The following is a 126,369-nucleotide window of genomic DNA, read 5'->3' on the forward strand; positions in this document are numbered from 1 at the left end:
GCTAGTGCTGGGACTCGGGGTCCCCCAGGGTGCTGAGCACTGTCCACTGTCTGGTGGGGACCCCTACCTGGGCACTGCTGCTCTGACCTGTGCTTGGCCTGCTGGGGACCATGGACTGCGTCACCTGCCGCTGGGGTGCTGGTGGTGGAGACAGTGCCCTCAGGCTCCAGCTGCAGCTGCCCCTGGGTGCAGCTCTGGGGAGGTGAAGAGGACACGGTGGGGCAGGGCCCTGGGGACGAGGCTGAGCCTCCTGGTGGAGGCTGAAAGGACCATCCTGGGGGACCACGGACAGTGGGGGCGTGGGGAGGCCACCTCCTCTCTGCAACTCCCCCCCCCAGGCTGGGTGGAGCTGGGATGCAGCCAGAGGCTATGGAGAAAGGCAGAGGAGACAGAGACTGGGGGGGGCAGAGAGAGGGGGCCGCGGTGGGAAGGGGCAGGGAGGGGCCTCAGGCAGGAGATGCAAGGTGGCATCACAGGGCATCACAGGCAGACAGAGGTCAAGGCTGGGAGAGGAGGTGAGACACGCACATGCGCACTCACGGGACAGGGAGCCGGACAGGCCGACCCTGTCCATTTGGGCAGAGGCTGGGGGGCCCTGGGTGCAGACATGTGGGGAGCAGATACAGACACAGTTCGGAACCTGGTGGGGAGATGAGGGGCCCGCCCCATCCCAGTGGAGACTTGGTCATGACACAGAGACCACCACAGAGAGGTGCCTCCCGTGCCTCCGCCTGCCGCTGGCCAAAAGCACCATTTGTGTTTTCTCCTGGGACAGTCGGCCCTTCACTGTTTTGGATAAGAAGCGTGACTCAGGCTCTGACTTACAGATGCCCCAGAGGGGCCGAAGCCTCCTGGCGCTGGGTCTGCAGGCTGCAAGGCTCTGGCCACGCCCTGCTCCGCCTGCAGAGGGCAGCTCTGTCCAAAGTTGAAAAACACATTATCAGCCTGAAATCCACCCAGCCTGTGCCGCGGCCCCTTAAACCCAGCCCAAGGGTCTTACGCAGCAGCAGCTGCTACCCAAGTTGCCCTGGGTTCCAGCAGTGCCCGTGTCAGACACTGTCCTTCCATGAGTGTGGTGAGTGGTGGCGCGTGCCTGCCATCCCAGCTCTTGGGAGGTTGAGGCAGGAGGATCACTATGAGTTCAAGGCCAGGCTGGACTCAAGCCATGAGGACCCCTCCCATGGGATTCAACTGAGCTAGGGAACCAGGACTGGGAAAGGAACCGATGGGGTCCTGGCCCTCCTCAGCCGCCACCACCTCAGTGGGCCTGAACCTTCACAAGCAGCCCTTGAAGCTGCTTAGACTTGGGTCCTTGAGCTTGTGGTGATCCTCCTGCTTCAGCCTCCTGAGTGCTGGGATGACAGCTGTGCCCTGCAGGACTGAGCTGGCTCCTGGTGCCCAGCTGGGACCAAGGAGTGGACAGTGCCATGCATGGAGGGGCTCTAGCCCCAGGGGTGCCACTGTGCCACCAGGTGCTCGGTGGGTGTCGCCCTGCCGTATCTTCTCAGCGTGAAAACCCTTTCCCGCCTGTCCTGGCTGGCCCTGGGAAGCTGCCTTGTTTTCCTTCCAGGTTATTTCTAAAGGTAAGCTTTTGCTTCGAGACCATATTGCCTCACACTTCTCTTCTGGAGGTACTGGGTGCTAAACTGCGGGCCTCAGTGCTGAGCTACAGCCTTCGCAGTCCTGTTGTTTGAATTTCAGAACAGAGCTAGATAAATTGCCCAGGCTGGGCTTCACCTCTCTGTCTTCCTGCCTCAGCCTCCCAGCGTGCTGGGATACCGGCCCGCCCAGGCCGAGCCTCCAATGCGGCCTCTTAGAGAGGGGGGAGCGCTGGGCTCCGCAGGCTGCGATCCGTCTTCATCTTCCTGGCCTCGGTCTCTTGAGGCCTGGCTGCAGATTAGCGTTGGCACCCGGATCGATGCCCGCCGCCGCGCTGCGGTCAGCGGTCCAGGCCCGCAGTTTCTCAAAAGCTCCCCAGGGTCCCCCGCCTCCCCCCCAGGCTGCGGAGCCCCATTCATATGTGAGCTAGGGCCACAGCTCCCAGGGGACCAGCCTGTGCGGGAGTGGTGGGTGGGTGGGTGGGGAGCCCCCAAGAATTGCCTTTATCTTTGTCTTTCACAGCGCACCCTTCCCCCTAGCCCCGGCCTGAGGAAGGGGATGGGGGTGGGGGGATATTAAGGGGAGGGACTTAGGGGAAGGCCCTGAAAGAGGCGACATCCCAGGCTGGGGCAAGGTCAGGGTGAAGGTTTAGGGATGTGGATGCTTTGACAATGAGGGGCCACGGGAAGCAGGTAGGGTTAAAAAACAACAACAACAACAAACCAGACTTCTTTGCCTGGAAATCCCAGCATTCTGGGAGGCCGAGGCAGGAGGATCACAAGTTTGAGCCTAACCTGGACAATTTAGTGATTTGGCTAGACTTTGTCTCAAAATTTAAAAAAAAAAAAGGGGGCAGGGGCTGTAGCTCAGTGAGAAGGGCCTGAGTTTAGTCCTCTGTACGGCAGAGTAAAAAACCAAAAACAGCCAGGTGTGGTGGTGCACCTTGTAATCCCACCACTCAGGAGGCTAAGGCAGGAGGATCGAAGCCGGCCTGGGCTCCACAGTGAGTCCAGGCCCAGCCTGGGCTACAGAGCAAGACCCTGTCTCAAAACACCAAAAGCAGTCAAGGTCCAGAGCCTCCACTGCCAGGCCAGGTAGGGCTGGGGCCTCTGGCCTGGCACCCAGGGCTCCTTGCCCGGGGGGGGGGGGCGGGGATCGCGGCTTGTATGGAGGGGAAAGGGCCCTCTGAGGCTCGCGGGAGGGATAACAAGCGGGGGACGTCCAGGTCCCCAGGTCACACTGCTGAGGTTTCCCGAGCGCGACCCCAGCGCAGAGGACACGCGGCGGAGAAACAGTACGACACCGCCCTCGTGTGTCGAATTCTGGTTTTGCACCAAAGCTTCATCTAATCTGGACTTCTTGAGAATTAAACAGGGCGCTGTTAAGTTATTGGCAGGAAGTGTTTGTAATCCAAAACATCATTCACCTAGGAGAAAAATCATGCTTTACAAGAAGTGTGCTCCTGGGGCTGGGGATTTAGCTCAGTGACATAAGCGCCTGCCTCACAAGCAGGCAGTCGTGAGTTCGATTCCTGGTACCGATTAAAAAAAAAAAAAAAAAAAAAAGAAGTGTGCTCCTAATCTGAATTCTTGGGCCCCCTTTCCTGGAAACTCATGGTCTCTCTCTTCAGAGCCCATCTTAGCTGATTCTGAATGAAAATGAAATTGCTTCTTAGTGGATGAGAAGTTAAAGCACCCTCAAGCAAAGCCTGTGGGGTCTCCCAGGACGCCCGATGGAGAAAGAGAGTGGAAGGGGGCAGCCATCAGGGGCTGAGGCACACCACCTGTCTGGGGTTGCAGACACTTCTCTTTAAGAAGCCCTGACGGTAGGTTTTGAAGGTTGAACAGGAGTTTGCTAAGAGGAGAGAGAGGAAGATGTGCTGCTGTGGTTAAGAAAGTGATGGATGAGGGACCACAAGGACAGACTTGGACACTTACAGTCCATTCCCAAATGTGATGTTATTCCACCCTTGCTGTGGCCTTTTGGGGCCAATAAGAGAAGGTCGGTGCCAGGTGGTCACTTTCTTCCCCTCATCCCTTTGTAGTCTTGTAGTTGGGGTGGGGGTGCTCCTGGGCCCTCAGCCCAGCTGAGCCCAGGCCCCTCCCGAAGACCCCAGCCTCCCCCCTCCATGGGCAGCAGGCCCAGGCCACCCTGTTTGGCAGAGAACAGGACACAGTGCTGCTGCTGCTCCGTTTATTTGGTCTCAGGGGCTGCTGTCATGGTGCTGGTGGGCGGTGGCCGGCCCTGCACAGGTCAGCTGACGTCTGTCACTGCTGAGCCTGGGAGCACAGGGGGCCGAGTTAGAGGTGCGGGGACTGGGCTGAACATGGGGGGCAGGAGACAGACTGGGTCCCCGGGGCCACACTGCGCCTGTCTGGCCCTCACCTTGTTGAAGAAGTAGATGGAGGCGAGGATGGTGAAGACAGCAATGGCCAGAGTCACATTCTGGGGAGGGAGGTCAGAGGTCAGGCCCTCCCCTCCAGCCCTCCCTCCCCCTGCCCTCCACCCTCCTCACTTCCTGAAAGTTCATAGCCATAGGTCCTCAGTGCCCCTCTCTGGGGACCTCTCGCCCTTTCCCTGGCCTCTGAGCTAGGACAGAGAGAAGCTGCCTGAACTGAAGGGGTTGTCGAGGAGACCAGAATGGTGACCATGGCAACTGGGGAAGGGCATTCTGGGTGGAGGGGCCATTTCTCTAGGGGCAGGGGCGAGTGGGGACTAGAGTCCAGACCTCCAACCACTCGCTGTGGGTCAGGGGGCCAACTGGGGTCAGGTCTGGGTGTCAGGACCATCAGGAAGCAGCCGGCATGGTGGACTTTCTTCTTTTTTTCTTGTCTTTTTGAGACAGGGTCTTGCTAGGCAGTTCAGGCAGGTCTTGGGCTCACTTTGTGGCCCAGGCTGCTCTCAAACTTGTAGTGATCCTCCTGCCTCAGCCTCCCAGATGCTGGGATTACAGGCATGTGCCACCACGGCTGGCTTAGCACAGTGGACTTTCCACAAACCTGATGGACAGGTGGTCCTGGGCAAGGTATTGATGCCAGCTGTGATGGGTATCTGGGGGAGAGGAGGCCAGGTGAACAGAAAGAGGCTGTCAGGCAAAAAGAAAGTAATGGGAAAAAGGAGGCAGGAGAGGTTACCTCAGCCAGGTGGGCAGGGGAGCGCAGGGCTGGTGTGATGTCACTGTGAACATGTATGTAAAGACGTGTGCCTCCTGTGAACCTGGGGCGGCCTCCTCGATCCCATGACAGCCCGACCAGACCGGCCAAGTGCGGCTGGAAGGACCCCATGGGACTGGGTGTGGTGCCGCACACCTGTGATGCCAGCGCTCAGAGGCTGAGGCAGGAGGATTGTTGCAAGTTCAAGACCAGCCTGGGCTGTTTGTCACGCAGCAGTCAGTCCGAGACTCCTCAGCAGCCTTCCCCACGGACCTCTGCTCTCCCACTGTGGCTGCACTGGCTCTCATCTAACCCACTTTGGAAACTGAGGCACAGAGAGGTGCCCAGAGTCACACAGCCTGTATGTGGCGAAGCTGGGATTTGAACCACCAGGCCCTGCTGGGTTTGACCTGCTGTGGGATTCGGGGTACTGGAAGAAGGTAGAGATTCAGAGCAGGAGGGGAGCAAAGGCTGTGGCCACGGGGCTGGGCGGGCATCCTCCTGGCTCTCATCCAGGTTAAAAGTGTGGGGCTCTAGTCTGAGCATTGCCACTGCCTGTTTCCTGATCGGGTCACCTGGCCCCCGTGCATCAGTTTCCCCATCAGCACAGTGAAGGTGGTGAAGGTGGTAGGGATGGGTGGACGTCTCCTACACGGCGCCAGGCATGGAGGCTAAAAGGGTTAATGGCGGGCAGGCATGCGGAGCACGAGAGGTGGGGGCATGCTGGGGCCTGTGCCCCTGGAGGGGCCGGGCCAGAGTAAATGAGCAGGTGAGGCTGGGCACAGACGGGCTGAGCTCAGCGTCTAGGCCCTGTGATGATGGCCAGGCAGGGCTGTGGGGGCCACACGGCCGGGCTGCTCCTGCTTCTGCTTCTGCTGCTGCCCCGGGCTCTGTTGGACGGACCCCTGGTGTTTGTGGCTCTGGTGAGCTGAGAGGCCCCCACCCTGCCCACCCATCTGCCCGGTCCCTGGCACTGATCAGGTCTGTGTCCCCAGGTGTTCCGCCATGGCGACCGAGCCCCACTGGCCTCCTACCCCACTGACCCGCACAAGGACGCCGCCTCCACCCTATGGCCAAGAGGCCTGGGCCAGCTGACCGAGGTGAGGGGTGAGAGCCTGGGGGTCCAGGGGGGCAGGCGGGTGGGGCGGGACAGTCACCCAGCCCGCTGTGTCCCCAGGAGGGAGTTCAACAGCAGCTGGAGCTGGGCCGCTTCCTGCGGAGGCGCTACAAGGCCTTCCTGAGCCCTGAATACCGGCGGGAGGAGGTACAGCTCAGTATCCTGTCCTCCCTGGGGCCCACTTTTGATCTCTGCCCTGCATCCCTCTGGTCATCAATGACCCCATGCTGTCCTTTTACCTCAGCTCAGCCAGCACCTGGCTCGACCTGAAACCATGAACTCTAACCTTCTCTGTAGACCTCTGCCTACATCTCAACTTCAGCCAGCTCCGGCCAGGCCTCCTAAGCTCCAGCCTCTAACCCTCACTGGTCTTCTATCCTCCGTCCCCAGTCCCTGCCCCAATTCTGACTCCTAGGCTGTCAAGCTGACTCCTGGTCCCCTCTCTGCCTTCTCAGTAGGATCGGTTCCCTGACCTCTGACTCCTGCCTCCCATGACAGTGGCTGATCCTGGTCTTTTTCCTTCAGCCATGCTGTGCAGTGACCTCCCACCTCCATCCCCACCGATGCTGAGCTTTTCTAACCTTCATGGCCACACAGGCGCCCCCCCCCCCAACCCAGTCTAACTTGGGACCTCCAAAATGCCCTTGCTACCACCCAAATCTCCGAGTTTTGAGCCCCTGTGCCTGACCTTTGACCCCACCCTCCCACCCTGACTGCACCTGAAGCTTCTGATGGGTCAGTCCCACCCACCGATGTCCCCTCTGCCCATGCCCACCCTGGGCCCCAGGTGTACATCCGCAGCACGGACTTCGACCGCACGCTGGAGAGTGCCCAGGCCATCCTGGCTGGGCTTTTCCCCGAGGCGTCCCCCAGGGGCTCGGAGGCTGACTGGAGGCCCATCCCTGTGCACACAGTGCCCGTGGCTGAGGATAAGGTCAGGGGGCTGGGTAGGGAGGGGGAATAGAGGTGGGCAGACCAGGGGACATGGGTGGAGGGGGTGGGTGGTGCTGGGCCTGGGGTACCACCTCAGGAGCCCGGGATGGCTGGGGCAGCAAGCCACTGCCCTGCACAGTGCTGGCTCCAGGAAACTGGGACAGAAACGGGCACCCCGGAAACCCAACTCCTGGCTGGCTGGGAGACCCAGCATGCTGCCGTCATCCCTGAGCCTCAGTTTCCCCCAGCTGCTGAGGTTCCCCATGCGCAGCTGTCCCCGGTACCAGGAGCTGCTGCGGGAGTCCACGGAGGCAGCCGAGTACCAGGAGGCAGTGGAGGGCTGGACGGTGAGCAGGCTCGGGCCAGGGTGGGGTTGGGGTTGGGGTGTTGCCTGCTCAGGGCTCACCCCACTCCCACCCTCAGGACTTCCTGAGTCGCCTCAGCAACTTCACAGGGCTGACACTGGTGGGGGAGCCGCTCCGGAAGGCCTGGAAGGTTCTGGACACATTGATCTGTCAGGTGAGCCCTCTACTGCATGGGTTCAAGACTTTGGTCTGCCACTTGCAGATGGTTTAACCCCCGTGCCTGTTTCTCCATCTGTAATGGTGACAGCAATGCCCCAAAGTGTAGTGGCTATTAAACAGGTTAATTCCCTAAGGATGACACTTTTGTCCCCGTTGGGAGGGAAGCCCCTCCTGCACGGGGGCTCCTCTAAAATCCAGGCTGGCTGAGATCCAAAGCATTACTGGCTTTGGACAGGGGCTCCTGGAGGCCTAGCAAGGTCACTGCCTTTGTCCAGGAGTCATTACTGTTCCAGGCACTGGGACTCTGATCAGAACTGGCCAATGAGGGCTTAGGGGCGGGGTGTGGGGCATCAGGGTGTGGGGGAGGTGGTTGGGGATCTCCCATGTCTTGTCTCCCCAGCGAGCCCATGGCCTTCCCCTCCCACCCTGGGCCTCCCCGGATGTCCTGAGCACGCTTGGCCAGATCTCAGCATTGGACATCAGGGCCCATGTGGGGCCACCTCGGGCAGCAGAGAAGGCCCAGCTGACTGGGGGTAAGGCATGGTTTCTGCAGCTGGGGTGTAGGGCAGGGTATCTGTCTCCAGTGGGTCCTGACCCTCTACTTCTGTCCCCTCAGGGATTCTGCTGGATGCCATCCTGGCCAACTTCTCCCGGGTCCAGAGCCTGGGGCTGCCCCTCAGGATGGTCCTGTACTCAGCTGTGAGTCCTTAGAGGCTGGCCCTTCATGGTACAGGGTTAGGGAAGTGGTAGTTTGGGTGCCCAGTCTGTGGCCCCAATGGAACTTCAACTCACAGCCCTATCTCTGAGTCCCAGTTGGATCCTCTCAGTAGGAGTCAGCTCCAGAAGGGGGTGGGTAAGGGGATCTGAGCAGAGCAGCCAGCTCCTCTGGGAGGACATGGTGACCCATCTGTTGCATGGCACCAGAAGAGGATGGGCCTGCCATCAGGGTGGGGTTCAGTGCAACAGCTTTGGCTCTCAATGCCCTGGGGTCCAACGGGAGAGGAGCCTGGTCTCAGCCCTGTGTCCATCCCTAGCATGATAGCACACTGCTGGCTTTGTACGGGGCCTTGGGCCTCTACGACGGGCACACCCCACCCTACGCTGCCTGTCTCGGCTTCGAGTTCCGGAGCTATGTCGGGGACCTGGAAGATGAAGATGGAGGGTGAGGAAGGGGCAGCAGCCAGAGGACCCTAGGGGACTGGCAGGGGTGGGCAGAGGTTGTGGCCTCAGGACACCTGCACATGTAAGACGGTGCTGCCCCACCTCTAGCCGCAGCTGGCACCTGCTCCTCTCTCCCTCCAGGAACATCACCATCTCCCTCTTCTACCGCAATGAAACCCACCGTCCACCCCTGTCCCTCAGTGTTCCTGGGTGTCCTGCGCCCTGCCTGCTAGGGCGCTTTCGCCAGCTGACAGCTCCCGCCAGGCCTCCGGCCCGTGGGGCCATTTGCCATGGCTCTTCTAGGCCTGCCACTGCCCCAGGTGACAGCCCTCTGCACTGGGAAGGGAACAAGGGGTCCCTGGGACCTGGGAGTCATGACCCCCCTGTTCTCCCCACAGCCGCCACAGTGCCCCTGCTGGCTGGAGCTGTGGCTGTGCTGGCGGTGCTCAGCCTGGGGCTGGGCCTCCTGGCCTGGAGACCCAGCTGCCTGCGGGCCCTGGGGGGGACAGTGTGAGTGGGAATGGGGCAGCCCTTGCCTAGCAGACACTGGACCCAACATGTGTGCTCACCTGCTCTCCTGGCTTGTGACTGTCTGTATGCGTGGGGGCGAGGGCCAGGTGGGCTCCCTGGCCTGGAGGGCAGAGGAGGCTGCACACACACACTTGTACACGAGATGGGCATTTCTGCACTGTACTGTGGCCTATGCAGCCATGTTGAGTCCCTACATGCAACTCCCTTAGCAGGACTAACCCTGCAAATGGCAGTGAGATCCAGGCATCCAGGTGGCCCCAGGGGCCAGGCATGGAAACTCCTGTGGCTACGGAGGGGCAGTGGCCAAGACAGGAACCCTTGACCACATTGACCTAGACTCAAAGTCAGGAAGAAAAAACCAAAAAGGTCTGGGGATTTAGTTCTGTGGCATAAATGCCTGCTTTGCAAGCACACAGTCGTGAGTTTGATCCCCAGTGGTGGAAAAGAGTAAGGAAGGCTCAGGTGCCCACCATGACCAGGTCCTAGTGGACAACAGCCGGCAGACAGCCAGGTCTCCCTTCCCGGCCTGCACCTGCTTCGACGTTAACCCTGGACCGCAGCTCCCCTACCTCTGCTGCCCAGTTCAGTGCTCACTCCCCAGCCACGGGCCCCCCAAAGTGGAGGGTGGTGGCCAGGCCCCAGCAACTGTGGTGGGCTCAGGGCTTGGCCCTCTTGATGGCTACTTCAGGCCCACCCTTCCTCATCAGACTGCCGCACACCCCGGCCCGGACCGGCACCCCGCCTGCACACGGACCGCACCAAACACCTCGGCTCAGGAAGGGCACAGCACCCATTTAGCAGTGCCTGTGACAGCAGAGTCGTCGGAACCCTGTTTGTGCAGATCCCCCGGGACCCAGGCCCGGGGATGGCCAGAGCCGCTGGGAGGGGTCAGCGCGCCCCAAAGCTGGCTCGCAGAGGGAGGGGAACCACCCGCAAGAAAAAACCAGACAAAGAGCCAGATAGGGCTGTGAGAGGCAAGCTGTTAAAGAGGTAGATGAGCCTGCTGAGGCTGGTGTCCATCAGGACAAGGATTAAGAACACGCATTAAAAAACTTTTAAAAGTGAGAACTTAAGATGCTTTCACCTTGGGGACCAGAGGGGTCTATAGCTCAGCCCTGTGGCAGGGCTGAATGCAGCAGACAGCACACCCTAGTGGGGCAGTGGGGCTCCAGGGGTGGACACACAGGAAAGGCCTCTTCCAGGTGCAGCCCTACAAGGTCTTCGAGCTGCTCATCCACCCTCTCCTGGGGCGGGTGTGAGACAGCACCCAGTCTAAGAGGTCCTTGTGGGTGGGCCTGGTCACTCACAGGTCACTTCCTTCAATAGCAGGTGGTCGTTGCTGCAAGGCAGGGTGAGGGCAGCTCAAGGCAGACATGGAAGATGCTGCCCACCCACCCCCCAGGTCAAGGGCCAGAAGAGCAGGACAGTGCACTGGACGTATCTGCGGAGGGTCGGACTCCTGGCACCAGGGCCAGGCCTTCGGCAGCCCCAGCTCTCGATTCAAGGACAGGGTCTGGCCCGACTGCACACCAGCAGGATAGGGGTGATGGTGAGCTCTCCCCAGCTGGCTTGGGTGGATGCTAGTGCTTGCTCAGTCCCGGTCACGCCGGCCCAGAGGCAAGGCCCCTCGGGAGTGCTGCTTCAGAAGCTGTGGGGGCGACAGAGAGAGAGGGCACTGGGAAGCAGAAAGGGCCACTACCCACCCCAGCATCTCCCTGGAGTGGGGCCCCTCAGACCCCCGGGTGTCAAAGGTCCCGGGGGGCACCATGTCCTCACAGAGCTCGGAGCCCAGTGCTGGACATCACAGAGGCCCCAGGCATAGCCCTGAGTGAGGGCTTTCTGGGGAGTGCACCGCTCACCTAGCATCAGGGTCCCGCTCCCCTTACCCTTACCCGCAGTTGCACAGGTGGGAACTTTCAGCTTCAAGAAGATCGGCTGTGGGTGGGGGAAGAGACTGGTGGGGTGCAGGGAAACCACATCACCCCGCCCCTCTCTGGAGCCAGGGCTCCTCAGACTCCTAGGTGTCAAAGGTCCCAGGAGGCACCATGTCCTCAGATGGTCAGAGCCCAGTGCTGGACATCACAGGGACCCTGCTGCTCACTAGCCCCATAGGTCCCAGGGCCACCTGCAGTCTTTTTTTTTTGGTCTTTTTCCTTTTTATCTGTACCGGGGATTGAACTCAAGACTGCCTGCTTGCAAGGCAGGCGCTTATGCCGCTGAGCTAAATCCCCAGCCCCTGCCACCTGCAGGATATAGCACAAGCCATGCAGAGAATGACGCCAGAAAGTGACCAGGCCATGGCTCCCATCCGGTTCCACCCTGCAGTTTGTTCTTAACAAGCATTCACTACCAGTTGGCAACCATAAATACCCCATGTATTGTGTGCCATCTATTGTTGCTGCCACTAAATAAAATGACAACCACCACTCACCCAGCAACCAGTGCCCCAACTGGCACCTCCTCTAGGAACTCCCTAGCCTGGCAGCTGCAGAGGATGCCCTTTCTCAAGGCCGCTGTCCCCCCTGCTCTGTGCACCCTAGCCACAGAGGGAACCCTCCCAGTGTCCTTTTTTTCTAACACATGTAACTGTCTCCCAACCCAGCTCTTTCAAACAGCAGCAAAAACCCTCTCACTTTCCATTGCTCACTGTGTATATCCATGGCTGCTTTTTAGTAACATTCAAATAGTTGATTCACTGGGACCCAACTAAGCCTCACTTGGGTACTCGGCACATTCAGCTCACAAAAGCCACCATGCAGGGGCTGGGGATTTAGCTCAGCGGCATAAGCACCTGCCTTGCAAGCAGGCAGTTGTGAGTTCCACCCCGTACCGATAAAAAGGAAAAAGACAAAAAAAAAAAAAAAAAAAAAAACCCACCATGCGACCGACTGCAGTGGTCAAACTCATTTTGTCTCTGTCCCAACACTACTGTCAGGATTTTGAAAACTAGGTTTGTATGACACTTTTTCCATCCCATGTATTAATCTTTCCCTCTGAAGGTTAGGAACCATCCCCGTCCCTGTATGAAGGATTTGCTCATGCCCTCCTGACAGGCTCAGGAGGTCACCTCTCAGCATCTCCAGGTCTAAAAAAGGGAGGGTAGGGATCTGAATCCAGGTCTAATTAACGTGGTTTCCACAGCCTTGAGACAGTTTTTTTATGCAAATTCTAAGTGCAATTGTTGGCACATAAACTCAGGACCCATACACCTCTCCTACTGTTGACCAAGATGAGGGTGAAATATTTTTAAATGCGGAGTGACCAGCAGTGAAAGCAGGGGTTCTTACCTCGATGGGGAGACGGCAAACGGCTATTAGAGACACCTGTAACAAAAGTACCTGCTAAGGGCGTGTGTGGGTGTAGTCCATGGACACAGAACACCAATACTGGGGCCCTTCAGACCCCCAGGTGTCAAAGGTCCTGGGGGGCACTGTATCCTCATGGATCAGAGCCCAGTGCTGGACATCATGGGGGGTCCCCTCAGCCTCTTTGAAACCAGATCCACTTGCCTTCAGGGACAGACACATGCCAAGTGAAGAGAGCACACAAACACACACCAGAAGACCTCAACAGCCCCAGTATCAGAGGGGAGTCCCCCCCCCCGCCCCCATGGGCTGCGCTCCACACCCACTGCGGGAAAAGAACCCTGGTGTTTGCCTGTTCTGGCTTCACTGTGTGAAGGCTGCTGAGAAATTACGTCCTCAAAGAAACGAGGAGAAAAGGTACTGTTCTAGTAAAAAACAAAGCCAAGATGTGATAGCTTTGGGCTGGGTCGTGACATCCTCAATGATTTATGCCAAAAAAAAGTTATTAACACTGATTCTCTTTTTTGAGACGGGGTCTCGCTATGCAGTACAGGCTGGCCTCGAGCTCACTTTGTAGCCCAGGCTGGTCTCGAACTCGCAACGATCCTCCCACCTCAGCCTTCCGAGTGCTGGGATTACAGGCGTGAGCCACCACGCCCGGCTATTAACACCGATTCTAACAACAATGACTGTCAGGATTGAACACAGGCCTCGTCTGCCAAGTCTGCTCCTACCTGGTTCGCAGAAACAACCCTGTAATTCACTTGGAGACTCGCTGGTTCCTTGGTAGCCTTATGTTTTCTTCCCGTTCTACAGGAAAACGCGCACACTGGGCCCTTTCCATCAGAGCCTGTTTCACTTGCACAAACAAGCCAGCTTCCCACAAACGGGAGGGCAAAAAAACCCAGCAGCGGTTTCCTAAAGATCTGAGAGCCCGTGGCCAGCACTGGACTGGAAATCCTCCTGACGAATCCACTACCACGCCCCTGCTGACCTCACTCTCGCCCCCAAAATGGTCAAGAGGCCCGGGCGGCGTGCAGCCGACATGGCGCGGACAGAGGGAGAGAGCGTCCCGGGCTGCCTAATTCGGGCCGGGGCTCTCCTACCCCAGGAGCTTCCACTCTCCCGCGGGAGAAACCCAAGCTCAATCTGAGGGAGCATGCGGATTCGTGCCCTCGCAACGTGGCTGCTTCCGTTGAACGCCAGGCTCCTCGCACATGCGCTCTAGGCCGCAAAGCTCGCTGCACTCACTCAACGGTGACGAAAGAACCAAAGTGAACCCCCTCAAACCTTCTCTGCAAAAGGAAAGCCAGAGGCTTGGAATCCTTATTTATATCCCGCGCCGCTGCCGGGTTCGGCCCCCGGCCCCAGCCTGGCCTCCTCTTTTAGGCGTCCAATACTAGAGCCTGTGAAAGGAGCCCAGTTTTGGTATTGGACAAGGGAATATACCGGTTCCTAACCCCAGAATATTCCTCAATAAACGAGAATATATTATTTCCGGAGGTGAAAAGAAAGGAACAAGGACATATTTAGGACCATCGTCCTGTACTGGACATCAGGCAATTTTAAAGTCAGCAAAAAATAACGCGCCATGAAGAGAAAAGGCCCCGAAAGGGGGCTGGGAAAGATCCGGAACCTGCTGGAATGGGCGGTGCGCAGAGGCGGGAGCTAAGCCTCGGAGGCGGGGCAACGTCTGCAGGTGGGATCTGCGTGGAGTCGGAACGTGGGGCGGTAGGGCGGGAGCCGGTGTTGTGGGTCCAGCAGGTGCTGGGGCCTGCACCCCCGGGTCTCAGGGAGGAGGGCGGGCCTGGACCCCTGCATCTTGAGGGAGGAGGGTGAGCCTGGATCCCAGGTCTGAAGGAAGAGGGCTGGGCATGGAGCCCAACCAAGTCTGAGGAAATGCGGACTTTGTTGCTCCTTCTTGGCTCTTTGACTAGAGGTCTGGAGTCTTGGATTTATGGTGTGGTGTGAGATCAAGATTGTTTTATAAAAAAAAAGATTATTTAAATAAAGAGTGTGGGCTGGGGATATAGCTTAGTGACACAGCGCTTTCTTAGCAAGCACGAGGTCCTGAGTTCGATTCCCGATACAAAAAAAAAAAAAAAAAAAAAAAAAAAAAAAAAAAGAATCCATTCACCAAACTTGCCACTCTTGATATGGACTTTATACTTCATGGACATTCATATAAGGGAAACTATGTTTCTCATCTCGGTTTGTCGCGCCTTGGAGAGAAAAGGCCCCTAAGGGGGGTGGGGCCAGACCCGGAAACTGATGGAATGGGCGGTGCAAAGAGGCCCACACATGCCCATATCAGAAATCTCACCATATCAGTACATACGGAATTGTGTCATTTTTTGATTGTTGTTTTCGATTTTTTTTGAGTCTGAGCCTCGCTATGCATTTCGGGCTGAGCTTGAGCTCACTTCATAGCTCAGGCTGGTCTGGAACTCGCAGCGATCCTCCTGCTTCAGCCTCCTGAGTGCTGGGCTTTCAGGCCTGTGCCACCATGCCTGGCGGTTATGCCACTGTTTAAGCAATGCTCATCTGACCCTGTGTGAATAGCATGTAGTTTATTTTGCTGGTCTCTGGTCATTTAGGTAGTTTTCTTCTGAGTGAGGAAGTTTCTTCTGTGAACTTACAGACCTAAATTCCTAGCTTAAGGAAATGGCAAACAGTTTTACCCCTGGCTGCTGCCTCACTCCAAAGGAAGAGCAAAGTTCTCACCCGTGTTTCCTCTCTGTCTTCATCTCTGCCTCTCCCTTGGCCTCCCTGGTGTTCCTGGGACCTTCAGGCCCTTTGCACGTAGGGTCCTGCTGCCTGGGATTTGCCCTCATTCGTGCAGCTCTCTCCTTTTCCGTCTTGTCTCTGTTCAGAACATCATTTTGGCCCATAGTTAAACAATCTCATCTCCACTTCAGGTAGGCTTCCTCCTTTCCAATCCCATCTTCCTTGCCCTCTGCATTTTTCCTCCTGCCACTTACCCAATAATATAGTATCTTTTTGCTTATGGCGGTTCTTTTTTTTTTTTTTTTTTTTTTTTTGCCTCTATTGAGATGTTAGTTCCATGAAGAGCATCTAGTTCCATCGCTTGTCGTAACTTAGTGTTTAGTTACAGCTAGTTACAGCTTCATCCGTTGTAAACCAGATTTTTGGGGGCTGTGTTATAGAGGCAAGAGGGAGGGTTGTTGTGATAATACTGAACAGCAAATGCTGTGGCCCAGGCATTTATGTAAAACTGCATTAAGGTATGATCACTACCCCATTTTACAGATAAGCAAACTGAGAGTAAATGTAGTCAACATCTTGCTGGAGACCTCAGAGATAACAAATGACAGCGCCTACACCCTCAAATCTGGCAGCTTAACTACTATGTAAGAAAGGGAATAGAGGGGGTTTGAGGTAGGACTTAAAAAGGCAAAAAAATTTAAATATACTTTAAAAAAGTGCCTACAGCTTCAAAACAAACATTACTCAAACTTCCCTTCTAGTAAACTCATTTAAAGATCCTTTTACTACAAGCTTGTAAATCCAGGCTTGAACCTTGCCTTTTCACCTGTAAATTGGGCTTCCTCCATCCCCAAAAGCAGTAACATTGGTGGGCAACATATTTCAGCTTCAAGCACTTGTAGATGGCTTACAGTGTAACCTGACAGACAGTAAAAATACATATCTCAGAATAAAAATACACATCCCAGATCACCCATCTTAAAGACACTCCCTTAACCATGCTCAACTCTGGCTTTTTTTTTTTTTTTTAAGACAATATCTGTTTTGCTATTTAGTTCCGACTGGGCTTGAGTCCAACAGGTGACTCACTGTCAGCCCCAAGCCTTCTTCAAGGGGCTGCTGCACAGAGAGTCGGGCAAGGAGAGGCAGGGTGGAAAGGGTGGGAGGTGAAGGGAGGCCTCAGGGAAGCTTTGTGCAGGAAGGAGGAATTACTGCAGTTTGCAAAGGAGAAGATGGAAGACGCCGGGAAGGGAGAGGTTCAGCTTTCCAGCAAACACTGAGCACCATCTGTGTGCCAGGGCCAAGGGCCTTGTGCCCTGGTTTCTTGGCTCTGAGTCCCTTGCCATCCCTTCCTGGTGCCCCCGTCCCAGGTGGCCCAAGGACAGCCACAAGAGAGGACTGGCATGGCTACAAAATACTTCCCTGGTGCGAAACTCCATAAAGAAATATTTTAGGTAGGAGGTCCAGATTCTTGTAAAAATCATTTATTCATCTCGAAAGCGGAGTGTCAGACGAACTGGAAATGGCATGGGGTTCTCAGAGGGGATGGTGCTAGGGCAGGGGTGCCTGCTGTACCAAGCATGGTGGGTGGAGGATCCTAAGTCCAGACAGCCTGCAGTGCCAGGATGGACCAGAAATTCATGTAATTCAGGTAGGAGAAGAAACCTGGAAGAGGAAGAGTGCCCCAGGATGAGGTGCGGAGTTCAGAAGCCCAGACCCCAGTGACATGCCTTACACTGCCTCAACCCCACCCCGAATCCCACTCAGCCCCCTTACCACCCCCAAAGCCAGGCTTGCCTCCATTGCCTAGGTGACCTCCGATCTCCTTCCAAATTCAAAGCCAAGCCAACCCCACTTCTACTCTCCTTAGCCCTGCCTGATACCTCTCTACACCCCTGAACCCAGGCCCTTCCCAGCCAGACCAGTTATCAGGAACAGGAAGACGCTGCTCCACGCCAGGTAGAAGCTGATGCCCAGCTGGTAGGTCATGCCTTCCTGCAGGTATCTGTCGGCCTGCCACAGGTAGAACTGGACGCCCAGTGCGATGCTGGCCCCTGTGTGGGCACAGACATTAGGGGCTGGGAATCGGGTGTCTGAGGAGCCCTGCTCACAGTCATGTGTCTGTGCGGTTCTCTGCCATGATCTCCCCACTGTCTTTAACCTCCCCACCCCGCTACCCCTGCCACAAGCAGAAAGGCGGGCTCCTGACAGCACCATGGTGGAGCACGCGGGAAGTGCACATCTTGGTCTTCCGTGGGGCAGTGGCAGTGACAGAAACCATAGGCTTCCGGCCTCATCCTTCTTGGCCCCTCACCTCAGGAAAGCGACATCATCTTTCTGAACCTCAGTCCTCTCGTGTATAAAAACTCCTTTTGGGGGGTGATACCGGAAATTGAACTCACGACCTCACACTTGCCAGGTGAGTACTTTGCCCCTGAGCTGCATCCCTGGCCCCCTTACCTGTGGAACGAGCATACTCAGGGGACCCATCTCACAGGGTCATGGTGTGGCTGCACTGGAACTGGCGTCACCACCATTCCTGCCCATGGCCCTGAGTCACTGAGACAGATTCTCATACTGAGTCCTCAATATTTGCTTCCAAAGCAATGGACAAAGAACCCAATCATTCTGGATGTTTTGAAATTGCATGAATTAAAAACAATTTATGTAGGCGAAAATACTTTTTCCTTTTCAGATCTTAGATTGTCTTGTGTTATTGAAAAATAATATAAGATGTGCTTTTTGTTTACATCAAATGGGGAATGGACATAAATGAATTCTCACGGAATGGCCTGGTTTAGACGGCACCTTCTGTCCTTAGTACCTTATATTTGAACAAATAGAAAGACCCCTTAGACCCACTGGGTGAGGATCAGTTATTAACAAGAAATCACAAAATGGGCTCTTTTTTATACTGTCATTTTCCAAAATTGTTTTTCTGATGCCACTGAAAGTTGCTATCAACTACTCTAAGGGACAGAAAAACAACATTACTTATTTGAAAATTAAAGATCTCGGGCCCTGGATTTAGCTCAGTTCAGTGGCACAAGCGCCTGCCTGTAAGTGTGAGGTCATGAGTTCAATCCCTGGCACCAAAACAAAACCAAAACCCCCCAAAAAACAAAATTAAAGGCCCTACCCCTGCAATTTGGCATGCAGATGCAAACAACAAAGCAAACCAAAACAAAAAACTAACAAATATCCCCCAAAACTAGGCTCTTTTTTTTTTCCTCAAAGCTAAATTATCCTAAGCAGTATATCGGTTTTGTGTTATTTGGGTGGGAGTAAGAAGGTTATCATGGTAAGGATCCCTGCGAGATTCTGTAGCTAACATCATGTACTGATGGTTTCCTCTCTTCTGAAAGGCACTGTCCCCTGTCACTCAGTGGGTCTGCAGTCTTGGAGGTTTGGCTAACTCATGTCCCCTCTCCGTGGCGCTTAAGAGCTAGTCTGGAGGGGAGAACACTCCTCAGGCACTTTTGACTGGAGAAGGGTTCTGCCCGGGGAGTGCGCAGGTTTAGGGGGACACACATGGACCAGTGAGGGAGACAGTGGACAGCCACCTAGCCCAGGCCAGCCCTAGTTATCGCTGGGTGGCAGATGTCTTAGCTGATCACCCTCGTGTCCAGGTGCTGCATTTTCTTCCTTGCTTTTTGGCACTGCTGGCTGAACACAGGCCTCACTCCTGGTGAGCAAGTGTCTGCCCTGAGCTGCACCCCCACCCCTTTGTCCTTTTTTATTTTGTGACCAGGTTAGTGAAATCACCCGGGCTAGCCTTGAACTTCCCATCCTCCTGCCTCAGCCTCCTGAGTCATTGGGATTAAAGAACTGTGTCACCACACCCAGCCCAATAATGACACTTTCTAATACTTCCTTCCATTGCCACCTGGTAGGGAGCTTCATCCCTCTCCTACAGATGGGAAAACTGGCCCCAAAAGGTGAAGAGCAGAATCACCCAGCAGTCGTGCTGGTGGGACAGGATTGGAGAAGATACTGAGCAAAGGTTGTGTGTGTGTGTGTGTGTGTGTGTGTGTGTGTGTGTGTGTGTGCGCGCGTGTGTGTCTGAGTTGATTTTGAGAGTCAGCTCACAGGTGACCCAAGGCGGAGTCCCGGACTGAGAAGATGAGGCTGGAGGTGGACAGGGGCTGAGCCTGCAGCTGAAATTCCCAGGGGGTAGGGTTGCAGTGAAATTGAAATAAAGCTTCAAGAGGTTCATAAGCGTGATGATTGGGTGTTCATGCTCTATGCATGACATGTGCCTCCTTTCAACCTTGTTACGACCTCGGCACATTACCCGTCTGACATGAAAAAAAAAAAAAAAGAAATAAAGCTTCAAGGATGCTTGGGTCTGAGGTTCCTCGGGGCTGCAGGTGTGTGAAGAAGCTGGAGGTGGTCGTGGGCTTTGTTTGGAAAACAGACAGACCTCGGATGGGGTGGGAACCAAGGCAATTAGGGATGGACTGAATGATTTAGAGACCAGTGAATTAGAGACCAGAGTTAGAGACTAGCGAGTTAAAGACCAGTGAGTTAGAGAGACCAGCGAGTTAGAGACCAGTAAGTTAGAGAGACCAGCGAGTTAGAGACCAGTGAGTTAGAGCCGGGAGTTACAGACTGGTGAGTTAGAGATGCGAGTTAAAGCCGAGGCTGTCCTTGGCCCAGGCGGTGGGGCTGGGCCAGAGGTAGATGGTTTCTATTGGGACAGGCTGGACATTGGGAAGGAGAGGGGTCTGGGGTTGGGAGTGAAGGTGAGGATGGGGATGCTGGGCTCTGGTGAGGCCCCGGCTGTCTTAACGCCGTGCCTGTCATGATGCTGCCAATGAAGAGGAAGAAGTCCACCATGGCGGGGTTGGAGCTGGTGAAGAAGATGAGGAGGATGAGGGCCGTGCACAAGCAGATGCTGGTGATGCTGGAGACGAAGAGGAAGGTCCAGGCAAAGTCCAGCAAATCTGGGGGAGATGGAGAATCAGGACCCCCAAGACCGTATTGTTAGGCTCTGAGAACTGGGAAGGGAGTCCCCCTCGAGTCTGTGGATTAGCCCTTCCCCAAGACTGTTCCCACACTAATGTAATTGAGATTGGGCTGTGAAGCCGTGGTGACCAGGCCCCTCTAGCCTCTAGCCTCCAGCCTCCAGCCTCCAGGACCACATCTGAGGCAGTGAGGTATGGTGGGGTGTGTGTGTGTGTGACCACCCTCCTAGAGCCCCAAGGCCCATCCCAGAGGAAGGGAATTCCGTTCCAGGACAGAAGGGAGGGAAAGAGATGGATCCCAGGAGGGCCAGGACAGAACAGGCCTTACAAGCATACTGGTCATAATCTTTCAGGCAGGAGATGTCGGAGCACCTCACGAAGAGGATGGTGTTGATGGGTATGGTCGGGGTACCGGCAGGGTCCCCGGGAGGCTTCAGTGGCACCTCGAAGTGCATCCAGGGCTGTCCCAGAGAGATCAGGCTGATGATGAGCAGGCCGGCCAGGTTCAGCACCAGGCTCAGCTGGCGGCTGATCTTCTTGGCCTCGTGGAGCAGCCGCCAGCATAGGGGCAGCCGTAACTGACGGCTGCTGCTTTTCTGAAACCTGGGTGAGATCGCTGCCCTGTCAGCTGTGTCGGTCCCTCCTCCTCAGCCACTCTCTCTCCCCTGCATCTGTCTACCATGTCCTGGGTCTCCTGGGTCCCCCGGGCTATCCTCCCAGCCCCCCGGGCTATCGAGCCAGCCTTGGGATACAGTTTCCAAGCCCTGTCCCACCTCTTGTATGATATACCAGCTGTATTCCTGGTCCCTGACCTTTTATCGCTACCCTTCGCCCAGAATTCTAGCCCAGAACCTGGCCTCCTGCAGAGGTCCCTGCCACTCACCTGGCAGAGTTAATGCCAGCGGAACTGTCTAATATGAAGTCGTGCGGGTCATCAGGAAAGCCCTGGCTGAGTTGCAAGCTGGGTCTACTTTCTTTGGGAAATGCCTGGGAGCTCCAGGTAACTGATTCAAGGCTCTCGACACTGGCCTCAGGGCTCTGGGTAATAGATGGGGGGACACGGACATTGGTCCAGGTTTGCTTGCTGGGGAGGTCGAGAGTCGGGGTGATTGTCTGGTAGGCGGTGAGTTGGCTGGCATAAGCCGAATAGACACTGGGCCGGTGAGCGTGGGCAGCCGATGGAGATCCTTGGACACTGGGCCTGTGAGCACGGGCAGCTGATGGAGATCCTTGGACACTGGGCCTGTGAGCGCGGGCAGCCGATGGAGATCCTTGGACACTGGGCCGGTGAGCGCGGGCAGCCGATGGAGATCCTTGGACACTGGGCCGGTGAGCATGGGCAGTTGGTGGAGATCCTTGGACACTGGGCCGGTGAGTGCGGGCAGCCGATGGAGATCCTTGGACACTGGGCCGGTGAGCGCGGGCAGCCGATGGAGATCCTTGGACACTGGGCCGGTGAGCATGGGCAGTTGGTGGAGATCCGTGGACACTGGGCCGGTGAGTGCGGGCAGCCGGTGGAGATCCGTGGACACTGGGTCGGTGAGTGCGGGCAGCCGGTGGAGATCCGTGGACACTGGGCCGGTGAGTGCGGGCAGCCGGTGGAGATCCGTGGACACTGGGTCGGTGAGTGCGGGCAGCCGGTGGAGATCCTTGGACCTTGGGCCGGTGAGCAGCGGAGGCTGGTGCAGATTCCTGGTCACTGAGCCAGAGAGCATGGGCAGTTGGTGGAGATTCTTGGATGCTGGGCTGGCGACTGCGGACAGCTGGTGGAGATTCTTGGATGCTAAGTTGGGGAGCAGCTGGTACAGCTGGTAGGAGCCCTTGGACGCTGAGCCGGCGACCGTGCGCGACGGGTGGAGGCCCTTGGACACTGAGCCGGCGGCCAAAGGTGGTGGGTGGAGGTTCTTGGATACTGACCCGGCGAGTCCGGGTTGAGGGTGGGGGCTCTTGGATACTGACCCGCCGACCAATGCGTTGAGTGGGTGGGGGCTCTTCGATACTGACCTGGCTGGTGTGGGCAGTAGGCAAAGGCTCTTTCACATTGACCTGGCTGCTGTGGGTAGTAGGTAGCGGTTCTTGAATACTGACCCGCCGACCATGAGGAGATAGTGACTCTTGGGTACTGACCTTGCGACCGTGTATAATAGGTACGGGCTCTTGGGTACTGATCCGGCGACCGGGGTCAGCAGATGGAGGTTCTTGGGTGCTGACCCGGTGACTATGGACAGCTGGTGGAGATTCTTGGATACTGGGCTGGCGGCTTTGGACAGGGGGTAGGAGCTCTTGGTGGCGGATAGGGCGGGTGGTGACAGCTGCAGGCAGAGACTGGATACTGATCCGGCGATTACCAGGGGCCGGTGAGGGCTTCGGGAAGCTCGGGTATTGATACTGGAAGGTGGGCCGAGGCTCCTGGCCTCCATCTTGAGGGCTGCCAATAGCTGGCAGGAAGTTATGAAGGTCTTCACTGCTGCTGGAAGCTGACCGCTGAGGGCCCTGGGGGTCAGATTGTTCCTGCTCAGCCATGAGGAGGTGCAGGGAAGGGCAGGGGTCCGGATGGACTCAGTCTTCTGACAGCCTTAGTCCTTCCTTTCAGGGACCTTCATGAGCGCCTGGAAAATCTGGGGTTTCTCTGCAGAGTTTAAGCTCGATCCGTGGGCATTTTTAATCTCTCCTTCTCTTCATGTTTCCTGGTGTCTCTTGCTGCTCAAGGGCAGACAGTTCAGGGATTCAACCAGGCCTGCGGCCAGGGCCAGGAGGGGGTTCTATGACAGTTGGAGGGGTTCTAGGAGGTTGGCCATGGCCTTGGACTCCATCCAACCCTTTGTGAGTGATGTGGCAGTTAGGGCTGGGGCAGGGTAGACCCAATGCAGGGTCTAGGCAGAGTCGATACTGGGTCCAGAAGGATTTTGCTGGGTCAGTGAGAGGGCAGAGAAGGCTTAGGGTGGGGTCAGGGTGGAGGTCCACTGGGACAGAGGGACCAGGCTGTGGGGAGGGCTGGGCAGGGCCAAGTCAGGGCTGGGTCAATGCACATCTGAGATGAATTCTAGCAGTTTCTAGAGACCTGAGATCTGACCTTCTGATTCCCTTCCTCCCTGCGCCTTTCCCTTCCTCTCCTAGGGCCTCTTCTGAATCAGCTTCGTCCTTTTCTTCTCTAGTTCCATGTCTCTCCTCATTTCCTTTCTTCCTCCTCCATCTCTGTCCCCACTCACCTTCTCTGGGGTCTCAGAGGAGACTGGACTGCGCCTTGCTCCTGAAGATCGGCAGCTCCAGCTGGGAAGAGGAGGGAGACCCAGCCGCTGCTTGACAAGCGATGGACAGAGATCAGCAAGGTACAGGGTGCCGCGCTGTAGGTGCCAGCTGTCCTGTGGAGAGTTGGGGGGCTCTGTGCCCTTACACTTCCTTTCATCTTTTGTGGTGATGCTTCAAGAAGCCAACTCTGAGCCTGGAATCCCAGCACTCGGGAGGCTGAGGCAGGAGGATAAGTGTGAGTTTAAGGCCAGCTGGGGGTGAGCCAGCTTGAACTACATAGTGAGACGCTGTCTCAGAGTGAAAAGAAAAAAAGAGAGAGAAAAGAAAGAAACCAGCTCCACAAACTTTTATAATACTTTATTTTTTATGTGACTTTATCTGAATGTCGACATGATTAGATTTTAAAATATTTTCATGACTGCCTGTTTTGCAAAATATTGGGTTTCAGTGTGGTATTTACATACACACAATCACACCCCCCTTCCCTCCCCCGCACCCACCTCTTCCTGCCCTTCCTCTCCTTCCTCTTATCTAACAGCAGTCTCCCTTCTGCCTTCGCACTATCTTTTCATGAAAATCAGACTTCCAGAGTCTGACTAATGTTGATTGATACGATGATCTCCAGTTCTGCCTGTTTTCCCTGCAGGTGACATAATTTTGTTCTTCTTTTTGGCCGAATAATACTTATGTATCACATTTTCTTTATCTGTCTACCCACTAACAGGCACCCGAACTCATTCCATGTCTTGGTGGTTGTGAATTCTGCTGCAATATAAACATGGGCCTGAAAGTGTGCTGTAATATTCTGCCTTTAATTTCTTTGGTTAAATACCAAGGAGTGTGGCCAGGGATATAGCTCAGTGGCAAAGTGCCGGCCTGGCAAACATAAGGTCCTGAGTTTGATTCCCAGGCACCCCATATCCCCAGGTACCAAGGTATGGTGCAGCTGGGTTCTGTGCTAGTTCCCATTTTAGGTTTTGAGGAATCTCCATAATCATTTCCGTAGTGAGTATACTAACTTGCACTCCCTCCAGTGGTGTAGAAGTATTTTTTTTCTTTTTTCTTTTTATTTATTGGGTACTGGGAATTGAACTCATGACCTCACACTTACCAGGCAGGCATATATGCCGCTGAGCTAAATCCCCAGCCCCTTTGTTTTTTATTTTTGGTAGCACTAGGGGTTGAACTCAGGACCTTTACACTGAGCTACACCCCAGGCCCTTTTGTTTTTCTTTTTTCTTTTGAAAAAGAATCTCACTGAATTGCTGCCTTGCTCAGGCAGGCCTGGAACTGGCAGTCCTTTGGCCTCAGCCTCCTGGAGCATGGAACTACAGGCTGTGCCGCCACACCCAGCCTGTGTTTTGTATTCTTGGTGACAGCTCTGTGACTGGGGCGCGATGAGATATTGGTATAGTTGGTGTTCTGAGGCTCCAGAATCTTTATCTGAATTGAAGTTGGGTCTCACTGCATTCTGATTGTTTATCTGATCTCAGTTTTCATTATAGAAAACTGTCTGAGACCAGTCCTCAAGTCCAGTCTGCCTCTGTCTCTCCTGGAGCAGTTAACAAGACAGAGCAGTTTAATGCTTGCTTTTCCTTGGCTGTCACTGCATGGAGGCAGCCATGGCCATGCCTTCAGATTTTTTGCATGCTTGTTCTAGTAGAATTTAACAAACCCTCTGTGTCCTGTAATTCTCACCAATTTATCAGGCACAAACCATTTCATCTGCAGGTAAATTTAAACTGACCTCACCCCTTGGGAGGCTCACAAAAATCCAAATTCCTTGACAATTGTCTTGGGCCTGGCCAAGCGAAATTAAGCCTGTAGTTGGAGAGTACCAAGGGGTGGTCCACCCTACAAGGCTACTTAAACAGGCTGCCCTTCTGACAGGGCGCTCTGGAAGGTGACAGGGGTGACAGGCCTGGAGCTTGGGTGGTCACCTGGCACCCAATGTCCTCTGATATGCACTGGTGTCTGGAGGTCTGGGAAGGGCCACGCCATGGCTTCCTAGCATCCGACCCAAAAGGCTTCCTCTCTGGCCACTTGAAATCCAACAACCTGTAAGCCTGAGAATGTCGAGTCTCTCTCTGTCTCATGATGCAACTGTCACACATAAGTAAAAGAGAGGGCCTGTCACATTGCCCCCAGGCAGGTCAGCAAGTCAGTGACTAAGCCTCTGTTCTTGGCAGAACTGTGGCCTCTCGGAAGTGACTCCCATCTGGCCAGATGTCCCCTGATACTGGTGATTCTAGGGCAAAGGAGATTAAGAGCAGGAAAGCCCCTGAGGGACAGTGGGGGGTCCTGAGGCTCTTTGTTCAAGGATCTTTTATACAGCAAAACCACTACTTGGGTCACTATGGGTTAAACTACAATCTGCAGGGCTACAAGTGTAGTCACTTAGCTAATACTGATCCCGTAGTGAGGGGAGGCACACAGCAAGGGGATATGACGAGCTTGTCTATGTCTTTTAATGTACAAGGGACTGAATGGCAGTGTCACCGTTTCAGAGATTTAAATCTGTGTCTGGTTAGCAGAAGGCTGAAGGGCATGGTGGTGCACACTTGTAATTCCAGCCCCCAGGAGGCTGAGGCAGGAGGATCACTGTGAGTTGGAGGCCAACCTGGACTATACAGTGAGACACTGTCTCAAAGACAAAAACAAAACAAAGCAGAAACACTTCAAGAACAAAAAATGAAAGCAGAAACATCATGGCAGAAGGGCGTGGGTTTTTTTTTTTTTTTGTCTTTTTTTGAGGCAGGGTTCCACTGTATAGTTCAGAATGGACTTCAACTCACTTTGCAGCACAGGCTGGACTCAAACTCACAGCAATCCTCCTGCCTCAGCCTCTTGAGTGTTGGGATTTCAGCATGCACCATGGCACCTGCCTGGAAAGTTCTCTATGTAGCTCTATTTGCATTTTCCTAAGGGCTGAAGATGTTGAATATTTATTTCATATGGGCCATTTGTATTCTGAGAAATGTCTGTGCAATCCATCTACTGTTTATTGATTATGCTATTTTTTGGTACCAAGTATTTTGAGTTTCTTAAAAATATATTTTAATATTAATCCTTTGTTGGAAGAATAGCTGGCAAAGATTCTTTCCCATTCTGTGGACTCTAATATCTGTTTCCTTTGCTTTGCAGAATCATTTTAATTCAGTGTAGTCCTGTTAATTCTTGCTATTATTTCCTGCACTATTAGAGTCCTATTTAGGATGTCTTTGCCAGTATCTATAGCTTCAAGTGTTTTCCCTCTGTTTTCTTTTAGCAGTTTTGAAGTTTCAGGTTTTATACCTTGACCTTTGATCCACTTAGAATTGATTTTTTGTGTGTGTGGTTCTAGGGTTTGAGTTCAGGGCCTTGTGCATGCTAGGCAAGGACTCTACCACTGAAGTATGTCCCCAGCCCACTGAATTGATTTTAGCACACGCTGAGAGACAGGTCTCTAATTTTAACCTTCTCTGCAGGGAGATCCAGTTTTCCTTGTTTGATTACTGAAAAAGCTGTCTTTTTTCCAACACGTGCTTTTGGCTTCTTTGTTAGGAATCAGATGACTACAGTGCTCAAGTTTGTTTCTGTGTTCTCTATTTCCTCAGTCAATATGGCCATTTTTGTGCCAATACCAGGCTGTTTTTGTTACTATGGCTTTGTAGTATAATCTGTTTTCTTTCTTTTTCTCTCTCTTTCTTTTCTTTCTTTTTTCTTTCTTCTTCTTTTTTGAGACAGGGTCTCATTATGCAATCCAGCCTGGCCTTGAACTTACTATGTAGCCCAGGTTAGCCTCAAAGTCTTGGTGATCCTCCTGCCTCAGCCTCTGGAGTAATGGGATTACAGGTGTGAGTCACCATGCCTGGCCTTCCTAGTGTAGTTAGAAATTGGGTGTTGTGATGGCCTCAGCTTGTTCTCTTTGCTTAGGACTGATTTGGCTCATTCTGGATCATTTATGCTTCCAGATGACTTTTAGCATTGTTTTTTCTAGTTCTGTACAGGATGTCACATGAATTTGGATGGGGATCATATTCAATCTGCAGATTGAATCTTTGCATCCTTTAATCTCTTCTTCAATTACTTTGTTCAGTATTCTGTAACATTCATTGTAGAGGGTTTTTTTTCCTTGTTTACGTTGATTCTTACATAGTTTATTTTTTGAAGTTGTCCTGAGTCTCTCTCTCTCTCTCTCTCTCTCTCTCTCTCTCTCTCTCTCTCTCTCTCTTTTTTTCCTTGTTTACGTTGATTCTTACATAGTTTATTTTTTGAAGTTGTCCTGAGTCTGTCTCTCTCTCTGTCTCTGTCTCTGTCTCTCTCTCTCTCTCTCTCTCTCTCTCTCTCTCTCTCTCTCTCTCTCTCTCTCTCTCTCTTGTCTTTTGAGATAGGGTCTCCCTATGCAGTTCAGGTGAATGCTCTGCCTCCAGGGTGCTGGAATTACAAGCATGTGCCACCACACCTATTTTTTTTTTTTTTGAGACAGTGTCTTACTTTGTAGTGCAGGCTGGACTTGAACTTGTTATGTAGCCCAGGTTGGCTTTAAACTCACCTTGATCCTCCTGCCTCAGCCTCCTGAGTGCTGGGATGATAGGCGAATGCCATCATGCCTGGCTGATTTAATGTTAAATAATGGTAAAAGTCGGCTTTAAGATACAGCTGACTAGGGGCTGGGTATTTAGCTCAGCGGCATAAGCACCAGCCTTCCTGTAAGCAGGCAGTCGTGAGTTCGATTCCTGGTGCCGATAAAAAAGAAAAAGACAAAAAAAAATATACAGCTGACTATATGATACACCCCAGTTTCAGAGGTGTTAAAAATGCATTTTACAATGTATAAATGGTGGTATCCTGTTGTGGAATAGTGAGATATTTGTTTGGCTTCTGAAACAGTTTCAGACAGTGAAGTGACAGTGGTTCACATGACAAAAAGTGATTTCTGTCACACATGATGCCTGCAGACAGGGTCTGGGTCCCTTCCATCTTTTGGCTTCTCCCTTTTGAGACAAGGGCTTGCTACTAGCCCAGGTTGGCCTTGAACTTGTAGCTGCCTTTCAGTTTCAGCCTGCCGAGTTCTGGGGTTGCAGGAGTGCGTGCTTGCAATCGGCTTCCATTACTGTTGCTTTTGTTTGAGTTAGGGTCTCCCTAGGTAGCTCACTATGTAATCCAGGCTGACCTTGAACTTCTGGGACTCCTCCTGCCTCAGCTTCTTGCGTCCTGGGATTATAGGCTCATGCCACCATGAGAGTGCCCGGCAAGAACACACTTTGAAAAGAGGATGTGGGTGGTTACTGTCCAAGAATCCCTCGAGCACACATAGGTAATTCTAGTACGTGATTTCCTTTGTACAGCAAGGAAAACTAATGAACTGACTTCATCTAGAAAAGGCAAAAATAGGATTTTTTGTCTACAAGAGAGGCCGAGAAGGGAAACCTGCAGTAATATCGGCGGATGCGTCTATGTCTCTATTTCACCACAGCTGTCTGCCTACGCATGCGCACATCCACTGACTTAGCACACACGTGCACACGCGCATGCCCAGTGTGAGTTCTACGGCCTCCTCCTTGGTGTCCTGCGGATGCACCAGCCAGCAGTCTGGATGTTGGACCCTGACCTTCCAAAGCTTGTAGTGTATCTATAGCTCGTCTCCTGTCTGCCCCCATTTCCGTGGGGAGGTAGAAATCATGAAAACAGTTCGCTAGCGCCTCTATCTCAGTGACCACAAACCTACACTTCCTTTTTCCTGTTGGGTTCTTGCCACCAAACTGCTTTCTCAAAAAATTAAATCCATGGGTGTAACATCCAGGGCTGCTGGGTCCACTGCCCTTCTCAGCCTGAGCATTTTCAATTGCTTTGCTCTGTGCATTCTAAGGGGTAAATCGGTATTTTTTGTTGGCTTGTTTGCGTGGCTGTGATGAGATAAGCCATCTTGTGATGATGGGCTCTGGACAGTGTCTTCTTTCCTCATTAAGTGTTTATTCTTTCTCCATGTCTGTTTAGGAACTCTTCATGCAGAAGGGGTGTGAAAGGCAGTGTGATTATCTGAGACCGGATAACCCTGGTGGGGCTGGTGGGGCTGCCTTTCCCTGCGGTGTGTGGCCGGGCACATCCCTTAACTGCACTGGAAGTAGTAACAGTTCAGAGGGCCGCGGTGAGGGCCGAGGGGTGAACAGTGCATACAGGCACTAGGGACCATGTGTAATAAATACCTGCTGACTTTTACACTTCATAGCTGCTAATTTCAACTCTGTAATTTCTGTTTCCACCCATAAACACTTTCCTGAATTCCAGGCCCATATGCCCAACTTTCTATGAAATGACTCTGAAATCCAAGACATTATTGTTGGACACCATTAATCTTGTTATTCATTCATGCATTCATTCATCCAATATTCCTCTGTTTTTTTTCTTTGAGACAGGGTCTCACTGTGTAGCCCAGGCTGGCCTCAAACTCACAGGGATCCTCCTACCTCAGCCTCCTGAGTGCTGGGATTATAAGCATGTGTCACCATGCCTGCCTGCCAATATTAGTTTTCCTTAACAAAGGTCAGGGGCTCTTCACCAGGCAATGCGACTGTGGCAGGAAATGAAATAGATTTGTTTCCCGCCCTCCTAGAAATCTGTTGTGGAGGGTTGACAGACAAGAAATAATTAGGTGTGTCATGAGTTCCGAGGCTGAGCTCTGCTGGTGCAGGAGAAATGCCTGAACCTGGGACCATGTCTACATCATCAGTTGCCTGAGCCTTAGGGGTGTTTAGGGGGGCTGGGCAAAAGAGGGTGGAGAGCGTTCCAGATAGAGCAGCCCGAGCGGCCGTGCCAAGGCCAAGGCAGAGGAGTCTCTGGTGGTGAGAGGCCCTGGGAAGCCCGGTGTGCTGGAGGTTGGTGCTCGAGGATGGCGCAGCTTGGGAGGACAGTGGGGAGGTCGGTAGGCCGAAAGCACTTGGCTTGGTGGGAGGCGCCATCTGTGCCCCTGCCTTGAGCTTCATGGATCTTGCTCCCGGTGCCTCAGATTGAGATTTAGAACAGGTCTCTGAGGTCATGTCAGGGCAGAGCTAAAGCTGGGCTTCTGAGAACAGGGACCAGAGGGTGGGACTGAGGACGACAAACAGTTTGAGCTCAGGACAGGCTCACAGAATGGGCCCTGGGGTGAGTAAGGGGGCGGCTGGAATGAGAGATGGGGTGGAGCCATATGGGGGGCCCAGGAGGGAGATGGATTGGGGCAGGGGAGGAGAAAGATCCGTCTGTCCCCCGCACACTGCTCTCTCCCAGTGCACATGGTCTTTTCCTGGGAGGAGGACCGCAAGATCGTCCTTCGGTTCTGGTCTCTGGTCTTCAGCATCCTTGCGATGCTGATGCTGTTCAGCACCATAGATGGGCGGATGGCCTACGTGCAGGGCTCCTACACTGGCTACATTGACTTCTGGACTGACTGCAAGAGGCACAAGTGTGTCAGCTTAGGCCAAGTCACTGGTAAGTGGGGCGGGCGCGGGCCACAGGCCCCCCAGCCCAGCTCTGGCGTGATGGGGAGGAGGCCTCCTTTGGGTCCTTCTGGGGCGGAGCTGGGGACCTCTGCGGTGTCAGGGGCTGCCTAGCGACTCTCTCTCGAGGGGTCTGCGGCTGCCTGTGTGGGGGTAGGACTTTGTTGGCAGCGACGTAAGAGTGGGCAACTCCGTGGGTGTCTGTGGCCAGACTTCGGTGGTCCCAGTCGGGCAGGACCGGCTCATGGGTGTCCCGGGGTGACCCTGGGTGGTGGGCTTGGGTCCCTGTGGTGACCATGGCTGTTTTCCGTCTCTCTCCCAGTGTTCATCCACATGAGCCAGGGCTTTATGATTCTGGCCCTGGCCCTATGCATATTCCTCCTCCCCTGCATGGGCCTGTCCTTCTGGTCAGCGTTCCACCGCCTCAACAAGATTGACACGGTCTTCAGCTTCCTCAACCTCAGCATTGGTAAGTGTCGGCTCGGGCAGGGGTGCTGCCGCCTGCAGGGCCTCCTCCTGCGGCCAGGTGGAGCATCTGGCCTCTCCCTACCTGCTTCTCCTGCTGTGTATCTCAGTCTCTCTCCCAGCGGCAGGGTCTGTGGACCGGCTCTGTTTCCCGCTTCTTGTTCGTTTCCCTTCTCTCCAGGTATCTTTCAGTCTATCCCATGTGCATGTCTGTGTTTCTCTCTGCTTGCCATGGAGGGTGGAAGAGGATGTCTGTCTTCTCTTACTGTGCATCCTCGGGTCACTGTCCAGCCCCCTGTCCATCTCTGGCCTCACCCCAGTGCAGGGCTCCTGATTCTCCTCAGCTTGACGTTCTTTATAGTCAACTGCAAAGCGCTAGAACCGAAGCTCCAGCTGTCTTACCAGGAGGCCTTCTACTTGTGCTGGTGCGCCTGCGCCTTGATGCTGTACGCTGGTGAGGGCGGGGCCTGGAGACAAGGATGAGGCCAGCCTCATCCAATGGGCGGAATCCGGGCGGGATGCAGGACCGGGCCTAGAATCAAGCCCCACCTCCTCCAGGGGCCATATCCTACTTAAACCAAGCTGGCATGTGGAGCACAGAGAGGTCTGCCACTGAGTGGCGAATAGACTATCGCCGGTGGACCTTGCAACGCGCCTCGCTGCATGGATCCCAACTGAAGGGCTCCTACGAGAACCGTGGGTACACTGAGAAGCGGCCAGATCCTAGCGACACCCAGGGCAAGCCCGAAGACCCTCCAAAGGAAAACACGCTCACTCCTCCGGACGCTGACCAGTAACGGTGACCAGATGCCGGCACATCACTCAGCACCACCACATCTGGTGGTTAGGTTTCCCTTGAGGTCACGCGCTCCGAAGAGAGCTGGCCGTCTAGCCCTGACCCCGCCCACTGGGGAGGTCTCCGTCGGGCCCCCCCCAGAAGTCGTAACGTGCTCCTCCATTCTGCCCCTCCTCCATTTCGGCCCATCCCCCATCCCAGGCAGAACGGCTGGTTTGTGTGGCCCCATCCCGGGTGCCCAGCCCACGCGCCTAAATGGCTCTCTGTCCTGTTAACCAGAGATTACTCATCAGAACTTCTATCTCGGAGATCCAGTCCCATCGCAGCTGTCCATTCCTGTCTGAGGCGAATACACCAGTGTCTGGCATTTGGTGTATCCCACACTTCTGCAGAGCAGGCCCCTTCCCATTAGGGTGTGGCTTGTAAACGCCCCCCACCCCTCCCTGGCTTCTTCGGTACAATAAAAGGCAGGTACCGCCCAAACTCGAGGTCAGGCTTTCCATCTTACTCCTCACTTAGCCTGAGGGCAGGGTTGGGGGTCAGGATGGCTTGCATCCCTGACTTGCCCTGGCGGGGTGGGGGGGTGGGGGCTGGAGGAGTATGAGTCTCCCCCACCCCTCCTTATGTTACGCCCCCTTGCCTTCCCCATCTGCTTGGGATGCACCACTGGGAGCCCAGGACTGTCAAGTCTCAGCCCAGTGGGTCCCAAGGGGATGTAGATGCCCAAAGTGTGGGAGGCCAGATAAAACCAGAACTTGATGCTCGTTGGAAGCATATCTGGTTTTATTGGGAGCAGGGCCTGCATGGGCCATTCAGAGATTATCAGCCATGGTTTTCTTTATCCACTCGTGGTACTCTGTCACTTTGGTAAAGATGCTGGGGGTGTCGGGGAGGCCACATGGGTTGTGGCCCCATGAGATGATGCCTTGTAGCACGCCATCACAGACCAGTGGGCCCCCCGAATCACCCTGGGGGGACACAAGAAGGAGAGAGGAGTTAGAAGGAAGACTGTGGCTTTGCTTTACCTGGGCTTTGGACACAAGAGCTCATTGCCAAAAGGCGGGTGTGGATTTGAACACGGGACCCGAGTCCTGGGCAGAGGGGAGGGACACCCAGGGGTGACAAGGCCATCTGCAGACAGGGCAGCGGGAAGGAGCAGGGCCAGCTACGGACTTCACCTAGGGCTCCTCTCAGCAGCCCTGGACCTGGAGGCTTTCTCTGAGCACTCAGGTGATACCAGAAGTGATGGGGTGACTCCAGGGGGTGCAGGGGCAGGGTGGAAAGGGAAGAAGGTGGGGCGCAGCTGCCAGCTTAGTTCTTAGGTCAGCCCTCCCACATCCCACGGGGTGGGACTGGCTCACCATACAGGTGTCTTTGCCTCCAACCAGGTGCCCAGCGCACAGCATGGTGTCTGTCACCTTTGCAACATGGGCATCTTTACAGTTCTTGCTGGGCAGGATCTCGAGGTCCACACACTGCAGCTCATCTGGGAACACAGCTGCAGGCCAGGGCAAAAAAAGAGGTGTGTCCAGACCCAATGAGTCCCTCACCCCACCCCCATGCACCCCAGTGTAGCCCCGGACCACATGGCCTGCCCCAGACTTACGATGGCCAGCATCTGGCTCTATGCTGCCCCAGCCCAAGGCCAAGCACATGGTCCCTGGCTGCACTTCTTGGGTGGGCAGCGCCAGGACCTGCACGGAGCCAGTGATCTGGGCGGGTTCCTTCAGACGCAGGAGCATCAGGTCGTGGCTGTAGTCATCATCAGGGCTGTCGGAGTGTGGCTCCAGGAGGCTCATGTTGAAATCAGGGTGAGGGAAGCTCTGGCTGACGTGAATGTGCTGGCCAGTGTTTTCATCGTCAAACAAGTTGTGGCGGCCCAGCCAGATCTGGTAATGGCTGAGTCAAAAAGGAGTTGGAGGGGATGAGGAGAGAGGAGGGGACAAAGGAGATGAGGAGGGAGAGGCATGGACCAGAGTCTAGGGGAAAGACAGAAACAGAGATAGGAAGGAGACAGAGACAGAGACAGACACAGAAACACAGGGGAAGAAGTGGGAGGGTGGGGGGAGATGCAGCCGTGGGGGAAAGAAAGCTAGGGGCAGGACATGGCAGGGGTGGTGGTGTTGGTGGTGGTGAGATGGGAAGGCAGGAGCACAACAGAGGGAAGAAAGGAGGCACCAGGATGCAAGGGCGAGGAGGAGGGGAGGACTGGGAGGCAGCAGGGACGCAGGTGAGAGCCGAAGAGCCAGAGAACCCGGCCCAGACACAGTGCAGAGCAAGGGGGTGGCCAGAGCAGAGTGGGTGGGACCCAGACACAGAGCAGCCCGGAGGCTTCCGGTAGGCAGAGGGCAGTGCAGGCAGAGAAGAGCCAGGGGAGGAGAGGGAGGAGCCGGGAAGGCCCTGAGCGGCTGGGCTGCAGATGGCAGAGCTGAGGACTCCCAGCAGGCAGCCCGGGCCCCAGCCCAAGGCCAGCGCCAGCATTAGCCACCCGGCCCGCCCTCCTCCATGGGGCCCAGCTCAGGCAGCCCTTTCCTGAGCCTCCTGTCCTGGACTGTGGCCCCACAGTGAGGGCAGGGTGAGGAGCACCCCACACAGACTGGGGTGCACCCATTCCTCTGCTCCGGGGGCTCCCTGGGGCCCATCCTGAGGTGTAGTGAGCAGTGATGGGGAGGAGACTGAGATAGGGACCTGGAGAGAGACACAGAGACTTAGGTGGGGGACACAGCATGACAGAGAAGGCAGAGACACACCCAGACATTGACAGAGATGGGAGATGGGGGAGACTCAGAGACACTAGGTGGGAGGAAAGAGGGAGACAGAGAAACAGCAAGACCTAGGCACCCTAAGCCCTGGTGGTCCGGATACAGCTCTGTCCCTCTCCTTACCACCCTGGACAGCAGCCCCCACCTCCCCCTCAATGCCTGGCCTTGCCCGGGTCACCCAGAATGGTGCTGGCTAGTCAGTCCTTGGGGCACTCATGCCCTCTTCCTCAGACCCTGCCCCTACTCACTCGTTGATGCAATGGGCAGCCGTGAGCACCCACTGGGGGTCCACCAGGACGCCCCCACACTTGATGTCACTGAAGTGGTACACAGCAGCCTGCCAGGGGTGGGAGTCCCTTGCACACTCCTGGCCTCCTATCACCCGGGACTGGATGGGCGGTGCCGCACCTGCAGGATGGTGAGCAGGGTGAGGAGGGCTGAGGGCTGAGAGCTGAGAGCCTGGGCTTGGAGAGGGAGGCTGAGGTCCATGGCTCCTGCACTGAGGACAGGGCAAGGGGCTCAGGGTAGGTACCCAAGTGCAGAAGCTGTCCTGAGACTGAGTTAATAGCTGGTCCTGGGTGGGGAGATTTAAATTCTTGAGCTGAGCTCAGCCCAGGGAATCCACAGGAAGCAGAAGACTGCAAACAGCACCAGGTGTGATGGTCAGGGGTCAGGTCGTTGGAGCCTCAGACTGAGGGCTGGCAGGCAGAGTGTTTGGGGAGAGGAGAGCTCCCAAAATCAGGATGAGGGCCATGTGAGAGAAGGTCGGGGCTGGCAGGGGGAATTTGCAGTATTTGGGGGCTCCTAGGCTAGGGAAATAGGGCCTGGACTGAGCTTTGGGAAAGGGTGCTTCTGAGAGAATCAGCTTTTCTGGGCAGAAGACCTCAAGGTGATTTGGGGTTCCTGGGTTGGGCTAGGAGGAGGAGCTGCCCTGAGAGAATTCAGGGTTTCTGGGTCAAAAGGTAAGTCAAGGAGCAGGGTAAATGCCAGGAGTGGGCTTCGGGTGGTTTCGGGGTCCTTCCTGTGCAGAGTGTGGGGAAGGGCATGTTGGGGCAGGGCTGGGCCAGAGCCTGGACGGCCTGGCTGAGATCTGGGGGTCCAGAGCGGAATGGAATTCTATATGTTGAGGGGCTTGTGGCTGGTGGGGAGGCTGAGTTTGCTGTGTGGGCTTCTGGGGGAGACTGATGGTCTATTTGGTGTCACACACCCCTCAGTTTGGGAAGCAGGGTCATCTGTGGGGGACTTGGCAGAATGGTGGGGAGCAGATGTCAGTGTCTGGAGGACACAGCTGAGAGCTGACAGCTGGACAGAGAAAGCCACTGGGTATGGTGGGAACTGGGGTGTCAGGAGCCAGGCTCTTGGGCCTGGAGGCATAGAGAGTGAGAGGAGATGATCAGGGTCTCAGGGCCTGAGAGACACAGATGGCCCAGGATTGCTCCCTTTGGTACTGGCTGGGGAGGAGGAAGGAGGAGCACCCTAGGGTGGGAAGATGGACCAAGAGGGCTTTGGCCATTTGGAAGGCGGAGAGAGAGAGGAGAGAGCCAAGCATCCTGGTCTGGGTTGTCTGTGGGTTGGGGGGAATGAGGCTGAGTGATGGACATAAGGGAAGGACTCATGGCAGGGAGAGTGCCCTCAGGGCCGGGGTCTCCATGCCCTCCCAGACCCCTCCCAAGCTCTCACCAGTCTCCCCCAGGAACAGGACGAGGCACAGCACCAGGAGCCACATGGTCACAGGGGTGTCCAGGGCCAGGCAGGTGATGAACTGCTTGCTGAGCAACCTCCTTGGGGAGCCTTTAAAACCCTGTCCCCCAGAGCTCCGCCCCTACCCTGCTGGCACTGAGATGCTGGCCAGAGCTCCACCCCTGCTGGCTGGCCCCCAGAGCCACTGAACCAGGGAGGACCTGCACCTGGTGTCCTGCAGGCTCTGGGTCAGGCTGGGTGGGCTCCCAGGGCTGAGGCCACACGGGGCAGGCCCTGCAGCTCCTGGGGTCCTGCTGAGGGCACCGGGCCAGTGAGGCCAGGTGGAGGTGAAGGGTTATCTCACTCCCATCCCAAAGCTCCATATATATCTGGCTCCTGGTGAGGCCCTGTAGGTGAAGACCAGGTGAGCCTCCAGATACCTGCAGAGAAGAGTCTAAACCCTTGCACTGCTGAGAGCAGAGAGAGCCGCTCCCCAGCTGCCTGCTCTCCCTGATACAGAAAGCTTGGTGCTCAGAATGCCCTGTTCCTCCCACTCCCAGCCCAGTGCCAGGTACCCATATGTATTGTTCTGTTCCTCATGTGTATTAGGGGAGCACATTGCCCCAGTCTTAGCACCCTCAGATCCAAGAGTATGAAGTGTTGGGGTCTCACAGAGTTGGTTCTCCAGGGCTTCCAAATCCAATGTCCCCAGCAATGGGTGCGTCACAGAGACCTTCCCATTCCTTGTTCCCAGATACAGGAGCTCGGGTCATCTCGCAGTCCCAGATATCTGGGCCAGCTGACCTCCTAGATCAAGAGTCTCACCACAAATCCTAGTGACCACTTGCACATGGTCTCTGAAACATTTAGATCTTGAGAACTGTGCTTTGGTGTAGACAGTAGGTTCCTGTGCCTCAATATTCAGCAACCTTGAAAATCACATTTGGGGGTCTCTGAGGAGAATCAGGGACAGATTCCTGAGGTATCAAGTCCATAAGCTTGGAATATTTTTTTTGAGAGAGTGTTTCACTGTGCAGTTCAGGCTGGGCTTGAACTCACATTGTAGTGCAGGCTGGCCTCAAACTCGTGGCTATTTCCTGCCTCAGCCTCCTGAGTGGTGGGGTTACAGGCATGCACCACCATGTCCTACTCAGCTCCCGATACATTATCTTGACTCTGGTAAAGTCAAAGCAGCTCTCTGGAGCCCCAGCTTCTTCTGGATGTCAAAATCAGGCTATGGACAGGAGGGAATTTGCCTTTCTGCCACAGCTATCGGGAAGCCTAGAACTGAATTTCAAAGCTAGAGAAGTCCTTGGGGGACGAGATAAGAGCCAGATCCTTTCTAATGCAGAATATTTATCCAGGGTCAGACACTTCTGATCAGTTCACGGGAATGACTTCATTTAATGCTCACCACAGCCAGGGGAGCAGGAGAGGTGGTCGGTCCTATTTTACAGCGGGGAGAGCCCAGGGTGAGTGAGATCACACATCTATCTGGTCGTTTAGGGCGCTAAGAGAGTGGATGCCAGAGACCAGCCCACCCCGTGTCTCAGCCCCCACCCAGCCCCTGAGGAAATCACAGAGGCACCTATGGGGAAGCTTGTATGGGTGGCATTATCTTGGTGTGACTCAGAGGACCCTGAACACCAATTGGGGCTCAGGTACCACAAGACCATGGCTGCCTCCTGAGATTTGGATGGGAGCTCGCTTCTGTCCCAGGTCTGGACGGGGCTGCTGGCCGGCCACGGGGACTCCCGCTCCCCAGGCAGGGGCACAGGTGTCAGGTCGGTTAGTTCCTCCTTATGGTTTCCCTGATCCACTGCAAGTAGCGGCATACCTTGGTATAGACACCAGCCTTAGCGGTAGTGTCACAGGGGACGTCGCCCCAGGACACGATGCCCTGCAGGGCACCCCCACAGATCAGGGGTCCCCCGGAGTCACCCTGTGAGGAGGAAAGGGGTTTCCAGTGAGGGGCAGCTTCCTGAAGTCGACAGTGCCCCCTTCCTCACCCTCATCATCATTTGCAATGTGGATCAAAACCCAGCCCAACCCCAACCCAGTTTAACCCTAGCCAATCCAGCCCAGGTCTGAGCCAGCACAATCCAGCGGGAGCCACCGGAGCGTGTCCAGCCTTACCCTCGCGTATGCCTACCCGCTTCAACTAAGCCAAATCTAGGGCAATCCAGCCCATCTTTTGCTCCCCCATTCGGACTCCATGCCACCCAGTACTACCCAGCCACATCTTGGCATTTTTCCTATTTCCTATTTCCCATTGGACCCAAGCTCACTCCCATCCCCAGCCCCGGTCTATCCTGCCCCCGGCCCGCTTCACCTCGATGCCCATCCTTGACCCTGACCCTGACCCCCACCACTGTCTCAAGCAATGTATTCATTTGTCTACAACTCACGCTAGCGCCTTCTCTGGCCCCAAGCAAAGGAAACGGAAGCCCATTCCCACTCCCAGACCTGACCCTGCCCGCCTTCATCCCGCGAGGGCCCCTCCGGGCGCTGACCTCGCAGGAGTCCGTGCCTCCGCCCTCCGCCGCGGCACACACCATTGTGTCCATCAGGCGTCCCGGGTAGTCCTTGTCGCAGGCTGCTCGGGAGATAACGCTGATGTTGGCGCAGTGCAGGGTGTCGGGCACAGTCACTGGGGAAGACAGTGGTGGGGAGCCAGGGTTTGGAGCGCACTTGTGCGCTGTGGCGCCTGGAGGACAGGGCTCCTCAGCAAGGCCTGATAGCTAAGCTTACCCCTTCACGCACCTTGTGACTCGGGGCTCCCCGTGGTCCCCGGCTTGTTGCCTGACACCAGGCCCCAGCCGGACACAACGCAGGGCTCCCCGGGCTGGGGGCAGTGCACAGGCAGGGCCACGGGTCGCACTTGCGGAGTGAGGCGCGCTGGCCGAGCTAAGCGCAGCAGCATGACATCGTGGCGGTGGCTGCGCGCCTCATAGCGTGGGTGTGGGATGGCCAGAGAGACCAAACGCAGCTGCTCCGGGCCTTCGCGCTTGTGCAGGTTGTGCTCGCCCAGGTGCGCTCTCATGAAGCTGGGGGCAAGTAGGTACCCGGGAGTGGGCTGGTGAGGAGGTGACAGAAGGCCCCGAGATCCCATGACCTTTTCCCAAAATCCTGAGCCCAGTGGCTCCAGACATTTCCCCTCAGGGGTCCAGGGGTCGCAGGTCTGGCAGATGCCTGCTATGCAACCTCCAGGCTTGGACGGTTTCCTCCTCTAACCTAGACTTCTCAGATTCCTAGAGTCTGGACTGGTCAGGGGCTGAAAAGATGGGCCCTTACCAGTCCTCCCTTCCCTCCTTTAGGGACTCAGAAGCCACACCCTTCCTCACCCAGGGCCCTGGCCTCCCCACTCTCCTCTCCATCCAGAGCTAGGATTTAGACTCCCTGGTGCAGGTGCCAGGGTCTGCCCCACCACCATCTGGGAGCTGCTCCCCAGCCGTGCCCCTCCCCGACTCTAAACCCCACCTGCCTACCTGGTCCGGCAGTGGGCCGCAGTCAGCACCCAGTGTGGGGAGATGAGGGAAGCCCCGCAGTTGAAGCGGCCCCGCTCATAGAGGGCTACTTGCCATGGCTGGGAGTGGGGTGCACACTCTTCACTTTCCAGCCCCTTGTCACTGACCTGGGCTGTGGGGAGGAGGAGCAGGGCATCCCTGAAGATGGGGCCTTTGCAGGGCACCCTGAGCCTCCCTGACACCCTCTCCTGTTTGCGCTTTTCATCTGGGTTCTCTCCCCTTTTGGGGACAATACTGGAATTGATTCTAGGGATTTCACACGGAGCCACATCCCCAGCCCTTCCACAAGCATTTCATTTGGATACAGGGGTTTACTGAGTGACTCAACGGCCCAGGCTGGGCTTGAACTTTCACAGGCTCCTGCCTCAGCCTCCCAGAGCGCTGGGCTTGCAGAAGTGTGCACATCACCCAGTGCCCTGTCCCTTCAGAGTCCTTCCTGGTTATGCTGAGGCCAGTAAAACCCCAGCTCCCACTCTGTTTGCTGCAGGAACCTGAGAGGGAGAGGAAGGGGAGAAGCCTAGAGCAGGCGAGATGGTCTCAGTGGCTGGGGTGCAGGTAAGGACACCAGGTACGGTTTCAGATGGGGAGATCACTTGGAACCAGTCACTCAAAAATGACCAAACTGTCATAGCTGTCAAGTGAATGCGGCCACTCAAAATGCATGACGCACAACCCCAGCTCCGTATCTGAGCCAAATTTGTTGTGCTGTGCAAGACACTGAGGTGGCTGCCAAGGTCACACACACACACACACACACACACACACACACACACACATACACGCATGCACACACATGCATGCACAGTCAGGCTTGCAAATTGAGGCACGGGGGCAGAGAGCCAAAGTCCACTTGCACGATGTCCACAGGGGTTACAGCTTCTAGAGCCCCAGCAGGGGGGTCCATGGGTGCACATGAGCGTGGGCAGTGGGATAGGGGCATGCAGGTGCTGACACGAGATCTGTGCACACGTGCAGAGCACTGGGCGTGGGTCAGGCCTGAACTGCCAGGCTCCAGTGTGGGTCCCGAGGTGCACACTCCCACACATGAGCCAGACCCTGGGTTCAAATCTGCTGTCTGTGAGACTTCGAGCAAACAATTTGATCAGTCTGTGCCTCAGTTTCCTGATCTATGAAATAGGGGTGCTGTTTAAGAGGCCACCTGGGTGTCTTTATGGGCACGTACATATAGAAGCTCCCATAGAGGTTTTGGGTACATGTATGGCCAAAGTCAGGCAGGGCCAGCTATGATAGCTGAGGTTAAAACTGTGACTCATGCCCAAGCCACTCTGTAGGAAGTGAGAGTCACAGATGCCAACCCAAAGGGCTTGGGGGTTGGCTCACCTGGTGACACACAGGCCTGGGGGGTGAGGGTGAGGGTGAGGGACGCTTAGCCAGAGATGCAGGAGGCCAGGGTGGCACACATTTGCCCATTCTATGTCAGCCCCTGAGCCAGCCTCATGGTGTTCCAGGTTGGTCACCAGGTTTCACAGCAGGCTTTATGTGCATGGGCAGGAGGGCCCTGCATGCCCGTCCACCACACACTCACACACCCACATCTACACATGCACACATGCACACTTCCACAGGATGCAATCATGTGCATGCATCCAATCAGGGATGTTTCCAGGCCACAGGGTCACAACCCCATACCGTGGCAACATGGCTGTATCCCCTACAAGGTCGTTCTGGCTCAGGGCCTCCTCTCTGCCCACCAAGGTCAGGAACTGGACCAAGCTGCTGGCAAGACCTGGAGAATGCGGATGTGGTGGACCAGAGGCTTAACAAAGGAGGGCCAGGTCGTGCTGTGAGCAGGGCAAGGGTGCTGGCTCAACAGCTGGGCACTGGGCCGCATGTGGCCAGTCCGAGCCAGAAGAGATCGGAGGCTCCCACTGGGTGCAGCAGGCAGGTGGGAGGCAGAGAGGAGAGAGCACAGGCAGAGCCCCAGGGGAGGCCGACAGCATGGGGGAAGCCTGGGGGGCCCTGGTTGGGTGTCGGGGGAGGATGGTTAATGAACATCTAACTCCCAATTTCTCCAGGGCAGAGGCGTTGGGTTACATTTGTTTCTCCGATGGTTGGTGGCACAGCCCGGCCTGGAGCTCAACTGCCACGTAGCCCCCTCCCTTGTCAAACGAGGGCCGTGGGCCCCACTGTACATGTGAGTGCCAAGTGCTGTACCTGGCATACACTGGGTGCTTTAGCAATGCCTGCTCACCTGGCGGGTACCCCATTTGATCATCACCACAACCCCATGAGCTTAGAAAGGCTGTTGTTAAACCTGAATCACAGAGACATGAAGGAACTAGAAAGTGGCAGAGGTGGGATTTGATCTCAGAACATGTGCTCTTGGCTCCTCCTGCTCTGGGTGAGGGCAGGCACCTTATTATGTTCATCCCTATGTGACACCATGGAGACACTGCATGGTCGCCACAGGCAGGTGCTGTCTTGCACAGAAATCACTTGAGGCCCGGAGAAGTAAAGCAGTGTCCTTTTTTTCTTTCTTTTTTTTTTTTTTTTTGGTCTTTTTCATTTTTATCGGTACCAGGGATCGAACTCACGACTGCCTGCTTGCAAGGAAGGTACTCATGCCGCTGAGCTAAATCCCCAGCCCCTAAAGCAGTGTCCTTAGGGTCACACACCAAGGAAGGGGCAGTGGTAGGATTCAGTCAGGCCTCTGTGTCACCACTGTCAGGACAGGGAGAAGCCACGGATAGTGCAGCCCCTAAGAGCTCTCTGGGTGCTAGATAGCTCAGCTGGGTTGGGAGTGGGGTGATTAAGTGGCCTCTGGGTGAGGTGGGGGTGGGCAGGCCCCAGGGCCCAGGTGTTCTGGGGAAGGGAACCCCGCACTCCTGTAGCCCCAGCATTGCCCCCTCTCACCTGCAGCGATCAGCAGGAAGGAGGAGGTGAGCAGGAGCTGCATGGTGGAGGGGGACCCGGGCTCGGCTGAAATCTGTGCTGGGGAGAGCGGAAACGGGGGTGAGCTTGGACTCTTCTGCTCCCAGTGGGACCCTTCTGAATTAAGTGCCACCTTGTCACCTGCTCCTCCAGCTGCCAGCCTCTCCAGGTCCCCTGTCTCTGGAGGCTTTACTGTCCCCTTAGATACTCGGACAGCCCCAGGGACCCCCACAGCCCGCTGGCCCCCTGCACTCTGATGACAGCCTTGGGGTCTCTTGCCATCCTCAGCGCTTTGATCTGGGCAGCCACCCCAGCTTGTTGTCTGGCCTCGTGGGTCCCTCTGCAGTCCACCACTCTCCCAGCCTGTTCCCGAGAGCTCCAATCCCTGTCCAGACCCCGAGTTACCCCAGGATAAAGCCCCAGCCCCTCGGCCTCACTTGTGAGGGTGTGAGTGGCCCATCTGGCCAGTCTCTCACGATCTTGACCTTTTCTAACCTCCCAGCCTCTTTGGGTCCCTGCCTCTCCCATCAGGCTATGAACTGCCTGTGAGCTAAGCTGGGCCAAGGACTGGATTCCTAGGCCTGCCGGTGCACAGGCTGCCCTAGGGAAGACCTCTGCAAGCATTGAGAATGAATTAAAGTCCTTGTCCTCCTCTTCCAAGGTAGCACCTGTCTTTCGAGGCTCATCTGTCTCCTTTTCTGGGAGACCTCAGGAACTGACAGTGTCTTCTGAACTCCCCAGTGCCCATCTCACCCCATTACCACCCAGGTGCCCACAGGTGCTGTGGTGTGACCTGTCCCTCCCATCCCGCCCCATCTGAGGGTGCTGAAGGCTCCTCTCCGTGTCCCCAGCACTGCCCAGCCTGGGCCTGGCACATGGGAGGTGCTGAAGAAGGTGCTCTGAACTGGTTGGAACCGTGTTCTCCTAAGCTTGTCCTGGCTTGGGGACAAATGCTTCCAGGTGTGTCCTCTTGATTCACTCCATTACCCCCGATCCTTCTGGTGGCTCTAGGATATTTTCTCGGTTAGGGTTCAACTCAGAGTCATTGTAAAGGACACATGAACCTATGCAGTGCCCTTGACACTTATAGCATGGTCTGCATCTCTCCTCCAGAGACCAGGGCACTGGGTGCTTCCCTCCCCAACCCCTCCCCAAGTCCTTTCTCAAAGCTCTCACCCCCTCCGGATCCTCCAGCAGCATCTAGGGTGGCTTGGATTCCAGGAGAAGGGAGGCAGCCACTGGGGCACCTGAATTTATAAGCTCCCAGCCCTCTCTGGGTCTAGAGGTGTGGTGAGGTGGGATGGGGTGGGGTGAGTGATGCCGGGTGGGGTAAGAGGTGGCTGTGAGGTTTACAGACAGGGACGCCTCAGTGGCTGCTGGGGTGGGGGACTAGGTCTAATGAGCATTTATTGGGCTGAAGTTTTGTCTGAGTCTATAAGAAGGCATTCTCCCCTGGGGGAAAGGGACAGGACCAGAGGATTGGAGGACATCAGAATACAAAGCTTGGAATTTGGGGTCTTGAGTGTGTCGACTGAATTCTGGAGTCATAAGTCTTGTGCCTCAGGTAGGGTTCTGGATCTTAGATCCCGGATTTGGGATTCAGATTTTTCAATCAGGCTCTCAAGTTTTGGATTTTGGGGCCTTGAGTTTGGCATTCACGACCTGAAGTTTGGAGTGTGGGTTTTGATGTCTGAGTTGTGGGATCTGGCTCCTGGAGTGACCTCTGAGGTCTTGGGCTTGAATTCTGGATCTTTGACATTTGAATCTAGAATCCAGATGAGGAGCTTGGAACTTGGGCCTTGAGCTTGAAATCTTTTGCACTTGCTGTGTGCAGTCTGGGCCCTGGAGTACCAACGGTAGTCTCCGGATTCTGTATTTTAGTGTTGTGATTCTAGAGTCTAGACTCTGGACTCTGATATCCCGAGGGGGCACCATGGAGTTTCAAATCTTCCTTGCACATCAGATTCCCTGATTCTGAGATTGCTAGAATCTCGGGTGCTGGATATAAATGTAGAGACCAGAAAGAAGCCTGTGGACTTTATCCTGGATCCTGCAGTACTCACGCTGTATTCTGGATCTTGAGGTCTGGATCCTGCATTCTGGAAGCCAGACATCAACACTAAGATGATCCAAGTCTTCAGGTATTTGAAGTTGGCTTCTGGTGGCTCAGAGGGCCCTGAGCAATTGTCTAGAGTCTAACTAATGAGCAGGTCCTGAGAGCAGGAGGGACCAATTATACGCGTGGTCCCTCCCTATGTCTGCAAAACTATCGCCTTTATTGGAAGTGTCTGCATGATCGGAGCTCAGCCCCTCTAGCACCATAGGCCTTCAAAATCCCTACACTATCATATTTTTAGATTCTAGGAGCACAGGTCCCAAGACATCCCAGCAGTCTAGGACCTTAGGTAGGTTGAAAACTAAAGTTTAGGATTGTGTAGATCCACCGAGCTTCCCACATCCGGGAACTCTGGCATTTCCCCAGCACCGGAAGCCCAGACAGGCAGGCACTGTAGAAATTCAGGTCTGCAGATTCACAGTCATTCTGGACTCCAGGCTGGGAGCTACGTTAAAGCCCTTTAGTCCCTGTGTCGCCCCGCACATTTCATGCTCAGTGTCTTAGGTCCCTACGCTGGGTCACACCTTCGGGGGAACAGTCTATTTATTGGGTACTAAGAGCTTCTCGGGCTCCTCCCGACAGCACAATGAGGAAGTCACTATAGAGGAATTTAGGCCCAGAGAGAGGCGACACAGAAATCAAGAGGCCAGGGTGTGAGGAATCTGGTACTCTGACTCCATGAATAGCCGGTGGGTGCCCTCTTCCCTCTGCACCAGCCATCCGCGGGAGGAAGTACTTATACTACTAGGGCAATAATACCCAGGGCCTCCCGGGGCCAGGCCTGACCTAAGCGCTTTCTGCACCCATCGCACGTGTTCTTCTTTCCAAATCATGCCAGGAGGCACTGTCAGCGTCCTCCGGACACTGGGAACCCAGAAAGCGCTCCCACCTAGAAAGTCCAGTTGAGAGCACAGAAGACCCGCCCATGCGGTGAAGTCATGTCTCGGTCCCGCCCATGCGATGACGTCACGCACCCCCCACCTTCTGGACCCTGAAGTGTGGCCTAGGGCCATCCCATACCCAGTGTCCTCAGGGCCCCCTCACCTCACTCACTCACTCATTGTCTTCCCAGACCCCTAGGACAGCCCACTGTCCACCTGCTCCCTTGGGAGACCCCCAACCCCGCGTCTCCTCTCCTCTTCCTTCCCTTCACCCTTGCAGCTCACTGGTCCCCAGCGCTTTCCTTCTGCCCCTGCCTCTCTCTGCCTTGTTGCGTCCCCTCTGCTCCTTGGCCTGGCTTCAGCACAGCTGGCCCCTTCCTCCTTCCCCGCCCCCACAGGCCCCACAGCGTGGTTCCACAGCGTTCCTCCTCTGCTCACAGCCCTTCACTCTGGGACCAAGCCCGAGCCTCTCCATCTGGAGCCCTTGGGGACTCCCTGGCTCGAAGGGGCCCCCCTCGAACCCCTGCCCCAGTCTCTAGCTCTGCACCTGTCTCTAGCTCCTCCTGCCAGAAGGAGGCCTGGGCCACCTTTAATTTAAACCCATCACAGCCTCTGTTACCCCCGGAAGTGGTCGGGGAGCCGTTTCAGGGCACCAGCTCCAAATTCAGTTGGCCTGAGTTCAGATCTGATTCTACTAATTTGGGAGACCCTGGTGTTTTAGTTTCTCATCTTCTAAAACCCCATCATCAGAGGACCCCCGAATTGTCTCCCCAGGAGCACTGAGTTAGTTCCTGCTAGGAGCTAAGAGCCCATGGAGACGGCTGTAGCCTCATCCTTGCTGTACACACGGGCGGGGATTGTTTAAGGTCACCTACAAGTGGGGAGCCAAGGGTCTGGCTCCAGAAGCCCTGTTGCCTTTGGGATGCGAGGGCCACCAGCTTCGCGGCCGGATGCGTATCAGTCAAGGGCACTTAGATTGGGGCGGGGCCTCCTCGGGGTTGCATGAGGTTAGACCCACGGGCAACAGCCGTGTAAATCATAAAATCAGACGGATCCCCGAAAGACCGGACTAGTGAGCTGGGCTGAATCTCGTGCCTGTCACACAGTGTCGTGAACCCTTGGGCACAACACTCAGCCTCTCCGTGCCTTGATTGCTTCTCCATAAAGTGGACAGAGTAACTGCTTCTGCCTCTTCTAGAGGAGGGTTTTCAGGCTTGAGATCCACGCCTGGCATGCAGTGTTCGCTGAGTAATTCCGAGCTGCTGTCACCGCAGCCACCATCGGCACCAGCATCCTCCTCCTTCTTGTGTCCCCTGGGCTCAGAACCTGGGGAGCAAATGGGGTCCAGGCTAGAGGATGCCGTGTTCCTTGATCGTGCAGGTGTGACATCTTTTTCAGAATCACTGAATCACATTTTATTTTTAAAATTTATTTTCTTTGTGGTACTGTAGAATGAACCCAAAGCTGTCACACTGTGCTACACCCCCAGTCCTTTATATCTTTTTTCTTTTGGAGACAGGGTCTTTCTATGAGGTTCAGGTTGTCCTTGAGCTGACTTTGTAGCCCAGGCTGGTCTCGAATTGCAAGGATCCTCCTGCCTCAGCCTCCCGGGCGCTGGGGTCAGAGGCGCCACCACACCCCGCTACGCTGACTGCATTTTTTTTTTGGGGGGGGGCCGGGGATCGAACTCAGGACCTCTCAATTGGCAGGCTGGCGCTTACGCAGCTGAGCTAACTGACTGCATTTTAGCAGGTGAAAAATGCTGCGGCCCACAAACCGAGGCCGGGTCTTTCAGTGTACGGGGCTGGGGGGAGAGAGAAAGATCCAAGGTCACGGCGAACGCCCTTTGAACCACAGTCCTAGGATCCCGCGTCTCCATCAAGCACGCAGCGGGTTCTCTCCGTCTCAGTCTCGGGTGTCTGGGACTCCGTGGTCCCCAGCACTCTGCTCGGTGAGGCTCTAATTCGAACTCAGAACCTGTCTTTGTCCCTCTCTCACATAGGGCGCGGCCGCAATCCCCAAGGTGAGCATTCAGCCTCCAGCACCGTAAGAGCCACGCCCACCAGGCCAGTGGAAAGCGGCAGCGTCTCCTCGGCGTGGCGTCAGGGGGCGGGGCACGCCGCCTCCGCGTGACGTCACGGCACGGTGCAGCTCTTTGCACTTTGGATGAGCAGAGGCGCGAGATAGGTCGCGGCTGTCCTGGTCCGGCGCTCTGGCTTGGGTCTGCGTTGGCGCGCGGTCCCACGTAGGGCACCGAGGGGAGGGACAGAACAGAGTCCCAAGCCGGGGTGCACACACCCTTTGGGGAACTGGGTATCCTGTTTCCCTCACCTGTGGCTCAAATGCCAGCTCGGGTCTTTCAGGGATCCAGGTGTCACCCGCACGCCCTGCTACCTGCCCACTTGGCTAGCTCCAGTCCCTGTACCTTGGCACAGGCATCTCGAGGCCCGTTCTCTCTCAGAACTTCAGGAAATGGGACACCCGTGGCTATCTAAGAGTTCAACCATGTGGCCTTACTGGATGTGGGTGGAACTCAAACCAAACGGCCACCCCTAGTCCCCGTCGAGGGGTGGGGGGGACTCCTGGGCCCAGCCTGTGCAAACGCCCCTCACGTCCTCAGTTGAGCCCACCAGGACCACGGCAGACACAGATGCATACTCAGAACAGGCCCCTGGCCTGGCTTTCCGCGCCCAATGTCTGCTGAGCCCCTGGAGAGGGGATGAATGGTCCCTGAGGACCGTGCCCTACTCCCCACCCCCGATTCTTCCCTGCCTCTCTACCCTGCAGGGTCAGGCAGGTGGGTGATCAGAAGTGGTCATTCATGGTCACCGATCTTTAGTGTGAAATAGTAAGTAGAAAGAAATATATGTTCTATATGTGAGTCTCTACCTCCAGGCCTTGATTCAGAGGTCCTAAGTGTGATGGTATTTCCTGCTTGATAGGAGCATCTTTTGTCCTAATGACATGACTCTTAGCTCCTGAACCAGCTTCTGGTTACCAGAAGACCAAGCCATGATTATTAGAGTGAACTCCCATTCTCTGGAGTTAATAATTGATCATGCTTATTGATGATGGCCTTGCCACAATCCCTGAACAATGGGGTTTGGAGACCTCCGGGGTTTGCACAAACATCTGTGTGCCAGGGGGGTGGTGAATCCCTACTACCCTGAACTCAGGTCCTTGCCCAATGTACCTCTGCATCTTTTCTTTTCTGAGTTCGGTGAGCGGTTATGGCTACTTGGTGAGCCATGAGAAGAGTGAGAAGGGGTCATAGGGACCAGGCCCAGCTCATACCTGGGGTTGGTGATTGGCATCTGAAGGGGTGGAGTCCTTGATCTGTGGGTCTGTTGCTGTGTCTAGATAGACACCATCCAGCGTGTGTCTGGAGAGCTGTACCCCGGTACCGTGATGTCAGGGTGCTGTGTTGAGTGATAGGAGAGGAAGAGAACCATTTTAGTTTTTCTTTTGTCTTGTAATCACGAACATCAATCAGCAGTGACTCTCAGGTGGTGATATCCAGTCTTAGCCTCAAGGTCTGGACAGCTCAGCCAAGCTCAAGGACATAAACAGAACCACACAAGGTCATAGACATGCGTGGCATATCTGGGTGTTGACTGGGAAGACACTGTAAGCTGGAATTCACTTGCAGGAACCTGAGTTGCAGTTTCAAGAACCACAGCAGAGATGTTCATGGGTGTCCACAAATATGGGCAGTGAGGACAGGGCACACACACGCACGCATGCACGCACACACATCCAGGCACGGATGCTGAAACTCAGGCTACAACACTTTGGGGGTCTCGATCTACTTTGCAAGGAAGTCTGTTTACTAAGCCACCTGGCAAATGGCATCTCTCAGAGCAGTTGTGTTTGTTTTCCAGAGGGAACAATACGGTATATGTCCAGAACATGTTAGTTTAGTGTCCTTGGTAGTAAACATGAGCATTTTGTAGACCTAGCATGTCACTGCCGAGAGCTCTTAACCTCCCATTTCAGAGATAATCTGTCTGTCACCGGCAAAGGTGGGGCAAGCTCACCAGCAGCCCCCAGGTAGGACTGAGGGTTCCCAGCTCAGGTTCACTTGCAGCAGCACAAACCAGCTGTGCCCAGTGTCCACCTGATCTGTTCTGATGACCCTACGAGACCTGGGGTCCCTGTGAAACTCATGCCACCTGCTGTACTGTGAATGACGAGGTCCTTTGACTCTGGCCCAGCAGTCCGGCTGTCCTGCCAGCCACAAGTGCTGTGAACATGTGGAGGCTTCACTCCTGCACACACAGGTAGGGAAACCTCAGATCCTTCATGGTTGTCAGTCACCTGGGGCCCAAGGCTGCCGGGGCTGGAAGCGGGCAGCTCCAGCCGGGCTTCGTAGCGGCAGGGAGGGGAAGGCACAGAGAGCCTGAGGAGGAAGCTGGCAGCCTGGAGAGGGCTGGGAGAACCCCAAGGCCAGAGCTGGATGAGGATTTTGGTAAGTTTATCTTCACCCTCTCCCAGGCGGGAATGTGAGGTCACAGCAAGCTTTCCTGACAGTGGTGATTGCAGAGAACTCATGGTCCCTGGAGTGTGCTGCACCAGAATAAACAGACTGGTGGCCTCAGACCCTTCCCCTGGGGCACGGGCAGGGGCCTGTTGGTGCCCACTCCATAGCACTCCCGCCCCACCAGTGCCTGCCCGGGTGCGTGGCCCAGTTTCTCCCTGCTTTCCTGCTGTCTCCTCCCCTACTGTCCTTGAGCAGTGGCCTCTGTTGCTTGTCTGGCTGTTGGTGATTTTGCCTTCCTGTGCCCGCATTCTGCATCCACTGCCAGTCTCAGAACACAGGTTCCTTTCCTCTTCTGCATCCCTGCAGCTCCCTGGGCCTCTGGGTCTCATTTTGTTGTCTACTTTTCAGGTTCTCTGAGTTGTTGGTGTTTTTGGCTTCATTGTTATTCCTTTTTGATGTACTCTGTTGCTCTCTTTCTTGTGTCTTGACTTGAATATTTGCCTCATTTATTGTTATAGAATTCTGGTTTTAGAGCCATTTTCTGTGCACACATTTTTACACGTGAGTGGTTTATTGTCATTTACAGACAGCTTCCAAAGATAGCTCCGACACTCCTTCCCATCCTCTATGCCCTTTGCAAATCTTCCCTCAAGAAGTGGGGTGTAAAGTCAGAGGTGGTGACACACATCTGTAATTCCAGGATTCAGGGAGACTGAGGCAGTGGGGTTGCAAGCTTGAGTCCAGCCTGTGCAACTCAGTGGCCTACAAAGACCCTGCCTGTCTCAAAAGATGGGGTGGGGTTTGGGGGATGTGGCCCAGTGCAAGGATTCTGGGCTCAGCTTGTGTCTTTTATTGACCAATTCAATTGGCCACAAGTGACATTATGCGACTCCCAAAAATCAGCCTTATGACTTCTATTTCCATCCTTCAGATCCCTGAGCTTCCACAGGTGGAAGAATCCTGTAAATGAATCAGCTGCTGTACACTGTGAGATTTGACAGAACTGGACAGATCCAGGATGGCACAGGGTGCAGTTCACTGGGGATTTTCTGAGAAGTTCGTCACAGGCAGCAGCAGCAAGACAGCTGGATTCCCCATGACTTGGCCTACGCAGTGGTCAGATCAAAAGCAACTTTTGTCCAAGCAGGAATGTTCATCTAAAGCTAACACCAGATATCAGGTGCACCCTGTGGTAAAGCCCCACATGTCACTGTAAGGGCTTTGTCTTTTTATAATATGCTGGGAAAATATGCCAGGGAGACAGGCTTACACCGGGGCAGTCATGCTCCTTGTGACTCAAGGTGACCGTCGTGAAATCAAGCTGGGTCCCAATCTCTGTAATTTAGAGCAGCTACTTGCTGAGAGGGAGGGAGGAAAGACCGTGCCTGGGAACAGGCCAGGTGTGTCACACAGCTGAGGTGCAGGTGTGTTGAGGGGGCCATCTGGGACCTGGACGTGCATGGCTGCTGCTTGAACTGGACAGGGAACACACGAAGTACAAGAGGAGCTGTCCCAGGAGAACCCTGTGGGATGACCCAACTGATCATGGCATACAACATAACTCTTGTTTTAGGTCCATTAAATCTGAAGATGTTTACTGTTGCATACTGAAAGCTGATTAAAGAGAAGCTTTCATATTAACTTTCTGCAAGTCTTTTGTTGTGATTTACTAGTTCCTCGGGTTAATTCCTAGTTAGCTTTAATTATTGGGAGGTTTTCCTTATCCTCTTTCACCTTTTCTTCCTCCTTTTCCTCTTTTTTCTTCTTCTCCTTTGAGGCAGGGTCTTGCTATGGCCTTAAAAATGGGATCCTCCTGTCTCAGCCTCAGAGTGCTGGGATTACAGGTGTGTGAAATCACACCCAGCTGGACGGAAGATATTTTCAAAACGCTCTTATATTGTCACTCATTTTTTATGCCACTTTATTGAAAGGACACAGTATGCATAATGTTGGATCGTGGCAATTTATTGAGCCTTTCTGCGTGGATGAGGGCATGTCGTATTTTTGTAAAGAAAAAAGAAAGCTGTATGTACATTTTAGGAGAAAGATAGCATTGGGAAAATACCGTGTTCTCTATTCATGCGGCTTGCACTGAGTCTGCCACCAGGGGGAGCCACATGCCTTTCTGTTCAGAGGAGACGCTTCCCAGGCGGCTGGACCCCTGGATCAGACTGAGGCGTGGCTCTGGCCTTTTGGGTCTGAGAAGGGAGGAACAGGGGCATGAGGTACACCGCTGTGTGCATGCATGCGTGAGCGTGCATGGTGTATTGTGTGCATGTGGCACGTACATGTGTTAGAGTGCAGGGAGGGGTGGATCAGACTCCTTGGTTATGGGCTTGTGCTTTACTAGACTGCAGAACCTTTGAATCCAATTAGGGATTGGCCTCAGGTGCTCTGAATGCGGGGATCCCCACAGGGGTCTTCGCCAAGGATGTGAGCACCTGCGGGGCTCCAGTTAGAGGGGGAGGCTGAGAGACTGCGGGAGACCAGGACAGGGAAAGGATCACGCAGGACAGAAAAGGCCAGAGGACGAACAGCATAGCAACAGGTCTTCCCGCTCCACTCCCCAGAACCAATTTCTAACCTGGGCACAGTACCCTGCTGACAGAGCTGGCACATCTTGTGCTTGGCTTCTCTTGTGGTCTGGGGGATTGGGGTGTCTGTGGCTTTGCGTGTCCAAGATGTCCTTTTCTCCTGAGTTCCACTTCCCATTGTCTGAATTTCTTCCTGCTTCTTCTTTATCTGAGGCCCCCCCCCCCCACACCACTTGAGTCAGGGTCCCGCTGTGCAGTTTAGGCTGACCTTGAGCTCACTTTGTACCCAGGCTCACCTCGAACTCGCCATGATCCTCGGGGTCTCAGCCTCCCGAGTGCTGGGATTACAGGTGTGTGCCACCACATCGGGCACCTTTCCCCCCTTTTACTCTCTCTGTACTCCTGAATTCCCTGCCACTTCCCAGTCTCACAGTCAAGTACCCTGGCCTGGCCGCTTTGGTCGCTGCCAGCACGGAGAGAGCTCGCATGCTGCTGCATCGTACAGTCTGCTTGGCAGACGACATCCTCTGTCCCTTGGATGTTTTCATGCGAGACATGTGCCTTGGATTCAGGACAGGGTGTCAGAGACTAACCAGAGACAGGAGACCATGAGAACTCACAGTTCAGCAGCTGAGCCCAGCCGGACCTGATGCTGGCCCGGTGACAGAGAATGCTGATTCCATTTCTGTCATCCTGCTCAATCCCAGTCTCATCCGCGACACTTCCAGGGTGAGGGGATTTGGAGAAGTCATTTGCTTGTCTTGATTATACTGCTACCCCTGAGCTTGAACTCAAATTTGAACCCAGGTGTTTTTGAGTCTCTGCAGCGAGATTCCATCCTCCTGCCAGGAGAAAAGGACATCTTGGACACGCAAAGCCACAGACACCCCAACCCCCCAGACCACAAGAGAAGCCAAACACAAGATGTGCCAGCTCTGTCAGCAGGGTACTGTGCCCAGGTTAGAAATTGGTTCTGGGGAGTGGAGCGGGAAGACCTGTTGCTATGCTGTTCGTCCTCGCCTCCGGTTTTCTTACCTGAGGCACAGCCGACTCTGCCTAGAGAAACTGCTAGAGACCGCTCTGACCACTCTGAATAGAAACTGTTTCTCATTTCAAACCCTGCCCTCCTGCGTGAAGCCACTCAAGTCCCGCCCCTTGAGCGGAAACCACGGCCCCATACCTGTCCCGAGCAGAGACCACGCCCAGACCCGCCCCCTGGGCAGAAGCCACGCCTATACCCGCCCCAAGCCGAGACCACGCCCAGACCCGCCCCCGAGCCTAGACCACGCCCCGTATTTGATTCCCAGTCCTTGGGCTCCAGCATGTGCTGTGAGCCCCCTCGCAACAGAAAGTCCTGTCCCTGCAGAGTAAGAAGTCCTCACAGAAGGCAACAACCTGCCAAGGCGGAGCTTGTGTGCTCCACTCTTCCCCATTTCCGGCAGTTGTGTCCTGCGATGTCTTGTATTCACTCGCACATCCTAGCCGTCCTTGATTGTGCCAGCTGGCGTGGCCCAGTTCACTGGACATTGCCCACCGGTGTGGTCCTTGATCATCCAGGTGTCTGCCAGGCACGCGCGAACATGCAGAAACACGTGCACAGCTGGGCCTCATGACACCTGCATTTACTGACACAATCACAGCTGACCTTGAGTACTCAGGCCCTCCAGCAGTCTAGCTGATACATGTGGCCCAAAGCCCTGACCAGATGTGGCCCTATGCCCTGGGGAAACAAAGGCACTCTCTCATGAGGGGGGATGTGGCTGAAGGCTCTCAGGAGCTGGGGCATGAGCCTAACCTCTCTGGACAGGGTTAACCCTCAGCTGCCCACTTTCTCATGAACAAAGCCCTCCCGGTGCTGGGAGTTGCCTTGTGTGTGCCAGCATTGCTGAGTGCTTCCTGTATGTCAGGCGTGGCCTCAGCCCATACAGACACCCATCCAGTCATCCTTTAAGGGGGATTGGAGAGGGCTTCTCCCCAGGTCTGGATTATTCTGGAGACAGGGGCCATGAACAGCCACCACCTGCAGAGAAGTGAATTGTGTTCCAGTGTCTCTGCCCTGGAGAGGATGGAGGTGGACTTCTATCCACACCTTACCCTGATCATTGCCTTCGGGCCTCTCAGACACCACAACAACAGCCCCACCAGTGTGTGTGTGACTGGGGATTGAACCCAGGGTCACCGCATTGAGCTACACCCCCAGCCTTATTTATGTATTTATTTATTTGAGGCAGGAGCTTGCTAGGTTGCCTGGATGGGACTCGGACTTGCAGTCTTCCTGTTTCAGCCTCCTGAAGTGCAGGGATTAGAGGTGTGCACCATGCTGCCCAGCCCATTGCATTCTCTGCACTGTCCTCTTTCCTGCGTTTCGCCTGTCCACTGCTCCCTACTGGGGCCTTTGCCTCCTGCCCTTGCAGGTGGAGCTGCTGTGCCCTATGCTTTGTCAAATAGACTAAAGGTTTTGAAATTTTACTAATTCGCAAAGGAATAAGTGAGCCTGCTACAGTTTCAGAGATCTGGCAGGACACATGAGATTCCTGGGTCAAGGATTTGAATACTCGGAACGCCTACGGCAGCATGAGCTTCATGTTTACATCCACTGGCTTTGCCACGAACCTTGTGGGGTGACCAGGTGTGTCCTGTGCACACTCATGTAGCACTGGTGTAGGTTCTCAGCTTTAGGATCGTCTGTCTTATAAAAGGGCTCCTTACAATCCTGCCCAGACTTTGTCTCTGATGAAGATATCATCTTTAATATCAGGTAGTGAAGACAGACCCACGCTAAACTGACCTTATATTTATTATCCTAAACACTAAACAAACATGAGAAGAGAGACACTGTTACCTAGGACAGCAAGCAGATCTGATCTGAAGGAGATACTGTCTTGGCCATGCTTCCTGACATACAAACATCCTTGAGAAGACAATTCTTTTCCGGCATAGCAGCACATACCTGCAATCCCAGCATTCAGGCTGAGGCAGAAGGATTGTGAGTCCAAGACCATACTGAACCACCCAGCGAGACCCCATTTTTTGGAAAGTCTTAGTGCTTTGGTTTAGAAGACACACAGAAGTGTGAGAGAATCCTGGAAAGCTGTATCCCTCATGTTATTCAGATTGTGTCTTCTAGCCTGATCTGCAGGGCAACCCCAGCACACCATGGTCAAACACTTTATCCACCACAAACTGCTTCTCTATCCCTACCCAGCTTCTAGCCTAACCATAGTTCTGCCGACCATGTGTGGTAGCAGCCCATCGCCAAAGGGAGCTGGAGTGGACCCGGCTCCTGAGTTCTGAAGGAGGAAGAGCTGGGAGTTGGGCCCTTGGGTTCTGAACTCTTAGGTTCCTGAGCGATGCTACTGGTAAGGTCTGATCTCCCGTGGTACGATGTGGGAATAGTTTCCGAATTCAAGAATCCTGTGCCACACAGAAGAATAGAGTTGAATTCCTGGTGTGTGAGGCTTGATTGTTTTTGGTCTCCGAGGGGTGGGGACTGGAACCATTGACTTAATGGTCTGAGGTGAAAGTAACTGGAACTCCTGATTCCCAAAGGGATGAAGGACCAAGCAGCGCCCATCCCTGTCTTTCATTTCCTCTGCAAGTGTGGTACCTGGCTTGCCCAATATGCGCATGTGTGAAGTTGCAGAGCCATGTGGGATATATCATGTGTCTTTCAGCAGCTCCTCTAGGAGGCGCGCTATCACCACCTGACGTCACTTTGCTGCGACTTACCCGGCATGCTCCTCTCCGTCCATATCTACCCCGGAAGCTCTCGGCTTGTGAGCTGTTGGGCTGCGTCTGGGTATTAAATAAGGAGCATCTGACCAAAGGGAATCATGGCTGAAAGGCACTTAAGCATGAGCAGATGTTGCCACTGATGGAATCTCAAGCATTTACTCCTAATCTTTTCTCTGTGACTCCCAGATATGTTTCCCTGTGCCAGCATCAGCATTATCTGAGCCATGTCTGAACAAACACGAGCCAGGGCACCTGGTGGGAGCCACAGCATGTGCAGGCTGGAGGGGGCAAGCATGGACTCCCATGAAGTCAGAGATGAGAAGGGGCAACAGGAAAAGGGTGTGGGCAGGTTTGGAATTAGAAGGAGGTTATGTTTGGCTTCCTGTGGCCAAACACAGGAAGGGTCGTGTATTCACATTAAATGTATGTTTGGGCCTGAAGAATGAGGATCTGTGGGAATGGAGGATCATATTGGAGTTGGGTTAGAGATGGGGCCAGGACTGTCCTTTTATTGGGTGTGGGGTTGATGATATCAGGGTGCTTAGGGTGACCTGGTTCTAGTTGGAAATGAATGTTTAATGTTGGATGGGAAATGTGACGGGATAGGATTTGAGATGAGAGTAATTTTGGTTTTGGAGATGGACGTGGAGAACAGAGGTGGCCACTGGGTCCTGTTGGATGTGTGGGGATGCGTTTGACTTGACTTGAAATGAGGCTTTGAAGACGAAGGTGTTAGAGTAAGTGTAGTTGGGTTAGGGTTGGATTGGGTTGTGTTAAATTGGCTTGGGTTAGGCCAGGGATTTAGCTTAGTGGCACAAGCACCTGCCTGGCCAGTGCAAGGTAGTAAGTTTGATGGCCAGTGCAAGGTAGTAAGTTTGATTCCCAGTACCAAAAAAAAAAAAAAAAAAAAAAGGCTTGGGTCAAGTTTGATTGGATGGGGATTAGGATGTAGTTGGTAACACTGGATCCAGGGGGACCTCACTTGGATGGAGGCACTGGTGTGTATGTGTGTATGTGCGTGCATTCGTGTGTGTGTGTGTGTGTGTGTGTGTGTGTGTGTGTGTGTTGTGTGTGTGTGTGTGTGTGTACTGCCTGAGTATATCCCTCTATCCCAGTCTATATGGTCTTAAATTTTATTTATCTGGGTCTCACTTCAATGTCTTTTACTGTACTTTGAATTTATTAGTCTTTAAAGGGAGAGGGGGGATTTGGTTTTCATACATGCTGCTGGCACTGGAGCCACATGAGCTGCTTTGGTTTTACAGAACAGCGTAGATAACCAGTCTGCTGCAAATCTAGGAAATCTTACAGTTAACAGAGGAGCTGGCAATGCTTTTGCTCCCCGTTCTCTTCTGTGACCCCAACACATGATTATTTTTTATTTTTAAATTTTTTGGTCTTTTTACTATGCAGTTCAGAATGGCCTTGGATTCACTTTATAGCCCAAACTGACCTCAAACTCACAGCGATTCTTCTGCCTCAGTCTCCTGCCTGCTGGGATTAGAGGTATGTACCACCATGTCCAACAATGTGTGATTTTTAAATGCCACTTAATTTTGAAGGGCATAAATCTGGCTTCTAAAACAAAAGGAAAAGAAAAAAAAATAGCGGAAATATCAACCTGGCTCCTGAGGTCTGCTTGTCTGAGGAGAGAGTGTTGGGCATGGATCTGGAGAAGGAGGAGTAGAGGTTGTTGGAATTCCAGATTGTTTGGAGGACGGTAGATTGTGAAATGCTAAGGAACTCAATTCCAAGATTCCCATTTCTGGACTGGAGAATGTGAGGCATCTGGATGCCACCAGTGCAGGCTCTGTAGGACCTCAAATCTATATTATGAGAGTGCCAACTGACTTCGGAAACTAGATTCTGAATTTGGGGTGCAGGAGTAAGAGAGTTCTGAAAACAAGGGTTTCTACTGTAGGGACAGGAGAAGATGGAGTTAGCACTTGGTTCCAGAGTGGTGCGGGCGTTTCATAGCCTCATGGTACTGGTGTTTTAGGGGGTACTGGGTCTTGGGGTACAAAGGACTTCCTCAGGACTTAGGGATACGAGACTTTGTATTGTGTCCTGGTCCTGCCCTTGTTCATTTTGGGCCTCTCTTTTTGGAGCTTCTGGCCCACTTCTTTCAGGCCTTGAGCCCTGGGAATGTACCCAAGGAGGCCTGGTATCTCCGGAACAACAAATATGGGTCCTCCTCCCCTTCTACAGCCCTCAGTGTGGAGGAGGAGCCCAGTTCCCAGAAGCAGGGCAGGGCCTTGGCCAGCACCCTTAGGGCAGAAGCAGGGTCCCTGGGAGAAGGAAGGCTTTATGAGGTTCGCTTGGGAGGTTCTTCAGTCCCAAGCTTGTCCCACCTGCCCCTGGATACCTCTGTCACCATGTGACTGCTGGTTCTGTGCCTTGTCCTATTCCTAGGGGGGACTGGTGAGTCACTGGGGGGTGGAGGAGGAGGAAGAGAAGGAGGAGGAGGAGGAAGAAGAGGAGGAAGAAAAGGGCCCAGATTCTTATCTGCCCTCATCCCCCATACCTCCTTGTTCTCCCGCTCAGCATCCAGCTGCATCTCTCAGCCACAGTTCACCCTATGCCAGCCAGCGTACTGGGCTTGTTCCTGTTTCTTACAGTCCTGTCCTAAAATCCTGCCCCAGCCTCTCCACACTGCTAAATCCATCACACATCTCATTCCTGCTGCAGGTCCTGCTCCCCCAGGAGTCCTGGAACATTCTTTTCCCAAGGTGGCTTCCTGCCACCAGCCAGTTCACTAAAGGGGCGGATTCTGGGTCATTTTTATCCCTGTGGGGCCCAAAGTTGGAGGCTCATTCTTGGTGAGGGGTCTATCTCTAGAACTCCTTGGTCCTACTAGATTCTCCTGACTTTTCCAGATTCTACTAACTGTCAACTGTCAACCCTGTGCCCCAGACCTTAACCCTGTACCCCAAGACCCCTACTCCTGCTCCCAGGAAAACTAGACTCCAGCAAACACTCCACTTCCCCCCCCAAGCCAGGCTGTCGGTCCTGTGACCATAACCCCTCACCTGGCATCGGCCTGAAAGCGTCTCCTGTTGCCCAGACCTCATCAGTGGCCAGTCTTTGCTCAGGCAAGACATTGAGCACCCCGATCGCAGCTGCCAGTTACCCCAGGGCCGAGTCCCTGACTCGGCAGCTCCTTCAGAAGCTCCAGAGACCAACTCCAATTTGAGATTGTTTCCTCAGACTCTGCCAAGGCCTTTCTCTCCCAGCAGCTCGGTTTTGCTTTCTAGAATCTTCCACCCCACCCCAGCCCACAGTTTCTGTACCATCCCCTGAGCCCAGGGCTCCGAGTGACACCATGTGACCCAGCCTCTTGCCTCAGTCCTTGCTCCAGGTGCTGCCTTGGTGTCCCCTGCCCTTCTCCTTGGGGTCTGATCAGCTGTAACAGCATGAATCGGGACCAGACAGCAGCCCACCAACAGAGGGCAGGTCTCGGGAAATGGTCTCAGGTTCCAGCCATCTACCCTCCACCCCTTGCCTATGACCTTGAATCCGAGCCCTGGTCCTGTGCCACCGCATCCCCTCAGACCCACGGGACAGCTAGCTCCTTTTCAGGAGTCCCAGCCCCATCCTTCTTGTCAACCCTGTGTCCCACCCGGCCTCCCCTTCTCCGGGTGCTGCCGTCCCCTCTGTCCAGTCCCGCATTGTAGGAGGCTGGGAGTGTGAGAAGCATTCCCAGCCCTGGCAGGTAGCTGTGTACCACGATGGCTTAGCAGTGTGTGGGGGCGTCCTGGTGCACCCCCAGTGGGTGCTCACCGCTGCCCACTGCCTTCTAAGGTGAGCAGGGATTGGGGTGTAGCTCAATGCCAGAACCTCGTCAAGTCCAGGTTCAGTCTCGAGCCTCTCTGTCTCCCTCTCTCCTCCCACCTGGTGTCCCTGCATCTCCCCCATCTCTGTCCATGTCTGAGTGTCTCTGCTGCATCTCTGTCACACTGTGGCCTCCCACCCAAGTCTCAGTGTTTCTCTCCAAATCCCCATTTCAGTCCCTCCCTATCACTGCTCACCACACCCCCAGGGGGACCCCAGGGCAGAAGCATGTGTGGGGTGTTCCTCACCCTGCCTTCCTTGCCAGACTGTGGTACAGGATGGGAGGCTCGGGAAAGGGCTGCCTGAGCTGGGCCCCAGGGATGAGGGTGGGCAGGGTGTTTGGCTGTGGCACTGGCCTTGGGCTGGGGTCCAGGCTGCCTGCTGGGAGCCCTTAGCTCTGCCCAGCTGCAGCCCAGCTGCTCCCAGACCCTTCTCAGCCCCTCCCACTCCTCCCCTGGGCCATCCTACAGGCTCCTCTCTGCCTGCACGGCCCTCTGTTTACCCACAGCCGCCTGGCTGCTCTGTGTCTGGTCCCAGGTGCTTCCCCGTCCTCCGTCCTCCCCTCCTCCTCGCCCCTGCATCCTGGTGCCCTCTTTCTTTCCTCTGTTGTGCTCCTGCCTTCCACCTCACACCTGTGTCCTGTCCCCACGCGGTCTTTCCCTGCCTGCATCTTCCCCTCCCTTCCTCCTCTGTGCCTCCCCTTCCTCCTCTGTGCCTCCCTTCATTCTCTGTGCCTCCTCCACCCTGTTTTTGTGTGTTTTGCTGCTGCTCATCCACGCTCCCCATGCACCTCCTGGCTCCCTTTCCCACATTCCCTTCAGCCTCAGTCTCCGCAGCCACAGCCTGGTCTTGCTGGGTCGCCACAACCTGTTTGAAAGGGAAGACACAGCCCAGCACATCCGCATCAGCTCCTTTCTCCCCTATCCGCTCTACCACATCAGCCTCCTGTGGGCCGGAGAGGCCGGCCTCAGCCATGACCTGATGCTGCTCCGCCTGTCGGAGGTGGCCAACATCACCGATGCTGTCTGTGCAGGTCCTCGACTTGCCCACACGGGAGCCACAGCCGGGGAGCACGTGTTTGGCCTCCGGCTGGGGCAACATTGAGCCAGAGGTAGACCAGTGTAGGTCGTCAGGGCCTATGGCCCACGCAGCAGCGTGGAGCCTGTGCACCTGGGTCTGCGGGAGGAGGGCTGGGAGGCCACGGCCGGTGGCAGCCCCGCTTGCTGTGGCCCGCAGTTGTGCTCCCCAGGACTCTGCAGTGCATGGACCTCAGCCTCCTGTCCCTTGACCTGTGTCAGAGAGCCTACTCCAAGCTGGTGACCGAGTTTATGCTGTGTGCAGGCACTTAAAGGGCGGCAAAGACTCCTGTGTGGTGAGCCAAGCCCTCTCCCCAAGGCCTCAGGACAGAGTGTGGAGGGAACCCTGATTCCGTGCTTGCAAGCTGAGGCCCTAGGGCTCCTGGGCCCCGCCCCTCCCTCGGGTCCCTTCTCTTCCCTTCCCCCTCCGGGTGCTGTGTGCTCCTGGCTCCTCAACCCCAGCTCTCCGCACATGCGGGGCGTCCACTTGGTGCCCAGCGCTGCCCTGGAGCCCAGGAGGACGATGCTGAGCAAGGAGTAGCCCCATGCTGGGAGAGGGGCGCAAAACGGAGAGGAACGCAGAGGTTATGAGAGGTCAGGAGGCAGAGCAGCTGTGCTGTGCGTGGAGCAGGGCAGCGGGGAGATGGGGTGGGGGAACCTCACAGATGCAGGGGGAGGTGACCCTGTGGTCCCGGAGGAGAGCATAGGGCAGGCGGTGCTAAGGGCCCTGGTGCAGAGGGCATGGAGGCTGTGAGGGCAGAGAGACTGTGTGGCTGGAGGAAGAGGCCAACGAGAGGCTTGGGCTGAGGGTCCCGTCCTGCAGGGCTTCAGCTGGGTCCCCGGGGCTCCCTGCCTTTCCTCTGCTGAGCTGGGAGCTGTGGCTGGTGCTGGGCAGAATTCCGAGCTCACGGCCGCCCTCTAGTGCCCGTCTGGGGATCGGACTGCCCGGTGCTGGAGCCAGTAGGGCCTGTGATGTGCTGACCCTGGGGGCGAGGGTCCTGCCGCTGCTCCTGCCACAGCCCTGTGTGAGGCTTGTGTGCTCCTGGCCCTCTGTGCAGGAGCTGGGCTCTGCCCTGCCTTCCCCGTGACCAGGACGCCAGCTGGTGTCCTCTGTAGGAATCCCTGCCTGCCTTCCAGGCATGGGCTCTGGAGACATTTCTGTTTTCCCGCTGCTGGGGAGTTGCTCTTGGTGATCATCCAGCCTGGGTCTGAGAGACGGGTCCCCCAGGCAGAGATTGGGGCTGACGTTTCTCAATCTGTGTCCTTTTAACTCTCAGGGGGACTCGGGGGGGGGGCCTGCTCATCTGTAATGGCGTGCTTCAGGGTCTCACTTCCTGGGGCGGTAAACCCTGTGGGCAGCCTGCAAAGCCCGCCCTGTATACCAAGCTAGTGTCTTACCGGAAGTGGATCCAGGACACCACGGCGGCCCACCCCTGAGCGCTCCTGCCCCTGTCCCTGTAGTAAATCAAGTACACACCACGCTCAAGCATCGTCGTTCTGCATCTCTTACTGCTGGGCATCTGGAAGCTCAGAGCTCTCCTGTCCAGGCCCAGAGGCATCCTGGGCCTCCGAGCCTGTGTTTGCAGGGTGAGGCCAGGGCTGCGAGGAAAAGCAAGCGGAGAGAGGACTGTGCCCTCGTGGGTCTTGAGAGGGTGTAATTTTCTCCTCCTCTTTTGTGCCTCTGAGAACTCTGGCTGCGTACAGCCGGCTCTGAGAGGCCCTTCAGGGACCCCCAAAGGAGGTGGGGGCCCGTACCAGGGGTGCGGTGTGGGATTAGCAGGGATGGGGCAGTGGACAGTGACACATGGCAGCTGCTGTCCACACACCACGGAGCTGGGGCTGGGGGCACCATGCAGCAGACACAGACACAGCAAGGGCGGCCTCTGAGACCGCCTGGTCCTCGTGGCACTGGAAAAGCTAAAGAAGACTATGGGCAGGGTGGGCAAGATGGAGGGAAGAGACCAGAGCCCCTGGAAGCAGATCCGCAGTGGGCAGTGTGTAGACGTCCTCCACGGTGTTGTAGGCCACTTGCTGACCTGAACTGCTCGGCCTCTAGGTCCCCGGGGCCCCACCCAGGCTCCCTGGTGTGTGTGGACAGCCGCTCCCTGAGGTTCCACGGTTTAGTGTGAGTTGTGGTACCCCACGGCACTGTTGGGCAGAGCTCTGAGGCATCTGATGCTGTCTTCTAAAAGTCATTGGAAGAAGAGTCCTCTGTGGGGGACGTGGAGCTGAGTGCCGCAGCCTCCCGAGTTCGCCTGTCGCTGTGCGGGGCTGAGGAAAGGCAGCTGGGGATCCGGTCTGCTCCTGGGACTGAGCACGCCATGGGGCTTTCCTTATGATTAGCAAGTCTGGAGATAGGAGCAGGCTTGAGGTCGGACTCCAAACTTACCACCCGAGAACAGTGATTGGTCTCTGTGGCTGTCTAACAAGACAGCATAGAATCATTTCAGATTCAAATGTAAAGGGACATTTGATGAACATAAACATTTTTAAAAATTGAATTTTAAGCCAGGCATGGTAGAGCACGCTTGTCATCTCAGCACTTGGGAGGCTGAGGCAGGAGGATCATTGTGAGTTCCAGACCAGCCTGGGTTACAAAGTGAGCTCAAAGCCAGCCTGAACTACAAAGCAAGACCCTGTCTCAAAAAAAATTTAAATTTTAAGCCATGGGTGATGACACATATCTGTAACACCAGCATTCTAGGAGGCTGAAGCAGGAGGATCACAAGTTGGAGTCAAGGAGTCAAGGTCTGCCTCAAAAAATAAAAAGGACCAGCCATGTAGCTCAGGGCAGAGGCCCTTTGCTCAATCCCCAGTGACACACACACAAACACACGCGCGCGCGCACACACACACACACACACACACAGAGGCACATGTGCACACAGTAGATTTCAGACTGAATTAGAAATTAAAGTAATACACATACTCAAGGGGAAAACAGAAGTTAATAAGAATATTGAACAAAAAATATAGGACCAAGGATAAATATCAGTTACAAAAATATAATACTTGAAACTGAGTTTTAAACACTATTGATAAATGGCAGCATGGAATACAACTAGAGAACACAGTAGGGACTTGTGAGGCCAGACTGACGTACGCAGGACAGGTAACAACACCGTGTGACATGGGTGCTGGGGTCCAGATGCGAACATTAAGCTCTTAGGAAAACTGGAGAGGAGGGAGTAGGTCAGTACCAGCCGGGGATAGGATTTATAGAACATAAAAGGTCCGACAGACTTCAGATCCACAGGGTCCACGGAGTGCTGCTGTGGATTGGCATGAGCCCTTCAGAATCAGGCAGTGTCAGTATTCATTCTAAGCTGACACTTGATGGGAAAACCTCACTCATGAGAATTCTTGTTTTGGTAGTAGGAATCAAACTCATGACCTAGTACTCACCAGGCAGGCACTTACGCCTGCTGAGCTAAATCCCCGGCCCTCACTAGAATTCTTGTATGAGTTGGTTCATACCACCTTCAGACTGGATGCAACCTCTGGGGACATTTATCTCCACCAGGGAACAACAAGTAATGGTGTGTTCCCACCAGTGAAGAGAGGGTGTAAGGAACCAGGATTATGGCCCACCCACGACAGAGGAAGAGAAGGAGCAGAGAAACACAAAGAGTGAGAGGGAAGAGGGGGGAACAGATGCTGAGTTTGTGATGAAATTGGGGAAGAGATGGAAAAAGTTGGGCAGAAACCGCCGGAGAGGCACATGGAGGAAGCAGGCAGACTGCCTCCCCTGAGGTTAGCATCAGGCTTGGTGTGTTAACGCCTAGGCCAATGATGGCGAACCTTTTAGAGCTTCCAAGGCTGTGCACGGCCCACCATGGCACATGTGCCCCAGGTTTGCCACCACTGACCCAGAATGTTCCGAGTGAGGTGCTGGAGTGTCACGGGTCCCTCTGGCTCACAGGCTCCCTCTCTTTCACCTTCCAGAGGAGCCAGGGCTGGGGTCTCTGCCAAGCACAGCACCCAGGAGAAGTTGAGGGACCTGTGTGCTCCCGCTGAGGTTTCCTCGCAGGGTGTGGCTGATCCTCCACAAGCCCTATGCACACCACTCTCTGTGGGTATGGGGTTCTGAGACTCAGTACCCCCAAAGTGGAGGTGCAAACTGTGTGCTCCGAGGAGTTCCATCACACTGCTAATTAACTGCCTTGTCTGCTCACACAGAGGCCATCTGGCAATATTGTGTGTGACTGCAAAATATGGTAAGTGTTAAATAAAAAAATAATTTATTTCAGTAAAGAACACATTGCCATGAACCCCCCTCACGTGTGTCCTTGCTTCAAACATACTTATCATCTTTGTCACTTTCTGCAGCAGCCCTGGGAGTCCTCTTTTGTGAGTGTCTTCGGTTGTGTAGTTATGGTTGCCTGGATATCCTGAATCCATTCAAAATGTTTACAGCAATTTCTATCAAACAAAAACATGACTTGTGTCCTCATCTGCCTCATCTGTTCACTGGATCTGGCTTGTGACTCTTCCCCAAAGTAAAAATGACCATGAAAGCTGTGTTGGTTACTTTTATTGCTGGAACCAAATGCCTGACACCCAAACTCAAAGAAGGAAAGGTTTATTTAGTTCATAGTTTGTGAAGGTTTCGGTCTATAATCAACTGATGCAAGGCAGAGTGGCACGGCTGAGGGGCAACGCTTCCCCTGGCAGAAGACAGCAAGGCAACACGGGCATAAAGGGAGAAAAGCCTCTTTTCCTCCCTATATTCTATGCACCCCTCCCCCAGCAAGTGTAGCAGGCACAAAATCTTGCCCTCCTCTTGCACAGGATAAGGTTGTTTACCAAGTAAGGACCTTGGCTTCCTGCTGAGTCACTTAGCAAAACTTCTAAACTTCTCAAGTTGACACAATGTACCAATCACAACAATCCTCCCATTGTCAACTTGGCAATCACACATTTCTTTAAATCTGTCTCCAGCTATAAAGACATGCTTATTCTTATCATTTTACAACTTGGAACATTATAACACAGGCTTGGCAATCCTTGAGAACCAATATTACATCTATCAACATTATATTACATTAGAAGCATAACATTTTGCTCCAGAGACTCATGCACATTCCTTTATGCAAAAGCATTTAGTCCATCTGCAAGAGTCAAAGTCCAAACAGTTTCAGCAATGTTGAAAAGTCCAAGTCCCAACTCTCTTCTGAGATTTAAGGCAAACTCTCAACTGCAAGCCCCTGTACAAATGAAAACAAAGTTAAACACTTCCAACATGCAGTGGCACAAGATAAACATTTTCATTCCAAATATTACAAACAGGGAGATACAAAGGATCGGGATCAAAGCAAGTCCAAAATCCAGCAAGGTGAATATTAAATCCTGTAGTTCCATGTGCACCATTTGAGGCAATCTGTGGCAAATTGTGAGTTCCAGAGGACTGGGGTGACTCCACCCCGACTAGACCTCTGCTGGTTACAGATCCCACAGCTTCTCTTTTGGGCTAGCTTTGCTCTCTCCTTGCAGGTTTCCTTAGATGATCCATGCTTGTGGCTTTTCCAAACGTTCGGGGTGTCCATTGCGCCTTTGGCTTTACTGCACTGCCCTCTCAGGGGCACACTGCCTGGCCTCCCAGGCCTTCTGAAATTGGGATGGAAGCCTTTTAAACCTCAGAATGCTTGCATTTTGTTTGTACCTCAAACCAGCACCCCATGGATGATGTTGCCATCTGCCATCAGCTGGAGCAGTAGCCAGGCTTTCCTCTCTTGGCTGTAGGGGTCCAGTGCCTGGATCACTGGACACTTTGAAAGCAATTCTAAGAAACAAATTTTCTATGCTGCCACCATTCTGGAACATGGCACTCTGCGATTTCCTCAAAGCAAAGTCTTTCAGTTTTGCAGTTTTGAGGCTGCAAAGGTTTGAGACTTGCTGCTTTTTGTGATGAGTTCAGGCCATTGTTTCTATTCTCCTGTTCCCTCTCAGTAATTCAGATTTTCTCAGCTCTAACCTTGCAGTCCACAGTGTTATTGGAGCTTCCTTTCTGAGGCCACCTTGAGCTACCTACTAAGACTTTGTCTTTTTTTTTGTTTTGTTTTGTTGTACCAGGGATTGAACTCACAATTTCATGCTTGCCAGGCAGGCACTTACACTGATGAGTAAAATCCCCAGCGCTGGAGCTTCCTTTCTGGCCAAACTCACAACATTTTAAGTTGCCTTGTTGAAGCCGGGCATGGTGGCACACTCCTGTAATCCTAGCACCCAGGAGACTGAGGCAGGAGGATTGTTGCAAATTTGAGACCAGCCTGGGCTACAAAGTGAGCTCAAGGCCAGCCTGAACTGTGTAGGGAGACCCCGTCTCAAAAAGAAAAAAGAAAAAATCGCTCTACTGGACACCTTACTGTTGATTCTCAACATAGATCTGGCTAAAAGCTCCCAACAATAGCCATGCAGCCATCTTGATACAGAAATTTCTTCTGCCAGATTAGTTAGTCCAGCTCTTAATCTTTTTGTTTCTTACTTTGTGTTTTTTTTGTACCAGGAGTCAAACACAACCTTGTGCTCACCAAGGCAGGTGCTGTGCCGTTGAGCTATATCCCTGGCCACTGCCCTTTGTTTCAGTCTCAGGCAGTCTCTGGACATGAGAAAAAGCAGACAAACGTTTTTCCAAGCCATAACACACATCGTCTGCAGTTCAACAATCAATGCAGTCCTTCTTCCCAGCAGAATCCTCCTGAGCCTGGTTTTTACTGGCAGAATTTCTGCCAGTCTTGTGGTCTTCTGAGCTCTGACCAGAATGTCTGCACAGAACAGCCTCAGTCACTCCAGTGCCACTCTTTCATGTGAGTTCTCTCCATTCAGGACATTGAGGTAGTCATGAGAGCACAACTGAAGATACTCGGGAAAGAGAACTTCCATAACTGTCTTGAACAGTGGCAGGAATGATGTGTCTCCTAGGTGTAGACGTGGATACTGAGGGTATATTGTAATCGTGGAAGAGTCATAAAGTTGGAGCAGCAGAATTTATTGATATGGACTCACTAAACAGTTATTCTGTGTTTAATTGTGCAGCTCAAGGATCTTGAAGTGCCCTACAAATTTAGACCTAAGGGCAGCCTGTACTAAAGGAAGCTGGAAGGCCAGACTTACCTTGGTCCCCTGTGGGGGAAGAGGTGCAGGTCTTTGGGAAATTGGAGTGTGGTGGTAGGTTTACCATCTAAGATCTGATCACCACCTTGGGATGCTCAGAGGACGCAACTTTCACTGTGACCGTGGGAAGTGAAGTGTGACAGGTGCTCCAGCATCCTTGAGGAAACAGCAGTGGGGACCTTTGCCCCTCATTGACAAGCAGAATGCAGTGAGCACAACTGGATCCTGGAGCGTTAGGGACCAAGTGGTGCCACATGACTGCTAAACATGGCAGGCACGGTTATGCAGCGGACAGCAGAGGCCAAGCAGTGGTCAGCACCGTCTGACTTGTAGAGGTGCATGGATGCTTGGCCCTGCGTTGCCCTAGAGCCGACCCAGATGGGACCCGGATGGGCAGTGTCCTAAACTCTTACTGATGAGTTCAAGTGAGCAGAGATCTAAACTGAAACTGAAAGATGGAGTCGCCATCCCACCATGCATCCCCACACTTGAGCCAGTGTTCTGAACTTTGGGAGATTTTTGGGCACGGACTCCGAAACTGTCAGTATCCAGAGGCGGTTCAGAACATCGCTGTGGTCCCGGGAGTCAGGAGAGAGGCTGATGGAGGCCAGGAGTTTTGCCTGTGATCCGCTGCACAATGGAAGCCTCTAGAACCTTGTCTACCTGGGGAAACATGCACGTAGCTGTGTCGTGATCCTGCGGGGACAGTGAGGTTGGTTAGTGCCAGAGGCAGAGGGACTTGGGCACGGTGCTTCCCACCGCAGCCAGATTCAGCTGGCCTCTTGGCTTTGCAGAAAACAGATAGATCTCAGGAGACGGCAGCAGATCACTATAAAATTCACCAGGCAGTGAGTGCAGTCTCCACCTGATCCAGATGTGATCTCACTTTCTGAGCAAATGAACTCATTCCCTGGTACCTGGTGCTCAGCTGTTGAGCTGGTGAACTTTACACCCTCCACACCTGTTAAAGTCACCCGAAAGTTCCTTTCCAAGCAATGAGTCCTTATGACTCTTTATCATCCTTTTACTGTCCAAGGGACCTGTGGTGTCTGTCTGTTGTCATGTCTGGTATGAATAATATGCATCTCATCATCATTTTCTTGGTTGTCCTGGCTAGAAGCTCTATTGTATTGACATTTTGAAAGGACTGGGTATTGTTTACTTTGATTTTCTGTATTGATTTCCTGTTTTCAAGCTCATTGATTTCAGGCCTAATTTTTATCATTTGTTGCCCGATCTTCAATTTAAGTTTAGGCTTAAGTTGCTATCTGGGGCCACAGGAAGTTGGGCTGGAGGCTGGAGGGCAGGGTAGAGGCTGGGGAGTGGTCCAGAGCATCCAGAGAGGATGTGGCCAGAGCTGGGGCTTTGGGGATGGAGAAGATGCAGGGCAGGGGTAACGTGGCCAGTAGTGGACAAAATGTGGGGCCCTTGGTGTTTGTCTTGGTGCCGGAGGTCACAGTGGGTCATTGTGAGGTGTGACATGGGGAACCCCAACAGGCAAAGTGGGTCAGAGGGCATGCAACAAGACGGGGAAAGGGTGTTTCTGGAGCAGCAGACTTTGTGTCTGGTCGGATTGGGGTGGGGCCAGCAGGGCTCAGCTTTGTCCAGGACTTCATTCCTCCTGCGGGGTGCAGCTGGATCTTGGTCCCTTTCCCAGCCCAGCCGTGCCCCTCTGCTGTTTTCCTCTCTTGCTGACCGGATGTAGCCTCAGTGTGCATGTGTTTGTTAAAAACTCCCAAGGAGAATCCCTCCGATAGTTCAGCTGGTGGAGGGCAAAACTGTGGCTACAACCCCGGGCAGGAAAACTCCCAAGGAGGGGCCAGGGGTTCAGCTCAGTGGCGTAGCGCTTGCCTGGCAAACACAAAGGCCTGAGTTTGATCTCTGGTTCTGAAAACAATAAAACCAAACCAAACAAATCACGACTCTGAAGGCCTGGGATTTTACTGACGGGGAAATAAGAAGTCTGATCCATTGCCGTGGATTCACTGACACTGGCAGACCTCACCAGCTCTTGGGTCAGAGGCTTGGGGTTTTATTACCCACGGCACAGCAGGCAGTGTGGCCTCCGTGGTCACAGTGGCTCATCTTCATCCCACATCCCACGGGAGCGGTCCCGGAGGAGTGTGTCCAGCAGACGGTTTGTCCTCTGCTGAGGAAGCTGAGCTTAAGAATCCTTAGCCTTAAAAGGAAAAAAAAAATCTTCAGTCTCAGGATGGAAGCAGCTTCTAGGAAATCTCCTACTGTTTGTCTGGATGGAGATACGATCTTTATCTCAGCACAGAGAGACCTGGTACGGGGGAACATGTTCTGCTACTGTGTGAATGCTAAGCAAACAGATTTAAGGAGGTCGATAGTTTTGTCATCCTTGGCATTAAAATTGCTGAGGAGGGGCTTGCCTGTGCCAGGCTGCTTTCTACCTTATCTTCGATAGTGCAGACCAAAATTGCATTCATTCTTGTTTGGAAGGCGCAGGGCCAGGAGATGCCCATGGGGAACTCCCCCATGCCATTTGGCTTGCACCTCCCCCTGGCCTGCTGAATAGCTCACATTTCCTTCTTCTCAGTCTCCGCCCACTGCATCTGTGTTCCCACAGCCTCACCTGGGTTCCATGCCGGCTCCCAGAGATGGCCAGAAGGATGCAGGGGTTTGACCTGGCTATGCAAATCCTGTCCCTGTGTCAGTGCCTGTGTGCAGATTTGACCCTGGGGAACATCCATGTGTCACACACAGAGGGTCATCACCCTCTGATCTTGGAAAGCCTGTTTGGTACTTGTGCATAGTACAGTTGTGTGTGTGGGTGTGTGTGCACGTGCGTGTGGGCACATGTGTGTGGCGGGAGTGCCACGCCCTGCCTGCCCATCCCCTCCCCACACACATGAATCATGTCCCCAGGTGAGAAGCCTGATGAATAACCAGCATGGAGGACCAGCTTTGGGGGTGGTCTGGAGATGGATAAAGATCTCTTGGCCCGGATCCCCAAGTCTCTAGGATGTGTCTTGCTTTCAGCACCTGGTTCTGTGTCTAGGAGTCCCGAGGAATCTGGCTGAGGGGTACAGATGGTTCTCTAGGTCCTCGAGTACTGGGTCTGAGCCCTGAAACACAAGTCTTATTTTGGAAAAGGTTTGATTTGAAAAGCTGGAGCATGTACTCGGGGAGATGCTTGAATCTTTGTAGTTGTGGCTCTGGCGCTGTGGGTCGTGGAATTCTGCAGCCTCAGTATATTCTGAGGCATCTGACAGTTTAATTTAGATCTTGTATGGACAAACCATGTCCAGGGAGTTTGGGAAGCCAAAGCCTATATCTCGGGGTGCAAGGGACACGAGAGATTTGCATTTTCTTCCTGAAAGGTGAAGAAATTGGGGTGCCTCAGAAACTCAGTACAAGCATTTAAGGCTGCTCTGGGCGTTTGGGGCACAAGATGCACCGTGTGGTAACACTGGCGTTCAGTGAGTCCTCGGAGCCTCTGCTGTGTTCCCCAGGCCTCTCCTCACCATCTGGTTTCAGCAGCTGCACAGGCCCTGTGCCTGGAGAGTGTCCAGGGTGATTGATTCACAGCCTGCAGGAGGCCAGGGGAGAGGCTCTGGGGCCGGACCACCGGGGCCCGGGGTACCTGGGTCTTGCTCTCCGTGTCTCTGTCTCCCTCTCTCCTCCCACCCCGTGCCTCTGCCTCTCCTCATCGCTGTCCATGTCTGGGTGTCTCTGTGGCATCTCCCTCATGCTGTGTCCCCCACCCAAGTCTCTGTGTCTTTCTCCCCATCTCAATCCTCTCCCCATCACTGCTCACCATACCCCATGGGCCCCGGGGGGACCCCAGAGCAGAGGAATGGGTGCACCCCAGCCTGTGTGGGGCGCTCCTGATCCTGCCCTCCATGTGGAGCTGTGGTCCAGGATGGGAGGCTCAGGAAAGGGCTGCCTGAGCTGGGCCCCAGGGAGGAGGGCAGGAAGGGTGGTGGGCAGTGGTGCTGGCCTTGGGCTGGGGTCAAGGCCGCCTACTAGGAGCCCTTAGCTCTGCCCAGCTGCAGCCCAGCTGCTCCTGGGCCCTCCCCATCCCCTCTCCCTACTCCTCTGGGCCGTCCTGCAGGTTCCTCTCTGCCTGCACTGCCCTCTGTCTACCCGCAGCCACCTGGCTGCTGTGTCTGGGTCCTGCCCGCTCTGCTCTGGCCACCCCCTTGCTCTGTGCTGTCTGGGCCCAGCTCTCTGGCTCTTCTGCTCTCACCTGCATCCCAGGTGCTTTTCCGTCCTCCCCTCCTCCTCCTCCTCCTCCCTGCATCCTGGTGCCCTCTTTCTTCCCTCTGTTGTGCTCCTGCCTTCCCGCCTCACCCCACTGTATCCTGCCCCTCGCTGTCTTTCCCTGAGGCTGCATCTTCCTCTCCTCCTCCTGTGTTCTCACTGTTTCTCTCTTTTCTGTCCATGCCTTTCAACCCACCTCCCTGCACCCTTCCTCTCTCCTCATCCCTCCTCCTTCCCCGGAAAGTACCATGTCTGGCTGGGGGCACCACAGCCTGCTTGATGAGGAAGGCACAGGTCATCTTGTCCATGTCAAGAAGAGCTTTCCTCACCCACAGGTCAACATGAGCCTCCTGGGGCCTCACCACAGCTCCCCAAATGATGACCACAGCCGAGACCAGATGCTGGTGCACCTCAGGGAGCCCGCCGGGATCACGGGCTCTGTGCAGCAGGCACTCACAGGGAGAGAGGGGCTTCGTCTCAGACTGGAGCAGTGTACCTTAAATAAATGTACCTTAAGGGCCAGTCGATGTGGTTTGGGGCTGACTCTTGGGTCCGAGGGTGGAAGGGTGGGCACCCGCGGGGCTTGGACACAGAGCTTTTCCTCCTGGGCCTGCAGATGTGTTCCCCTATGACCTCCAGTGTAGGACTCCAGGACCCTTCCTGGGAGCTCTGTGAAAAAGCCCTCCTCCAGCAGGTTGAGGACCCCATGCTGAGCACTGGGGGTACCCAGAAGTGGCAGACTTCACTGTGTGGTGAGTCACCGTTTGCTACTGAAGGCCGCAAGGCTGGACACAGGGTTCCTGGCTGGGCTTGTCTGCGCTCCTCACGTTTCCCTTGGGATCTCCCATACCTTATTGCCTTTCATGGCACCCTCCGGGTACCCGCATGCTCCTTGCTCCTCACCCCAGCTCCCCGCTGCTCACACCACACACTCATGGAGAGTCCACCTGGTGCCCAGCACCGCCCTGGAGCCCGGGAGGACGGTGCTGAGCACGGAGCAGCCCCGTGCTAGGAGAGGGGCGCAAACTGGAGAGGAACACAGAAGTGATGGGAGGTCAGAAGGTGGCGCCTCCGTGCTGGGCGAAGGGCGGGAGGGAGATGAGGGTGGGGAGGACCTCGCATGCCGCGAAATGAGGCAACACTGGCGGATGCAGCGGGAGGTGACCGTGTGGCACCTGGGGAGAGCAGAGGGCTGTGAGGGCGGAGAGGCCGCGTGGCTGGAGGTGGGGGCCAGTGAGAGGCCTGGGTCGAGGGTTCCGTCCTGCAGGGCCTCAGCTGGGTTCCCGGGGCTCCCTGCCTTTCCTCTGCTGAGCTGGGAGCTGTGGCTGGTGCTGGGCAGAACTCCGAGCTCACGGCCGCCCTCTAGTGCCCGTCTTGGGATCGGACTGCCCGGTGCTGGGGCCAGGAGGGCCTGTGATGGGCTGACCCAATGGGTGAGGGCCCTACAGCTGCTCCTGCTACCGCCCCGTGTGAGGCCTGTGCCCCTGGCTCTGTGCAGGAGCTGGGCTCTGCCCTACCTTCCCTGTGGCCAGGACACCAACCGGTGTCCTCTGTAGGGATCCCTGCCTGCCTTCCAGGTGTGGGCTCTGGAGACATTTCTGTTTTCCCCACTGCTGGGGATCATCCAGCCTGGGTCTGAGAGACGGGGGTCCCCCAGGCAGACATTTGGGCTGACGCTTCTCGATCTGTGTCATGGGAGCCCACTCATCTGTGATGGCGTGCTTCAGGGTCTCACTTCCTGGGACAGTGACTCCTGTGGGCAGCCTGCCCTATATACCAAGCTGGTGTCTTACCAGAAGTGGGTCCAGGACACCATGGCAGCCACCCTTGTGTGCCCTGCCCTGCCTGCTAGCACTTGAGTCTGTAGTTTCAGAGCTAGGTTTCTGTGCTCTATCAGGCACTGCTGCCAATTTCTCCTGTGACTCTCTGTGTCTCTCTCTGGTCCTCAGGGTGACTCTGGAAATGCATTGTCAGCAGTGATGTCCTCCAAGTAATAATAGTATTGGGCCAAATCCCTTGTGACCACCACAGATTTTCTGATATCCTTCTATGTTAAGTGGATCAAGGACACTACAGCAGCCAACTCGAGTGCCCTCCCCCACCAGCCAACACCACTGAATAATGGAATACTAGACAGTTCTGCTGTCCTCTTTCCAGATGGGGTAGGGGACCAGAAGGCAGTGCCCAGCTGGCTAAGACTCGAGCTCCCAGCCCTCCTGACTTGGACACTGCATGCGTATGGGTTACGGCAGGCACAGGAAGGGTGGGCAGACACAGTTGGATAACGGTGGCTTTTGGTCCTGACAGTCTGTCTTTCTGGTGGATGTGACACAGTGAAGAGAGACATGTTCTAAAGCAGGGGCACAAGGACACTGGGAAGGAACTGGTGGTGCAGTGGGAGTGTGGTGCAGGGTGGGGCAGCGCGGGTCCACCTGGGGGGTGGAGGGGGACAGGTGGTCGCTGCCGTCTGGGAAGCTCAATGCAGGCACCTGACATGGAACAAAACGGACATCTGACAGCTGTGCGCCCTATGCCACATGAACAGAGGATTGGATGTATTAGTTGCATTAGCCAGTTTAATACAGATATGATACAAGATAATGGGGCAAAACTCTAGGAATCTGAGAAGTCTAGGTTAGGAGGAGGAAACCGTCCAAGCTTGGAGGTTGCATAGTAATGTCCGGAACCACTGGGCTCAGGATTTCTGGGGAAATTCACAGGATCTCGAGGTACCCAAAGGGCTGAGGGCCCCGAGTTGCCCACTTGGGTCCTTCTGTCCGCTCCTTACTGCCCAGCTCATGGGTACCTACAGCTTCATGAGAACGCACCTGGTGGAGCACAACCTGGTCTCCTGCGCCATCCCGCCCTCGCGCTAGGCGGCGCGCAGCCACTGTCACGACGGGTGTATGCACTGCGGAGGGCGGAGGCACGGACTCCTGCGAGGTCAGCATCCTCAGGGGCCTTCGGGGGAAGAAGGTGGACAGGGTCGGGTCCGGGAGGGGGGTGGGCTTGGGTTTCCTTTGTTTGGAGCCAGAGGAGGGGCTAGCGTGAGGTGTGGACGGAATGAGTAGGTCGCTTGGGACAGTGGTTGGGGTAAGGGTCAGAGGTGGACATGGAGGTGAAGCCGGCTGGGGACGGGATAGACCAGGGCTGGGGATGGGAATGAGCTGAATTCTGATGGGAAACAGGCAATAGGACGTGTGGATTTGCAGAAGATGCGAAGATGTGGCTGGGCAGTACTGGTAGCGCTGGAGTCCGAATGGTGGAGCAAAGGCTGGGCTGGGCTGCCCCAGAATTGGCTTAGTTGAAGCGGGCAGGGATGCGGGAGGGTAAGGCTGGACACGCTCCGGTGGCTCCCGCTGGGTTGTGCTGGCTCAGACCTGGGCTGGATTGGCTAGGGTTAAACTGGGTTGGGGTTGGGCTGGGTTTTGATCCACATTGCAAATGATGATGAGGGTGAGGAAGGGGGCACTGTCGACTTCAGGAAGCTGCCCCTCACTGGAAACCCCTTTCCTCCTCACAGGGTGACTCCGGGGGACCCCTGATCTGTGGGGGTGCCCTGCAGGGCATCGTGTCCTGGGGCGACGTCCCCTGTGACACTACCGCTAAGGCTGGTGTCTATACCAAGGTATGCCGCTACTTGCAGTGGATCAGGGAAACCATAAGGAGGAACTAACCGACCTGACACCTGTGCCCCTGCCTGGGGAGCGGGAGTCCCCGTGGCGGGCCAGCAGCCCCGTCCAGACCTGGGACAGAAGCAAGCTCCCATCCAAATCTCAGGAGGCAGCCATGGTCTTGTGGTACCTGAGCCCCAATTGGTGTTCAGGGTCCTCTGTGTCATACCAAGATAACGCCACCCATACAAGCTTCCCCATAGGCGCCTCTGTGATTTCCTCAGGGGCTGGGTGGGGGCTGAGACACGGGGTGGGCTGGTCTCTGGCATCCACCCCCTCAGCGCCCTAAACCACCAGATGTGTGATCTCACTCACCCTGGGCTCTCCCCGCTGTAAAATAGGACCGACCACCTCTCCTGCTCCCCTGGCTGTGGTGAGCTTTAAATGAAGTAATTCCTGTCAACTGATCAGAAGTGTCTGACCCTGGATAAATATCCTGCATTGCTCGTCGTAGCGAAAGGACCTGGCTCGTATCTCGTTACCCACAACGACTTCTCTAGCTTCGAGATTTAGTTTTAGGTTTCCTGATAGCCGTGGCAGAAAGGTAAATTCCTTCCTGTCCAACCTGTCCAGACTGATTCTGACATCCAGAAGAAGCTGGGGCTCCAGAGAGCTGCTTTGACTTTACCAGAGTCAAGATAATATATTGGGAGCTGAGTAGGGCATGGTGGTGCACACCTGTAACCCAGCACTCAGGAGGCTGAGACAGGGTAATTGCTGCAAGTTTGAGGCTAGCTTAGGCTACAATGTGAGTTCAAGGCCAGCCTGAACTGCACAGTGAAATCCTGTCTCAAAAAAAAAAAAAAAAAAAAAAAATCTCAAGCCTATGGGCTTGAGACCTCAGGAATCTGTTCCTGATTCTCTCAGAGACCCCCAAATATGATTTTCAAGGTTTCTGAATATTGAGGCACAGAAACTTGCTGTCTATACCAAAGTACAGTTCTCGAAATCTAAATGTAGTAAGGGCCATATGTGAGTGGTCGTTAGGATTTATGGCGGGAATCTTTTTTTAATTTTTTAAAAATTTTTTTTATTTTTTTGTCTTTTTCCTTTTTATTGGTACCGGGGATCGAACTCACAACTGCCTGCTTGCAAGGCAGGTGCTTATGCCGCTGAGCTAAATCCCCCGCCCCGGGAATCTTGATCTTGTAGGGCAGCTGGCCTAGATATCTGGGACTGCAAGTTGACCCCAAGATGTTATATCTGGGAACAAAGAGTTGGAAGGTCTCTGTGACCCTTCCATTGCTGGAGAGGTATTATTGAGGACCTGACCTAGATCCCCAGTCTCCCAGTTAAGTGTACCTTCAAGGCTTAAATAAATGAGATAAGTGGTATGATTTTAGGGCTCCAGGAGGATCCAAACCCTCTACAGAGTTTGAGACTCTGGTGGCTAAGACAAGGAAGGACTGCCTCTGGGTGACCTGTATTTATTTAGTTTTCCAACAAGAAAGAGAGTTAGAGTGGGAAACCCAGGAAATTGAACAGACCATGGCAGTGGTTCTAGGACTTTTCCAAATACCAGATTATGTTATTTTAGAACTATCTTATGTTAATTTTGGAGAAGTATCTTAGAAGATTTCTATGTTGCATTTCACTGGTGGAGTGAAATGCTTGTAGCTACAGTCTTTAGTCAGTGGAAGTGGGAGCCAGGTGTCCTCAGCTGTGACCTTATCTTGCCCTTTGAGGTGTCTCTTTGTTTTTGGGTCAGCCATGCCCTAGCCATGCTGCAGCCTTGCATGTGTGTTCAAGTTCCAGTGTCAATGGCTCCCAACATATTCTTCCCTTTTGTTTAGTTGTTGTGTAGGATGGTGTTATGGACTAAGAACTGGGGGTCACCTTAACACCAGCTGAATTACATCAGCATGGCACTGAGTTTAGATGCTCCACCTGAGGAAAGTTGCCAGCATAAATAGAGAGGTGGAGAAGGAGAAGGAGGACATTAATGAATTATTGCGTTGAGGCATTGTGGGTTCTCCTGAGTTGTTGTTTGAGCCACTGGTTCTCTTGGAGAAGCTCTGGTCCTTACATCAAGCATTGCTTCCTGGCGCCAGAGGAAGACGTGTGCCACTTGGTCTCTAGGATGAACCTGTCATGCTGGCTTCCTGGCATGTATTCAACTGTGCTTACCATTGGAGGAGCTTGGGGCCTCTGTGTCACTGAGAATGGGTGTGGTGCTTTTCAGGACAATCCTGGTCTTTGTTGTGAGTGTGATTTCTCAATTCCAGCATAGAACCCTCATCCTACCAGCACAGCTCCTTCATCCCATTGGCATGGACTTCCTGGCTTCCACTGTTGACCTTTGGGCCTTCCCAGAATAGATCCATAAAGAGACTGGCATGAGTCCTTCTGTGGGCTCAGGACCTCCAGCTGGACTTGTGGGAGGCATTGTCACGAGCTCTGGGTTTTCATCTGGACCCATGTGGGTCATTGCTGTGGGATTCAGGCCTTTGACTAAATATTCTGTGTCTTTGGTGTTGTGGACAGATTTCCTGCATTTTCTTGTGGTAACTCCCGGTGACCATTATAAAAATACTATAAACTCCATGTCCTGATTCTAATTGTTCTCTGCATAACTCCTGACTACAACAGATGGGAAATCAGTTGAAGCTGTGTTAGGAGAACTCTTGAAAGCTCTGGTCCTTACATCAAGCATTGCTTCCTGGCTCCAGAGGAAGACGTGTGCCACTCGGTCTCTAGGATGAACTAGTCATGCTGGCTTCCTGGCATGTATTCAGCTGTGCTTACTATTGGAGGAGCACTTGGAGCTCTTGAAGGAACTCTTGGAATTTAAACCCTGTACAGTCCATCAGTTAAAAATAACCAGTTACCAGTGTAGCCAGCAATTGTCAGAAGGTGTGAGTGATTTGAGCCTTTTTTACAGTTAACATTTTACTATGGCATTGTATTATATCCTTTGAAGCTATACTTTTCTGCAGGAGGTTCAAGACCAAGTTAAGATGAGACCCATATTAAATACAATCAGTTTTTTTGTTATCTATGAAGGTCAGTTAGGTTTCCTCAGCAATTTCCTTGGAACCATGCATAGCGCCGTTTGGCTCTACCATCAGTGTCAGCCACCTGGAGGAGTCATGGCCATGGCTTGACCAAGCTGCTTTTCATGAAGATCTGGGAGATTTTTGTTTTCCTGGTGACTCTCCTAGAACACCATACATTGAGGATCACTTTCCTCTGTGGTCTCATAATCTTGATCAGAAGACCAGGGACTCAGTATCTATGGATGGTGCAAGTGGAGGATCTTTTATGTCCTGGGTCCTCACTGATCTTGAAGGGCTGAAGCCAAAATATTGGCTATCCTATTAGCCCATCTGTCCCTCTAAGTTTGGTTTCTAAACCTCAGTTGTTGAACATCCAGAAGAAAAGAACGATAAAATACAGCATATTGGAGGCAGTGAACTTAACATTACTATCTTAGCTAAATACGAAGCACCTTAGAACATTAAATGAAACGTATTTTTTATTATCCATGGATATTTTAACATTTGAATACCTATAGGGTGTTAACAGTCACCTATTTTACATAAAAAATCACAAATCAAAACCATGTACAACATTTTAGCAGAAGTTTTGTAACAGCTGGATTTTCATTTTGATGTAAAATATCGCTTTTAGTCAATCATCCCTATCTAATACACAAGAAGCTTTTTATCTAACTTACTGACTTTTAGTGGAATGTGAATATCATAAGATTTTGGTACTGGCAGAAGTCTGAATATGAAACAAAATTTATTAAGGTGACTAATCCCATTTTTACAATTTGGAAAACCAGTATATCTGGAAGCATGAATGTGTTAATATACCAGGAGATTAATAACAGTCATTTGTCACAGCCACAGGAAACCTTTGTAGGAGAGCACCTTTAAATAAGAACACTTATTGTATTATTTCTTTTGATGATGACCAAAGTGAACATATTACAATAACATAATTTATAATTTTAGCTGGGGTGTCTCCCAAAAGGCTGTAGAGATATATATAGAGGCTCCAATCAATAAACAAGAACTGGTTGAAAAATGTTACCAGGAGCTGCTTTTTTATTCATCAGCTGGAGTCCTGTCCAACAATCCCAACCCCAAGGGATTTTGTTTACCCATCTTAATAAAATATTTTTTGATGACTGATGAAAAACCCAATCATAACACTTAATCCATTAATTTTTAAACAATGAGAGACTCTCAAGTCAATAATAAACAAAAATTACATTTATATAACCAGTCTTTGTTCTCTCTCTTTTTTTTTTAATTTTATTTAAGGAGAAAAGAAAAGAAAGAAAAAAAAAACAGTGAAGGGGTACAAGTTATACAGATTTACAGGAGAAAAAAATGCGCAGTAGGAAATCACTAGTCAATGGATTATATATTGCCATCTTAGAAATAATTGTTCAAGTCACAAAATTAAAGCTTGTAGAGTGGACATTCCAACAATGATACTGCAAACAGTTCTGTTCAATGATCCAATAAAACTCTGCGATATCATTTTCTATCTTATACATTTAAATATACATGCAGTTATATAGTTTAGAGCACTTTCTTTTTCTCTCTTTTGTACAATGACTATTACACATTTTAGGTTTCATTGCTCCCACGGTTCTTATTGCTTTTTTGGAAGAGAGTAAAACCAAATGTGACATAACAGAACAGAATCGGTCAAGTCAAAAGGGTGGACATAATAGATAATATAAAAACATAATACAAGGTGATCAACAATGGTTACCATAATGCCTCCCGCTATTTCTAATAGAATTGCCTATATCATTAGTTGTTATACAATTGAACAAAACCGTAAAGAATAAAACTGACAAAACCAAAACATTGGAGATATTGTAGGTCTTCAAAAGTAGATAAAAGTCAACGAGAATGGGCGTTATAATGAATCTCATTATCTTCTCAGCTGATGCCTAAACTTTCGAACCTGATACTATCCAGCAAAACAGAATAAAGGAACCTCAGTCAAAAACAAGATGGTGAGAGTAATACAGGGCTTCAAATCGAGATAATAGAAAGTCAAAGTGGGTTACTATATTATATCCTGCTATATTTTCCCTTTAATTAAATGGATAAAAATAAAAGAGTAAATAATGGAGTGGAGATTGAGAAAAAAGAGGGCATAACAGCGAAACAGGGCAGATCAAAACATAACCATTTAAGCAGAATAGTGTTTCACCACCAGATAATCCTGACCCAAAAATAGTTACCATATTGACTCCCTCCCTGAAGTCCTTGAGTACAACTTCATATACTGTAGCATTAAGTATATCAAAACAATGTAAAACCATTTAAGAGAATGACAGCATTATAGAGTATTTAGAATCGACTAACAGAAAATGAACAATGGTCTCTGTATAATCTCCTTGTCTTTAAAAGGTTTTTGCTTATACTATCGTACATAACAAAATCCAATAAGATACAACCTGTTTAGACCATTGGAGAGAGAAGAACAAAAGCTAGATGAGACTTCAAAACAAGATGGTACTAAATCAGCATTACCTATTAAGATGTCATTTTCTCCAAAAAAAGCTGTTCCTATCATCCAATCTTCTCTGTCTCATTTCTGTTGAGCTCTTTTTCTGTCAGTAGCTGTCAGTTTGTCTTCTTCATTTTGTTCTCTGCTCCATTCGTTGTGGCCTCCCCGCCACTATTTCTGGGTTCTTTGTATTTTTCTTTTTTTAGAATATCCTGCAATACTTTCTGTAGGGTTGAATTGGTGGTTGCAAATTCCCCCAGTTCCTCTTTATCCTGGAAGCACCTCGTTTTTCCATCAATTTCCAGGGACAGTTGTGCAGGATATCTCAATCTTGGCTGGAGATTATTATCTTTCAAAGCTTGAATTATTTCTCCCCATGCTCTTCGTGATTTGATGGTTTGTGAAGAGAAATCTGCTGTAATTCTGATGGGTATTCCCTTGTAAGTGATCTGTTTCTTGTCTCTTATAGCTTTTAATATTCTGTTCTTGTATTGAATTTCTGGAATTTTTATTATTATATGCCTGGGTGTTTCTCTGTTAGGGTTGTAGGTAGCTGGGGTCCTGTATGCCTCATACATCTGAGTATCTTTACCTTTTGCTAAATTAGGAAAATTCTCCTGGATTATTTCTGTGAGTAGCTTTTGTAGTTCACTTGTTTGTGTCCCTACTTCTTCTTTTATGTTCTTAATCCTTAAGTTATGGCTCCTCTTATCATCTTCTTGTCTTTGTATTATTGCTGTGTGTTTCTTTGTTATTCTTAAGAAGTTTTTCATTTCATTCTCCCATGTTTCAAGTCTGCCCTCCAATTCAGATAGTCTGTCCTTAGTTTCTTTCAAGCTGTTATGCCAGTCTTGGATAGACTTCTTAATTTCTTGATAGTCTCTTTGAACCTGCTTCACATACTCAATGCTTTCTCTGTTTTCTCCATCAAGCAATTCTCCCCTCTTTTTCTGTTCTTCCATTCCACCATCTGCTTTTTCCTGGGTGGTGCTTAGCATTTCTCTAACTATTCTATAACCAGTCTTTGTATTATTTGGACCAGCTGGCAACCTGCGTGGCGTTTGGACCAGGTGGAAGCAGGCTTTGTAATTTTGCAACGCAGATAAAACTTTGATCAAAGTATCCATAAATGCAAAAGAAAAAGGAAAAGAGAAAAGATTGTTGAGCTTGAAATAAAAGGAACAGTTGTTTACAGAGCAGACAAATGGACAAACATGGACAGATGATCTGATAGACGCCTGTGCCGATTTGAACAAACATAGAAACAGGCACAAAGCTTGTCAGGGTCTGTGAGGATTCGCTAAGCACCCCAGAGGCCGTCTACACACTTATGTCATGCCCCTGTACTGAACTAGCTCGATTCTTGTTTTTTTGTGTTTTCAGAGCTGGAGTACCTGTTCACCTCCTACTGAGCCAAATCCCCAGCCCCTCTCTACCCTAAATCAGAACTGGGCTGGGTGCTTTTATTGTCCCATGTGAAAGACTCTTTTTAACCTTTACTTGACTGTATAGTCTTTTTGCTGTGATATTTTCATCTTTCTTGGAATTTAAAAGTTAATAGCATATACTATCTGTTGTGGAGTGAGCTTCTCTTTTGGCTTTTGAAATTTAAATTCTCTCTCTCTCTCTCTCTCTCTCTCTCTCTCTCTCTGTCTGTTTCTCTCTCTCTCTTTTAATAGAAGATACTACCAGCAGAGTCATTAAGTCAGCCAAACATTTTCAGGGGTTGATGGAATTTCCCTTTTGCTAACTATGCCTCTAGTCTTATGGATTGTTGTCTGGATATCGTTTTACTGGATTACTTGGCCTCTCTCTTGTTCTCTCAGGGGAGCTGGAGGTAGAATCTTTGGCTGATTGGATTGTCTCCTGGGGCAAGTCTGGTGGGAGAGGCTCATCCTCTGGAGGGCTCGGATTGGTGGAGCCATCATACCGGGCTGCCTCCAGCATCGGCCATGTCTCCTGCCAGCGTTGTGCATTCCTGGACGGCAGCCACCTCGTGGGCCCATCACCTGTTCAGACACCAGCATGACCTCAACCCCACGTTATTAGTCATCCTGGTCCTTCCTCCTTCCTGTGTTGATGTCTTTCCAGGGCACTTTGACATCCATCTACGTTGAACGTCGTCCTTGGCTGCTGGTCAGTGGAGCTCTGCAGGGGTCAATTTGCTGTTTGTAGCAAGGTTTAAAAAATTTAATGTAAAAATAGCAAAATCTGACTCTGCTTGTGGGGAAAACTGCATTTTTTCTTTTTTGTTTACTTAATTGAATTTTAAGAGATAGATGTTTTTTCTACAATTGCCTGTCCTTGAGGGTTATAAGGAATTCCTGTAATATGTTTAATATGCCATAGTTGAAAAAAGGATTGCAATGGTTTGCCTATGTGTGAAGGCCCATGGTCAGTTTTTATGGTGCATGGAACACCCATAGAAGCAGATGTTGACAGACAATGTTGTTGAACATCGTCAGTTTTTTTCTCTTGTGTGATAAGTTGCTGAATTAAGTGAGAATACATGTCAATAGAACACGAATATATTGTAGCTTGCCAAATGAAGAAAAATATGTAACATCCATTTGCCAAATATCATTGTGTTTTAAGCCTCTGGGGTTAGTGCTCTCTGGTGGCACAGGCCTAGGAACCTTTTGATACCTAGGGCAGGATGCAATAATTTGTCTTGCTTGAGACCTGGTAATTAAACTTTTTGATTAGAGCCCCACTATTTTGATGATGGTAAGAATGAGACTGTCTAGCTGTATTGAATGGTGTAATAAAATCAACTAGTGAATCAGCTTGTTGATTTCCGCCTTAAAAATCCAGGTAAATTAGAATGAGACTTTATATGACCGATATAAAGGGATGCTTGTTTGATTATGGGTTGCTTTTTGTAGCTTGAGAAATAAACTAAAGAGAGATGGGTCTAAGTTCCACCGTAAGGTGGCGCTCTCGAGCCACTGAGTAAGGTAAACTGCATGTGCTGGCTGAGTCACTGATTATATTAGGTTTGTAATTAAATTGTTGTATGACAGATAAAACAGCAGTGATCTCACATCTTTGCGTAGAAAGTCCTGGAGCCTTTATCACCTGTTGATAATCTTTACTCCAGGTTGCAGCCTTACCTTTGGAGGAGCCATCAGTAAAATAAGCTGTTGCCTCAGGAAGAGGTTCAAACGTAGTAATTTTTGGAATAATGCACGAATGCTTGAGAACAAATTGAAAGATAGGATCACTGGGAAAGTGATTATCAGTTTGTCCTGTGAAATCTGCGAAGGTATGTGCCAATATAGAGCTTGTTGTAGCAGGGTCAAATACTGATTTAAATCAAGAGGCAATATAATCGTTGCAGCATCGATACCAAAGAGTTGTTTTAGACCTTATTCTTCCCATGGTGAAAACCTTGGCAATTTGTTCTAAGTATAACTGCAAAGTTATAACTGGTTAGAAAGATAAAGCCACTCAATAGGGTAAATTTGCTAATCATAATATTGCCAATAGGAGACCTGTCAGAGACTTAGAGGACAGTTTGTATTTATTGTAAAAACTTGAGTTTTTTGTAACATTTTTTCAACTAAGGCTAACTCTTTTTGAGGCTCAGCAGATAAACTGTGAGGGGAATCAATAGCTGGTTCTCCCTATAAAGTACTACATGAGTGTTTTAATTCATAAGTAGCAATACCCAACTTTGGCTTTATCTAATTTATATCTCCTAATAATTTTAAAAGTCATTTAGAGTTTTGAGATGGTCTTGGTGAATCTGTAGCTGTTGTGACTTTATTGTCCTGTTGGTCACTAGTGTTCCCACATAATAATAAGGCTGGACAGCTGTACCTTGTCTGGAGCAGTGCAGAGACCAAAAGATATTAAATCTCTTTTTGCTTCTGTAAATAAATCATATAATTGTTCTTTAATTAGAGCTGACAACATGATATTGTCCGTATGGACCAATAGACCACATATGAGGAAAGATAAATGTGTCTAACTTTCTGTAAGTCTTGCTGTGCAAAAAGCTGACACAGGTTATATTGGTTCGCATTCCTTGAGGTAATGTGACCCATTGGTGCCATTGCATTGGTTCTTTCAAATTTGAACTAGGTACAGAAAACACAAAATGTCACCTATCTGCAGGAAAAAGGGGGATATTAAAAAAGCAATCTTTTGAATCAGCTGTGATGAGATTTCCTGGCAACTTTTAAATCCTGTAACATCCTCCATTTGCCTGACTTTTTGGAATGGCAAAGACAGGAGTATTCCAAGGACTAACTGAGCTTTCTTAATGTCCTACCTGTAATTGCTCTTCAACTAAATTGTGTAATTGAGTTAGCTTCTCCTTTTTAAGGGGCCATTGATCTGCCCAACAGGCTCCTTGGTTTTCCATTGTAAAGGCAGAACTGTTGTGGGGGAGAAGCATCAATGGCCCTTGTCAAAAAATCCTGCCAATGCCCGGTGCCCGGTGCCCGATGCCCTGCCATCTTTAGGTGTAGCCTTTTTTTTTTTTTTTTTTTGTCTTTTTCCTTTTTATCGGTACCAGGGATCGAACTCACGACTGCCTGCTTGCAAGGCAGGTGCTTATGCTGCTGAGCTAAATCCCCAGCCCCCTTTAGCTGTAATCTTAACAGGCTCTTTGATTTTTTTCTAGTCTCTTGTTATTTTGATATCCCATCTTAACCATTATTTGTTTAACTTTAGGATCTGATTTTATTTGTTTAGTTTCCATGTTGAAGCTTGTTTGTTTAGTTTTAAAATCAGAATCATGGGCTGGGAATGTAGCTCAGGGGTGCAGCACCTGCCTGGCAAGTGCAAGGTCCTGAATTCAATTTCCAGTACAAAAAAAAAAAAAGAGTGAAAGAGGTAAATTTTGAGCTGGAAATTAAAATAACCATATAAAAACTGATAACCGGGTATTCAGTGATTTCTTTATAAAGGTATTAAATTTTAAGGGGTGGGGAGTTTAGCTCAGTGGCATAAATAACTGCTTGGCAAATGCAAAGTCTTGAATTTGGTACCAATAAAAAAAAAAAACCAAAAAAACAAAAACAAAAACAAAAGTAATCACTAGCCATCATTAATTTCAATTTTTGTAACAAATCTCTTTCCCACAAGTTAACTGGAACATGTGCCACATAAGAAACACTTTTGTTGGTCGGGGTGAGACAGTTGTAACACATGCTGAGGGCCCCAGCCCGGTAAGAGATGTAGGGCCCTTGTGTTGGCCACATGGTAGGTCAGGTTCTAATGCAGTTACAGATACAGCTGCACCGGTGTCTGTTAGACCTTCAAAACAATCTCTATTAATCTTTATAAAGCATATAGGCCTGGTTTTAGTTACTTCCTGTGTAAAATAATCTGTCTTTTTGGGTCTTACTCCTTCTTGTGTTCTCTATATTTTAAAAAGAAATGCTTATCTATAGGTAATAAAATAATTGCACCACTTAATCTCCCTATTCAAAAGCCCAGAGATCCACAGCACACGTGAGAACTTGTATCTCATCTCTTCAACCACCTCAGGCTCAATAGTTGTTCCTTTTAGATTCAGACCAGCCTTTCCCAGCACAAGGCCAACTGTTCCTTCAGGTGGGGGACCTCAAATTCCTGGGGAAATTGGGGTAGGCTGGCCACCTCCAGTGAGAGTGACTGCAAGCTGCAGGAAGACCTAAACCTGCACTTTGCATTGTTCCCCTGGTGAATGAGTTAATATCTCTCCAGGAAGCCACCTTTGATGCTGTTCTTGAATTTGCTCACGAGTTTGCCCTGGGTAAAGCTGACTGACATTTTGACTCAGGCTGTGCCTCCTCTGTTGTTCTGCCAGTCTGAGGAAATGGCCCTCATCTCCTTTTTTTTTTTTTGCAAAGGTGTACCACCCTCATGGAATTTAGAATGACAATATCTGGTCCAATGCTTCCCTTTTTTGGCATCTTGGAGAGGGACCAGGTGCAGGACCTCCATACCAGAGGCACTGCTTTGTTAACTCACTGTAGCTGTAGGTCTGTTCTATTAGATCTGGTAAGAGCTCTGCAGTTTTTTTTTTTTTAAATGTACCCATTTTCCCACAGTTAAAACACTTTACTACTCCCTTTGGTGTTTGCAATACCAGCTATAACTTGAGCCATCCTAGTTGCTTTGTATAACTCAGTTCAATGTTTTGACAAGCTCGAATATATGTTGTTAAATCATTAGTTGACTTTACAGGATTTAAAGCCTGTTTACAGTCCTAATTGGCATTTTTGCATGCTAATTGTAGAGTTAAAGTGTTCACAGCTTTTGTGTTTGAAACCTGTCTGTGAACAGCTTCTTGTAATTTAGCCACGAATTGGGTAAAGGGTTCTTGCAGAACACTTAAAAAGGATTGTACAGGAACCCCATCCTCTGAAATAGTTGTCCATGCTTTTTTTTTTTTTTTACTAGATCTTCCAATTGTGGAAATAGCTCTTCAGGACATTGAATCTGTTTCTCAAATGGTGCATGTGTTCCTGTCCCAGAAAGCGTTTCCTCATTTATTGCTGAACGTGGGTTGGGACCCATCCTGTTTTTATGAGCCTGCTCTGAAACGAGTTTTTAGCTTTACATCAAAATGAAGGAATTGAGCAGGAGACAGGCATGTTTGTGCCAGATGTTTGATATAAGGTGTCAACTGATACATATTCAAAACATTTTGTAAGAGTCCCACAGTGGCTGGGGATTTAGCTCAGTGGCATAAGCTCCTGCTTTGCAAGTGTGTGGTCCTGAATTTGATCCCTAGTACCAAAAAAAATTATACTTTGGACTCTGTTGTTAACCACGCTTTGTTTAAGATTTTTTAGCAGTTGTAGTTCAAAAGGCGTGGGAACAAAACACTCATGGTCACTAGTATCTCTTTGAACTCCAACTGGGAAGCAAGCAGGGGTACCAATGTTCCCCCCTTTCATGGCTGCTTCCCTTCTTAAAACCCACAAGTTTCTGGATAGAGCCCTATGGGATATTCTTTGTAAAGGCTTTGGCTCCCTTTGAAGTAACTTCCCTAACAACTCTATTTTGGCAGTAGGCACCCCAGCTGGAATCAGGAGCTGTTGACTGTGAGCTCTGTTATGGCCTCAAAACTGAACAAACCAGGTTCCAAGTTGAGAAGGTCTCAGGGGAAATGATTTGTCCTGCCCTGTGTGCCTTTTTAAGATTCTTTCCAACTCTTTCCCAATTATCAATATCTATAGTGCCTGTCTGAGGAAACCATGGATTATATTTGGTTACCACTTTTAACATTTTTGCTAGGTCTTTCTTTGGCACACAAGCCCTGAGCATTTAAGCAGGCTTTAGAGCAGCTGTAAGCACCTTTGCTCCTCGGCTGAGAACCTCTACCCCATTTTCATTCCTGGATAAAGCAGCTCATTCACAGAAGGAAGACTCACTCTTGTTTTGCCTCTCTTCTCTAGGTGTCCTGGTGAAGTTTCCATCCTGAGAAGGCCTTCTCTGTATCCAAACCTTTGCACTCTAGGTAGAATTACTCATTCAGGCTAAAATTCCTAGTCCAAGGATTTCAGGTCCCTGTTCAGGCACCAGTTATTGGAGGCCTAGCCTAATCCCCAGTCTCCCAAATGAGTGTACAGTCAAGGCTTAAATAAATGAGATAAGTGGTATGATTTTAGGGCTCCAGGAGGATCAAAGCCCTCTGCAGTGTATGAGACTCTGGTGGCTAAGACAAGGACTACCTCTGGGTGGCCCATATTTATTTAGTTTTCCAACAAGAAAGGGGTAGAGTGAGAAATGCAGGAAATTGAACAGATCTTGGGAGTGGTTCTAGGATTTTTCCAGATAACAGATTATGTTATTTTAGGAGGACTGTCCTATGTGAATTTTGGAGAAGTATCTTTGGAGAAGATTACCATTGCATTTCACTGCTGGAGTGAAACGCTTGTAGCTACAGTCTTTATTTAGTTAATTGAAGTGGGAGCCAGGTGTCCTCAGCTGTGACCTTATCTTGCCCTTTGAGGTGTCTCTTTGTTTTTGGGTCAGCCATGCCCTAGCCATGCTGCACCTTTGCATCTGTGTTCAATTTCCAGGTTCAACAGCTCCAACAGAGGGGCATTGGATTTTGAAGCACTGAAGAACCGACTCTGAGACCCCAACACTTCATACTCTTTGATCTGAGGGTGCTAGGACTGGGGCAATGTGTTCCCCTAATACACATGAGGAACAGAGCAATACATGTGGGCGCCTGGCACTGGGCTGGGAGTGGAGGAGCAGGGCATTCTGAGCACCAAGCTTTCTGTATCAGGAAGAGCGGGCAGCTGGAGAGCGGCTCTCTCTGCTCTCAGCAGTGCAAGGGTTTAGACTCTTCTCTGCAGGTATCTGGAGGCTCACCTGGTCTTCACCTACAGGGCCTCACCAGGAGCCAGATATATATGGAGCTTTGGGATGGGAGTGAGATAACCCTTCACCTCCACCTGGCCTCACTGGCCCTGTGCCCTCAGCAGGACCCCAGGAGCTGCAGGGCCTGCCCCGTGTGGCCTCAGCCCTGGGAGCCCACCCAGCCTGACCCAGAGCCTGCAGGATACCAGGTGCAGGTCCTCCCTGGTTCAGTGGCTCTGGGGGCCAGCCAGCAGGGGTGGAGCTCTGGCCAGCATCTCAGTGCCAGCAGGGTAGGGGCGGAGCTCTGGGGGACAGGGTTTTAAAGGCTCCCCAAGGAGGTTGCTCAGCAAGCAGCTCATCACCTGCCTGGCCCTGGACACCACTGTGACCATGTGGCTCCTGGTTCTGTGCCTCTTCCTGTTCCCAGGGAAGACTGGTGAGAGCTTGGGAGGGGTCTGGGAGGGCATGGAGACCCCAGCCCTGAGGGCACTCTCCCTGCCATGAGTCCTTCCTTTATGCCCAGCCCCTGGCCTCCCCGACATGAGTCCTTCCCTTCTGCCAAGCACCCAGCTTCATTCCCCCCAACCCACAGACCACTAAGACCAGGATGCCGGGCTCTCTCCTTTCTCTCCCAGGCTTCCCATGGTCAAAGCTCTCTTGGCTCACCTTCCCACCCTAGGGTGCTCCTCCTTCCTCCTCCCCAGCCAGTACCAAAGGGAGCAATCCTGGGCCATCTGTGTCTCTCAGGCCCTGAGACCCTGATCATCTCCTCTCACTCTCTATGCCTCCAGGCCCAAGAGCCTGGCTCCTGACACCCCAGTTCCCACCATACCCAGTGGCTTTCTCTGTCCAGCTGCCAGCTCTTAGCTGTGTCCTCCAGACACTGACATCTGCTCCCCACCATCCTGCCAAATCCCCCACGGATGACCCTGCTTCCCAAACTAAGGGGTGTGTGACACCAGATAGACCATCTATCTCCCCCAAAAGCCCACACAGCAAGCCAGTCCTCCCCACCAGCCACAGGCTCCTCGCCATATAGAATTTCATCCCCTGCTGGACCCCCAGATCTCAGCCAGGCCGTCCTGCCCCACACTCCCCTAAGAACACAGTATGTGACTTTGACACCCTGTGTCCGGCTGGACTCCTGCTCCATCTCCATAGCGACTGGGCCTCTGTAACCTTTGTTCCTTGCCTGTCCTGGGCTTGGCTCCAAGAGGACCCTTAGCCCCTCCTGCATGCTCACCCATGAACCCCAACCTCAAGAGCAGGTGAGCTGCTCCCTCATCCTAACCCAGTGTCTGTCACTTACCCCACCTCTGGGAGCACTGGCCCAGCCCTGCCCCAACATGCCCTTCCCCACACACTGCACAGGAAGGACCCTGAAACCACCCGAAGCCCACTCCTGGCCTTTATCCTGCTCCTTGCCTTACCTTTTGACCCAGAAACCCTGAATTCTCTCAGGGTAGCTCCTCCTCCTAGCCCAACCCAGGAACCCCAAATCACCTTGAGGTCTTCTGCCCAGAAAAGCTGATTCTCTCAGAAGCACCCTTTCCCAAAGCTCAGTCCAGGCCCTATTTCCCTAGCCTAGGAGCCCCCAAATACTGCAAATTCCCCCTGCCAGCCCCGACCTTCTCTCACATGGCCCTCATCCTGATTTTGGGAGCTCTCTTCTCCCCAAACACTCTGCCTGCCAGCCCTCAGTCTGAGGCTCCAACGACCTGACCCCTGACCGCCACACCTGGTGCTGTTTGCAGTCTTCTGCTTCCTGTGGATTCCCTGGTCTGAGCTCAGCTCAAGAATTTAAATCTCCCCACCCAGGACCAGCTATTAACTCAGTCTCAGGACAGCTTCTGCACTTGGGTACCTACCCTGAGCCCCTTGCCCTGTCCTCAGTGCAGGAGCCATGGACCTCAGCCTCCCTCTCCAAGCCCAGGCTCTCAGCTCTCAGCCCTCAGCCCTCCTCACCCTGCTCACCATCCTGCAGGTGCGGCACCGCCCATCCAGTCCCGGGTGATAGGAGGCCAGGAGTGTGCAAGGGACTCCCACCCCTGGCAGGCTGCTGTGTACTACTACAGTGACATCAAGTGTGGGGGCGTCCTGGTGGACCCCCAGTGGGTGCTCACGGCTGCCCATTGCATCAACGAGTGAGTAGGGGCAGGGTCTGAGGAAGAGGGCATGAGTGCCCCAAGGACTGACTAGCCAGCACCATTCTGGGTGACCCGGGCAAGGCCAGGCATTGAGGGGGAGGTGGGGGCTGCTGTCCAGGGTGGTGGTGAGAGGGACAGAGCTGTATCCGGACCACCAGGGCTTAGGGTGCCTAGGTCTTGCTCTCTGTTTCTCTGTCTCCCTCTTTCCTCCCACCTAGTGTCTCTGAGTCTCCCCCATCTCCCATCTCTGTCAATGTCTGGGTGTCTCTGAGGTGTCTCCGTCATTCTGTGTCCCCCACCCAAGTCTCTGTGTCTCTCTCCAGGTCCCCATCTCAGTCCCCTCCCCATCACTGCTCACCACACCCGAGGATGGGCTCCAGGGGGTCCCCAGAGCAGAGGAATGGGTGCACTCCAGCCTGTATGTGGGTGCTCCTTAGTGTGTCTGATCTCTTCCCGCAGAACCCCTGTCCAGGGTGGCTGACTCAGGAAAGTGTTTCTTACTGTGTCTCTGTCTGTCTCTGTCTCTGTCTGTCTCTCTTTCTGTCTCCCTCTCTTTCTCTCTCTCCCCACCCGACCCTCGTCCATGCCTCTCCCCCCACCCATCTCCCTTGTCCCCTCCTCTCTCCTCATCCCCTCCTTCTCCTTTTTACCCCAGCTCCAACCAGGTCTGGCTGGGCCGCCACAACTTGTTTGAGGATGAAGACACTGCTCAGCACTTCCTTGTCAGCCAGAGTGTCCCTCACCCGGATTTCAACATGAGCCTCTTGGAGCCGCATAATGTACTTCCAAATGAGGACTACAGCCATGACCTGATGCTGCTGCGTCTGAACCAGCCCGCCCAGATCACTGACTCTGTGCAGGTCATGCCGCTGCCCACTCAAGAAGTGCAAGTGGGGACCACGTGCCGGGCCTTGGGCTGGGGCAGCATAGACCCAGATCCTGCCCATCGTAAGTCTGGGCCAGACCATGTGGCCCAGGGCTACACCAGGGTCAGGCAGGGATGGGGTGAGGGAGCTGCTGGGTCTGGAAACAACCGTTTTTTACCCTGGCCTGCAGCTGTGTTCCCAGATGAGCTGCAGTGTGTGGGCCTCGAGATCCTGCCCAGCAAGAACTGTGACGATGCCCACATTGCAAATGTGACAGGCACCATGCTGTGCGCTGGGGACCTGGCCGGAGGCAAAGACACCTGTGTGGTGAGCCAGCCCCTCCACGTGGCTAAGCTGGCATCTGTGCCCCACCTTCTCCTTCCCTTTCCACCCTGCCCCTGCACCCCCTGGAGTCACCCCATCACTTCTGGTATCACCTGAGTGCTCAGAGAAAGCCTCCAGGTCCAGGGCTGCTGAGAGGAGCCCGAGGTGAGGGTCTGTAGCTGGCCCTGCTCCTTCCCGCTGCCCTGTCTGCAGATGGCCTTGTCACCCCTGGGTGTCCCTCCCCTCTGCCCAGGACTTGGGTCCTGTGCCCGAATCCACACCCGCCTTTTGGCAGTGAGCTCTGGTGTCCAAAGCCCAGGTAGAGAAAAGCCACAGTCTTCCTTCTAACTCCTCTCTCCTTGTGTCCCCCCAGGGTGACTCGGGGGGCCCACTGATCTGTGATGGCGTGCTGCAAGGCCTCACCTCATGGGGCGACAGCCCTTGTGGTGTCGCTCACTCCCCTACCCTCTACACCAAAGTGATAGAGTACCGCGAGTGGATAGAGAGAACCATGGCCGACAACCCCTGAATGGCCCATGCAGGCCCTGCTCCCAATAAAACCAGATATGCTGCCAATGAGTGTCAAGTTCTGGTGTTATCTGGCCTCCCACACACTGGGCACCTACATCCACTTGGGACCCACTGGGCCAAGGCTGGGCAGTCCTGGGGCTCCCGGTGATGCAGTTCCAATTCTGGACTGAAGCTGCAGCTCAGGACCACTCTGTCATGGTGTCCACTGACTTCAGTATTTGAAAGCTCAGACTGGGTGTGGAACTGAGTCTCCTTAAGTGTCACAGGAGGTGGGACCCAAGCCCTGTTCACAACATTGGTGCAGCTTCTCTCTCTCTGTCTCTCTGTCTCTCTGTCTCTCTCTCTCCTCTTGTGTGTCTCATCCTGCAGTGGTGTCTCAGCCTGTGTCTCTTCTCATATTCCCTTTCCCTCACTCCTTAATTCTTTGGCTTTTCCTTCTTTCTGATGCTTTTTCCTCTCTGCCAGTCTCTGGCATCCTGCTGTGCACAATGTCTGTGGAGGACCAACTGAATAATTCTTCTTGAAAAAAGAGCAGTTATCTCCGTCTTGGCTAAGCCTGGCCCTATTTCCACGTACAGAGCTGGCTAGGAGTTTCCCTTATCTCTTAAGTGGGCTCTAAGCAATGTAAATGTGCTGTCTGGACGAGGTGCTGATGTGGTCTTTGTATTGACTGCCAGTATTTCTCCACCCTCATAGCTTCCAAAACACATAGGCAGGAAGCTGGGCAGGAATGAGAGCCACACTCCACACTGTCAGCTGGGATTGAGCCTGGAGAAAGAGGCTATAACTTCCTGGGGCTTAAAAGATCACACATCACAGCTGAAGCACCAACCCCAGAACATTGAAAACTACCTCAAATTGTGTTATGCGGATTACTGTTTCTGCATACCCTTCTCTCTGCATATTGCAGAGGTGACTTCAGGTCTCCTAGCTAGCCCAGCTCACAGCACTCAAGGACTTCCCAACCTTCTCACATTCACTCATTCTCCAGCCACTCCTTTCTTCATGAACAAATAAAACCCAGCTTCAGCCCTGGGTCAAGGTCTTTGTTCCAGTGAACCATCATCTTGGCTAGTCTTAGGATCCCCTTGGCTTCCCATAAATATGTCGCAGGGTCTTTATTCTCACTGTGGGTAACATTGGAAGTGGTAAATTGAAATGAACTTATTGGAGTTCCAGTGTTAGAAATATAAACTCCCGGACTGAGATGAGGACCAAAAAGGACTCTCCATAGGCCTCTACCTCACTGGGTCTGATTCTTCCTCTGCTCCCTTCTGTAGCTGAGTCTCCTTCTCTCCCTTCTTCTCTTTGCCCTCACTGGTCAGAGATGGCTGCCATGTTCTCTACCACCCTTTCCCCCAGCTCGCCCTGTCCAGCCCCACACCTGTGTCATCCACTGCCCCAATTTTTGTGTCACAGCTCCTGCTCCCATAGGGTTGGAGTGAGCATCCTGTAGCGCAATTCATGCCTGCTCTGTGTCTGTTCAAAAAATTTGCCTCTCTGTAGATTGGGCTTTTTGTTTCTTTGTTAAGTTCTTTTGTTAAGTTCTTTATATAGTCTAGATATTAACCCACTTTCAGAAATGTAGCTGGCAATAATTTCTTCCATTCTTAGGCTGTTTCTTTTATCTGTCAGTTGTTTGCTTGGTTGTGCAGAAACTTTTGCATTTGATGCAATCCTGTTAGTTGAATGGAGCCATTAATTCTCACACTTTTGAAACTCACACTTTTGCATATTCAGGAAATTTTGCCTGTATCTATGACTTAAGTGTTCCTTTTTTGTGTTTTCTTTGAGCAGTGTCTTAGTTACTTTATACTGGTTGTTGAGACAAAATACCCGACATCGAAAATGAAGGAAAGAAAGGTTATTTTCTTACAGTTCTTGGAGATTTCAGTCCATACTCAGTTGGCTCCCCAAGGCAGGATAGCATGGTGGGCCAGCCATTCATGGCTGCAAACAGCAAAGAGAAAACTGGCAAGAGAGAGAGAGACACACACCTTCTTCCCGCCATTACGTCATATCCTGGCTCCTCCCCTAGTCGGCTGTAGCCGCCAATCCGAGCACTAGACAATGAACCAATCACAAATGCATAATTGCTTCGGGGCCACTGACAAAAACCAAGACAAGCAGTTTCAAAGTTTCAGGTTTTACACAGAGGCCTTTGATCCAATTTAAATTAATTTTTGTTACTCGGTAAGATATAGGGATCTGATTTTAATCTACAAGTGGGTATCCACTCTAGCCAGTATTGTTTGTTAAAGAAGCTATCTTTTCCTCACTGTCTATATTTGGTTCTGCAGTCTGGAATCAGATGGTTGTAGCTGCCTGTGTTTGTTCTGGTATCTTCTATTCTGTCCCATTGGTCTGGAGGTCCCTAACAGTGCCAGTATCATGGTGTTTTTGTGCCGATGGTCTGGTAGTATAATTTGAAATTGAGTGATGTCTCTTTTTGTTTAGGACTCCTTAGGTGGTTTTGGTTTTTTCTCTTTTCATATGAATTCTCCAGTCTTTAGAGAATGTTGGATGGCAATTTTGATGGGGATTGTGTTGAATCTTTACACACACACACACACACGTGTGTGTGTGTGTGTGTGTGTGTGTGTGCACATGAAGAAACATGAGAAAATAATGACCCCAGGTTCTCCCAACTCTACCAAACAGATCTAGAGGGCATTAGGGTAGATTAAAGCAAACATGAGTTAGCAGAGCTTTACAAATTGATTAACAAAGAACCAAAGAAATTTACTGAATTCAAAGAGGACGGAGCCCACAAATTCATGGAATTGTACAGAATGATCCATATAAATGTGGGAGAAGCAAAGAAAAATTAGAAGATATGACCAAAAGTGTTCAAAATATAAATGACAAATTTACTGAAGATATAGACTCCATACAAAGGTATTGGACAGAAATAAAAATGAAATGTTGTATAGAATTTATAAATGTAGAAAAGACCAATATGAAGACAGGGTTTCTGAAATTGAGGATTAAATGGTGAGTTTCAGTGATTTCTTCAGGGAATCCTTACAAATGATGAGAACAAGAAGTCACCTACCAGCTACTAGACAATGTGAGGAATAGAAATCTCAGGCTAATTGGAATTAAGAGAGAAACTAGAAGACAGTATGCATGGAATACAAACTTCGTTTACAGAAATCAAAGTGGAAAATATTCTAAGTATAAAGAAAGACCTCAACATACACATAGGTGAGGCTTACAGAACACTAGCCAAAAAAGCTTCCCGTGATGTCTTAGTCAAAACTCCAGGTGTCCCACCAAAAAAGAAAAAAAAAATAACAAGACATATAAGAGTAAAACCACTAATAGACTTCTAAACACAAACTTTAAAAGCCAGGAGTGCCTGAAGCGAAATATTTCAAACCCTAAAAGTAAACAACTTCCAATCCAGAGTAACATATATGTTAGAAAGTCTTTCAAAATCCATGGAGAAATAAGGACATTCCATGAAAGAGCAGATTAAGAGATACATGAACAACAAACCAGCAATCCAAAAAATATTCAAGAATATCTAAAATAGTGGCAACGAAGGCAAAAATACAGATGGAATGAATACATTATGTAAGGCAAATTGATAAATAAGCATAACAAAACCAAACAGTAAAGGAAAAAGGGAGTGAACAGAAAAAGAATACAATGTTGGGAATAAATCAACAGCCTCCAATAACATCTCTAAATGGTAATGGCCTCAACTGCCCAGACTGGCAGTCTGGATTAAGAAGTAGAAAGTGACAGTCTCTTGAAGTAAAGAAACTCATCTGGTTCAAAAAGATGAAAAGACGGAAACTAATATTTCACGCACCTGAACCCTGTTAACAAGCAGGAGTAGCAATTTTACTCTCAAAGTAAACTTCAAGATAAAGCTGATTAGAAGAGGCAAAGAATATCATTATGTACTAGTTAAAGAAATGATCCAAGGGCTGGGGATTTAGCTCAGTGGTTGTAAGTGCCTGCCTGGTAAGCATGAGGTCATGAGTTCAAGCCCCAGTATTAAAAAGAAAAAGAAGAAATGATTCAACAGGAAGAGAGAACACTTACATATATATATATATATATATATGCATTGAATACTGGAGCACCTATCTTCATAAAGAAAATGCTGGTATCCCCTCAGCTTCAAAAAGCAAATGTGAAATAATCATCAATATGATCATAGTGGTTGAGCTTAATACTCAGTTTTGCAAAGGGACAGAGCAACTAAAACAACAATAAAGAAATATCAGATCTGTGGCAGGGGTAGTGATACAGACCTGTAACCCTAGCATTTGAGAGGCTGAGGCAGGAGGATTCCTGCAAATTTGAGGCCAGCCTGGGCTGCATAGTGGCCAACATGAACTACATGGTGAGACCTGTCTCAAAACAAAGAAAAACCAACAACAAAAAAGAAATATCAGAGTTGAACCATGCCTTTCAAAAAACGGATTTAGTAGGTATCTAGAATGCTCTACCCAACTACAATGGAACGCACATGCTTCTCAGCAGCATATGGGACTTCTACCAAAATAGAACACACAGTAGACCACAAAACCTGCTTAGAAATGCACAACAATAGAAGTCACTCCATTGTTATTATCAGACCATTGTTCACTGAAACTAGAAGCCAATCACAGAAAAAACCAGAGATAATCTATGAATAAGGAATAAATATACTCCTGCACATCCAGTGGGTCACACAAGAAATCCAGGAAGAAGTTAAACAATTTCTGAAATTAAATTGTAATGCTAGCCTGACTATGACCTGTGGGACACAATGAGAGCAGCCCTAAGTGGGAAGCTTATTGAAATTAATGCCCACATTAGAAAAACAGAGGAAGCTGAGGCCATGATGTAATGGCGAACCTAAAGATAAAAAGCAACAGCAATCCTCACCCAAGCCGAATTTAATAAGGACAGCCATAAATGTCAGAGCAGAAATTAATGAATTGAAACAAAAATGACAAATGAAGAGCTGCTTTTCTAAAAAAGAATAAATAAAATAGATAAATCCTTAGCCAAACTTACCAAAGCAGGAAAAGATTCATATCAAACAGTTAGGAATGAAAAAGGCAAAATCACCATGGACACCACAAAAATTCAAAAGACAGCAATACTATCAAAAACTGTATTCCAACAAATTAGAAAGTCTTGAAGAAATGTACAGACTCCTAGACTCACGTGAATTACCAAACTAAGCCAGGAAGACAAAAATTCTTAGCAATTCAATAGCAAGCAATGAAAGTGAGGTAGTAACAAAACCTTTGCCAACAAAGAGATGCTCAAGACTTGATGGATTCGTTCCCAAAATCTACAAACCTTTAAAGGTGTAATAACACCAACACTCCTCAAGGTCTTCGCTAAAATTGAAAGAGAAGAAGTGCTTCAAAAGCCTTTTCTAATGTCTTGCGTTCTGGGTGAATGATTTGGGAATGACCTTGTGCAATGTATGTACCATTGTTGCCCCTTGATTGACTTGTTTTGAAATTTCTTCTTTTTTTCTCCTTTAGTAAAAAATGGATTTGGAAAAACAAAACAAAACAAACAAAAGACAAAAAACAAAAGCAAAAACAAAAATATTCCAAAAATCATTTCTGAAAGCCACTCTGATCCCAAAGCCAGACAAAAATCTAACTAAAAAACAAAACAACAGGCCAATTTCCTTAATAAATATAGACATAAAATCGTTTTTTTTTTTTTTTTTTTTTTTTTTTAATACCAGGAATTGACCTCACGCTTGCCAGGCGGGTGCTGTGCCCCTGAGCTATATTTCTGGCCCATAAAATCCTCAAACAGAATGCAACATAGTATCAGCAAATCATTCCAGGGTTCCAAGGATGGTTCAGCATATGCAGATCAAGACATGGAAAACACCATGCAAACAGAAGCAAGGACAATAACCCATGGTCCTACCAGGTGATGGAGAAAAAGCTTCTGACAAAACCCAACACCCATTCATGACAAAACCTTGAAGAAAATAGGTATAGAAGTGGCTAGCATCATATTAAATTGCAAAAAAGTGAAAGCTTTCCCTCTAAGATCAGGAACAAGACAAGAATGCCCACTATCACTAATTTTGTACAACACAGTATTCAAAAAAAGTTGGAAAACAAGACCATTCACAACAGCATCACAACAATTAAATAGTGAGGAATTAACCTAACAAAGAAGGTGAAAGACTTCCTCAGTGAAAGCCACAGTATTCTGAAAAAAGAGATTGAAAGAGATATCAGAAAATGGAAAGATATTCCCTGTTGGGAGGAACAGGCCAGAGGAATGATTTTAATGAGTATGTAGATGAAGAGAACTCTAAAACAACACACAGGGTTCCTGGAGTACATGGTTAAAGATTAGAGCAGATGAGCAGAGCAGAACAAGAAACGAGGTTAATCTTGGAGATGTTTTCTCTGGCCATTGAGTTCCTCAGGCCAGATAAGCTACCTTAGCAGACCATCCTGTTTTTCTTTCTTTCCTTTCCCCTGACTACCATGCCTACACAAATGTGTTTCTTCTGCATTGTGTTCTCATACTCTTGGATTACAAATAAAAGGCCAGGGGTTTTCCGGGGCTTCTCTGTATTCCTGAGAACCTTTTACCCCGTGAGTCTCGGTGACCCAGTCCTCTGGGCCTCTTGGAGTTTAAACTGAACTTTGACACTGACTAATATTTCATCCTTTGCATATGAAAAGAAATATGATCAAAATGAAAGATGTGCTCAATGAATGTAGAACAGACACAGATATAAAAATAGAGGAGCTTAGGCAAATGATGGAAATCATTTTAATGAACACCCAACATAGGAAAGAAATGGAATCCACGAAACAGATTCAAACAGATACCCAGGAGATAAAATATTCCATTGAAAGTAAATGTGACAGATTGAACAAAGGTGAAGAGAGAAGATCTAGAAGAAAGGATTGTGGTTAGCAACTACCAAAGGAAAGATAGTTTAAAAACAGCAAAGGATCATGAAAAATCCCTGCAAGATCAACAGCTGCCAAGAAGCAAAGAGAACAACGTAAGTTGATTGGAGTCAATGAGAAAGCCAAAGACAGTGCAGACAGCATAAAGACTCATCACCGAAGAAATGACAGAAGATTTCCCAAGCACAGATAAAGAATTTCACATACAAATAAGTGAGGCATATAGAATTCCAAATAGCCATGACCAAAATAAATGTACACCAAGGCATGTAATAATCAGGATTCCAGAAATTCACTGGGAGGGAAAACCGTGTAAGAGAAATTGCTCTTTTAAAAAGCTGTTCTTTTGAAACTGCCCAGCTCTATAGTTGCTTCATGGCTTTGCAGTTACTTTCTTGATCCCTGTAATCACTAGAGTGCAATCAAATATACATGCTTGATTGTACCATTGTTCCAAGTTTTGTAAACTGTTGATCATTAATCTACCTTTGTAACTGGTGATACACCTTGCTAGCTAATCATAAGAATTACTGGGCTGTTCTGTCTCACCTTTGTATCTCCTTTGTACCTCTCACTTGTGGATCATACAAAAGCCTAGACCACCAGAGACTGGCCCCTGATATTCTGGGAATGATCTCAGTCAGTGTTCATAATGTAAATAAATCTGCCTCAAAATCCTGAGTGTCATGTTGGTGTTTCTGCTTGCCATAGCATCAGCACAAGAAGACTGGTTGCAGAAAAGAACCAAATCATTTGTAAAAGAAAGCCCATTAGAATCACAGCAGACTTCTCAACACAAACCCTCAAGTCGAAGAAAGTCGTACTGAAGTGTTTCAAGCCCTAAAACAAAACAGCCACCAGTGTAAATTGATGTATCCCACAAGATTATCTTTCAAAAATCAATGGAGAAATAAAATACTTCCACGACAAAGAACAACTGAAAAAATTCATGGCTACCAAACTAGCACTCCATAATGCTCTGAAGGATATTTTAGAAAGAGATCATGAAAACCACAATTCCAAGAACAGCAATAGAAAATATCAGGGACCTGGCTAAGATTCAAAAGTGCCATATGAGGGGCATGGCAAAAGGATGAAATAAGAAACAGAGATAAATTTAGTAATGCTTGAAGAGGGGCTGCGGATTTAGTTCAGTGGCATAAACGCCTGCCTGGCAAGTGCAAAGTCGTGAGTTCAATCCCCGGTACCACACACACACACACACACACACACACACACACACACACACACAGCATCTAGTAATGCATTAAGTGGGACTGGGAGGTCGATGCCTCAGGGTGGGCAGAGGCAAAGACACTCCAAGCCAGCCCCTTTTTATTGGGTCTATGCAAAAAGAGGAGGGGCTAGTGGGAGGTTCCAGGTCAGTGGAAGACGGAGGCTGATGACTCGGTGGGCAAAGGATAATCCTGGGATGACTCATGAGGGCAGGGATGATCTAATTCTAAGGCTCTTGCCCTACAGTGTTTGTTTTAATATTAGTGATTTTAGTTTAGTCTTAGTGGGTGGAAGAGGATTGCTCATCCCTAAAGAGTTCATGGGAAATCTCAAAAGGGTGATTCTAATAATCCCAAGCCTCCATTTATTCCTTAAGGAAGTAGGCAAAAATAGCCATCATGAATTTGTGGTCTTAGATAAGAAAGAATCTATCGGGCAGGGAAAGCAATGAAGCAGAGGGGAAAGATAAAAATAATCTGAGAAGGATAAACCAATACATATCAGTTATGACCATCAATGTAAATTGTCTGAATTTACCGATCAACAGAAATAGGCTGGCAGAATGAATTGAGATGCAAGATTCAACAATGTGCTGCATAAAAGAATACAATGAACTCAAAAAGAAATTCATAGACTGAAAGCCGAAGTGTGGAGAGCAATACTCTGTGTAACAAGAACTCAGAAAAAAGTAGGCATAGCTATTCTATTTGCACACAATGTGAACTTCAAGCCAAGAATGATCAAAACAGACAATAAAGGTCACTACATACTTGTCAAGGGAAAAGTCCAAGCAGGAGAAATAACAGTTATAAATATATATGTACCAAATAGCACTGTACCCAACTGTATAAAACAAATATTAATGGGCATGAAAAATCAAATAAGCACTAACAAAATTGTAATGGGGGACTTAATACCCCACTGCCACAAATAGACAGATCAACTAGACAACAAAATCGACAAAGAAATATCAGAACTAAACCACACCTGTTAACAAATGGACTTAGTAGATGTCTACCCCACAACATCAGAATACACATTCTCAGCAGTGCATGGGATATTCTCTAAAATAGACCATGTACTAGCTCATAGAACATGCAAAGGAACTGAAATTGTCCCATGCATATTATCTGACCATGGTGAATTGAAAATGAAAATCAATGGCAAAGGAAACCCCAAAACTACATACACACCTGGACATTAAATTGCTACCTCCAGAATGGGTTGCCAATGAGCTCAAAGAAGTAAAAATATCTACAATTAAATGAGAATGATAGAACACACTGGAACTTATGGGACACGACAAAAGCAATCGTAGGAGCAAAATTTATAGTGGTGAATTCTTACATCAGGAAAACAGAATGAACACAAATAAACAACCTAATGTTAAACCTCAAACTTTTAGAAAAAGAATAAAATCCACCAAAGGAGGGAATTGTGAAGAGCAGAAATTTATGCATTGGAGACTAAGAAAACTATACAAAGAATCAATGAATAGAAGAGTAGGTTTTTTGAAAGATTAAATAAAATTGATAAACTCCTAGCCAATCTTATTAAAAAGAGGAAAAAGGCTGGGGATTTAGCTCAGTGGCATAAGCACCTGCCTTGCAAGCAGGCGGTCATGAGTTCGATCCCCGGTATCGAGAAAAAAAAAAAAAAAAAAAAAAAAAAAAAAAAAAAAGGACTCAAATTCATGCAATTTGGAATGAAAAGGATGAAATCACAGCAGATTCTGCAGAAATCCAGAAGATGATCAGTATCTACTTTGAGAAGCTGTCCTCTAATAAGTTGGAAAGCACAGAAGAAAAGGACAGATTCCTAGATGTGTACAAATTACCAAAGCTGAGACAAGAAGATATAAAAGTTCTAAATAACCCAGTATATGTCAAAGAAACAAAAAATATAATTAAAAAACCTACCAACAAAGAAAAGCTCAGTTCCTGATGAATTTGCTGCTGAATTCTACAAGAAATTTAAAGAAGATCTAATGCCACTACTTCTCAACCTCTTTAATGACATTGAAAGGGAAGCAATACTCTCCAAATCATCACCAGAAGAAAATATTACACTGGTACCAAAACCACAGAATGATCCAACCAAAAAAAGAAAACTACAGGCCAATCTTCCCAATGAACATAGATACAAAAATCCTCAGTAAGATTCTGGCAAAGAGAATGCAGCAAATTGTCAAGAAGATTATACACCATGACCAAGTAGGATTCTTCCCAGGCATGCAGGGACAGTTCAACATTTGCAAATCAATAAATATGATACACCATATCAACAGAACCAAAGACAAAAATCACACGATCAACTCAGAAGATGCAGAAAAAGTATTTGATAAAGTCCAACACCCATTCAGGGTCAAAAACCCTACAGAAGATTGGAATAGGTGGTCTTTATCTCCATCTGATAGACTCCTTTCATGACAAAGCAACAGCCAGCATCATACTAATTGGTCAAACACTGAAAGTTTTCACCCCAAAATTAGGAACGAAACAAGGATGCCCGTCATCACCACTCCTATTCAGTATAGCTGTGGAAGCATTAGCCAGAGGAGTTAGACAAGAAAAAGAAATGAAAGGAATAAGGATAGAAAAGGAAGAAGTTAAATCATCATTGCTTATAGATGACATGGTGCTCTACACAGAAAAGTCCACCAAAAGCCTTGCAGATTTAATAATCAAACTCAGTAGCACAGAGTAAATAAGGTCTAAAATGAACAATAGTTATTGTTAAATAGGAAGAAATTGTTCAAAAGGGAAGGTGAATCGGGGGGTGGGGCAGTGGAAAAAGGAAGGGAAAATTTAAAAAAATGATAAAAGGATAAAATGCAAACATATCACCAATAAACAGATTTTAAAATATTAACATTTTTGGCTATTAAGTGGCTGCAAATTTTAAAACATGCTTATATCAAAATGAATGGGAATCATCAAGAAATCAAACAAGCTTTGGTGAAAAGGGAACCCGTGCTGTTACTGATGAGAATATAAAGTAGCACATCCATTGTGGAAGTCAGTATGGAGATTTCTCACAAAACTAAAAGCAGGAATTCTATTTGACTCATCAATTCCCCTTTTATGTAACTTCTTCAAAGATCAGTCTACATCAAATTAAAGTGATACACGCTTGCCAATGTTTACAGCAGCATAACTACATAACTAAATCCTGGAAGCAGCCTATATGTCCATTAACAGAGAAATGGAGAAAAGAAGCGTGGTCTCTGTACATAAAGAGTTATTACTCCACTATAAAGAAGGAAAATTCAAAGCATTGATAGGAAAATGGATAAGTCTCGAAAACATAATGAAGGTGAAATAAATCATACACACAAGCTTAAATATCGTATGATTTCTCTTATTTGAGTAATGCAAAGTACAAATGAAGATAAAGACTGGTAAAAGGATTCACGAGATGGATTTTTTGGAAGTGGGAATGAGTCCAAGAGACTGCGGGTGAGGGAGGAGAGGGAGGGAAAAAGACTTAATATGTATAATGTACACGTACCAAATACACACAGTGGATGCAACCAATATGCATCTCAGACTTGACTAAAATATAACAACAAAAACAGTGAAAACGTGGGAGGGGAATCTAGAGATGAAGGGAAGGTGATGGGTGGGAGGGGAGAGAAAGAAAATGAATCAAGATGTGTGAAGTACGTGTGCCTACTCCCCCAAATGAATGTAAATTCCATGTACTGCAAACACGTTCTAAGAAAAAAGCATGAATAGAAGAGCTGGCTCCTTACCTTTCTATATAATACCTTTCTATATAATACCTTTCTATATAATGACTATACCTTTCTATATAATTCAGGAACTTTCTAAATATTTATTTTGGGAGAGCCAATTGGGAAAGCTTGGAGAGGTCATTTAGAGGAAGCTGTGAATTCTGTAAGTAAACCTTGAATTGCAATCCTGATGAGACCTCAGGAGAGTGCAATGCAGACGGGATTACTGACGGGAAAGACTGCTGGGAGGGACAGCTCAGAAGCACGGTGCCTGCCTGGCAAGCACAAGGTCGTGAGTTCGAAACACGGTAAAAAAGTAAAGATTGTGCTAATGGAAGCCACGTGTGCTGCATTCGGACAAAGAATTTTTCTATATTTGTCACTTAAGGATTTAGTGCATTCCCTGCAATTTCACATGAAGCTTATTTAATTTTAATTTTAATTTTAAAGATAATAAAATCCAGCAAAACAAAACAGAACAAAGTCAATCAAAACAAAGCAGCAAAATTGGTACAGAACTTAAAAGCAGGATACTAGGCAAACAACAATAGCTACCATAGTATGTATATCTCATTATCTTCACAATAGTTGTCCATTCCATCAGACACAGCAAAATCAAACCAAAAACAAAACATAATAAAACCAATCGAAACAGAATATTGAATAAAGCAAAACAATCAGAATGAAGCAAAGCAGTGAGAACAATATTGAATTACAAAGACAAGGCACAAGGAAATCTCCCATATTTGCTATACTGCATACTGTCATCCTCCCAAGAGACGCAAGACTACTGGCCCCAGGCTTGTGAAATCAACCAAAGAGTACAAGCATGTAATTGCTTTATGTACCTTAGTTGCTATCAACTCAGCCTGTCCTCGGAACCAGCTGGCTGCTTATGGGGTGGGGTCGGGGATGGAGTTTGATTCTCAGCCCAGGCACCAGTAGGCTCTTGGGAGGCGCTGTCTGACTTTTCTCTTCCTGGAAGCTGTGCGGTTTGCACAGCTTACCAGAAAAGTTGGCTAGTTGATTTCTTGGTGGGTTCTCCCAGTCCCAGCATGGCCAATTCTGACTTTTCTCTTCCTGGAACCCATATGGGTTAGGCCTGCTTGTGTGGCTTCCCAGCATGAAGTTTATTTTAAAGGTTATGGACTAATTAATCTGGTGGAGGAAATTTCAAGGTATGCAAGCATTTGGGCTTTGGCATGGGGATTGTTGGTTACTTTTCACCAGGTCTATAGTGATAGGAGCAAAAAGCAGAGAAGAAAAATTCTAGAAACTTGCAGTTTTTACAGAAAATAACTACTTCTAATGTTACAGCTAAGGAAAGCTTGCCTGAAGAAATTAGTATTAAAAAGAAGTGGAACAACAGAAAACATACATGGAGATCATCAAAATAATCGGTCATCTCCTACCCATTGGAAGATCAATGGTGCAAAAGTGTCAGTTCCCTGGAAAGGCTCAGGTTGCAGAAGCCAGCACTGGGTTTCTACTCCCAAATGGCTGCTGTTAGAAAGAAAGTCCCCAAAGGACTCATTTGCCCACATTAATTGATCTTGGCTGCTGGAACTTCTGCAGCTGTGGTCCCAGATACTGTCCACACCTTTTGCAGATCTTGACATTATTAATGCCATGCTGGTGTTCAGGGGTGCAAGATGTAAACATCAATAGGTTCAAGGAAGCTTCCACCCAAATTCCAAAGAAATGCCTGAGAGGCCAGGCCAATACGTGGCAGTGTTGTGTTCCTGCTGGGAACTCCTGAGAAACTGATGCATACAACTGTGGGAGCAAAGCTGAAGGTGTAATAGAGACCCTGGTAGTTGGAGATGCCAGGATCGGGGAACCTCTGCCAAAGAAAATGGAAGGTGGTGAGCTTAGCCAGCCTGAGAGGCTGTGTGGGCTGTGACTGGCAACCCCAAAAGGGGAGAGGCCTCCTCTAGAACTCACATCTCAACACCATGTGGCTCAGAGCCAAACTTGGAGCTGAAGAACTTATTGTTTACTCAGTTGGGTTTTGGTCTTGCTTTGGTCTGATCCTTTTCTAGCCCCCTCTTCCTCCCTATTGGCACAGGAAGCTTAGCTGGTGTCTTGTGTCTTTGGAGTCTGTAACTTAATTTTGGAATTTCCCAAAGGTTCAAATCTAAGAGTCAGGCTTGAGCCTGAGAGTTTGTATTTGGTTGTTTGAGCAGTGCTGGGTCTGTTGAAGCTTTGGGGAAGGAAGCAGTATGTTTTTGGCTGTATAAAGGATAGTTATATCATGTTAGGCCAAATTTTGGCCTTGTTTTTGTATCTCTTTGGAGATTAAGTACTTTACTGGTATGGAAGATGCTTAGGAGACTGATGAAGCAGACTTCTGTTTGTGTCTCTGTAGCTTGCAGGATTTTGTCTTTGGGGACTACAGCTGAACCCAGCCTCTTCATTCCTGGCTTTCCTCACACTCTGATTCTCCTTCCAATGCCCTTTCTTCATGCCTTCTCACTATGATGCTTCCACTTTGAAGCCAGCCAGTCACGGACTCTGAAAACATGAGTCCAAAGAAAGATTTCCTTTATTATGGTGGTTGGTGTGAGAGCTTCACATCTATGAATCCTTCCTTTGTGCTGGTCTCTCCAGAGCTTTATTCCAGGCCTTGTCACTGTGAATGGCTGCAAGCAGCACTGAATTTCAGGTTAAAGCATTTTTTGTTTTACATTTCCACTCTACTCTATATGAGTGCTGGGCCCAATGCTGCTACACATACCCTGGGACCTTCAATCCATTGAGCCTGCTGTGATTTCACCTCACTACCATGACATAATTCTTTCACCAGCTTTGCATCCTTGGCAAATTCCCCAGTGCAGAACATATTTTATCTCTAGTGTTCCTTCCTATTGGCATCCATCTGCAACAGAATAAATTCAACCAAGGCAGTATTTTTCCTAGCTTTTCCTCTGGATCTTGCAGTGTTTGGTACATAAGAGATGGTCAAGAAAGCATTTGTTAAAGAATCATTGAATTAATGTCTTGGCATTTCTGAATTCTCTCTCTCTTTCCCTCTCTTTTCTCTACATCTACGGCTTGGTTTCTCTTTGTCTCTGTCTGTTTTTAGTCCATCCTGTGTTTGTGTCCACCTGTCTCTTTTTAATGCAGTGGTTCTCACACTTCACTACATATTGGAGTTTCCTGGGCAGCTGTGAATAATCCAAAAGTCCAGGTCAATGCAACCAGAATCTCTGAGAAAGTGACAAGGTGGCACAATTCTTAAAGATCTTCCTCCAAGACTGTAACATACATATCCTGTCTGAGTTCCTAACTTTTAGCCTTATCATGTATATGGATTTTGTAATTTTGGAACCCAATTCCTATGTCCAGACCAAATCCATAAGATTACTCATTTCTGGCTCACTGTCTGTCTCCATCCCTCCTCCCTCTCCCCCCCATATATATATACACATATATATTATGTATATGGGTCTATATGCATTATAAGTGTGCATATGTATGTGTGGTTATTTTTTTCTCTGATACAATTTTGATCAAGAAAAATAAAATCATAAGGATGAATTTCTAAATTACCTCTGGTGTTTCTGGCATCAGTTGTACATATCGTGTGACTGCATTAAATGCCTTAGTGACTTCATTTCCAGCAATAAAGAGAGCACTGAAAGCCCATTGGTGGTGTGGAAATAGGGATTAACAAATGGTCACCACTGTATACTCCTAACCAAATCCCTGAAGGAGTTAAGGCCTGGGGTAATCCTTTATGGGAGGAGCTGAACATGAAGCCTTTCCACTGAGCTACATTCCCAGTTATTTAAAGATTTTTAATTTTGTGACATGGTCTTGCTAAGTCACTCCCTTGCTCCAGCTGGGCACAGATCTCTAGTCCACCTTCCTCAGCCTGGGAAAGTGCTCTGATTACAGGCATGCACCACTGTGCCTGACTGTCACACACTGAAGCTAGGGTGCATAATGAGATAGGATGGCCAAATTGTGCTGGCCAAAGTGGGGAGAGGGAGGAATGAGCCTAGAACATTACACTCCCACACCAAGAAAAACATAAATGACTTAAATACACTATGTGTCCCCTGAAAGACACTGATTTGTTTCCATAGGTATGGACTGTGATTTGTGAAAAAAACTTTTAAAAGAATATTCATTTTAAAATCCATTTTATTCAAACATACAAAGAAAAAAGAATAAGGGGAAGAAGAAGAAGGAGGAGGAGGAGGAGGAGGAGGAGGAAGAGAAGAAGGAGAAGGAGAAGGAGGAGAAGAAGAGGAAGAGGAGGAGGAGGATGAGGAGAGGAGAAGGAGGAGGAGGAAAGCTAGAATGAAATTTCAAAGCACATCAATCAAGGGGTAACAATGGTACATGCATTGCTCATCTTCATCCCCAAATCATTCACTCAGAGACAAGACATCTGCCTTCAATCGTCTGGACAATACCAGTATAAATCTTTCTCTTTAGAGAACTCAGAGAAATCAATAGAATAGGTATCTTAACTATTTATATACATATACGTACACATATGCATGTTTTTTCTTTCAGCTTGCTACACTAATGAAAAATATGTTTACACAGGTGTGTCTTATTTATTTCACTACTGAGTATGTTCTCAAGGTGCATATACCTATAGAAGTGTCCAGTTTATCATTCTTTATGGCTGAGTAGTATTCCATTGTATGCCACATCATTTTTATCCATCCCTCAGTTGATGGGCATTTAGGTTGTTTTCAACATCTGGCTATTATAAATTGTACTGCTATAAACACGAGTAGACATATAACACCTGGATACGATGTTTTTAATTCTTTTTTTTTTTTGTCTTTTTCCTTTTTATCTGTACCAGGGATCGAACTCACGACTGCCTGCTTGTAAGGCAGGCGCTTATGCCGCTGAGCTAAATCTCCAGCCCCGATGTTTTTAATTCTTTTGGGAAGGTACCTAGAAGGGGGATAGTTAAATGGGACCTCCAATCCTAGTTTTTTTAGGGACCTTCACACTGACCTCCACAGTGCCTGCACCAGTCTGCACTCCCTCCAACAGTGGAGAAGGGTTCCTTTTCTCCACAGCCTCTCCAGCATTCATTATTGGTTGACTTCTTCATACTAGCCTTTCTTCCTGGGGAGAGGTGGAATCTCCGTGTTGTTTGAATTTGCATCTCTCGAAAGATCAGTGACGTTGACCATTTTTTCACATATTGATTTGCTGTTTGTATTTCTTCATCTGAGAAGTGTGTATTCATCTCAGATGCCCACTTTTGGATTGGGTCTTTATGATTTGTGAAAATTGGACCTAGAGTCTCCTACTGAAATTGGGTGAATTACAATGCAAATCAAATCACTGACATCACATGATGCTGCTGTCAAATTTAAAGACTGCATTTGGAAAGGAAGGAAATCCTAGGTGACAAGGGAAGACACGACGGGGGGGGGGGGCGGCTGGGGAAGAACCGGAGCAGGAGGGATGTGGCACTGTCTGAAGGATATGGGGCGCTTGGCATCTGTCCTGGGGTCCAAGGGAACAGTGGAAACTAAGAGGGGTTTCATGTGAACCCCCATAGGAGTGTGGGCAGATGTAGCGGGGCACCGGTGGTGAAGGAAGCTTCTTAAGGAGCAGCTGGGATGGGTTTGTGTCCGGAGGGCTCCAGGTGCGGCCATCAGGGCTCAGGCCACCCCATCTTGTGAAGCTCAGTTTTGGTCCCTTTTCCATCCTGTACCTTACTGGCCCCTCTCCTGCTTTTGTGTCCAGCTGACCAGGTGCAGCCTCAATGCCGTAATGTTGTCAAAATTCTGAAGGCTCTGGATTTTACTGACTTGTAGCTAAGTAAGTTACCTACGATAAATTCATTCAGACTTGCAGAGCATGCCAGGTTCCGGTTCAAAGAGAGAAAACTTCATTACACATCGCACAGCAGGCAGCTTTGTTCACACACTTTCATCCTCACCTGTGCGTCCCACCGGAGTGGTTAGAGCACTCTAGGGAGACTGCACACCCACCGCGGAGGAGCCTGAGTGAAAACCCTTTCTATTGTAAGTGGAAAGAGGCCACTATCAAATGTGCTTGACACTGGTCTCAGGGGGAGATACTATCTTTTTATCCTGAGTGCAAACAGACCTGGCGTGGAAGAGCATACTATGCTTATTTTACTGAATATCGAACAAACACATTGTACAGAAAACACGACTTTTACCACCGTGGACATTAAACAAAGCAGCTCTGGTGGGGATGCCACTGGTGAGACTGCTTGTTGGCCTAATATTCCCGATAAACTGTCAGAGTAAACAGTGCATTCATTCTTTCTCTGAAAGCACACACAATCACAAGAGCCACGTATAGAATTTATATTATTATTGCTCCTCAGCTTGAGCCCTCCTCACATTTTCCTTCTCATAACCGTCACACTCCACAACTTTGTCTCCTCAGTCTCTGTCAGGTTCTAGGTCACGGTCTCCACGATGCCATGAGAATGCTAGGCTAAAAAGCATATCTTTTTTTGGTCTTTTTTGAGACAGGGTCTTGCTATGCAGTTCAGACTGGCTTTAAGCTTACTTTGTAGCCCAGGCTGGTCTCCAACTTGCAACAATCCTCCTGCCTCAGCCTCCAGAGTACTGGGATTGCAGGTGTAAGCTACCATGCCTGGTTTGAAAAGCATATTTTTTTTTTGTCTTTTTAATTTTTATCGGTACTGGGGATCGAACTCACGACTGCCTGCTTGCAAGGCAGGCGCTTATGCCACTGAACTAAATCCCCAGCCCCTGAAAAGCATATTTTATAATCTATGTCTGTGTATGTGGGCTTGACAAACAGAGACAGAGGGGAGACAAGATAAATCATAATTCAAAGACTATACTTTTTAAAAAAATTGCAACTAAAAATTGATCGCAACTTTAGCACACAAAATTACACAACATTACCCATATCTGCACTCCATAGCTTTATTTCCCAGGCTTTTCTTTTCAAATTTTTTTCTTTTTTTATTAGTATATGTTTGCAATACATAGTAAGTATATAATCTTTGGGAATTGCTACATATGCATATCAAGTGTCACTCAGTTTTATTTCTGCTTTCCCCTTCCACCCATCCATCTCTTGATGCCCCCAGATCCCCTTTCTTATCTCCGTGGATTCTGCCTCCTTTTCCTGGCTTATCACACCTGATCGCTGAAAGATACTGTGAATTCGTAAATTCACCTTTGATAAGGTAAAGACCAGCCACCTTCATAGATACAGGAACAGAGTCAAAAAATGTTTTTAGGTTAAGTGTCTTGGGTCATCGATCTTAAGTGATAGCCCCTAGACCACAGGATGCCTCTTTCTCACCGTTGGTGACCTGCACTTTACATTTTGTAAGCTTGTACTTCTTTAATTCTGCCTAATAGATCTTTCTATGTCTCTCACTAACATGTCCTGAGATTCTTGTAAGATCGATATGAGGTGCTTGCATCTTCTTTGAAGGCGCTCATTGGATCCCTCCCTTTGCTGAGCTACCAGGAGGTAAACTGAGGCACCAGCTTAGGTTAGTTCAGTCGGATTTTTCCTTTTGGTTACTAGCTCTTTAACTTGCGTGGCTCTCTTCTCCCAACCTTCCCATTCTTACCTATCTACCTGTTTATTATCTATCCATCCCTTTCTGTCTTCATCTTCTTGATCATTCCTTGTTCTTTTCCCTACCAAACCCAAGACATAGCCTTGGCCTACTTCAGATTCCCAGCTCCCCTTTTTAGGGTGTCTAGGGAAATCCCCCTGCCATGCAGATCCAGTGAGGGATCCACTGTCTTCCCTCACCTCTACCTGATGCCCCTCTCACAGCACTGACCCTTGAGCGCTGAGTTATCCTGCACTCTCGCGGAGAGGTTGGGAGAGTCCAGTGTCACCACACACCTGCTCTGGATACCGTCACCCTAGTGGTGGCTTCTCCACACCTGTCTCTGCTCACAGCACTCTCTTGGCATCTTGCTGCCTCTTAAGACGGTTTGCTTATTTCTTGCAATAATCTCAGTGTCTTCACTGTCTGCCTATCTAAACTGGTGTTGCTTTTGTAGTCACTGTGTACAAACAGACATCTGCAAACTCCTGATTTGTTGGTTTGCCTTTAATTAGGACGCATTTGCAGTACATAATGATCACATCGCTTGTTATCAGTTGGTACATGGACATAACATAGTCAATTCTTTTTAAATGCCCTTTCCCTCCCCTCTTCCTCCTTCCTCCACCTTTGATCCCTTTCGCATTTGCAAAGACTGCATCTTGCTACTTCTTATTATCTTTTGTTTTGCTTTTATTAATATTTTGGATTTCTTATAAAGGGGAAACCAATTTTGTCACTGCAGCTTTGCAACATAACTTGAAATTTAGGATTATGATGTTCTTTTTAAAAAATTATTTTATATTAAAGAAGATAAAACAGAATAAAACCAACCAAAACAAACCAGTATAAAAGATACAGGATGTCAAAACATTACAAGATCAACAATAGTCACCATAATGCCTTTTGATGTCTGCAAAATAGCTGCAGATAACTTTGGATACAGCGAAAATCAAACAGAACAGAATAAGATAGACAATAAAAACAAAACAATGAATGCAATAAAGGACTTCAAAACAAGCCTATAGGAATTCCAAAATTGCTGCTGTAATATATCTTGCTATCTTTGAAATAGCTGCTCCTGCCATTGGGTTTAACATCATCAAACAAAACATAAGAGAATAAAACCCAACCCAACAAAACAATGGCAATGATATAGGACCTCAAAACAAGACCATAGGGAATCAGCAATGGCTGCAGCCCTCAGAAGGAGATCCCCCCCAGATGCCACACTGTGTGCCGATATCTTCTGAACCCATGATCAGACCTCTGGCACTAGACCTGCAATGTCAGTGAAACACCCAAGCACCACAGGCATCCAATTGCATTTCATATCCGTAGCTGTCATCACAGCCTGTGCTTCTCTGGATAAGCCCATTGCTTACTGCTGGGGGTGGGGGTGGTTGGTACTTGTTTGTCAGCCTGGGCACCAAAAGGGGCTGGAAGTCTGTACCAGTCCAGCAGCAACCTGTGCATGACATTGCTTCTCAGACTGGGCTTGCTTGCTGGTGTGGCTTTGTTCTCTCTACCCCCGGTCTGCAGGAGGTGCTGACTCATGGGGAGAGGCTGAGGTCTGTCTGCTCCAGTCTACCAGCTGCCCGTTCTTCCCAGACTGGCTTGCTTGCTGGTGTTAGTACTCAGGCTTGGTTTTGCTATTCTGGGTCTCTCCTGGATCCACATGACATTTAAGCTTAACATTATGGTTCCAAGTGCATCTATTTTCCTACAAATAACTCAAGTTTATCCTCTTTTCATTGCAGGGTAGCACTGCACTGTGTATAAATACCACACTGGCTCTTTGTCCATGAATTTGTTGGTGGTTATATAGGTTGCTTCCAAGATTGAACTATTACAAATTGCACTGCTGTGAACACGGGAATGCATGTATCACTGTAGTATATTTTTAGCTCTTTTAGGAAAATACCCAGAAGGGGACTAGCTGGTGAGATTTTTTGAGGAATCTCCATACTGATTTCCACAGTGGTTTTACTAGTTCACATGAATGCTCATCAGAATTGTTGTTACTTGATTTTTTGACATTGTCATTCTTTGGGGAGTAAGACAATTTGAGTGTTACTTTAATTTTCGTTTCTTTAGTGGCCAAAGATACTGAACTTTTAAAAGTATATTATCGGCCAGTTGTACTTTGCTTGAGAAGTGTCCATTCATTTCATTTGCTCACTTTTTGATTGAGTCTTTCATCTGGAGTGTCCTTATGTGTTCTAGACATTACTTTTCTGATCAAGAAACAGCTGGCAAAAACCTTCCCCATCCTGTATGTCATTTCTTCACTCTGTTGGTTGTTTTCTTTGCTGTGCAGGAGATTTTAATTTGATATGATCCCATGTGGTGATTCTTGATATTATTTCTTGTGTAATTGAAGTCTGTGTAGAAAATCCTTGTCTATGTCTTCAAGAGTTTTGCATATTTTATCTCCCACCAGATAAAGTATTTTTGTTTTAAAATTTAGATCTTTCATCCATTTTGGTCTTACTAAAGTAAAATGGTGAGAGATATGGGTTGATTTAATCTTTTGTGTATGAAACACTAGTTTTCTCAGCACCATTTACTAAAGTGGCATCTTTCCTCCAGTGTATGTTTTTGGCCCCTCTTCAAGGGCCAGATAGCTGGAATGTGTCTTGGGGTGCTTCTGCATCCTCTGCTCTGTGCCACTGATACACAGCTCAGTTTTAAACCCCCATTACTATGCTGGTTTTACCACTGTAGCTTTGTTACATAATTTAAAATTTAGGATTATGATGCCTTCCACTCTGCTCTTAATATTCAGGATTGGTTTTGATATTCTGGATCTCTTCTGCTTTTGTATGAAATTTAAAATAGTTTTCTCTAGTTCTGTAAAAATTGCTGCTGATTGGGATTGCATTAAATCTGTACATCTGTTTGGAAGTAGGGCTATGTTGATGATCTTGGTTCTGGTTATCTAGGAAAAGAAGTCATCTTTATATTTTCTGGTGTTCCTGTTGACCTCCTTTTCCAGAGTACTTTAGTTTTATTATAGAGATCTTTCACTCCCTAGGTTGGGTTAATTTCTAAGTATTTGATTTTTCTTGATGTGATTCTAAATAATATTTTCTTAATTTCTTTCTTGCTGAGTTTATTATTGGTGGACTGCTATTGATTTTTCATGTTGATTTTGTACCCTGCTATCATAGACAGCTAAGTTAGGTAGAAATATAGTAGTCAGACAAGGCTGGACCCTCGAGGGAATCAGTGCAGAAGAAGAAGATCCATCAAGACTGTGGCTGGAGGCAAATCTGAAGATTAAAGCCACAATGGCTAGTTCTTCATACTTCCCAGAGGAATGATTGGAGGCTTTGGATTATCGGTGTCACCCTTTTGAGATTTCTCATTTTCTCATCAGGCGTGGGCTATCATCTTCCACTTACTAAGATTAAGACCACTGAGACTAAGACCAATCATACAAAGCTAAGACTAAGACACTAGGACACTAAAATTGAGGCCAAGACTACAGACGATTGACCAAGGTTAATGATGTCACTCATGTTCCCTTGCTATGAGTAGATCAATATCACTAAGCAACTATACTTGCAATCTTATTGGTTGATCATAGTTTTGACCCACATTGTGTCTGCCTCATGATTTTGTGCTATAAAACTTCCTTTAGAGATAGGTCCATTGGAAACCCAGTTGGAACCCCTCCTGTCTCTCAGGAGCTACGCTTGTGCCCTGTTACCCCATTCCAATTCACCATTCCTCTTCTCCAGTAAATTTTCCTACTCCTAACCTCTATTGTTCCCTAGAGTTCATTCTTTGACTTCAGGGAACATGAACTCAGTGTATTCGGCATCTAGCATTTCCCCCATATCACTGCTACACTGCTAAACTTGGTTATCAACTCTAGGAATTCTTTACTCATGTCATCTGTAAGTAATGATAATTTGATTTTTCCCTCTCATATACATATCCATTTACTTATTTCTTTTACTTTATTGTTCTGGCTAGTGGATTGAGTGCGATACTGATAACAGTGGACGTTGTCTCATTCCTGATCAGACTCCTGCTTTGTCTATCCACGAAAACTTTCTACAAGATCTCTACATATGCCACTGACCCCTCAAGATCTTAGGGCTTCCCTCTTGAGCTCTTTTCAGCCCTTTAATATGTGTTTCCCCATCTTTCTCACTTGGTAAGAAAGACACAAACACATTTGCATACTTTGGGTGGCTCCAGGAATGCTTGGCAGCAGCTGGATGCCAGCAGCAGACACCTGTTCCTCTGGTTATAGCAGAAGTGGGACTGGGCACCAATGTCAGATCCCACAAAAGTGGGGTGGGCTGGCTTCTTGTCCCTAGAGAATTGGTGCAGGCTTATTGTGTGACCCTGGAAGAATAATCCAGGTGAGCTACATTGCCTGACCCCAGACATAGGACCTAAAGAATCATGTGTTTTCTGTTCTATATGTTTTTCATAAGTACACAGGACATACATCTTGTGGGTAAATCTATGTTAGGCACAAAATGATACCTGTAGCTTGACTTTTACAAAACTGGGACAGTTGTAAAACAGAGAATGTAAAGCAAACAAAGTTGATATTTCTACATTATTTAGCTTGACCTAAATATAAGTTAGAGAGTAAAAACACATGGCTTGAATTAAATTTATTTATTTATTTTGTCTTTTTGAGACAAGGTCTTGTTATGTAGTTCCGGCTGGCTTGAGTTCACTTTGTAGTACAGGCTGGTCTCAAACTTGCAATGATCCTCCTGCCTCAGCCTCTTGAGTGTGGGGATTACAGGCTCAAATTTCAGTTTAAGTGGACAGAAATCCCATGAGACAATCTGTAACTCTTTTCTGATTCTTATTGGTTTAATTCTGTGGTACTAATAGAAAAGAAAAGAAAGTACTCAGAGGAGCCTGAAGTATTAGAGAAAAATTTTGTTATGATTTATGTAAGAATAAAAAGCAGTTCCCTCTAGGTTAGAATTCTGAATAATCTGTCAAGATTGGCCTGAGAGTGACCGGAGAGGGGCTTGGGCTGTCTACTGCAAACTATAGCCTCCCAACTAATGACCATAGCTTGCCCCTGGTAAACAAGAAGCAGAGACAATAAAAAGCTTGCCAAAGGCTAAGGTTGCCCTGTGGATCCCAGCTCTGTGTACCAACCTGTGCTGATTCCCTTAGAGCCTTAAAATCCAGCCTTTTATCCAGAGTTTTTGAGATTCCTTAAAATTGAACCCCCGATCTTAAAACCTATCTATACTCAGCCCCCAACCCTTGGATATTTGCTGATATTCACTCCAGCATCAGTCTGTCTATAGGTAGAGGAATAAAGTCTGATCTTGCCCACAGCTTCTGTCTTCAGGTGGTTCCTAGATGGTGTTAGTAACATTGTTTGTGATTGTAAACTCAGATCCAAGAGAAAACAGGATAATTATCATCCAGTGTGGCCAATGCTTTGAAAGATGCATTCTGATTTAATGTAATTATTTACGTGTTATTTGTCTGCCTGTTAATCTGTGTTTATGATAATTGGCTTAAAAAATTAAAAAGCCTATAGCTGATGGCAAGAGTTCCACTTCTTAATATGGATTTTGCTTCTCCCATCAGACACAATCAGTTGCTTTTTCCCCCCTTTTATATCTTTTTCTCCTTTTCTATCTTTTTGATGTTTTTCCCACTTTACAGGCTTCTGGCTTTTTAAAAATATACTACAAATACTGGTTATTCAAGTATTAAGGCTTAACAAATTCACATGAGACTATAGAGAAAAATACTTTAAAGAATACTTCTTTAAAACTCAGCCACTGCTATGTAAACTGTTCAGCCTTACACAGATGAGTACACGCTCGTGTAAGTAGTGCAAACATCCTTGTTCACTTGACTTAGGTAAACTTTTAACAAATGAGCAAATTTGAATTGAGTGGTAAGATAAGCGTAAAGATGTCTTAAAGTTGGTAACATGCTTTGCCAAAGTTGATAGCCAAGCAGGATAATATTTACTTTTGTTCAAAATAACCTTAAAATACACTGTCCATTTTTTCTATGTTTCAATAGCTTAGTTTTTCTGTTAAAAAATACACAGCTTAAATGTTAACTATGCTACCTGTCATCTAAAATAACTGTCAGAATGCATACGTAAGTAAATATAAATTGAATTTATGCTTCTGAATCTTCATAACTACATCTGTGTTATCAGTGGCTAAACATAAATTCAAGTATTCTTGGCTTCTTTTTATCTTCAAGAGGACAAAACAGAATAAAACCAACCAAAGCAAACCAATATAAAAGATACAGGATGTCAAAACATTACGAGATCAACAGTAGTTACCATAATGCCTTTTGATGTCTGCAAAATAGCTGCAGATAACTTCAGATACAGCGAAAACCAAACAGAACAGAACAGAATAGAAGCAATAAAAACAAAACAATGAATGCAATAAAGGATTTTAAAACAAGCCTATAAGAAATCCAAAATTGCTGCCATAATATGTCTTGCTAGCTTTGAAATAGCTGCTCCTGCCATCAGATTCAACATCATCAAACAAAATAAAAGAGAATAAAACCCAACCCAACAAAACAATGGAAACCATATAGGGCTTCCAAAACAAGACCACAGGGAATCAACAGTGGCTGCAACCCTCAGGAGGAGCTCCCGCCAGATGTCACACTGTGTACTGCTATGCTCTGCACCTATGGTCCGACCACTATCCCTAGATCTGCAATGTTAGTGAAACACCAAAGCACCACAGCATCCCACTGCACTTAATCTCCATGGCTGTCCTCACAGCCTGTGCTCCTCTGGAGAAACTGTGGTGGTGGGGTTTGGGTTGGTACTCCTGGTTTGCCAGTCCGTTTGCTGGAAGGGGCTGGGGTCTGTCTGTTGCAGTGTGGTGGCAGCCCATACATGATGCTGCCTCCCATGCCCTGTTCTTGGCTTCTTAAATTTTATAAAAAGGTAGTATATTTTGTCTGTTAAATGTTTTAATAAATTGTTAATACATAGGCAAGAAAAGGTTAAGATTTCTGCTTCTATAAATTTGCTTAGAGGGGATACAGCTCAGCAGCACAGCATCTACTTGACAAGGATGAGGCCCTGAGTGTGATTCTTGGTACAAAATTTGCTAAGAGTTAGAATTCTAATTTATAATCTAATATGGAAAGAAAGAAGAAAGGAAAAATTTTCCTTGGGATGGCCCTTGTACCTTGGGGACATCTGATAAAAATCCTCTCTGTGGCTCAGGAAGCGGCTGCTGCCAGAGCTCATTTATTTCAGTTTTCTCTAGGTTGGGTGGTTTTGCTGGTTTTCCCAAGCACCTGCTGTGGGTTCTTATATTAGCAAGTGCTATTTTATTTATTTATTTATTTTAAAGAGGATAAAACCAAGGAAAATAAAACAGGATAGAAGAATCAAAATATACCAGTATAAGTGACACAGCACCTCAAAACTTTACAAAATCAACAGTAGTTACCGTAATGCTTTCTGTTGTCTTCAAAATAGCTTCAGATAACTTCAGACACAGTGAAAATCAAACAGAACAGAATAGAAGCAATAAAAACAAAACAATGAATGCAGTAAAGGACTTCAAAATAAGCTAATAGTAAATCCCAAATGGTTACCACAATGTCTTGCTGTCTTTTAAATAGCTGCTCATGCCCTCAGATTTAACACAAACAAACAAACAAAAGAGGATAAACCCCAACCCAACAAAACAATGAAAATGATATGTTTCCAGGCAGGGATCGCCTTCTAGGGAGGCCTTGTTCTTTTCTTCTGCAGGCGGCCAATGGCACAGACTCACGGAGAGAGGCTTGGGTCTGGCTGTCCCCACTCCAGCAGTGGCCTGCACATAGCACCGGTTTCCAGGCAGGGACCACCTCCTCATCAATCATGCTTTTTCACAAATAATATTTTAAGATGATCCATGGAGATTCCTCAGAAGACTAGGATTGGAAGTTCCATTCAACACCGCTATTCCCCTCCTGGTATTTTCCCAGAAAAACTGAAAAGGTCATGTCACAGTGATATATGTGCACCCATGTTCATAGCAGCACAATTTGTAATAGCTAAATCTTGGAAACAACCAAAATGTCCATCAGCCACAGAATGGATGAAAAAGATGGGTTATTTTTATACAATGGAATATTACTCAGCTGTAAAAAATGATCTTGAGGCTTTTATAGGTACATAGAGGCAACTTGAGACTATACTCATTAAGTGAAATAAATAAGAATCATATTTATAAATATTATTTTGTCTCTCTAGTATAAAAATAATGATAAAAACTGAAAGAGTAATAAGATGCAAAATGTATAATAGATATTGTAATAATGAAAGGGCTCTAAAGGATATAACTGTATGTAGGTTTAAGTGTGTAAGACAGATAACCATATTACCAAGTTTTTATTAATTTATCAGACAGAATAGTTTGGACTGCCATTGCTTGACTGTTTGCCCACTTTTTATGCTTTGATTTTGTAACTTGAACAACTACTTCTAAGATAACAATATGTACTTTATCAAATAGTGATTTCTTACTGTTATTTTTTGAAATTCTGTATTACTTTTACCCATTTTTCTGCTTTGCTTTTTTTCTCTAAATAAAAAAAATTCTTCCACATTATTAGTTTAAATGTACTTGAAAAGTTAAAGAGTTTCTAAGTCTAAATCAATATGGCTTTCTTAAAATATTAATCAGGCCTTAAAAGTTTGTAAAATTGGATTTGGACAAAAAGGTTTTATGTTTTAACAGGATAAGCTTTTGATTATTTAAAACATGGAGCTTTAAGAGAATGGTTTATTTAAATGTTGATTTATTAAATATAAAATCTTTTAAATGATCTGCCTGTAAGTTTAGTTCAATAAACAGCTATTTTCTGGTCAGTATATATTTGTGACACTATATATATTTTAAGGCTCAAATCGGACCTGACTCTCCCAGCTTGCAACCTGCCTGCCAGAGGAGACATATTCTCGGTAGGGGACTCAGCTCAGCACCACAGCCATCATCTGCAAGCATGGGATGTCCTAAAGGATGTAAGACAGGACAAGGAATTGTTCAGGTCCCAGTGATACACGGGAAACTCTAGATATCAAGTGTGCTCCCCAGAGTGGAAGTTTGTGTTCCCCAAAGTCAAAGAGTGAATTCTAAGGAACTGTACTGGCCAGCTACCAGTGTAGCTGGAAACCGCTAGGGGGGTCAGGGATTTGGGCTCCTTTTTGTATATAGCTCTTATTACTGTTATTGTTTTTATGCATGTTCTGGTTTTACTTTTCTGCTGGGTGTTTAGAACCAAGTTAATGTGAGAGCTGTGTTAAGATTAACCTCTCCCTGCCTGTCAAGGTCAGTTGAGTATCCTGAGCCACTACTTTGGAACTAGGTACAGAGCCTCTCAGCTCTTCTGTCAGTGTCAGCCATCAGGCCTTGCCTGATCCTAGTGCTTTCTGTGAAATACTGGGAACCTTTTTCTCTTGGTGACCCTCCCCTGACACACTGTATATTTATTGATTCTTATCCTTTGGGGTTCAGCAATCTCCCTGCTCAGGAGGTTGGACATCTCAGTAAAGCTGTAGGGTCTCATAGAAAGAGTCCCTCATGTAGTGAGTCCTGGGTAACTTGGAGGGCTGAGGCCAAAATATTGGTTGTACTTTTATTCCAGTTGTCTTTCTAGTTCCAGCCTTTGAACTTTGGTTGTTATATACCCAGCAGAAAAGAATGATGATGTTAACATTGCAGATGGAGCAGTGAGACTGACTATTATAATTTCATCTGAATAGCAAGCACTTTGAAATATAACGTGTACCCAGAGGACTATTATTCCTTATCATCATGGTTGTTTTAATAGTTGAATCTCTGCTGGATGTTAACAGACAATAGTTATATAGTTTTACAGAGAAAACTTGAGATCAAAAGCCACACATAATATTTCAGCATGACAATCATGCTATTATTGAAACACATTTAAATGTCCATCTTAGATAGCATAGCCCTTTTAGTCAAACATAATCTGATCGCAAGATATTAAAAGACAAACTTTTATCTAATTTGTCACCTGTTGATAGGATGCCATCCAAAGGGAATGTACCTGTCTATAAATGTATCTTAGAAATCTGTAGTGTCTAGCACTAATTTTAGTGCATGACATTATTCAGACTTTTTGGTGCCTAAGTATCCCTAAGTGTAGTGACACATATAACATACACAGTACACAAGGTTTTTAAAACTATCATTTGACTGGTGATATTATTGACACGTACCTCTTATCATGAATGGCTGGAGCACAAGAGAAAGGCAGATATGTGAGTCTAAAAAAAGATTATCACTATGAACAGTCATGGTTTTACATCTCAAAAGACCTTATATTTAGTACATCACAAGATTAGCAGTAATGAATGTCACTGCTATGTGAACCCCTTTGTCAGTTTAGTTGTTCACCAAAAGCATCTTTTAAGAGTCTTATTGTTTTAGCCACAAAAAGTTAAACTTTTGACAATGGCCTATGTATCACAATAATATGTTTACCAGTGTTTACGGGGCTGTGTCTCTCACAAGGCTATGGAAATTATTGGGGCCCTCACTAGTGAAAAAAGACTGGAAGAAAATGTTTCCAGGAAGCTGATTTTTCATTCAGCAAGGGGAGCCTGTTTAGCAGTTTTCCTAAGCTGAAGGGCATGTCCACTGAATTATCAAAACAAGTTTTTAATGATCTATGAGAACCAATCATAATGAATACATTATTTTTGACCAATGAAAGATAAGAGTTATTTACACAGACACCAATACGTACTCCACTTGTAAAGCCAGTCTTGACATCATTCTGATCAGCTGTCAACCTGATTAGAAGCATGTCCATAACTCTAATGACCTTTGTAAGCCACCCTAAGTTATAGACAAATATTTTAAAAATCTAAAAGGGCAAAAAGAAGAAAAAATTATTGAATACAAACAAAGCAGTGAGTACTATAGCCAGTCACAGTTTGAATAGACACACACACACACACACACACACACACACACACACTCATAAGACAATTGCTAATAGACTAGAGTGCACTGTGATATATTGGGTCAAGCTAATTATAGTAATTCTTTTACAGTTTTAAGTTCGTGGTCATAAATCCACTAGTCAAAACTTTTTGGAGTGATCTCCTGCAACAAGAATCAGAAAGAATAAAAAGCTTTTTACATTTGTGAAAGCAAAGATAGCTTTTAAAATGGGTCCTAGACTCATAGTTTACCTGATTGGAATATCCTGCTATAGAGGCTGCATACGTTTTGCCATAGTAGCTGGAAAGTCACAGCTGATGGCAAAAACTGCTGTTTTAATAGCATGAAATGACTTCCTCTAAAGGAACAGACTGTGAAAGGCAGCTTTTAACAATTTTTTGTGGGGGTGCACATGGTGGGTGGCACTCTTTGGGGCTAAGTACGAGCCAGCTAGGCTCTACTTAGACCCACTGTGAAAATATGTATCCCCAGGTACCTGTAATACATTTAAGAAACTCACAATCAAGACCTACTTTCTACTGAGGAACATAGGGTATCTGCTAAAACGGAGCCCTGGCTGTGACTCCCCACTTGCTCTGTCTCTGTCTCCAGAAAGGAGTTCTGTTGCCTCTCTGGTCAACAATTCATTGGCCATTGGTTCAGTGGGGATTCACCGGGAGGTGCTGAGGAAACCTACCCTTGGCTTTAAGAGTGGAAGCTGCTCTAAGAGCAACTAGTGAGCTGGCAGAATAACCACTGTTTGTTAAATTCTGGAAAGGATAAGTAAAGGCCTGAACAAAATTCATTACATAGCGCTTTATAAGTTTACAGTAAAAGTTTCCAGTTCTACAACTTATTATCAAGTTATTTTTCTTTTCTTGCATATAAATGATAACCAGTCCTAGCAGGGGAGAGAGACTGTTGGAAAGCCTCCCTCAGGCTAGCGTGTTTTGGTCTTTTAGGTGTGGTGCTTTGGAAATAGCTCCTTCTGGTTTCACCCACAAGTTGGTTCTTTCCACGGGGAGTGTCAGTTTCAGTCTAAGCTGGGACATAGCTCTTCTGTGTGTTCTCCTATATGGGCAGAATTCCAGTGTCTCATCTGACCCAGAGAGGAGGTATATATTCCTATTCTGAGATGATTTTCCTGTCTTCAGCATTAGCAAATGACCATTTTCTATCAATTTAATTTAAAGGTTCTTAGTTGTTTGGTAGGAGGAAAAGTTGGAGCAGTTTAGAGTTCCTCTGTAGAATCCTACATGCCTTCGATAAAGGAACGTACAAATTAGCAGCAAAAGATCAGAAATAAGATCAAAGAAAGAAGTCTTTCCTTCTCATGCTCACAGTGAGTTATTGAAAGAACTTGCCCATGAGTTATTACTCTCAGCCTGGAAAGTCGAGAACGGGGATCTCAAGAGGTAGCATTGCCTCCTCTCCAGGGAAAGATCAGACCAGAAAGGAAACTGAAGCAGAACAGGGTGGACATTTCTTCTAGAGTGTAGAGGATGACCAGGGCCAGTTTGTCTCGGTGAGACCTGTCCTCCAAGTCATAATCATGGCCACTGACTTAGTGTCTTTTAACTGAAGTTTTGTGGTTTATTAATAAGTGTGTATATTTTCTACATATGAACTAGATTCCATTTAAAAAGACCAATTAACAGTATTTCATATCAAACACCATTAGGAGATGATCTAATATTACATTTCCTTAGTGCTCCTGTCTAAGGTAACAAATCACAGAACTCAAATGAGTCAAACAGGTGAAACAAGGCACAC

The 126,369-nt window shown here is 49.5% G+C and overlaps 7 protein-coding genes, 2 long non-coding RNA genes and 4 other non-coding genes across 18 annotated transcripts; 5 read left to right on the forward strand and 8 right to left on the reverse strand.

The window, feature by feature from the left end:
• Nucleotides 1–3,778: 3,778 nt before the first annotated feature.
• LOC134476899 (uncharacterized) lies at nt 3,779–4,245 on the reverse strand. The gene is made up of 3 exons (XR_010048689.1): nt 4,115–4,245; nt 3,985–4,044; nt 3,779–3,878 (listed from the first exon to the last, which is right to left on the reverse strand). It is a non-coding gene; the product is annotated as an uncharacterized LOC134476899 (long non-coding RNA).
• A 1,179-nt stretch (nt 4,246–5,424) lies between these two features.
• On the forward strand, nt 5,425–9,059 carry Acp4 (acid phosphatase 4). Its single transcript, XM_063253208.1, has 11 exons — nt 5,425–5,674; nt 5,747–5,851; nt 5,929–6,015; nt 6,656–6,802; nt 7,050–7,148; nt 7,225–7,320; nt 7,726–7,858; nt 7,942–8,024; nt 8,360–8,487; nt 8,628–8,806; nt 8,885–9,059. The coding sequence occupies exons 1-11, from the start codon at nt 5,567–5,569 to the stop codon at nt 8,998–9,000; spliced, it is 1,281 nt and encodes a 426-aa protein (XP_063109278.1). The 5' UTR covers nt 5,425–5,566; the 3' UTR covers nt 9,001–9,059.
• Nucleotides 9,060–9,977: 918 nt separating this feature from the next.
• Nucleotides 9,978–13,623, reverse strand: LOC111755542 (uncharacterized). Its single transcript, XR_002790100.2, has 4 exons — nt 13,057–13,623; nt 12,305–12,340; nt 10,910–10,952; nt 9,978–10,665 (listed from the first exon to the last, which is right to left on the reverse strand). It is a non-coding gene; the product is annotated as an uncharacterized LOC111755542 (long non-coding RNA).
• On the reverse strand, nt 10,741–10,830 carry LOC111755568 (small nucleolar RNA SNORD88). The gene has a single exon (XR_002790121.1). It is a non-coding gene; the product is annotated as a small nucleolar RNA SNORD88 (small nucleolar RNA).
• LOC111755569 (small nucleolar RNA SNORD88) lies at nt 11,020–11,108 on the reverse strand. Its single transcript, XR_002790122.2, has one exon. It is a non-coding gene; the product is annotated as a small nucleolar RNA SNORD88 (small nucleolar RNA).
• On the reverse strand, nt 12,407–12,494 carry LOC111755570 (small nucleolar RNA SNORD88). Its single transcript, XR_002790123.2, has one exon. It is a non-coding gene; the product is annotated as a small nucleolar RNA SNORD88 (small nucleolar RNA).
• Nucleotides 13,624–13,741: 118 nt separating the features above from the next.
• Nucleotides 13,742–32,466, forward strand: LOC106026675 (uncharacterized). 6 transcript variants are annotated; one of them, XM_013147870.3, is made up of 6 exons: nt 13,742–14,021; nt 23,134–23,345; nt 30,514–30,714; nt 31,045–31,191; nt 31,513–31,641; nt 31,746–32,466. In XM_013147870.3, the coding sequence occupies exons 2-6, from the start codon at nt 23,327–23,329 to the stop codon at nt 31,982–31,984; spliced, it is 735 nt and encodes a 244-aa protein (XP_013003324.1). In that variant the 5' UTR covers nt 13,742–14,021; nt 23,134–23,326; the 3' UTR covers nt 31,985–32,466. The 6 variants fall into 6 exon arrangements, with proteins under 6 accessions (XP_013003324.1, XP_063109275.1, XP_063109273.1 ...); XM_063253205.1 differs by having other exon boundaries at nt 23,172–23,345; XM_063253204.1 differs by lacking the exon at nt 13,742–14,021 and adding an exon at nt 22,792–22,839.
• Nucleotides 16,576–22,539, reverse strand: LOC101788887 (uncharacterized). The gene is made up of 5 exons (XM_063253209.1): nt 20,900–22,539; nt 20,345–20,619; nt 19,842–19,995; nt 16,972–17,096; nt 16,576–16,714 (listed from the first exon to the last, which is right to left on the reverse strand). The coding sequence occupies exons 1-5, from the start codon at nt 22,537–22,539 to the stop codon at nt 16,647–16,649; spliced, it is 2,262 nt and encodes a 753-aa protein (XP_063109279.1). The 3' UTR covers nt 16,576–16,646.
• On the forward strand, nt 19,249–19,353 carry LOC111755571 (small nucleolar RNA U13). The gene has a single exon (XR_002790124.1). It is a non-coding gene; the product is annotated as a small nucleolar RNA U13 (small nucleolar RNA).
• A 278-nt stretch (nt 32,467–32,744) lies between the features above and the next one.
• On the reverse strand, nt 32,745–36,568 carry LOC100717905 (glandular kallikrein, prostatic). Its single transcript, XM_003465406.4, has 5 exons — nt 36,426–36,568; nt 34,994–35,153; nt 33,590–33,882; nt 33,345–33,481; nt 32,745–32,951 (listed from the first exon to the last, which is right to left on the reverse strand). Exons 1-5 carry the CDS (start codon nt 36,469–36,471, stop codon nt 32,796–32,798), a joined length of 792 nt encoding a protein of 263 aa, XP_003465454.3. The 5' UTR covers nt 36,472–36,568; the 3' UTR covers nt 32,745–32,795.
• Nucleotides 36,569–37,805: 1,237 nt separating this feature from the next.
• Nucleotides 37,806–56,591, reverse strand: Klk15 (kallikrein related peptidase 15). Its single transcript, XM_063254024.1, has 7 exons — nt 56,585–56,591; nt 42,827–42,904; nt 41,603–41,699; nt 39,914–40,090; nt 39,189–39,472; nt 38,939–39,075; nt 37,806–38,367 (listed from the first exon to the last, which is right to left on the reverse strand). The coding sequence occupies exons 1-7, from the start codon at nt 56,589–56,591 to the stop codon at nt 38,215–38,217; spliced, it is 933 nt and encodes a 310-aa protein (XP_063110094.1). The 3' UTR covers nt 37,806–38,214.
• A 2,374-nt stretch (nt 56,592–58,965) lies between these two features.
• Nucleotides 58,966–76,645, forward strand: LOC100716976 (kallikrein-2). Its single transcript, XM_063252406.1, is given in 7 exon segments — nt 58,966–59,012; nt 60,233–60,391; nt 61,258–61,444; nt 61,446–61,542; nt 61,658–61,762; nt 61,765–61,793; nt 76,364–76,645. Coding segments are annotated over 7 exon segments (777 nt in total). The 3' UTR covers nt 76,517–76,645.
• Nucleotides 76,646–90,588: 13,943 nt separating this feature from the next.
• On the forward strand, nt 90,589–94,221 carry LOC100717627 (glandular kallikrein, prostatic). The gene is made up of 5 exons (XM_063252407.1): nt 90,589–90,744; nt 92,293–92,452; nt 93,111–93,403; nt 93,512–93,648; nt 94,019–94,221. The coding sequence occupies exons 1-5, from the start codon at nt 90,699–90,701 to the stop codon at nt 94,172–94,174; spliced, it is 792 nt and encodes a 263-aa protein (XP_063108477.1). The 5' UTR covers nt 90,589–90,698; the 3' UTR covers nt 94,175–94,221.
• Nucleotides 94,222–126,369: the final 32,148 nt, after the last annotated feature.

This window comes from Cavia porcellus, unplaced genomic scaffold, assembly GCF_034190915.1.
Source record: "Cavia porcellus strain 051 isolate PalLab524CR breed Dunkin Hartley unplaced genomic scaffold, mCavPor4.1 scaffold_7, whole genome shotgun sequence".
Taxonomy (NCBI): domain Eukaryota; kingdom Metazoa; phylum Chordata; class Mammalia; order Rodentia; family Caviidae; genus Cavia; species Cavia porcellus.

Coding starts and splice junctions, on each gene's coding strand:
- Acp4 (XM_063253208.1), top strand. CDS start 5,567: ATGATGGCCAGGCAGGGCTGTGGGGGCCACACGGCCGGGCTGCTCCTG. Junction 5,675..5,746: donor CCCTGGTGTTTGTGGCTCTG/GTGAGCTGAGAG, acceptor CTGTGTCCCCAG/GTGTTCCGCCATGGCGACCG. Junction 8,488..8,627: donor CTGGAAGATGAAGATGGAGG/GTGAGGAAGGGG, acceptor CTCTCCCTCCAG/GAACATCACCATCTCCCTCT.
- LOC106026675 (XM_063253203.1), top strand. CDS start 13,967: ATGGGCGGTGCGCAGAGGCGGGAGCTAAGCCTCGGAGGCGGGGCAACG. Junction 14,022..30,513: donor AGGCGGGGCAACGTCTGCAG/GTGGGATCTGCG, acceptor GCTCTCTCCCAG/TGCACATGGTCTTTTCCTGG. Junction 31,192..31,512: donor CTTCCTCAACCTCAGCATTG/GTAAGTGTCGGC, acceptor ACCCCAGTGCAG/GGCTCCTGATTCTCCTCAGC.
- LOC101788887 (XM_063253209.1), bottom strand. CDS start 22,539: ATGGCTGAGCAGGAACAATCTGACCCCCAGGGCCCTCAGCGGTCAGCT. Junction 19,996..20,344: donor AGATTATGACCAGTATGCTT/GTAAGGCCTGTT, acceptor CATCTCCCCCAG/ATTTGCTGGACTTTGCCTGG. Junction 17,097..19,841: donor AGCATCATGACAGGCACGGC/GTTAAGACAGCC, acceptor CACAGGGGCCAG/CATCGCACTGGGCGTCCAGT.
- LOC100717905 (XM_003465406.4), bottom strand. CDS start 36,471: ATGTGGCTCCTGGTGCTGTGCCTCGTCCTGTTCCTGGGGGAGACTG. Junction 35,154..36,425: donor CCTGTTCCTGGGGGAGACTG/GTGAGAGCTTGG, acceptor ACCATCCTGCAG/GTGCGGCACCGCCCATCCAG. Junction 33,482..33,589: donor AGAGCCAGATGCTGGCCATC/GTAAGTCTGGGG, acceptor CCTGGCCTGCAG/CTGTGTTCCCAGATGAGCTG.
- Klk15 (XM_063254024.1), bottom strand. Junction 41,700..42,826: donor CTTCCTGCTGATCGCTGCAG/GTGAGAGGGGGC, acceptor CGCATTCTCCAG/GTCTTGCCAGCAGCTTGGTC. Junction 39,473..39,913: donor GCGGCCCACTGCCGGACCAG/GTAGGCAGGTGG, acceptor ACTTGCCCCCAG/CTTCATGAGAGCGCACCTGG.
- LOC100717627 (XM_063252407.1), top strand. CDS start 90,699: ATGTGGCTCCTGGTTCTGTGCCTCTTCCTGTTCCCAGGGAAGACTG. Junction 90,745..92,292: donor CCTGTTCCCAGGGAAGACTG/GTGAGAGCTTGG, acceptor ACCATCCTGCAG/GTGCGGCACCGCCCATCCAG. Junction 93,404..93,511: donor AGACCCAGATCCTGCCCATC/GTAAGTCTGGGC, acceptor CCTGGCCTGCAG/CTGTGTTCCCAGATGAGCTG.